Source organism: Acomys minous (genome assembly GCF_964271855.1).
Source record: "Acomys minous genome assembly, chromosome: 1".
Lineage (NCBI taxonomy): Eukaryota > Metazoa > Chordata > Mammalia > Rodentia > Muridae > Acomys > Acomys minous.
Genome location: NC_140483.1, coordinates 187,458,222 through 187,600,129, shown reverse-complemented (window position 1 = coordinate 187,600,129; position 141,908 = coordinate 187,458,222). Strand labels below are relative to the sequence as shown.

Here is a 141,908-nt window from a genome sequence, read left to right as displayed (position 1 = left end):
GCAGTCATTCCTAGAGAGAGAACATGACCAGACATCATAAAAAAGCAGACAAAGATTTTGATCTGCCACTGTAATTTCCAGAGCTATCCTGACAAAATTTTGAGGGAAAGCAGGTGTCTTCAAAGACCCTCACCACACAAGGAAATGATGTTTCTCTAGATAAAAACACTAATCAATCAGATTTTATCTAAAATAATATTAACACTTCAAAGGAAAATTAGGTTTTATGTAAATCTGCTCTCCTACAAACACAGACTCACCTGATACAACTCCAAATGCAGTGTTTAATTTTTTCTTAGGAGATCTTCTACTGTTCAAGGTTCTGGGGAGGACTTTAGTGAGTTTCATCTTAGCTGAATGGCTAGCCTTTTTAATGAGGTGGGAATATATCCAATTGGTTATACTCCACCCCCTGGGAAAATCATGGATTGACGGAGAAATGCATTGTCACAGGAGAAACACATGATTGCAGTTATATATGGAGCCTCATTCACCTAGGATATTAGTGGTGTATAGTCTGGCTCTGTCCCTCACACCAAACAGTAACCTCCTCATGCTCTGGATTTTCCTATGGTGTGTCTCTGAAAGTCCTACTTGGCCTCGCAAAACACCAGACAATGCCCAGTGTACTTTGCCCACTGCCTTCCTGTAGTCCAAAAAGGAAAACAATAAAAAAGAAATGTTGACACATGTAAACTCTATGAGAGGCTGAAATTTGAACTCATATAAAAATCTTAAAGATTTTTAACTTAAAAAAATTTATGAATATGGGGGCATGTAAAAGAATGCAGTGCCCACAGAGGGTGAAAGAGGGTGTCAGATCCCCTGGAGCCAGAGTTATGAGCAGTCATAAGCCAACCATAATCAGTGTGGAAAACAAGTGCCAACCCTCTCGAAGAGCAGGTCTCACTCTTTACTAAACCACCTCTCAAACCCTCATATACATTTTGGTGAGTGCCAATTAGCTTAAGTTGAAATAAAACACAAATAAACTATATATATATAAAATTTTTTGAGACAGGGTTTCTCTGTGTAGCCTTGGCTGTCCTGGATTCACTTTGTAGACCAGACTGGCCTCAAACTCACAGTGATCCGCCTGCCTCTGCCTCCCGAGTGCTGGGGTTAAAGGCATGTACCACCACAGCCCATCCTTATTTATTTACTTATTTACTATATTCCTTTAAGGTTTAAAAGTCTACACCATAATCTAAAATATATCTCAGAGTGAAAAATGTGTCCATAGTAACACCAATTCTCACACCCTCTAGTAAAACATACACAAAACTACAAAAAGTATAAATAGTACAGTTATAATTGCAAGAATAAAATTATAATTCATTTTTGTAACATAAATACAAACTTATATAATTCCATCAGAATATGACATATGAATTTAATTTTTAAAAGATGAATAGAAAATGTAAGTTAGTTCTTCTCTTTCTGCTCTGCCAAATCCATTCCCCAGTCTCATTCGAAGCTCTGCAGCAAAACACCCCATAGAAGTCTGCCCTTCCCCCACTTTATCCCCTGTGGATCCCATAGATATTCCCCATTTTAATCTTTCTCTCAGACCTCAAACCCGGAAGGCAGTCCCTGCTAACCCAAGGGCTGTTCCTTCCAGTGAAACAAGTATACTGAAAGTGGACTAATGTTCCTCCTCCTCCTGAGATCCAAGCTCCTCAGTCTCATGCCAAGCTGTATAGCAGGAAACCTGCTGTGGTCTCGCTTTTCTCTCTGAGTCCATTCCCAGTGTATCACAAAGGCCTTCTTCTCAAACCCTCCTTTCACTAACTCATCCCATCCGGGAACATCAGCAGGCATTCCCTGTGAACACACTAGCTGAGTAGGACAGGAAAACAGGCAACACGCAGCCACCACACTCTCCAAAAATTTAGAGATGAGAAAGAAAATGCTCACACAACAAAGGCAAATCTTGAAACCAGCACCTAGACCTATAGTCATCCCAAACCCAGATGCCTAGATGCCAGCATAAAAACACAATAAGTAAGAACAGGGAAAATATGTCTCCACTAGATCCCAGTTGTCCTACCACATATTCTAACATGTATATTGAATATTCCAACATAGCTGAAACACACACACACACACACACACACACACACACACACACACACACCTTAAAACCAACCATATGACAAAGATATGGGTCCTTAAAGAGGAAATGAATAAATCCCTTAAAGAAATATAGGAAAATACAAACAAACAGTAGAAACTAAAACTTAAAACCATCAAAAGGGAATAGAGTCATTAAAGAAAAAACCAAAACTGAGAGAATTCTGGATATGAAAGACCTAAGAATTTGGACAGGAGCTACAGCAACAGAATACAACAATGGGAAAAAGAATCTCAGATGCTGAAGAAACCATAGACGAAACAGATACATAAGTTACAAATAGTTAAACAAATAAATAAATGAAACCCCTTGGACACGAAACATCCAGGAGACCTGGGTCACTAGAAAAAACAAACAAACAAACAAAAACAAAGAATAATAGGAACAGAGGAAGAATAATTCCAGACCAAAGGCCTAGAAGATATTGTCAACAAAATCATAGAAGAAAAAATTTCTAACTTAAAAAAGGAGGTACCTATAAAGTCGCAAAAACCATATGGAACACCAAACAGATTGGACCAGAAAGAAAGTCCCCTAGGGGGCTGGAGAGATGGCTCAGAGGTTAAGAGCACTGCCTGCTTTTCCAAAGCTCTTGAGTTCAATTCCCAGCAACCACATGGTGGCTCACAACCATCTGTAAAATCTGGTGCCCTTTTCTGGTATGCATGTGTCATGCAGGCAGAACACTGTATACATAATAATAAATAAATCTTTTTCTTTCTTTCTTTTTTCTTTCTTTCTTTCTTTCTTTTTTTGGTTTTGGTTTTTTGAGACAGGGTTTATCTGTGTAGCCTTGGCTGTCCTGGACTGGCTTTGTAGACCAGGCTGGCCTCAAACTAACAGCGTTCCAACTGCCTCTACCTCCTGAGTGCTGGGATTAAAGGCGTGTGCCGCCATCACCCGACATAAATAAATCTTAAAAAAAAAAAGAAAGTCCCCCACCACATAGTAATCAATACACTAAACATATAGAACAAATGAAGAATAGTAAAAGCTGGAAGAAAAAAGACCAAGTTAACATATAACACAGACCTATTAGAATTACACCTGACTTTTTCTCTCTCTTTTTAAAGGATTTACTATGTACACAGTATTCTGCCTGCATGTACACTTGCACACCTGAAGAGGACACCAGATTATACCTGACTTCTCAATGGAGACTCTAAAAGCCAGAAGGGCCTAGAAAGATGTTATGCCAACTCTAAGAGAACACAGATGGCACCCCAGACTATTATGTCCAGCAAACTTTCAATCGCTTTAGATGGGGGAGAAAAATATTGCAATATAATGTCAAATTTAAACTATATTTATCTACAAATCCAGTCCTACAGAAGGTGCTAGAAGAAAAACTCCAACCTAAAGAGGTTAACTACACCTATGAATACAAAGTAAATAAATAATCTCACACCAGCAAAATCAGAGAAACACACACATGCTCACACACCACCACTACCACCACCAACAAAACAACAGGAATTAACAATCATTGATCATTGATAGCTTCCAATATCAATGGACTCGATTCCTCAATAAGAAGAAGCAGACTAACAGAATGGATGTGAAAACAGAAAGCATCCCTCTGCATGCATTAAAAACAAACAAGCAAATAAAACCCAACAAGAACAACAAAAAACATCTCAGTATCAAGGATAAACATTACTTCAAAAAGCCGGGCATGGTGGCACACACCTTTAATCCCAGCACTCGGGAGGCAGAGGTGGGCGGATGGCTGTGAGTTCAAGGCCAGCCTGGTCTACAAAGTGAGTCCAGGACAGCCAAGGCTACACAGAGAGACCCTGTCCCCTGTCTCGAAAAAAAAAAAAAAACACCATTACTTCAGAGTAAAAAGATATTCCAAGCAAATAGACCTAAGAAGCTAGTGTAACCATTTGTAATATACAACAGAGTAGACCTCAAATCAAAACTAATTTTAAAAACAACAAAGTACTTACTTACTATCAAAGAAAAAAAAACCCTACCATGATGACATTTCAATTCTTAATGTTTATGCCCTAAACCCAAGGGTACCAAAGTTTGTAAAAGAAACCCTACTATAGTTTAAATCTCATATTGACCCTCACACATGGAGAGTGTGAGAGAACTTCAACACCTCACTCTCACCAATGGACAGGTTATCCAGATAAAACGAACCAGAGAAATACAGAAGGTTACAGGGTTATAAGCCAAATGGACGTAACAGACACTTATAGAACATTGCACACAACCACGAAAGAATATATCTTCTTCTCTGTACCTCATAAAACTTTTTCCAAAATTGACCACAAACTCAGGCAAGTCTCAACAGATACAACTGAAATTGAAATAACTCACTGCATCAGAGTAATGCATCACAAATTAAGCACAACAGGAAGCTTACTTGTTTGTTTGGTTTTTTGGTTTGTTTCACTAAACCTCTTTCTCATAGCTGAAAAGATACTTAGAGATGAACTCACCTAGAGTACTTGTTTGTTTGTTTAAGACAGGGTTTCTTTGTTTGGCCCTGGGTGTCCTGGACTCACTTTGTAGACCAGGTTGGCCTCGAACTCACAGAGATCCACCTGCCTCTGCCTCCCAAGTGCTGGGATTAAAGGCATGCACCACTACCATCTGGCTCAGGCTGTCTTCATGATTATTTTCTAGAGAGAAAAGATCACTAGGGGACAACCTATCCAATTGGTCTTGTGTTTTTGTTTTTGTTTTTTGAGACAGGGTTTCTCTATGGAGCTCTGGCTGTCCTCGACTCACTTTGTAGACCAGGCTGGCCTCTAACTCAATTTGGTCTTAATTGTATCAGGTTTTTCAGAAAGCAAAATCTTAGGATATAGACCTGACATCTATGATATATTAAATGAAGTATTAATTTATATGCATAGAAAAATCCAGTGAATTTAAATACATATCAAAAGTCAGTATCTAAACCAGGAATCTAAGCCTGTAATCCCAGCACTCTGAGAGGCACAAGCAGGCCTTTGTGATTTTTTAAAAAAAGATTAATTTATTTATTAGATATACAACGTTTTGCCTGCATGTACATCTGCACACCAGAAGAGGGCACCAGATCTCTTTATAGATGGTTGTGAGCCACCATGTGGTTGCTAGGAATTGAACTCTGGACCTTTGAAAGTGTTCTTACCCTCTGAGCCACCTCTCCAGCTTGATATTTGTGATTTTGAGGCCAGATTGAGGTACAAAGTGAGTCCAGGACAGCCAAGGCTCCACAGGAGCTCAAGAAAGAAAGGAAGAAAGAAAGAAAGAGAGAAAGACAAGGAGAGAAACTAAGAGTTTGCACATGGAAAATTTGTGATATGATGCCACCAAGAACTATCAAATACAAAAATTTTTAATAAGAGTCTAAAGGAATCTTGTGATCCTTTTGTTTCAGACTTGTAACTAAATATTATTACAGTAGAAATATCTACACTCTAGTATTTTTGTTTATATTGGGAGACAGATGTCTTTTGTTGAAAGTATTCTTAGACTCTAGACTGGGAAAATTATTACAAAATAAAGTTGGAAGTAGAAGTCTTCTTCCATCATATGTCTTTTTAAAAATGAAAATAGACTTTTAAGGGGGCTGGAGTGATGGCTCGGTGGTTAAGAGCACTGGCTGCTCTTCCAGAGGATCTGGGTTCAATTCCCAGCACCCATATGGCAGATCACAGCTGTCTGTAACTCCAGGTCCAAGAGATCTAATACCCTCATGTAGACATACATGTGAAATACAAATAAATATTTTTAAAAAGGAAAATAGACTTTAAAAAATACAGTATGTTCTGATCAATTTCTTCTTCCTTATCCCCTTGCAGACTTTGCCATCCTCCGTGCCCATTCAACTCCATGCCTTCCTTATCTCTTTAGAAAAAATGGCAAATAATAAATAACAATAATTAAGAATAATGAGAGAGAGAGAGAGAGAGAGAGAGAGAGAGAGAGAGAGAGAGAGAGAGAGAGAACACAAGAAGCACATATGCATGCAGAGACACAGGTAAACAGAGAAAATTCATAAAAAAAACCCCATATTCAGAACCATTAATATAAACTAAAAGGCCAGTAAGGTAAAAGATGCCCAGACGAAGCAGTATGAGGTTTTATGGTCCCTCACATCTCTCTTAAATTACAGCCTCAGGACTGACCACGATGTATTGATGGAATTTCTAATATATTTTCTGTTTATAAATTCAGTACTTAAGAACTGCAACTCTCTCAACAATGAAGACGCAGCACTTCAGTTCATCAGTTCAGTTCATTTGGAACTGGTGCTCCTGCTGCCTTGTCCTCTATCCATCCTCTTGGTACTGCCTTGTCCTCTTTTTATCATCTTGGTGCTGCCTTATCCTCTATCCATCCTCTTGGCGCTGCTTTGTCCTCTATCCATCCTCTTGGCGCTGCCTTGTCCTCTATCCATCCTCTTGGCGCTGCTTTGTCCTCTATCCATCCTCTTGGTACTGCCTTGTCCTCTGTGCACCCTCTTGGCACTGCCTTGTCCTCTTTTTATCATCTTGGTGCTGCCTTGACCTCTATTCATCCTCTTGGTGCTGCTATACCCTCTATACATTCACTTGGCGCTGCCTTGTCCTCTAACCGTCCTCTTGGCAATACCTTGTCCTCTATCCGTAATCTTGGTGCTGCCTTGTCCTCTATCCACCCTCTTGGCGCTGCCTTGTCCTCTATCCACCCTCGTAGGCTGCCTTGTCTTCTATCCATCTTCTTGGCGCTGCTTTGTCCTCCATCCATCCTCTCCATGCTGCCTTGTCCTCTATCCACCCTCTTGGCACTGCCATGTCCTCTATGCATCCACGTGGCATTGCCTTGTCCTTTATCCATCCTCTTGGCACAGCCTTGTCCTCAATCCATCCTCTTGGTGCTGCCTTGTCCTCTATCCACCCTCTTGGCACTGCCTTGTCCTCTAACAACCCACTTAGCGCTGCCTTATCCTCTATTCATCGTCGTGGTGCTGCCTTGTCCTCTATCCACCCTCTTGGCACTGCCTTGTCCTTTATCTGTCCTCTTGGCACTGCCTTGTCCTCTAACAACCCACTTAGCGCTGCCTTATCCTCTATTCATCGTCGTGGTGCTGCCTTGTCCTCTATCCACCCTCTTGGCACTGCCTTGTCCTTTATCTGTCCTCTTGGCACTGCCTTGTCCTCTAACAACCCACTTAGCGCTGCCTTATCCTCTATTCATCGTCGTGGTGCTGCCTTGTCCTCTATGCATCCTCTTGGTTTTCCATCTATGGTGATAGAGAGATTTGCTGGGTATAGGAGTCTGGGCTGACAGTGGTGATCTCTTAGGGTTTGCAACACTTCTGTCCAGGCCCGTATGGCTTTTAGTGAGAAGTCATGTGTACTGTTGAGAGGTATGCCTTTATATGTTACTTGGCCTTTTCCCATTGCAGCTTTCGATATTCTTTCTTTGTTCTGTAGGTTTAATGTTTTGACTACTGTGTAACAGGAATATTTTCTTTTATGGTACAGCCTAATTGATGTTCTGTATCTTTCTAGTATGTTTATAGGCATCACTTTCTTTATGTTGAAAAAAGTTTCTAATATGATTTTGTTGAAAATATTTTCTGGTCTTGGGAGCTGAGACTCTTGACCTTCTTCTATTCCAATCACTTATCGGTTTGGGCTTTTCATAGCATCCAAGATTTCCTGGATGCTTTGTGTCAGGAAATGTTCAGCTTTAACATTTTTAAAGCTGAGGTGTCTATTTCTTTTATCATTCTTCTGTTCCTGAGATTCTTTCTTCCACTTCTTGGATTCTGTTGGAGATGTTTGCCTATGTTGTTCCTATTCTTTTCCCTAGGTTTTCCATGTCTAAAATGTCCTCAGATTGTGCTTCATTTATTGCTTTACTTCCATTTTCAGGTCTTGGACAGATTTATTCATTTCTATAACCCATTTAATTGTGTTCTTCTGTATTTCTTTAAAGGATTCATTAATTTCTTCTTTAAAATCCTCTATCATTTTCATTAGACTGAATTTAAGGTTGTTTTCTTGTTCCTTAGCTGTATCAAGATATTCTGGGCTTGCTGTAGAAGGACACTTGGGTTCTGGTGTTGACATATTGCCAGGCTTTTGTTTTTTGCACTCTTGTATGGGCCTTTAGCCATCTGGTTGTTTCTGATATTGGCTGGTGGTCACTGGGGACCTCCTATTCCAGGACTGCATGTATGTGTGAATTCTAGTAGATGGACAGTGCAGGGGACCAGGCATAGCTCACCTCTGCTGTGTTTGCTCAGCAACCTGGTGTCCCTTGGGAGATGTGGCCACTGAGGGCCTTCAGCAATTGGGATGCTAAACCAAAAATATGCCCCCAAGGATGTGGGAAGTCTTACCCCTGATATGTTTCCCACAGGGAAGAAAGTGCATGCTGGGAATTGTGGTCCGTGGAACTCACCTAGTGGTCCCTGGTGGCAGCCAGCATGTCTTGTCCTGGTGGCCATCAAGGGCCTCTAGGGATTGAGGTGCTGGTGGTCCTTTGGGTCTGCTGGCCTCGAGGAATGAAGGTAGGACTGAGGTCCAGTAGATGGAAGGTACAAGGAGCTGGGTGTAGTGCACTGTTTCTGTTTACACAGTGGCCTGATGCAAACAGGGCTCTGGTTCATAGATATCTTACCTGTGTTCCCCAGGTGGCCACCTAGGTCCTCCAGGGCAGTGATTGAGTGTATGCATAAGGTTAATGTGTAGTTTAAATTTAGATTTTCTGTCTAAATGTTGTATAAAATCTGCTCCCCAGTTGTCCGTCTATTATGTCAATAAAGCAGCTGACAGACAATCCATGAGCAGGGGAGAGAATAGGGCTGGACTTCTGGCAGCCAAGGGAGGAGGAGTTAGAGGAGGAGCCATGGGGAGAGGGCAAAGGAAGATGAGGAAGGAGCTGGAGTCCAGAAAAGCTACAAAAGTGCAAGTACCTCTGGGTTGTTTGCTGGGAGTAAGACAAAATTGCTTAGAGGGCTAAGAACAGTCTTAAGGCCAGGTGATGGTGGCACATGCCTTTAATCCCAGGACTTGGGAGGCAGAGGCAGGTGGATTGCTATGAGTTTGAGACCAGCCTGGTCTGCAAAGCAAGTCCAAGACAGTCAAGGATATCCAGAGAGACTCTGTCTTGAAAAGCAAGCAAACAAAAAAAGACTTAAACTGCCCAGATTGTGCTGTGAAGCTTTGTGCTACATATATTAAAAAGGTCTCTCCTGGAAGCAGGAGCAAGACACAGACTGACACAGACAAAAAGCTTCAAGCTTCTGTGCTTGAAGGTCTAGAAGGGAAACTGGGTTTAAGAAAGTGAGGTCCTTAAAAAGGGAGTTTGAGATTAAAGATTATTTTCTGGGTTAATAAGATGGAAGACACAGTGACGCAGTGCTTCTGGGTTCCAGTTGAGTTTGTTTATCTTAGCATACAAATAATTTTTTCAACAACAATTGCAGGTTTGTTTATTCTCTTTGGGAGAAATCAGGATAAGACAGAGTTGAAGAAGAGAGAAATCAAGAAGACCAATCAGAACTCTTCCTGATAGAGATGGAAAGTTGATAGCAGATGGAGCTCAAGGTTCGTAGCTACAAGATGCTTGTCAGCTATGTCAGACAAGGGTCTGGATATATGTTTTTTTTTTTTAAGATTTATTTATTATTATGTATACAGTGCTCTGCCTGCATGTACACCTGCAGGCCAGAAGAGGGCATCAGATCACATTATAGATGGTTATGAGCCAACCTGTGGTTGCTGGGAATTGAACTCAGGACCTCTAGAAGAGTAGTCAGTGCTCTTAACCTCTGAGCCATCTCTCCAGCCCCTGGCTATATGTTTTAACAATTAAATTTTTAAAAAAATCATGAACAGGGCTTCACTTCTGAAGCTTAAATTGGCACAACTGACCCAAAACTTTGTCTTGATTTTTTTTCCCCTGACACTTTTGAATTACACTGATATGGACTTGAGAGGCAAATCTCTGTGAGTTCTAGGCCAGCCTGGTCTACACAATAAGGCAGGGCATGAACACTGTTGAGAAGATAAACATCTTACAAAGACTGCCTAGGATTCAAAAATGACATTTTTTTTTCTTAAAATTACTCTGTAATTCATTTTTCTTAATATGTCCTTACTGATCTAAAGATGGATACACATCAATCTTAGGTTTGCAAAAGGAGAACTGATGTCACACTGCTCTAAAAAGGCCAGCCAATCACCTTGAAAGTAGTGTTTTCATGGGAGAACTGGTGCCAAAGGGTAATTAGTCTAAAAGATGTCTTCTGTTGGTCAATATAAGGACCAAGTTTGGGCAAAGAGACACATATGCAAGCCGCAAGAAGAAAAGCTTTTGTATGCTGACTAAGTTGAAGTGTCACTGCTCTGGAAGCTGGCTTATCTCTCTAAGTGTGGCCACTTTCACAGGGGACAGGTGGCAGTCATGCCTGATGCAAAAAGACCCCAGGGACTATACAAGTAGCAAAGTACACACCAGCCTAGTTCGGTCCCAAAAACTCAAAGACTACAATTCATATGTTTAAAAGGCAGAACCATCCATCCCATATGAAGAAAAAGGGTGAGACAAAAAATAGCCACGGCAAATGTAAAAACCCAGGTACAAGGTGCATATGGTATGCTTCAACTCAAAAATTGAAAATGAGTTTATATAAAGTTTCTTTAAAACAAAGGGCCTTTTCTTTTGCTCAGGGCATCTGGCCTGTCTCTAAACAGGGATGTGTTTTCTCAGGAAATAGGTAGCAGCTTAGCCTACAAATCAGATGCCATAGAACTTGGCCAAATCTCTGTTAGTCACCTGATCTCCAATAGCCTTTACGTTATCTGAAGTGTCACAATGTTTCTTGGGATCTCCTGAAATCTGTATTAATTCAGAACTGATGTCCAATGGACCCAGGAATCTCTGGTTGTTTTCCCTGTGTAAAAGGCACCAGGTCCATCTTGGGAAGTATTGTAGAAGTTAAAAACTAAAAGTTTTAAGGAGTTTTATCAAGGTCTATCCTTAAGGAAACCTGGAAGTCTTCATTTAAGAGGTCCTGGGTGTGAAATCACCTCAAGTCTGGAAATTAATTCAGGTACTGAGATTCCTTTTTATCACAATTTAGTGTAGCAGCTCTGGGAACAGTGAAGAGGCGAGAAGAGAGGTGGATCCAAGGTAGAGAGAACTGATCAGGTGGTGAACAGCTGGCTAAGGGAAATCAACCGCTCGTTGAACAGCTATAGTAACTACTTGTTGAGGAGAGGTTGAAGAATGGAGGAAAAAGAAATACTTGGATACTTAGGCATATATGGTACAAGCTGAAAGTCTTAAAGCCCCGGAGAGCTTTTCTTCTGGCTCTCTGTCTGTCTCAGACTCTGATTTGCTTCCTGTCTTTCTGACTCCTTGCTGTTCTCTTGCTTTCCTGTCTCTCTTCTTGCTTGTCACCCCTCTTTCTATCTCTATTGCTGTTCTGTCTCACTCTAACTTACTCTCTCATTTCTGTTATTTGTTTTGCCGTTCTCCTCCTTAGGTGAACCCCAGTATTTTATTAAAATGAAGTTCAATTTTTTTCATTACAGGTTACATCATGACTTTCTCATCTTTTAAAATCAATAGGGTATTCAAGAGTCAACAAAGCAAGAGAGCAGTCTTATAAGGAAATACAAACAGTTCTGTATAACTTACAATAAAGCATTCAGACAAAAATTAGTTTCCAAACAATAGTCAGTATAACCTGATTATTACTCCTTTTTTTGTGTTTGTTTGTTTGGTTGGTTTTGTGTGTTTTTTGTTTGTATGTTTGTTTGTCTGAGACAGAGTTTCTCTGTGCTAGCCTTGGCTGTCCAGGACTTGCTTTGTAGACCAGGCTGGCCTTGAACTCACAGCAATACTCCTGCCTCTGCCTGCCGAGTGCTGGGATTAAAGGCGTGCACCACCATGCCCAGCCTGATTATCAGTTCTTAAACAACACTTAGGAAAGTTAAATCATAAATTTCCCTGGGCTAAAGCCATTATGTTTACAAGATTGTCATAGCAACATAGCTTAAGCTAAATATTCTCTAATAAAAAAAATCTTGACTTACTCCCAGTTACAAACCAACAGGTGTGCTATCCAAGGCTAGGCTATCTACCGAGGGGTCCTTTATTGTAACTTATCTGTAAAGCATGACGTTCCAAGCCCACCTTCTATTGCTCTCAAAGATTTCAAAGAAACTTTTCTACAGGTAAGCATATCTATCTAGGCAGGTACTGTTATGTCAACGTCTTAAGTTTCTTTCATGCATTTTATGCTTGGGTGCTCACAGAGCAAAAAGCTCCATCATAGTCTCAAGCCCTTGGCCAGATATCCTCAACAGGTCAGGGTAGTGGTCATCGAGTTGGTGACTAACCACTCAGCTTGGGACCCAGAGTCCCCAGCGTGGTCTCCAATGAGCCTGGCTCAGCCTGCTTCAGATATCTAGGAGCTTTCTGGTCGACCTGCTCAAGCCTCCACCGTCCCTGTCACCAATTGGTTCCATCTGGTGCAAGCAGCACCCAGCCCTCACACCGCCTATACTTACACCGTCCTCAAACACGATGCTTGTCACACCAGGCACTTTGCCGTCCTCCTTGCAGAACCAGGAGCGAAGCAGAACGCTGTCACCGCTGAGTGTCGCCTGACAACATTGTCACCGCTGGGTGTCGCCCGACAATCGTCCGGATCGTCCAGGGAACCCAACACAGATCGCTCTCTCACGCGTGTCTCACGAAAGCACGGGCTCCTGGCGTGACCACGGAGGGTCCTCCCTTGCTCTGAGGGACACGCACGCACCGCTGAGCCGGGTACCCACCACCTCTCCGGAGTGGAACGAACGAATGGTGGACGTTGTCCCACACGAACAAAGTGAACGCAGCCGCAAAAACGAAAGTAGGACAGGGAGTTGCGAATGCTTCTCTAAGAGGGAGGCCCAAGTGAGAGAGAAAAGGTTAGTGGGGCCAGGGACTGGCACCATTAGGGGAAGGTGGCATCCAAACTCGGTGTGGGGAAGGGAGGCAGCAAGGTCAGATCCTTGGTCTCCTTTTCAAAACACTTCATTGCTTGGAGTCGGCTGCTGCCCGCCCATCTCCAGCTAATCTCTGTTCTCAGACTAAATACAGCGTTAGAACAAATTCAAGCACCAGTAGAATGGTTGAAACTCTTTTTCATTTTATTTGCAGGAATGTGCTTTCATGGCGATTGGGTTTAGACCTTTGCATTTGGTCAGAAAGCCTCTCTCTCTCTCTCTCTCTCTCTCTCTCTCTCTCTCTCTCTCTCTCTCTCTCTCTCTCACACACACACACACACAATCATTTGTTGGGGGTGGGAGTGGGTGGCTCTTTTTGCCCAGGATGACTCCTACTTGCTCCTGAGTGCGCAGGCATGGGTCAGCATAACAAAGTCTGTTCATCACAGAGAGGAGTGGAGCCCAAGGCTTTTGAAGCACCCTAGGTTAGGGCTTTCCCTTCCCCTCATGCTTCTGGAGCCCTGAGGGTAAGGGATGTGGAACAATCCATGGCGCTTGCCGGCTACCAGGTAAAATTAAAGCAAATTTAAAAGTGAAATAAAACCAAATGTGTGCCTTTAATCCCAACACTTGGGAGGCAGAGGCAGGCAGATCACTGTGAGTTGGAGGCCAGCCTGGTCTACAGATCGAGTGTGGGATGGCCAAGGCTACACAGAGAGACCATGTCTTGTTAAGCCTAAACAAAAACAAACAAATAAAAAAACCCCACCAAAACCAAAAATCAAATATACTAAAAGACACATGAGCAACCCACACACAATCTGCTTATTTCCAACTCCTGAGTGCTGGGGTTACAGACATGGGCCAGCATATGGAAAGTTAATGCAGTACAGAGTATGGAGCACAGAGCTTTGGACTCTCTAACCCATAGATAGATAGATAGATAGATAGATAGATAGATAGATAGATACAGACAGACAGACAGACAGACAGACAGACAGACAGACAGACAAATGGTAGTTAGGATAAGAGTCACTGGAAATCACTCATTACCTCTCTCCAGATCAGACCTCCCTTCAATGCACAGAATTCTAACTGCTTCTGTCCACTGAGTGATGGGATTAAAGGTGTGCTTTTCTTTAACTTCCATTGATCTAAGTCTGGTGTTCTAGTGGTCAGTGCGTGACTAATCTTGAACCCATAACACTGTCACTTTATTATATGTTTAGTTTAAAGTCAAATTCTCTGACTGTGTTCACCAAAATGAAGCCGCCTTCTGGAGGGCAGATATCATGGTGGCTTACCTCACCAATATGGAAACAGTCATGGGACATACTTTTCAAGGTCGTTTACTCTGGAGGACAAGAACTTAAACCCAATTTGCATGTGTGGAATTCTGAGGAAGTCCTCCTAATCTACACAGTACCCTCCCTGCCTGAAAAGAAAATCAAACAAACTGTTTAACTCCCTGTCTTTAAAATTTTTTTTAATTTAATAAAAATATTACAAGAAGAAGAAGAAGAAGAAGAAGAAGAAGAAGAAGAAGAAGAAGAAGAAGAAGAAGAAGAAGAAGAAAAGGAAGGGAAAAGCCAGGCATAGTGGCAGCAATGAATTGATTAAATGTTTCATTTTATTAATTGTAAGAAAAAAAACTAAAATAAGACAAATATAATTAATTGTCCTGGTGTGCACCACCAGGCCCTGCTTTCTTTAATTTCATTTATATATTTATTTATTTATTTGGTTTTTGAGACAGGGTTTCTCTGTGTAGCCTTGGCTGTCCTGGAACTCTGCTTTTAGACCAGGCTTGCCTCAAACTCACAAAGATCCATCAACCTCTGCCTCCCAAGTGCTGGGATGAATAGCGTGTGTCAGCATGTTGGTCCTTTCATCTCTTTAGCTCCAAGAAAGTTTCTAGGAAGTCCTGTGAGTTCCAACCTAAGTCGATCTACACATCGGTTTCAAAGACAGCCAGGAAAAGAGAGAAAGAGTCTATCTTCAAAAATCTTAAGTAAGTAAGTAAGTAAGTAAGTAGCTACATAAGTAGATAGATAGATGATAGACTGACAGACAGAAAGACAAATGGAGGCCAAGCATCATAGTTTCCTCATTTAATCACAGCAGAGGTAGGAGGACTTCTGTGTTTGGTTTTCCCAAGTCAGAGTTTCTCTGTGTAGCCTTCATTTATTTAGCTTATAAGCTAAATATTTAATTCTTTACTCAGCTATTTATAAAGGATAAACTAGTCCTTTATTTAGTGTAGTCTCCATACCCCATGTAACCATGGAAATCACTAACTAGACGAGGCCTGCCTCCAGCTCACAGTTTCACCTGCCTCTGCCTTCAGAACAATGGGATTCAAGGCCTACAGGACCACACAGACCTGGCTTCTTTAAGTTCTGGTTTCAGAACTTAAATCCAACTGGCATGTGCAGAATTTTAGGGAAGCCTCTGCTGATCTACACAGTTCCCTCTCTCCATGAAAAGACAAACCACATAAAAGCTTAACTCGATGTCTTAAAACAAAAAACAAAAATTAAGGGCTGGAGAGGTAGCTCAGAGGTTAAGAGCACTGACTGCTCCTCTAGAGGTCCTAAGTTCAATTACCAGCAAGCACACGGCGGCTCACAACCAACTATAATGTGATCTAATGTCTTCCTCTGGCATGCAGGTGTACATGCAGGCAGACATAGCACTGTATACACAACAATAAATAAATATTTTTAATTCAAAATAAACTTTTAAAATAATAATAATGACAGAAAAAAAAACCTAGTTCAGAATCTTTCAGTAGCCAGGCAGTGATGGCACACTGCCTTTCTTTAATCCCAGAACTCGGGAGGCAGAGACAAATGGATCTTTGTGAGTTTGAGGGCAGCCTGGTCTACACAGTGAGTCCAGGACAGCCAAGGTTACATAGAAAAACCCTGTCTCCAAAAACTGAAAACAAAACAAAACAATTAGACTAAAGAGCAACACTAGACCTCTGAGATTGTTCCTTTCATTTTATTTGCCTTTATTTCATTTTATTATTTTTATTTTTTTCTGTGCATCAGTCAGTATGAATGTGTCAGATCCCTTGGTAGTGGAGTTACAGACAGGTGTGAGCTGCCTTGTGGGTGTTGGGAATCCAACCCAAGTCCTTTGGAAGAGCCGACAGTGCTCCTCACCACCGATCCATCTCTCCAGTCCCATTTGTTTTGTCTTAGTGCTCCCTTTCACTTGAATTCTGAGGCACAGCCATGTAGAAAAGAAATTCTTGCAAAGTGATCTTGCCCATGTCTTCTCTGTTGTCTGTGTTTACTATCCCTCTAGATGGCAGGGACCTAAATCCAATTTACACTGAGGGAGGGGCATGGGGGGAGAGTTATGAGGAGGCTCTCTCCCCTAATCTAGAAAGTACCCTTTAAATAAAAAGAAAAAAATCACTATAAGCACTCACTTGTTTTGGAATATAATTTACCGGGGAAAGAAATGTGTGGGTTCACATACAGGCCCAGACATAAACACGAGACCACAGAGACCAAAAGGCAGAGCGGCCAATGCCTGTTCTTATCGTTCAGGGTTCTAGTTATGTGAAATGGGTTGGGGTCCTTCCTAGTCCCCTCCAGCATGACCTAGAAGTGACTGACTTAAGGTGACATCAGGAAGCAGTCCATTTCTGGAAGAGGAAAGAAAGGGGTGCTGGGAGTGAGATAGGTAGGAAGGAAAGAAGGAAGAAGGGGGTCAAAATCCAGCCTCGGCAGGTCAGGGTAGATTGAGGCAGTGGTCATAGATAGAGCCAGTGACTGATCACTCAGCTGAGGTATAATTTTTTATTTTATGTTCTTTTATTTTTCTGAGGGTAGGTAAAAGCTTGATTCTCTGGGCCAGAACTGATTGTAGCCAGCAAAGAAAAGAACAGAAAAGAAGGAATGGATCTCTCTCTCTCTCTCTCTCTCTCTCTCTCACACACACACACACACACACACACACACACACACACATACACTTATTGAATTGAGCAAGAAAAGCTCCAATGAGTGCAGTTACAAAGACAGAATCGATTGTTTTGTTATTTACCTTTAAAGATGTGTGTGTGCACGCACGCGGGGTTGTATAAGTCTTAAAAGAATCACACATCTAAACTCTAACCAACCATTTCTAGTTTAGATCCTCGAGGTGCCCATCTACCTATGTAACATGCCAGATTTCCACTGAGTCCTGTTATTATCAGCTTCATCTCGCTCTCGTAAAAATGAGACCACAGGAGCAACACCAGACCTCCCTCTCAGCTGGGTTGTTTCATTTTGTTTTTCTCTCTTTCTGTTTTAGATTGATTTCCGTATTAAGTGTGCAGTGTTCTGCCTGCGTCTCCACCTACAGGCATGGAGAGGGCATTAGATCTCTTCACAGATGGTTGTGAGCCACTATGTGGCTGCTGGGAATTGAACTCAGGACCTTTGTAAGAGCAGCCAGTTCTCTTAACCCCGAGGCGTTTTTACTTTACTTTTATTTTATTTTATTTATTATTTTTGTGGTTTTTCTGAGACAGGGTTTCTCTGTGTACAGCTCTGCCGGTCCTGGAACTCACAGAGATCTGTCTGCCTCTGCCTCCCAAGTTCTGGGATTGCAGGCCTGTGGCCTCACCGCCCGGCCCCATTTCATTTTTCGTAATTCCCTCTTTGGTTTAAACTCTGAGGCGCTGTCACACAGAAAAGAGTATAATTTAGGAGAACAATACACCATCATCCAGACGCTGATGTTGGCCTTGCCCCTCCAGTACTGCCCCCCCCCCACCCCCCACCCCCAGGTGGAGGTGGGAAGGGCTCTCGCTCTCCACTGGGCTCTAGGAACCCACTCAACTGCAGCATCAGGTATCCACCTAGGTCTCTGTGGGACCAGAAACAGTACACCTTTAATCCCAGCACTCACTCCCGAGGCAGGGGCAGGCAGATCAGTATGAGTTTGAGGCCAGACTGGTCTGCAAAGTGATTCCAGGACAGCCAAGGATATTATGCAGAGAAACCCTGTCTGGAGATGGAGAGAGGGCTGGGGGTGGGGGGTGGAGTTTGACCTAAAAAACAAATGAGCGTTTTCCTGTGAAACCTGAAAATGGCTGACTTTCACATAGGCCATGGAGGCCTCTCCACCTCCAAGGACAAACTAAGGTTCCACTGGAAGGTAATTAAGAGATAAGAAGTTCAGTCAGGTCATGAGTCACGCACCCTTTCTGACACAAGGTCAAAGGATGAGGAAGGGATGATGACCTTGAACTAACTTCAGATTCTTTTTCACTCAACCAAACCTGACAACAAGATAAAACATTGAATTAGAGCCCATCTGTGGTGGCCCATGGCTGTCATCCCAGCACTTGGAAGCCAGAGGCTGGTGGATCACTCTGAATTTGAGGCAAGTCTGGCATACTGAGAGGGTTCTGGGAAAGCCAAGGCATATTATGTATGTCCCTGCACAAAATCTGACTCTCAACGTGAAGCCCTTCACTCCACAGAAGGGACAAACTAAAGCAAAATGGCAGAGCAAGCTGCAGGACAGCCAAACACCAAAGCAAACACCTAAACACAAAATTCCAGCCCTTGGGAGGCAGAGGCAAGTGAACCTCTGACTCTGTGTCCAGCTTGGTCTACAAAGTGACTTCCAGGACAGCCATGACTACACAGAGAAACCCTTGACTTCACAGAAAACAGAAAACAAAACAGAAACCTAACACTTAGCCAGGCTTGGTGGCACCTGCCATTCATCCCAGCACTCAGGAGGCAGAAGCAGGTGGATCACTGTGAATTTGAGGCTAGCCTGGTCTACAAAGTAAGTCCAGGACATCCAAGGCTACACAGAGAAACCTGTCTTAAAACAAAAACAAAAACAAAAACAAAAAAACAAAAAGAAGTTGAACCACCGTGTCGGGAAGCTTGGTTGTTACCAACCAGCTGAAAAACATCCTTGAACAAATTCTTAGAGGAGATGTAAATGTGAGCCAAAATCAGGAGGGGAAGGGGGGCGGGTGTCTTTGCAGACTTGGGACGGTTGTTGCTCCAGGTGCAGCAGAGAAGTCGTTCCTGAGAACTGATACCCAGAAGGTTTCAGTTTTGTGTTCTTTAATCTCTTTTTCCTCTCTTTTGGGTTAGTTGGGTTGTAAGGGTTAAGAAGTTCACAGTAAAAATATAATTGTTAAGAAAATTGAGCCGAGCCAGGCATGGTGGCGCACACCTTTAATCCTAGCACTCAGCAGGCAGAGGCAGGCAGATCACTTTGAGTTCGAGGCCAGCCTGGTCTACAAAGCGAGTCCAGGACAGCCAAGGCTACACAGAGAGGCCTTTTTTCAAAAAACCAAAAAAGAAATATAAATGAAAATTAAGCCTACAATATTCACCCCCCCCTCACACGCGCGCACATACACACACACAGACTTATTGGACCTAACCCTGACCCTTGACCCCAGACCTTAACCCTAAAACTCTAACCCTGTAACCCCAACCCCTAACCCTTGACACTGACCCTAACCCCTAATGCTGACCCTTGACCCTAACACTAACCCTAAACCCTGACCATAACCCTGACCCCCTAACTCTAATCCTGACCCCTCTAATCCTAACCCTGACCCTAAACCTAACAACCCTGACCCTGACCCACACCTTACCCCTGACCCTTAACATCCTAACCCTAACCCTGAACCCAACTCTGACCCTGACCCTAGCCCTAACCCTTAACTCTAACCCTAACCCCCCTAACCCCAACCCTGAACTTGACCCTAATCCTTGACCTCTGACCCTGACTCTTTCCCTGACATTGACCCAACCTTAACCCCTGACACCTGACCCTAACACTTGACTAACCCTAACCCTAGCCCTTAACCCTGACCTCTGACCCTGACCCTAACACCCTAACCCAACACCTTAACCCTGACCCTGACTTTTAACTTTCTAACCCTAACCCCAAACCCGACTCTGACCCTGACCGTAGCCCTAACCTGGATCCTGATCCTGACTCTGACCCTAACCCTGACCCTATCCATAACCTTAAGCCTGACTCTGACTCTGACCCTGATCATGACCCTTACCCTAGCCCTAACAACTGTAACCTTAACCCTAACCCTAACCATTAACCCTTATCCTAACCCCTAACCATAACTCTAACACCAACACTAACCCTGTGGCTGCTGGGAGCAGTAACTGTTGGAGAGCAGAGGGCTGAAGCACATAACACCCAGCATATTCTTGGCTTCTTAGTCTTATTCTGCTTTGGCATTCTAGGAAAATTAGTATTGAACTTAACATGTCCAGATTTATCTAGGGCAAAGGGAAAATTTAGACTTGAGACTGCTTCAATTCAATAAACCATCCTGAATGGGAAATGTCAAACTTGCTTTCATGCTTCAGGCTTACCGATGCCGTCTCCCGCCCTCTGTTTTGGCTTCACAGGTACCTGTGTACTCTCTGGTAAAGGAGAGTACTGCTGCAACTCTGTAAGCCATCACTGCACTGAAACACAGCTTTGTAAAATAGCTAATGCCCCACTTCCTGAGCAACAGCACTGTCTCCATGCATCAGAAAGAAATAGAATTCATCTGATAACAATTTTTTAATGAGAGAATTAAAATAATCCTAACATTAAAACCAAAATGAAAAAGTTGTATGTGCTCATGTTTTTAATTAAAAGTATACATTTTATAATCCTGGCTTGTTAGGGACAGTAGGCCATATGACCAGTGTTCAGCCATCTTGTCAGAGCCTACACCTTTGGGCTCCTATTTTTCCAGCAGTCTGTCATTTACCAGAAACCACTGACCCTGTCGTGGTTTGGCAGTTAGACACCTGTTGTGGTTTATTGTGGAGGAGCTCATAGTAAGAGCTACTCCTTTCTGGCTATAAACTAGCTTTTCCAGTAAGACTACTGGTAAAATCAGATTAAAGGCCAGCTGCCTGCGAGCAGCAGTTCTAGGAACTTTTTCCTGACTAACCAGATCTTTTACAACTTCCCTTTCTCTCTGGAATTTCTCCCTCTTCTGTGATTATAGCAGCTGTAAAGGTAGACACCTGCTGGAGCATTCCAGAGTTAGGTATCCATAGCAACCCTCACTTATGCAAATACCCATGCCCCTGGGCCTATAAAAACTCTGTGAAATTTTTCAATAAAGGGGGTTTGATCAGAATCCAGACTTGCCCCCACTTCCTCGTGTCTTGTGTTCTCTTCTTCATACAGGTTGATTCTCTTCCTGAGCTTTAGTTGAACCCCGGTGGGCTGGACCACTGGCTTGGTGATAACTTTTATATTTTTATATAACAAGTTTGCCTTTAAGTAAACTCCCAACATCCTTAAGGCAGATTTAACTTGTAAATATTTCAGCTCCTAAACACCATGACACCACTTTACATGAACAGTAAAATCAGAAAGCATCCATATTTTTCTTGGTATTCATCTTTAGACCTAAAAAGTGGGTAATAAATTGGATTTCCATAAAATTTTACTACTACAATTCTGTGATTTCCTTTACCTAATTAAAATAAATAACCATACTACTGACAACTTAACTTTTAAATACGTGGAGGAAATCGACACTTCAGGATACTCAGAGGCAGAACATCTACCTGCCTATCATGCACAAGGCCCTAGGTTCAAGCCCCAATACTGAAAGAAAGAAGGAAAGAAACGAAAAGAAGGAAGGAAAGAAATGAAGGAAGGGAGCAAAAGAAAACAAGTGTTTTATATTTATTCCTCATAGAGTATCCTGCAGCAAGCATAAAGAGTGGCTGCTGTAAAATCATATTGGTAAGTATTGCCTTAAAATCCTGTTTACATAATTTTACATGTCCATTTCACTGTCCAGATACATAAACCCAAGGCAGCCTCTGGTTATGTTAACAGCAGGAGGCTGGGTAGTTCTGAAGATTCAGGCTCTGGTCTCCTGCCAACGACACAACATGAGGCTTTTAAAAGTAATTTGGTGCTAAGAATCTTTGAGGGAAGATATATCACAAAGTCTTCAGGGGACTGATGGACTCAGGTAGAAAATGCTGGGGACCAAAAGGCTCGCAGTTAAGGTAGTGTTTCGTTAGTTCATCTTTGGGAAACAGGAATGCAATCAGAATCACTTGTTATTTATCACTGGAAAGCAAGAGCCACCAAATCATTTCTTTCAGAAAAATACCTCTAAAGTTTGGGTGTTTTCAAATGTGCACTGTTAAGAGGACATGCGCAGTTGGCATCTGAGCATGAGCAATCTCAAGCTCGCTGGGTGTTCTCCCTGGCTCTGCTGTGCTCAGGCTCTTCTCATAAGCACACACGTTTTCATCGTTAAAGCAGGACAAACTCCTCTGTGCTAAATCTTTGGAAGTTTCTCTTTTCATCTTCTGAGAAAAGGTTTTCTTCACTGGCTGCAGAAGGTGTGAAGTCAAAGTCTCTGGAATGGCCATTTACGAAAGTGAATAATGGATATTTCTCCTTAGAGGAAATTTTCAACATCTGTAAGAGACAGCACAACGAATCACTCACTGGATGCAGCTGCACATGGTAGGGCCACAGGACAAAGCTAACCGTGTTAGCCCTGGCCTTGTCTTGTTCACTTCTCCCACTTACAGACCTCTAGTGTTACGGTTTTAACTGTCCTGCCTACAGGACTAAATTTGACCAGCACCGCACAGTTTACCCATAAAAATACAAGCTAGGTGACCAGTCCTCTCCACCCCACCGTCTCATTGCGCGTGATGGCAACACACACAAAAGCATCCGACACCACGTCACAAGGTCCAGTCTTATCTCAATTCTGCAACAACCTCAGAGTGACCTAGGGCAAAGCATTCTCCTTTCTCATCTATAAGAGACTAAGTCAGCCAACTTCTCTACACCAGAGAATTGTTTTTTAAAGACTAAAAGCAATAGTTTAAAGCTCTTTAAAAACATTTTAAAAACATTCAGCTTGAGGGCCAGTGAAGTGGCTCAGTGGGTAAAGATGCTTGCCACCAAGCCTGACAACCTGAGTTCAATCCCTGCCACCCACGTAGTGGAGAGAATGAATTCCCACAAGCTGTCCTCTGAGTTCCACATGTATGCAATGGCATGTGCATACTCACAATTATAAACATGTAATAAAAATAAATAGGTTTTGTCTTTCTAAAGATTACTAAAAATTTTGGTTTTGTTTTTAAGATTTATTTATTTAATATGTATACAGTGTTTTGCCTGCATATCAGAAGACAGCACCAGATCTCATTAGTGGTGGTTGTGAGGCACCATGTGGTTGCTGGGAATTGAACTCAGGACCTTTGAAAGAGCAGCCAGTGCTCTTAACCTCTGAGCCATCTCTCCAGCCGCCTATACTAAAAGTTTTGACTGAAATATTTCTGCTTTAATCCAGTCAACACGAAAGAGTGATCTCTTGTATAACAATGACACGCTGCCTCCTTACAAAAAAAGTAGCCCCTAAAATTGTGTGGAAGACCTACGACTATCACATAATATACATGTTTGTAAATTGCAGATTCAAGTGTACTTTGAACTATTTAAAAATCTTTCTGTTAAATAAATTCTATTAAAATGTAAATGATGTTCATAAAAATAAACAGAAAACTTTCTCTGAAGAATGTTTAGCAAAAATATTCTTTCCTCTCTTTTGTTTTTGAGACATGATGTCACTATGTTCCTGGACCGGCCACAGCTTCACAATGGCCCTGCCTCTGCTCCCCAAATGCTAGGGTTACGGGCATATACCAGCAGGCTCAGCAGAGACCAATAAGGACCATTAAAACTCTGCAAAGTTCAAGGTATACACAAAGGCTGCGAGAATATCAACTGAACATATATACATCACTAGTCATTGGTTAAACATTGTTTCTTATCACCTGTAATTTACCAAACACACATATATGTGCATGCATGCACGTATTACATTTGTAGGTTCTCTTGAAACATGGCTTGAATAGGTAGCTATGACTAAAGAAACAATGTTAAAAAATCTCAATGAGACATTTAACATAAAACATTGTTTGTTGTTGTTGCATGGAAACAAACCATTGTTAAAACAACCAAGTAATAAAAACATTAGAGTTGATGAAACCAAATCTTATAATTCATATCAGGCTTCTAATTTATACATTGCTCTAATTTATTTTATGTGCTTTCTACAGAAAAAGAGGATAAGGGCAAAAACTATGGAAAACAGAGAACAAGAGTCAAAAAGGTTTAGCACCTGAGGAATCATCTGCCACCAGCCACCGGTCACCAGCCACTAGCTGGGATATCTGCCAGACCTGCCTGTCATTTTACACCCATCTAATGTCACTTGCAGAGTCCAGTATCAGATGGACAAGTGTGCACATCACACTGCTTTCAGATCAACACAGTGCAGCTAACATTAGAATCTTCCAACTTTCCCTTCAAGACCAGAAAGGAGTCATGTGGGTCTGTTAGCTATGACCAAGATACTCATCAATTACCAGAATTAAATCTGCACCCGGGGAGAATGCCAGACAGAGAACTTTTACAGAGTGCACCTCCCTTCCTGCAATCCAAGGCCTCCTGTATAAAACCCATTGATTGCAGCTTTGAGAACTATCAGTGGCAAATCTTTCTGAGTTTATTTTAAATAATACTAAAGACTCTCAAATGAGAAATATATTAAAGGTTAGTCCAGGGGGCTGCGCAGTTAAGAGCACTGGCTACTTTTACAGAGGACCAGGATTCAGGTGCCAGCACCACATGGCAGCTCAGAGCTACTGATAACTCCAGTTCCAGGGCATCTGATGCCCTCTCTCTGCCTTCGGTTGGACACACGTGGGAAAACTCCCATTCACATAAAATTTAAAATAAAGGTTTATCCAAATTAGTTAAAATTCAATGTGAACATAAAACCTGTAGCACAGGAGTGGAGAGGCAGTGACTCAGCAGTTAAGAGCACTGGCTGCTCTTGTAGAGAACCCTAGTTCAGCTCCCAGCACCTATATGGCATTTTTGACTACCTGGAACTCAAGTTTCACAGAGCCCAATACCCTTTCACCTCCATAGGCACCAGGAACACATGTGGTACACATACATCCATGCAGAGAAGTACTCACATACATAAAATAAGAAAAAAATACACTTAAAAAAACCTTGCATATACATGTTTGTAACAGATTTTTTTTTTCTATGTCAAAGCTTGGAGGCAATCAAAAGGCTGTTGTTTTTTTAAAAATGAAAACAAATAAACTGTAGTAATCTAGAAAACAGAACATTAGTCTGTGCTAAAAAGAAATGAGCTATCAGAATACATGTAAAAACTTCAAATGCATGTCACCATGTGGGAAAAATCAATCTAAAGAGACTCCATACTTGATGGCCTCCGCTATTCAACATTTTAGAAAAAGGCAAAACATGGCCACAGTAAAAAGATCAGTGTCTAAGAGGACAGAGGATAAACAGGCACAGCAAAGAGGATTTTCTGACAGTTAAACTATTGCTTATGATATTAAAATGACATGTGTCTCAAGATATCAGTCAAAAGCTACAGAATACACAGCATACAGAGTAAATCTTAAAACTCAGGATTTGGGACAATAGCAACATGTCAATCTGCGTGTCTTGGTTGTAACACACACACGACCCCAACAGGGCAGAGTGAGAGTGCACACAAGGCAAGTGCAAGTTTCCTGCTCAGTTTTTGTGAAGCTAAAGCTAAACATTAAAGATTATCCAACTCTTATAAACACCATAGGGGCTGGAGAGATGGCTCAGAGGTTAAGAGCACTGGCTGCTCTTCCAAAGGTCCTGAGTTCAATTCCCAGCAACGACATGGTGGCTCACAACCATCTGTAATGTGATCTGATGCCCTCTTCTGTAATGCAAGTGTACAGGCAGGCAGAACACTGTATACATAATAAACAAATAAATAAATAAATCTTAAAAAAAAAAAGGAGAGTCTAGAAAATTCCAGCTGGCATTGTGGCGCATGCCTTTAATCCCAGCACTCAGGAGGCAGAGGCTGGTGGATCAATGTGAGTTTCAGGCCAGCCTGGTCTACAAAGTGAGTCCAGTCAGCCAAGGCTATTACACAGAGAAATTCTGTCTTGAAAATAAAAACAAAAACAAATGCAAATTAGAGACAAAATACCACTAAATTAACACTATCCAAAGTTAAATACAGTGTCAATTATTTAATGATCTAGGGGAAATTATCTTGTATTTTTTTAGATCTATTTTTATGTGTTTATGCAGTATGCTCTGTGTGTGTGTGTGTGTGTGTGTGTGTGTGTGTGTGTGTGTGCTGTATGTGTATGTGCCATGTGTGTGCACATGCACATGTGTATGTTATGTGTGTACAAGTGCTGGTGAGGGGCAGAAGAGGTCATTGGATCCCCAGAAGCTGAAGTTACTAGTGGTTGTGAGCTTCCTGACATGTTTTTTTTTTGTGTGTGTGATTTTTCTTGCCTCAAACAGTGGCACTATCAGGTAATATGCTTGTCAATAAAAAGAGTACCTTATCAGATCCTCTTCATCAGGTTGGGAACAATTTTAAAAAGGAATTTAGAAAAGGAATGTGAGGGAAATACAAATACTCCTATCACATTGCCAATAGGACACTGGAGCAGAGGGCTAAGTCCACTGGCTAAGCAGGAGTGCTGGCAGAACCTATGGAAAGCCAGCAGGTTTGCCCCCCAGAGCTGAGAGAAAAGCAGGGTAAAGACACAAAGAGACAACACGAAAAAGGAGAACAAACAAGATAAAAATGGCTGGCCATGGTGGCACACGCCTTTAATCCCAGCACTTGAGGAGGGGGAGGCAGAGGCAGGCAGATCTCTATGAGTTCCGGACCAGCCTGGTCTACAAGAGTCTAGGGCAGCCAAGGCTACACAGAAAAAGCCCTGTCTCTGGGTGGGGTGGGGTGGTGGTGGTAGATAAAATGAAGGCATTGTCTCAATTTCAAGAAAAATTCCTCAGCAGAAAAGAACTGGACACTCAATGAATAGGATCCCAGATGAGGACAGATGAAGCCAACAGTCACCGACTTACAGCAAAAGAGTAACCAGGCTGAGTACACTTCATAAACTTCATCTACTTAGTCTCAAGTCCAGAATGGTGTTACAGACAGCACTAACAGGAAAGCCACACAGCATATTACAGAGGGGCTGCGCATGCTCACGGATGTACAGCATATCAGAGCTGTGTGGTTGTAGCAGTTAGAATTCAAACTTGAGATCTTCCAAAGAAAGATGTTCTCTTTTGGGGGACAATAATGTACAATGACATCAAAGTTGTCAACAGCAACTCCCTACAGGAAACAGAGGTGTCAGCCTCCAGAACAAAAAAAAAAAGGGGGGGGGGGAGCAACAGATAATTTGGAGCTGGGCTCATCAACCCCAGGAAAAAAATTGGAAACACTGAAGAGGAGGGAAGGTGCTCCAGGAAACAGGTATGGAAAGACAGGAGTTAGGCAAGCTTAGCTTAACCCCATATGAGTCATCACTTTGCTCCTAAACAGAGAAGTCTGGGCACAATCAACAGATTTTAATATTTATATACATATTACTTTGACACATAGTAAAGTTAGCCTTTTGAAAAGCATATTTTGATTTATACATACTAATAGTACTAAATAAATAGACTTATAAATGTTACGATAAAGCCACAGCAGTTGCAGAAAATACACTGGACTAGGTAAACATATACTAAAAGACCTTCCATATAGCTCAAGCACTGAGCCCTGTGATGATGTCTAAGAAAAAAAATATTAACAATGTCTTTCATTCAACCAGTATTTATGACTCCTAGAATATGACAAGCAACTCCAAGCCCTGATAATTTAAATAAACTCAACCAGTTTCCTTAACTTTGCCATGGCAGTATTGCAATGGGAAAGACATGTGCATGCCAGAGGCATCAGAAGGCACAGACATGCTACATACATGTAAAATGAATGATAGCATATGTGCTGAGGAGACAAAACAGGTGGCAATTATATGCAGACACTTAGACGTCTAAGGGAGTATGATGAAGGTGGGAACATGAGCGTGTCCATCAGAGGAGAATTCTACGTACAGGGCAAATGCTGTGAACAGGAAGCGGGTCAGTCAACTGCAGTTGGACAAGAGGTGGGGAGAAGAGGGCAAGGTGAGGTCAGGGGCTGATGGCGGCAGAAGCAGCGATCCCTCTTGGGTCCCATAAAGCCTTATGGGTTAGTATGGGCTGGATGAGAAGTCACTAGCACATTCTTAATCATACTCTCATTTAAAAAAAGATTTATTAATTATTTTTTTACAATGTTCTGCCTGCATGTATGCCTACATGCCAGAAGAAGGCACTAGATCTCATTATAGATGGTTGCTGGGGATTGAACTCAGACCTTTGGAAGAAAAGCCTGTGCTCTAACCTCTGAGCCATCTCTCCAGCCCTTATTTTATTTTACTATTTTATGGGTATGGGTATATCGTCTGTCTGTCTGTGCAGTACATGTATACCATGGCCACGGAAGCCAGAAGGCAGTATCAGATCCCATGGAACTGCAGTTACTGGTGGTTGTGAGCCACCACGTGGGTGCTAGGACACAAACGCAAGTCCTCTAGAAGAGCATGGAGTGCCCTGAACCACTGAGCCATCTCTCCTGCCTCTTAACCACACTCTAAATAAAATCACTGTGGTAGCTGTATTGACAACAGATTGTAGGTGTAGCAAGGGGACTGGTGAGAAACTAGAGCAGATATTTCAGGGAAGACGTCATGATGGGCCTGAGTGACGAGAAGGGCCAGAAGTTACCACTCAAAGTACACGCTGAAAGAGAGACGAGAGAAGTCTCCAGTGCTTTGGACATAGGGTGTGAGGTGAAGAAAGATCCAGTTTGAGGGCAGGGCCCATTAAAACAGCATCACAATTTATAGAGTAACCAAATTCTTTCACATTTGCTGTGCTTCACTTTAGAATGTCTATAATTTATTTTAGTGACCATATTCCTCTGGATGAATATTACATAAATTGTAATAGGGCTCTTTCTATACATAGTACCTCTGGAAACATTCTAGTGAAATAAAAAATAAAAATAATTTTATGATTTTTAAAATGGATCTTTTTATTTTATAGTTAAGACTTACAGCTAAAAAAATAACTAAAGGCCACTTCATTGTGAGAGCCTGACAGAACAGTGTGTGTCAAAATAACTCCATTACAAAGTGCAACCCTAATGGATATGATAGATAAAATGGAGAGATAGATAAAAAGCACCATTGAAAATCTTCTGAAAGCAAACAAGATGAGCATATCTTACAAGTAAGAACCTGGTGAGGTGCAGTAAATCGGGAGATGCCACAGGCCAGAAGACAATGGGAGAAAGGGTTACGAACAGGGCCCTATGTCCCATGAGAACACCCTCAAGACAATTCATTGCCAAGGCTACTAGGTGGGGCTGGGCAAAGCAGGCTGCCGTGCCAGGGCGGGACAGGGCTCTCTGGCCTCCTAAGTGCAGGGATGCGGTTGGTGGGCCTCACCTTAGCGATGGAACTTAGGTACCAGCAAAGGGGGAAATTGAAATCACGTGCCAGCCACTAAAATTCAATAAGAATACAGTATTCTGTGTCACCTGATGTATACTTTTGACAAAGGTGGGAAATTTGAAAATCATGAGGAAACAGCAGATAACACCACCCTGAGGAACAAGCTATAAATCACCAAAAATGTCCTGTTTTGTTTTTTTGTTTTTTGAGCAAGTCTAGTCACTTTAAAAAGTACATGATCAAGTGATAGTCAAGATGGTGAATTTCTCTAGATTGAAGCAGATTCAAAATATGTAAAGGCCATGCACTGTTGTAACTGGTCCCCTGGCTACACAGTAGCAGGGCAGCCAGTAATGGCGGCACCTTCTAAAGCTCAGACGATCACGTGATAAACAACGTCACTTCTGTGATTTTGACAGCTGAAGTGAGCTTAGGATGAGCATGTCCTTGTTTGTAAGAGCTGCACACTCAATTATTCAAGCATAATAGTGCATTGTGCTAGCAATTACTCTCAAATAGTTCCAGGGCAGTTAACTGTATTATAATTTCAACTCTTCCTTAGAATTTCAAGTTGTTTCTTTTAAATAAAGGCAGAATGAAGACACACACAAAACTGTATTTTTCCATCAACAAGCAGCACAAACAAATGAGATAACGAAGAAAGCCATTAAGGAAGACCCAGAATGGCCCCAGACAGAAGTGGAGTGAGAGGGGACACACAGGGAGCACGGAGCACTACAAAATTTTGGACAACAAAGCACAGAAACAGAACACGAGGCAGGAAATAGTACCAGAGATAGAGGAAGCAACGATGATTATATAATTGTAAATGATTCAGTTGGGCCAGGTGAGGCGGTGCCGGCCTGTAATCCGACACTTGTGATGTAGAAGCAGAGGAACGGGAATTTGGGCCAGCATGGAGGCTCAGTGGACACGGGAGTCTCTGCCAGGGCTGACAGCCTGAGTTAGGTTGTGGGAATCCATATGGCAGAAGGAGGGAACTTGTCTTCTGACCTACATGTGTAGAAACACACACACACACACACACACACACACACACACACACACACACACACACCATACAAATAAGCAGTAAATAATATTTAGAGAGAAAGAATAGCAGGCTAGGCTCAGCTATTTAGTATTAGAGGCCAGCAGAGGCTACACCAGGCTATACCTTAAAAAAAAAAAATCAATTGTGGGCCTGAAGAGATGGCTAGGTGGTTTAGAGCACTTGTTGCTCTTCCAGAGGCCCCAGGTTTGACTCCCAGCACCCACATGGTAACTCAAACCACCTGTAACTCCAGTTCCAGGGGATCTGATCACCTCTTCTGACCCCCTCAGGCACTGAGCATGTCCAGGGAGGCACAGACATCATGTAGGTAGAGCATGCACACATAAAATAAAATAAATAAATCTAATAATAATTTTTGCTCAACAAAAAGAATTATTATTTTATTTATTAATTTATTTATTTGGTTATTCGAGACAGGGTTTCTCTGTTTAACACTCAGTAGATTCAACTGAAGAGTAAGACCCAATAATTGGACATTATTAATGATAGTGCCACAAAATATATAAAACACAGAGCAAGACAATATAAAGAAGAAACAGAATTCTATACCTCTAGGTGGAGACTTAGGCCCATCTAACTCAGGCTGAGGGACCTGGCAGCAGACGCTCTTACCCACTGACCACCTCTACCTGACCATCCGCTGTGACAAACGGCTGGCAGAGGCACTATAAGACTGACTTCGGCTCATGGTTTCAGTGTTCAGCCCATCGTGGTGAGGAGGCATTGAAGCAGGAACAGTTCTGCTCCTGGTGAAAGGGGGGCATGAGCAGGCTAGACCAGGAAAAGGAATGGGGCCAGAAATAGGACTGGAAGCCTGGATAATTCATCTATGTGGGGAAAATATATGGAAACAACTACGTGGAGGGCAGAAGTGTGACCGTTCTGGAAGAAATGAATGTTTACAATCTTTGGTTAAGAAATGTTTTGTTGATGTTAAGTTTGAAAAACCATAAAAACGGTTATTAATTTGCTGTCTTAAAATTAAAGACATCATTAACAAGTGAAATAGTAGCCTAGAATATATCTGCTACATACAAAGACAGCAAGGTAGGAGTGCCCAGATTTACAAAGATTCCGCAGGACTGGAGAGATGACTCTGTCATTATGGCACTTGCAGAGGACATGGGTTCAATCCCCCACACCCACATGGCAGCTCACGCCACCTGTAACTCGGTTCAAGGGAGCTGATGCCCTTCTCTGGCCTTCACAGGCACTGCATTGCATGTGGTATACCTACATACTGGCAGTTAGAACACCCATACACACAAAAATAAATGACTCTAGCCAGGAGATGGAGCGTGCCTTTAATCCCAGAACTAAGGAGGCAGAGGTCTGTGGATCTTTGTGAGTTCAAGGCCAGCCTGGTCTACAGAGCTAGTTCCAGGACAGCCAGGGCTATACAAAGAAACTCTGTCTCAAAAAACAAACAAACAAGCAGGAAGGCAGGCAGGCAGACAGACAGACAACTCTTTAAAAAAGAAAATACAAGTAGGATATTATTTGTAACTAAAACCTGAAATAGGTTCTGAGAAATAATCTAAATGACTATCAACAAGATTGAGAAATTTAATAACATACAAAGTAGTATATGATGTTTGTGGTTGTATAAAGTATGGGTACGATGCACTGATCCAACTTGAAAGTTACCAATAACAAGTAAGAAAAGAATACAACTGGGGAAGGAGCCACTTACACTGGATTTGTAACCAATTATAGTATATGTGTAATTTTTCATAAGCTCAGTGGTAGAAAACAGGCATTTTTCTTCCTATGTCTATATGCCTGACATTTAAATTATATCATTAAATCCATGATTAATGTGCTGCTCCCACCTGACATCCATGCTTCTCTACAATACTATGTCAGTGTCACTCATCCTGCAATGTTTCCCAGAGCAGGACTTCCTTAGCCGCAGGTGTTCTTGTGGCCTTCACCGCTTCCTCGGCTGTGACGGATGAATGCTTTTCTTTTCATATCACTTAAACAATCTTTTTTTTTTTTTTTTCAGAGAGAGACAGGGTTTCTCTGTGTGCCCTTGAATGACCTGGACTCACTTTGTAGACCAGGCTGGCTTCGAACTCACAGCGATCTACCTGCCTCTGCCTCCTGAGTACTGGGATTAAAGGCATCTGCCACCACGGCCTGGCAACAATTTTGTAAAATACATGAAAAGGGGAAATCACATGTTTACTATATCCATATTTTCTAATACGAAGAGAAATAAATATATGTATTAAATGTTCGTCTTTAGCGATGCCTGGAAATATAAAGTATCACGCCCTGGGTTAACTTACAAGTAGTTCCCCAAGTCTGGTGTAAAAGGTTGCTTTGTCAGAACTGAAGTCTCCAGCCCACACCCTTTGGGGTTCTGGCTAGGTAGTGAGGGGACAGAAACCCCGCCCTGTATGTACACTGGGCATCCATCAAAGTGGATCCCTCTCTGGGAATGCAGCACAACGCAGCTTCTCTTGGCCTCTGGCTGATCATTTCCTTAGCTTTAAGTAAGTTCCCTTCTTGCTGAGCAGTGGAAACTATGCGTACACTTTCCGGCTCAGCTTAAATATTACCATCACAATAAAATACTTTGACTTGGATATGCCTGCCATCTCTCTGGGTTGACCTCACTTCCTCCTTCATCAATCTATTTCTAGTTTCATATGGATGCTTATCATATTCAACACAATATATGTCTGCTTGTCATAAACCCCCGTAAGCATAAATGTTACTGGAGTCTGGAAGCTTTATGTCTCACTCTAAGCAGGAATTCCATCTCGGTCATGTTATGCTTTGTATGTAGTAGTTACGTACATACCTGGCCGACCGAACTCCATCCAATAAATTAGCATTTAATCACACAGCACAAGGAGACTATGCACCCACAGAACATTACAAAGTAAACATGGCACTCTAGGTTGCCTAGATTCATTTTCAAAACGAGAAAACAAAAAATAAAGCCCATTAGGAAAAAATGTCAAAAACAATTGGGTTGACTGAAAAATGCCAAATGCTGGTTTTAGGGTGTGTGTATGCTTACAACTTAGAACTGCCCAAGGAAAAGCAACTGAGAAAGTGAAGCTTTGACACTACTCGAAATCCATTAGCTTCAGGAAGTGGTTATGTGGCCTTTAGAAGTCCCGGTACTTCCGGAAGACACGTCAGGATGGCTTCCCTTCCCTTTGCTCTGATACATAAACATTAATCCTAATTGCTTTTCTGGTGAAGAAAGCCATAGCGGCTACTGTTGATCAGAAGGACCAGCATGCAGCTCCTCTGTAGATACTTTAGTTTGCCTGGGCCAAAGCAGCAAACTGCACACCTGTTTCAAACACACTTACTCTGATCCAAACAGAAAGTAAGCTAAGGAAAACACAAATTCACCTCTCTGTGGGAAATATCAATATCAACATCTATCGCCAGATTGCATAGATTTACATATTTTAGCACACATGGTATTTTACAAAGGATTACCAGCCAGAGCACCCACTGCCAACCCTGACCTCAGGAAGGAAGCAGTGAGGACCCCATGCTCTGCGCTGTTCACTGGCCTGCCTGCTGCCAGGGAGAGTGAGGAGGTGAGGGCTGTGGATGGGCAGAGGAAGGTCTCACGGATTTCACTTGCTCATTTTTTCTGTCACATTCCTGTTAAACTTCCCTTTTTTTCTTTCTCAAGACAGGGTTTCTCCGTGTAGCCTTGGCTGTCTTGGACTCACTTTGTAAACCAGGCTGGCCTCGAACTCATAGTAATCCGCCTGCCACTGCCTCCCTGAATGCTGGAATTACAGGTGTGCACCACTGTGCCTAGCTTAAATTTCCTTTCTTTCTTGGCAGGTAGAGTAAACTAAAATTCTCATTTGAAGCTCTAAACAATATTTTCATGCTAATTTTACATTGTTGAAGTAAGATGCTATCACACTATGCCTACTTTCCTGGATGAATAAAATCAACTGGACATTAGATGTTATAAAATCCCTATGACATGAGCAGGTCTAAGAAACCCAAAAATACCATTTTTCTTAAAAAATAAATAAAAGAAGCACCTGGACTAAAAAGAAATAAAATTTGACTCTATCAAATACTTCATTAATTTTTTTTACTCCTAAAGGAGTAAGTGCCCTTTAAAATCCTCTTCATATAGGATATAATCTCTAATTGCTTGCCCAAGGCCACAGTTAGCAGGATTTTTATTTCAACACTGCCACCTAGTGGACAACGCTTTTAACTACTCACTGGCTCCATTTGTCTAACCAAAGTAAGTAACATTCAAGGAGGAAATTTACAAACACATAACAGGTTACACATTTATTGTTATGGAATAGAAATCATGTAACTTACAAGCATTATTATATAGTGCTTTTAGTAAGGTACCTTAGTGATTTCTTCAGACGCTCGTTCAAAGTCCTGGACATTTCGGCAATAAAATCCTATCGTACAACTAGGATCCATTTTTCGAAATGACATCTTTTTAGGAGACGGGCAGTGAAATGTCTGTAATTTTTGGAATAGTTTGGGGTTAATTTACCATTCTTGATGGGCTGATGTAAATACTTTTTATCAAAACTATAATAAACACATATTCTAAGAAGCATTTTAGCTTTTCCCATTCTCTTAAAAAATGTGAAAAGCAAGAACCAGCATTCTGTATATTTAATCAAAACTTCACCCTACACGGCACCATGCTGTTCAGCAAAATGAAGCCAGTTCATCAAGCAAGAGATGCATTTCTAACACTCGAAGAAAGGAAGAAACACCGATGACCAGAGTCGGCATATGTAGTCTAGAACCCTGTTAGCCAGCCATCTCTATGAGACTGAGTTAAATCTGTCTCATTAGAGAGTCTTCATTGTTCACAAATTCATAGCAGCTTTATCCCTATAGCCAAAAGCGAGAGATGAACCAAATATCTATAAACATGTAACTGAATTAAAACTTTTATGTTCTGGGGGGGGGGGTTAGTTGGAGAGATAGCTTGGGAGTTAAGAGCAGAGGACCCAGTACCTACAAGGTGGCTCCCAAATGTCTGTAACTCCAAGGCCAAGGGATCCAATGTCCCCTCTGGCCTCCATGGGCACTACACACATGCAGTGCACATACATACCTAGTATAACATAAAAAAGTCTTCTAAAAATTATATGACATACCATAATTATTTGGAATAAAAATGGAACAAATATGTGCATGTGAATGATGGTTCTTTTTAACCTTGTATGTGCCCATGAATACATGAAGGTTCTTGCTAATGTTTAAACCCCATTCATAAAATTATTCTTATAATCTAACACACAGACCACAGACTTGTAAATGATCTATACTTATACTGTCAGCTTCAGAGTTTTGTTTGTTTGATTTTGTTATTCTTGCTGTTGTTGCTGGTGGTTTTTTTCATTTATTTTTTGACATAGGCTCCAACTGTGTAACCCTGGCTATCCTGGAATTGGCTATGTAGACCAAGGTAGTCTCCATCTCACAGGGACCCACCAGCTTCTACCTCCTGAGTGTGAAATTATTGGCATATAATTAAATATCTTCCAATTTTCTTTTCTACTGTTTTATATTCTTGTTCATTCCTATAAAGAACATGTGATGAGGCAGGTGAAATTCACCTACGGTGGGGGGTGGGGAGCTCTGCAAAAGACACACATTCTGAGCAGGCCACCTCTGTGTTAGATTCAAATCCAACAGGACAGTAAGCCTACACCAAACCTTGATCACACAAAGTGCTTAGATAACAGTCTCTATAACTAGTAGGGTCTGACAGAGCTAGCTAGATCTCTTAGGTGCTAGCCAGTACCAGCACTGTCTCACCAGGCTTTGCCCAATATAGTTTCAACTATTTTATTTTAAAGAGATTAAAAACAGATCTGAGGCGGGGGGTACTGGTGGTGCATGCCTTTAATTCTGGCAGAGGCAGGCAGATCTCTGTGAGTTTGAGACCAGCCTGGTCTACAAAGTGAATCCAGAATAGTCAGAAACAAACAAACAAACAAACAAACAAACAAAACAGAAATAGAAACAGATCTGAAAGACAGAAAAGCTAAGTAAACTGTTAGTTGCAGTATGAAGGAATATGTTGGGTATAAGACACAGTTCTAGGTCCTATTTATAACAAAGTCTTTTACATACAAAATGTCTAAAAAAAAAGAGCCATTTGCCCAATTTGTTGAAAACCAATAAGAAGAAATGATTCTTCAGCTTTTGCTACCTGATAAGGGAGCCAGTGAAAAGCCTACAGAGGGGCCAGTGCTGCATGCTGGACTCATCTGTGACATGTCCTTCTCTGTAGAGAGTACCAACTACAGCTTTCCCAGCATCAGTAGCTACAACAGTGTGTGCGTGCTCCACTGCAGTCACCACAGATAAGAACCACAAACGCTAAGCTGTGACTGGTGGGCTTCTTGACATCGACAGAGAACTTTTTAATTACCCGCAGAGCAGGTATAGATCTCTGGTTTCTTTCAAAAGTGAAGCTGCTAGTGGCTGTCGCTGCATGAGTAGGTCTCAGAAAGGCGCTTTATCCATCTCTATGCTTATGTCATGTTGTTTTGTTCACGCAAGATTCTAAAGACAAAACAACAGTAATTTAAATTCTGAATCATCTCAATTTATTGTGAAATAAGTTCACCTTTTAATATATTCCAAAGTGGTGTTGCTAGGTTATGTTCATTTTATGATGATTCTTTAAGCTAAGCATGTATGGTTTAATTTTAAAATTCTGATGTCTGGTAATAGCAGCCTCCTACCTCACATACAGTTTAGGGAGTAATAACCTTGTATAGTTCTTTCTGTAACAATGAAATATGTTGCTGGAAAAAGTCAACTCCGGTTTATTCCATTTTCAATGGATCATTTATCCATTGCCTGGATGAATAATTATTAGGCATCTATTAAATTCCAGCCATGATTAGACATTTAATTAAGGACTTTGTTTTCTGAAGGAGACGCTGTGGGTTTATACTCTTTACATATACGTTAAGGATGTGATTATTGCTATGGCAGATGTTATTACCTAGACATATAAGCAACACCACCACAACAACTGTTCTTAGCCTACGTGGGTCTGCAGCTTGGATGAAGCTTCCTGAGAAGTTAGAGAACATGCCCACAGGTCACACGTGCCATTCACGAAGAGCATGTCTTTCCCCAACAAATTCACTTCTCACTTGCCCATCTGTCCCATAACCTCAATGCCTCTATTTTTCTTAATTTATTGGTGGTGACTGATACAGAAATGCCTGGCATTTGGAGTTGGGGACCTATGACTTGGAACACACTCACACCCACTAACAGGGCTTTTCTTACCTTTGAGAACTTAGTATTTGCCTCTAATCCCAGCACTTGAAAGAGAGTGGATCTCTGTGAGCTCAAGGCCAGCTTGGTCTACAAAGTGAGTTCTAGGCCAGCCAAGGTAACACAGTGAGACCTCCCAATCTCAAAAAATAAAAACATCACTTGTATGAAATACAGTCTATAATTCTGGGAGTATATTAAATAAGAAATCATAGTGCCTGATTTAGGAAACCTTAATTCATTAATAATAATTATTACTATTATTAGGCTAACTCCTGCCTAGGGCTGGTACCACCCACAGTGGGCCCGGTCTTCCTACATCAATGAGCAATCAAGAAAATGCCCCACAGACATGCTGGCAAGCCAGTCTCAGAGAGGCAACCCCACCGCACCCCAGAGACTTCTGGTAACGCTGAGCTGAAGCTGACTAGGAGGAACACTGTATATACATTTCATGTGAGTACACAGACACATGTGTATATAAAATTATATTTGTAAGATATACATATGCACATATGTATAAATACACACTTACACATAAATACACACATACGTATCATACTCCTCCCATCTCAACAACTAAAATTCTGTCTTATTCTAGTCATCAACATTGAAAACCAGCAACTTTATCTGCACTCACTGCTAAGGTCCTGAGTTCCTCTCATTCTCTTCCAGTTTCTCACTGTCGTTTTTGTGATGTTTTCTTGCTAAACTGCTCCTCTGAACCCCACTGTCTTTTTGAAAATCATACCATGTGCTTTAAACTCTAAAAGCTGCCCTCAGCTGGGCGTGGTGATGCACACCTTTAATCCCAGCACTGAGCGGGCAGAGGCAGGTGGATTTCCATGCATGTTCTAGGCCAGCCAGGACTACACAGTGAAGCCTTGTCTCAAAACGCAAACAACAAACAAACAAAAACTTCAATGAAGACAACTAAAGACAAGGAAGATTCTCTTTCCTCTAGTGTAGAATTCTACTCCATTTTACATGCCTAATCAATAACATATTCTAACACATGCATGAGATAATATCGCAAAGAAGAAAATGAACATAAAGATACAACAGAAGCATTTGGAGATACATGGAGGAGGTCAAGAGAGGTCCACAGACTTTCATCTAGAAAATCTTCACTTGATATGACAGAAGCAAAGTGAAACTTTAGGGTTGGAGATTTAGGTTGGTGGCTGTGTTCTTGCTTAGCAGGTGTGAGGCCGTAGCCAGCTTAAGCACAGCTGCCCAGCAGACCTCCTAAGGGTTATTAAGGTTCACATGCAGTGTTCTATGGAGGACACATCTGAAGAGCATACAGCTTACAAAAGAGGCTAGGTTGTTTTATAATGCATCTTTCTTTCTTTTTTTTTTTCCGAGACAGGGTTTCTCTGAGTAGCCTTGGCCGTCCTGGACTCACTTTGTAGACCAGGCTGGCCTCGAACTCACTGCGATCCACCTGCCTCTGCCTCCCGAGTGCTGGGATTAGAGGCGTGAGCCACCACGCCCGGCTATAATACATCTTTCTAAGCAGACTTCAACACGGCAGTTTGTTTTCATTCATACCCCATTGAATACTACTAAGTATTAATCTTGAGTCAAAAGGCATTTCTGAAACACAACATTTAGCATAGTTCTCATGAGCCCATCTCAATCATTGCCTTTGCCATTTGTGATCAAAATCATTCTAGTCTGTAAAAGCATGGACTAGTAAAAACTAACAAAAATGATATAATAGTTCTCTATCTCACTTAGGAACTCAAACTTTTCTGACTTAAAATACTGGATGACAAAATGACCACCTGTAGGGAAAGAAGAGTCCATGAGAATGTGCTTCAATGAACGCTAGAAATCACGTAAGAACCTGAACGTAAGCAGAGGCCAAGGCTCCGCTGGCGCCGAGTCTACACCAAGTCCGTTAGCTTTTATTTGGCAGGACAGACCCAACCCTGTACATTCTTCTGTTTGTGCACTGCTTAGCTACCTGGCTGCAAAAGCACTCAGTACATTTACTTCAGTACAATCATGATACCTAACAAGTTGGAGATGGACATAATCACAGATTAAAATTCACCAGCCAAGCTCCCAGCCTTTGACCAGTGGTTAGTATGCTTTTATAAATTGGCAAAATACTAACTTGTAATTGCAATACTAGAAAAGCACGGCTACTAGCACACCTCTAAACGACAGTTGGCTTCAACCAGTAAGAAAACAACACTGGCTCTCTATGTACAGTACCTCAAGAGGGAAATCCTTTATGTTGACATCTACAAAAGACTGGCAGTAATGAGGGTCCATGTAAATCAAACTGTCATCTACAAGGACAAAACAGAAGACAAGTAATTCAAAAAACACCTTATTATGACACTGCTTACAATCCAATTTCTACGTAAGGCAACTGAAAAAAAATCTAGGTGTAAGAGCCTGCCAGCCTGATACTCGCTGACAGAAGCGTGGGTCTGCACAGCATAGATTAACTTTACATAATGCTTGTATAAGCAGAATTTTATAAAGTGATGAGTTTGTCATTTAATTTTTGGTGATAAAATTACTTTCACAAACACACAATTATATTCTACAGTTTGCATATGAAAAATGCATTGCTTCTTTGTTCTGACAGCAAGAACATATTGCTTGTCATTTCATCATTGACTAACACCACTAAAACACGGTAAAAAGTAAATATATAAATAGCAACCACAAGAATGTGGCAGTGGTGTCTTCTGGAATTCAGGGAAACCAATAAATTATGCTTTGTTTACGCATCGACAGAAGTTAACCACACATTCTAAGGAATCCAATTATGTTGTGGACCACATGACGAGTGAGTGGCCATGGGAGGACGGACAACAGCAGGAGGTGCTCATTGGGATTCTGTTAACCATCTTGTTTCCAAACAATCTCATGTTGACTTTCCACTTTTAAAATAAAATTAAAAAAGTAATAGTCACTAACCTTGAAATCCAGCAAAGTAATATGACTGTTTAGGTTTGCCGCCAATAATACCTACACAATATTCGAGGCTTAAAACACCCTGTCAAAGGAAATTAACAGATTTAGAGCAGGGGCCGAGTCGTAATGATCTGAAACAGCTGAGTCTGTACTGCCAACTTCTCCCCAACAGTTACTACTGTTTTACATTTGCTCCATGTCTCAGAATCCTTGTCTTCTAAACTGCTTCCTCTTTTCTTTAACCTACTTGGTATTAATTCACATTAAATTTTTTATCATGATGTTGCTCACCTGCTACAGGAAACATGACATCACAAAGCCAGAGAAGTCCTGCCATAGCAAAGCTCTCGTTCTTCTCTTAATGAGAGCATTCTCTATGAGCCAGACCAGCGGTTCTCAACCTGTGAGTCGAAACCCCTTTGGGCATCAAATGACTCTTTCATGAGGTCATCCAAGACCATCCTGCATATCAGTTACATTATGATTCATAATAGTAGCAAAATTATAGTTATGAAGTAGCAATAAAAATAATTTTATGGTTGTGGATCACCATAACATGAAGAACTGCAGTAAAGGGCCGCAGCATTAGGAAGGTTGAGAACCACTGATCTAGAGGATTAAAAAACAAAACAAAAAAAACCTCAGATGACCCCCACCTTAGCACTGTCCAGCTCAAACCATACTTGGAGGTGAATGCAGTGGCACATATATGCCTCAAAAGACTGAGGCAGAAGGATTGCCAGTTCAAGGTTAGCCTGGGCTACAAAGCAAAACCTCTGTCTCAAAAACAAAACAAAAACAAAGCAACAAAACAAAACAAAACCAAAACCACCTTTACATCTTAGAGATTGATAGTTTCCTGAGTTCTTGTCTTTTGAGGCTAGGCAGAGGCAGCGAGTGACCTGCAGCTTGCCATCAGCAGGGGACACAACAGATCATCTACAGCCCGTAAGGGACTAGCCTCTGTGCGTGACTCAGCCTTGCCATTTGTAAATCTGATTAGCCCTCACGAGCATCCTAGTGACATCCCCACCAGAGGGAAGATCATCAGACTCTTACTTGAGATCCCAGCTGCTTGTTCCTTCCTGTCCCCCTCCAGGCCTGTCTCCCAGCTGTTAGAATGCACATGAGGCGAAAAGCTAACCAGAGGCGCACTCTGTCAGCACAGCTTTTATAAGCCGGCATCCATGCGATAAGGATTTGTGAGGAGAAAGCCACCCAAGCCACCCATGCTCCTGTGAGGAACCCAAGTAATCTCAGTGGTGCACCAAACTGCACTTAGCTGGAGTCATTTCTTTGGAGTGCTGGTGTCCTATCTCGGGTGGGCAGGCATTACTGCACATCTCCCCAGGGAAAGTGTGTAACTGTTGCTAAAGCTATAATGCTTGACAGGCTAGTGTGCTTAGGCTTGGGACCACTGCCGTGCCATCCAGAGTGAAGAAGGCTTGGCTACTCAGGGGCCACTGAGCCACACTGCCTCATCAGGAAGCACAGGAATGTTGGAGGCATGTATCCTCAAGGATCAGCTTCCACAGATACCATCCAGGTGACTTAGGGAGTAGAGCTTCTGCCCAGCTGTCAACCTGGATAAACTGTGGATACTGCTCAGTAAGCAGACTCCAGTCAGTGCTGCAAAACCAAGCCTGGAGCTGCTCCCATCCCTGAGGTGCTGTGATCAGACTACTGAAAAGTTCTGGGGGAGGAAAGCTCCCTACACAGCCTGACATCGTGAAGCCAAATTCTTCAGCAGAAGAACTGAGGAAAAGACTAAGGGTGTAGGAGGTGTCCTGGTACATCTCTGTGTGTTCCAAGTGTAGGTTCTTTGCTGACATTTCTATACATTCTTGACTGTCAGTTGGGAACCTGCCTAAGGAGTCCTAGGAAGGTATGAGGAAGGCACTCTGTGGATAACAGTCACAGTGTGTGGTAGGTAGACATACCCCACTCTCAATCTCAAACACTTCAGAATATGTGTAGACACAATGCAGATTGGATTCCACAAATCAGGTGTGGGTTCATGAGTCCTTATATGTATACTGCAAGTCTCGATATTCAAAGAACTGATGATATCATCATTACTTTCTGTTGCAGTTATTTATTACCTAATAAATATTATTAGGCCTATAATTATTATTATAGCAGTATTGTCGAACCTGCTAACAGTCAATCAAGACACCGACACCTGTTATATTTTAAAATAGCCTTAGTTAACCTGGGGCAGTGCAGATATTAATCCCCTACACTACTTCCCATGGTGCAGCCTCCTTCTTCCTCTCCTCTCCTCCAGTCTCTTTCCTCCCAAGATGCTCCCTCTCTCCCCAAGCCCTGGAACCTTAGCCACGCCTATCCCATTTGTCCTGCCCAGGTGTGATAGCCTTTTATTGGTCAAACAGGTTAGGCTCTTAGGCAAAGTAAGGTAGGGCAGAAATAGCAAGCAGTAATTAGCATCAAAATACATTAGACCAACCTCCAACAATTTCCCCTTTCTGTCTAAACATATATATTAAGAACAATTATGGAAAAGTATAAAAACCAATAGGTAAGACTTACACACATAATGTCTAATCAAAAGGTGTTTGGGAACCTTGAAGCAAATATTATCTATTCTATCTTGGTGAGCCAAAAGATTTGAACCTAAATCAATATCTATCAAAGCTCATATCTATCTAGATCTAAAAGTATCTTAACTCCTAAACAAGTAAGCTTAATTTTAAAACTATCTGGTCTTCAATCCCATCAGAGACTTGAGAAGAAATAAATTTAACTACCTGAGTAAACAGGAAGTACAGGTTAGCAGCTTCCAAAATGAAAAAAAAAAAATGACAGAGACAGTTTGCTGCCTGAACAGTCACCTAAAACTCTCTCTAACCTTGGAACATCATCTTCAACCTTCTGGCCCACTATATCTTTAAAAAGAGAGCCTTAAATAATTACAATCTTAATATTATAGGTGTTCTATTCACAGAAGCATCAATTAATAAACAATAAATAAAACAAACATTAAAATATTCACTAGCCTTAGATGCCCTAAACCAACTAACAATTAAAAATAATCCTATCAAAGGAAATGGTCTTGTTTTATTTTTAACAGTAAGGTGTCTATTTCTTTCTAAGTAAAACTGCCTTAGTTTCACCAGGCAACTGAATCAGCTGAGTGAACTGTTCACATCCTGGGGAAAAATGAAGAAGTGAAAGTTCTAAACCTCTCATAGCCAAGAAAAGAACTAGGCCTATCTATACCAAGAGCCATTACCTACTCCTCTCAGAAAAATGTGGCCACATAAGGGAGAGACTTCTGTCCTGGCCTCTGTATTACCTCTCCTTCAGACTAGCGCAGACCCACGCAATACACACACTTGGTGACTAGACGCTGGACTGCTGCCATATGTCAGAGGCTGAATCTTTAGAAACTTTAGACACCTTCCAGTTCCTCAGAGTGCTTCTCCACCACTAGCTAGTGTGTGATTTACTGCTGTGATTGTAGCCACAGCACAATCAATAAAACTGAAGCTAACCCATCAAACAGCATAATCCTCCAACATATGAGCAAACTCCTTCCCACTCCCACCACCAGGGGCCTTCCTTGCCCAGCCTGCTGGCTTCTCTGAGCCACACTTTTGGCACACAAATACTAACAAAGGCTGTTGAGTAAAGAAGGCTTTATGTCACTTTCACTCTCAGCAGGGCCTCACGCTATAACCCTGATTATGTAGCATTCCATTCAGTCTCTAAAAATCACTGGGCAGCTGCTAAGTGTGCAGACATGGATCAAGAAAGAGAACATGCCTACATATAAAATTTGTGGATTTTAAAAATATTTTTATTATATAAAGAAAAGGTGGCAACATAAAACTGGCAGGGTCTTCGGCACTGTACTGAAACCAGCGTGTCAGTAGCTTGTTGGTCTCTGTGGGGCCCCCAGGGGCACCTCGCATGCTCTGGCTGCTCACAAATGTGGGTGCTGCAGACAGTGGTGGCATGAAAAAGGTGTCAGGTGAATGTTGGTCTCTGTGGGGCCCCCAGGGGCACCTCGCATGCTCTGGCTGCTCACAAATGTGGGTGCTGCAGACAGTGGTGGCATGAAAAAGGTGTCAGGTGAATGTTGGTCTCTGGAAGCCTGAGGCCCCTGGGAGTCTAGTCAAGAGACATCAACCTCTTCATGCTGAATGCTGGGTGCAGCGCTAGTCATTCCATTTGGAAGTGGGCAGGTAATGCATTACAGCAACTGAAACTGGAATCACAAATAACATTTTCCCAAAATTCTTCAAGTCTGTTTTCAAGTTCTTATGCCATGTGATTCTTGGTCTCCTCGGGATTATGTTGAAATGTATAAAATTGTTTAAAGAGCCTGAGTTTGAACTACCACAATTTTAGTTTCACTTAAAATGAGATGGTTTGAAACACTGTGTTGATAAATTGGTTTTAACCTTGAAGGAGTCTAACCATGTAAAAGGCTTGATGCTACATCTGTAAGCTAGTTCTCACTGTCAAGTTCTAATACCAATTTTGTTTTTGATATCAGAGAGGGCTTGATAATGCTGCAAATTGTAAACTCTTCTTAATGTTTGGCCTTGCAATAGCCTCTTTAAAGCAGTTGCTGATATAGCTACAGTCAGTGACAACATTTTAAGGAACTTCTGGAGCTGGTGAGTATTAAATCCCTTGGTCCAAATGAACTTCAGTCCTAGTTAAGATTCTCACGCCGTCATTCGATCTTAATGTTGCACACACATGTTTTCTTCACATATATGCAATGCTTCACGCAACACAAGTCCTGGGCAGTGGTGACACCGTCTTCTTTGTACAAGCCCCTCTCCTCTACCTACTTTTATCAGGAAATTAACACAGACATGGTGACAAAGACTTTGTTTTTTTACTTCTTTATAGAAATCTCTTGACTTGGTTGTGCACTAAGGAACTCTTCAGATTCATCATCAATACCTTTAATAAAAGTGACTATCTGAACTGTATCTATCTTTGGCCGAGCTGTTACCTAGCACCCACATAGGAAACTTAAAATTACGAGCTCTACTCTCCAACTTTCTTTCAATAGATTTTCCAGTTTCTTTAATTTATGTGGCTATAGTCAGGTGAGACAAACTGATCTTAGAAATGTCTCTTTTCTTAAAGCATGTAATGTTATACCTGCTACACTCTACATACATCACGTAAACTCACCACTAGTAAATTATTTTGATTTTTTTTTGCTGTTAAATATGCTGTCACATAACTAGCTTTTACAATAGAATCTGTCCAAATCATAACTTCCAAAAAAATTTTTGAGAGCAGTCTTTGCTTGGCTCCACTATTTTGTCCTTATGACACACAATCCTGATACACATTGAATTTGACAGCATGTATTACTTGTAATGCACTTTCAAATTACAGTCTTTGAAAATGTACACAGATTTCCTACAAACTAGGCAGACTACCTTACTGTTTACCTCAACAGAAAACTAGTCATCTGACCATTTTGCACTGAACAGCCTTCCTCTTCCTCTATCCATAATGTTTCTCCCTGGTCCATCCAGGGGTGTATGAGTGTGGGTCAATGTGTGGGTGCATGCGCATGGAAACCAAAGGATGGTAATAAGTATTTTCCTCAGTCGCTCTCCACTTTATTTCTTGAAAAAGAGTCTCTCACTAGTCCTTGCACTCACTGATTGGCTAGACAAACTGGCCAGCAAGTCCAAGTCACATCACTAGCACTGGGAATTTGGCAACATGCTACCACACCCACCTTTCTGTGAGTATGTGGAGTTCAAAATCAGGTCCTCCTGGGATGTGATCAGCTAAGCCATCTCCCAAGCCCCAGCTCTGTTTCCCATAAGACACTGTATAAGCAATGCTAGAATTAAACTATAGTAATGTAGAGGACTATATTTACTTTGGTAGGAAAATAGAAAGCAAGGCCGGGGTCCTTCTATTTCCAGCTGCTGATGTGTAAAGAGAAACCAGCTGTGCAGCCGTTGGAGAGTGGAGGCAACCTTGATTACCAAATAGAACACAACTATGTCTTCTAAATAACATTAAGCGCCTATTATCTGCAGGGGTTGCTTAAAGCATTATTGATGATTGCTGCACTTTGCTCTTCAAGTCACCATGAGCACATGTGATGTCTGGTGTTGTGATTGGACTGTCTGAACTTGGAAGATAACACATTGGAGGACACACATACATGCAAACAGAAGATGAGATATACATGTGTTCTGCATGACACTGCAACACAACATTGTCATCATCACCAGTGTTCACACTAAGGTACCATGCAACCTAGTTACCAAAGCAAAAAGAAAAGACAAAATACAATTTCATAATGTCTAGAGTAAGATTACAGCTTTGTGTCGGTTAACATTCATAGCTATCCTAGGCTACATGTCCCCTGCAGGCTAAGGACTTAGGATCTCTGCACTGTGAGTCAAACAAATTTTAGCACCTAACGTTTACTGTGCCAAGCATTTCATCACAGCAAGGAGAAAAGTCATTTTACTAAAACTGAAAGTAGTATTTTTTTTGCTTTTGTTTTAAATTTTAGTTTATTATAATTTATTCAGATTACATCCTGATAGATATCCCCTCACTTTTATCTTCCTATTCCCACCTTCTCTCCCTCTTTCACCCTATTCCCCTCCCCTACACCTCTGACAGAAGGGCACCTCCTCCCCCACCATCTGACCACAGCCTATCATATCTCATCTAGACACCCAGCTTCCTCTGTGTGCCCGCCAGGCCTCCTCACCAAGGGAAAGCGATCAAATTGGGGACACCAGAGTTCATGTCAGAGACAGTCCCTGCTCTCCCCACAACCATTCAGAATGAGCTGTCCATTGGCTTGGAAGTAATACTAAAACTACAAATAACCAACTACTCAATACTTCGAAGGTACTGCTTCAAAACTGAATGTCTTAGTGTCTAACACAAGACAATGCACGTGGCCAGACAGCTTCTTTTGGTTCAAGAAACACAACTATGTGTTTTCTGAGATCGAAGAGACTTTAAACTGGTTAATAAGAAAGGGAAGGGAGCCCTGCCCTCCTCCATATTCTCTTACTTCTGTCTGTAGAATCAGTTTCTCACTGGCATCACGGTTATCACACAGCAAAGAAAGTATTAATTTTAAAGGTTTGTTTTAATGATTGGTTTGACATGGCTTAATGTTAGTTTTAACAATCACTAAGGTAAATATTGTTTTAATCAGAAAAGGATACTGGAGTAGCAGCAAACCTCGGTCCAGTATGCCAGGCAATTAGCCCAAAGACTAAAAGGCTTTTCACTCTGTCAAAGGGGGACACTCTTCAGACGCACACATAATCTCTCAGTGCCGAAATTGAAAACGCCTGATGCCAAACTTCACAATGTATACCATGGGTCATGATTTACTTATGGAAAAGAGACTGCAACTCTCCTATGTTTTTCATATTAGGTATCACTGCCTTGAACACAAAAACAAAAGAAAGCCAAGCACTCCTTACCTTCACAAACTCCAGATAGTCGGTATTGGTTCTTTCTCCACCAAGTCTAACAGGAACTAAAATAATAACAGCCTTGTCACGTGCATCTCCAGAGGTCACAGAATCAGTCTGCTTATCAATGACATCAGAATTGTAAACTGGAAGAAACATAATGGATATGTAAGTATTAAATGCTATAGAGGTGGCCACTTGAGCACTCTTACTGTAATCGCTCCTCCACGGGGGTCATCTGGTCTCTGGGATCACTATCAACATATCAACAAAATTCTACCCACACAGCCCCTGGAAACTCAGCAGTAGTAAAACACAAGTCTTGACCTCCTGGGCATATGTTCTAGCTGGAAAATTGATAACAAAAAGTAAAAGCATAAGACAAGTCAGAAAGTGTTTAACTTGATTAGATGTCAGTCGCAGGCCAGTGTGGAGCGGGTGGGTCTAAGCAGAAAGGCTCTTGCCCCGAAGCCTGACAACCTGAGTTCCTCCCACAGAACCCATAGGATGGAAGGAGAACCAGTTCCTGCAAGTTGTCTTCTGACTTGTACACGCTCACTGCTCCCACACACAGCAAGCAAACACTTTAAGGAGTATAAAATGCCAAATACAAACACCCCAAGCCCTCGTTGGCTGTCAGGTTTGTAGATATCTTCATATTAAACATGACAGACACTGTTCTTACTTTTCTAAAGCAATCATTTTATCCTTTTTAAAAGCTTTTCTGTGAAAAATTAACTTAAAGTGTGGGGTGGCTTGTTTTTATTTCAGGAAGTCAACACCTCTATTTCTATTCCCAATAGTCTCAGAATGACTATAGATACTGGATATCAACATAAGACCCCAGACAACCACAAGAGACGATTTATCAGCACACTAGTGGGAAATATACTTCTATGGGAAACACAGGACTTCCTTTTCTCAAACGTATGACCTTCCTGCCCTGGCCTCCCTGGGCCAGAATCATAAGCATGAGTCACTATAACTGCCTTAGACTGACTAAAAAGAATGTCAGCCCAGGTGTGCTGACACACCCTCGGCAGTGGCTGTAGGGGTGACGAGGTAGAAATGTCAGCCCAGGTGTGTTGACACGCCCTCGGCAGTGGCTACAAGGGTAATGGTAGCTGAAGTAGAATTACAAACTCAAGAGCTGGCCAGACCACACAGTGAAAGCCTATATTAAAGAGGAAAAAAGTAGCAAGATAACCATGGTAAATGTTCAGATTTCCTTGGCAAATACACTTTATTAATATTTAATGGCATTTACTCAGAAAAAAAAAAAACAAATTCCTGTTACTTGAAGGCTATGTAGGAACAAGATTGAACAGGCCACGCCTGTCATCTTTGGGACCATTCGTAATATAACCAGGAAGAGATGAGCTTCGCATACATGAAGGGTCTGAGCCAACAGAATACACAGCTAGAATTCTACACACTCCATACCTGTGCAGTCCTGTGCAACATAAATAGTTATTCCTCGCAAGTCAGGGTGTCGTGCTTCTTCAACTGCTTTTCTAGAAAAGTAATAAACATCCTTAAAATTCAAACTAAAACTTCCTGTTGACACCTAAACATTTAGCTTAAAGAGGAAAATAATTCATGGCTTCCCTGCCTTTGCTACGTAACCTGTGCATCTGCTGTTGAACCTAGCACTGAACGGTGTCAGAAACCAGCTCACTTTCCAAGGCCAAGCACTGCACCAAATTACCCAAAGGCTCTAAATACAGCTACAAAGCATACCTTCAGACTGGGTGTGAAACTTATCTCCCACCTCCAAGGGATTCCCTTCTTCATCAGCTCCCTGGATATCCTAAGCAGTGAGTCACACGGATTCAAGGTTTGCTTCACAGTAAGACATCCAGTACAATGAATGTATTACTGTGCTTGCCCCCAACTACACTTGTCAAGGCTCTTTCTCCTCCTCTTCTTCCCCTTCCTCCTCCTCTTGCTCCGCTTCTTCTTCTTCTTGTTCTTGTTCTTCTTCTTCTCGTTCTTCTTTTCTTTAAACAACAGTTTGACTTATTCATACCATTCAGAAATCAGCATGAGGGGCTAGAGCATAGCTCAGTGGTAGAGTATTCTGGGGCCTAGAATCCTGGGGCCTAGCATCCTGGGGCCTAACATCCTGGGGCCTAGCATCCTGGGGCCTAGCATCCTGGGGCCTAGCATCCTGAAGCCTAGCATCCTGGGGCCTAACATCCTGGAGCCTAGCATCCTGGGGCCTAGCATCCTGGAGCCTAGCATCCTGAGGTCCTGGGTTTCATACCTAGCACCATGGAGCAGGGGAGAAACAAGACACAACTATTTGATCTTGGCAAATGAGTTTCCTAATTTAAAGTGTCAGAATTCTGTAAGCAAAACTGTAAACTTGGAGGCACTTCTGAGCAAGAGTGTTCTCAATGGCATGTGTTGTTGGGGGGGAGGGACATCCGAAAAAGGAATTATGCAGATATGGGAAGTAAAATATGTTTATTTCTGTTTAACTTTAAATGTTTCATTCTGTAAACTCCTGCATATGAGTGCAGAGGAAATACCAGATAAGTATGTTTTTATACTGTAAGCTAAGAATGATTTTGGCAGTTTCAAATACTGAATGAGAAAAGGAAGAATGAATAACAGAAACATGTAAGTCTGTAAAGCCCCAAATATTTACCATTTGCTCAACAGGGAAAGCGTATTGAGCCTGGGGATGTCTTGAAGGTTAGAAACTATGCTATTGAGATTATGCTTTTATAAGAGTGACCTTCACTATTTTACCATTCATATGAATTTGAAATAAGCATGGAAATGCTGAAACTATAATTTTAGTTTCTGACATCTCATTAGACATCAATTAATTGGTTATATTAAACTAATATGGCCAGCCTCCACACTGAAAGAGATGGTAGCTCTCAGAACACACAGCAATATAATCTAATGAAAGCCAGTTAGAAAGAGACCCTAGATATCCAAACCTACAAGCAAGAGCAGAACACTTTGTCCATAGGTAAATGTGACTGAGTCCCCCTGTCTTAACTGCCCATTAGCAACGACAAACAGAAAGCTTTCATGCCGAGGGTCTTCACGAGCTTCAGCTGTGCCCACTCATTGTCAGAGATGGTATGTCTAAGCACAGGACAGAGGGTTGAAAACTACCTTAAAATGTGAGCAACCACTGCTGGTCCATACCAATCACCAGCCTTTTTCCCAGACTTCTTTCCGAACTCTACGAGTCGATGTAAGCCGAAGACAGCCACGGGGGAATCTCCAAACCATGAGATGATTCTCCGGTGATAGAGCTCGTTCTGCGCTGCGTGGTCGTCAAGATGTTTCCCCGCCACATCCTTCAGGGAAACTGTTGCAGTTCTGAGTTCTCTCTCCCCTAAAAGTGATGCTTCAAACGATGCAGTGAACTTCCTGACAGTGTTGGAGGTCCATGAGTCAGAGTCGGAGTCCTCAATGTGCAGCGCATCGGGCCAGGTCCAAGCTATAGCAATTCCAAAGCAAGATTCAGACTTTGCAAATAGACAGACCTTGATGACTGCACTAAATAAATACATAGCACTTAAAGCCAAACCGATTACTGAACCAAAACAGAAATGCAGGACTGTACAGAGGAAGAAATTAGAGTGATGGTTGCCAATGGTGACAAGCAGGGTGAGATGGCTGCCAAAGGATATAAAGTTTCTCTGTGCAATAATAAAAATATTCTAAAATTAGACATTGTGATGGCTACAGATCTCTGCAAGGATACCAAGAACCACTGTATTGTTCACTTTAAATAAGTAAAAGTACGCAAGTTATATCCCAATAAAGCTGCATTAATAATTTTTTATTTTTTGAAATAAAAACAATTATGTAATTTCCTCCTTTTTTTTCTCCCTCCAACCAGTCTCTTGTACCCAATTCTGGCTCTCTCTCAAGTTCATGGCTTCTTTTCTTTAATTATTGTTATGATTGTGTACATTTGTATATGTGTGTACAATATATATACTTATATACTACTGAATATATAAACTGCCCATTATATATAATGTTACTTATACGTATATAGTTTCAGGGCTGACCACTTGGCAAAAGCTGCTTTGAAAGAGAGGTGAAAAAAATGTATGCCAGGCATGGAGGTACACTAAATCTTAGCACTTGGGAGGCTGAGGAGAAAGATCTTTGTGAATTCGAGGCCAGCCTGATAAATGCAGTGAGACCCTGTTTCAAAAAAACAAAGACAGAAAAAAACAAAACAAAACAAAACAAAACACCATCAACAAAAAAAACCCAACAAGCCAAGCATGTGACTCAAGCCTGCAATCCACTATGCTGAGGCAGGCCAGCTGGGCATAGAGGCCAGCCTCACCTACAAGGGAGAAGCCGGGCACTGAGGCCAGCCCGGCCTACACGGGGAGAAGCCGGGCACTGAGGCCAGCCTGGCCTACACAGGTAGAAGCTGCCTCAAGAACAAACCAAAAACAGTAGGATGAGGTTATAGCTTAGTGTTTGTTTAACATGCTCAAAGTCCTGGAATTCATCTCCAGTACTAAAGAAAAAATATAGACAGAAGGGAAAAATGGAGGAAGGAGGAAAAAAAGAGGATGAATGGAGGTGGGGCAGCAGGGACAGCCTTGGAAGGCCCAGGCAGGGAGCAGGACAGGGTAACCTTCTGGACCCGGCTGAGCCAAACAGCAAGATGTGCTTATGAAACAAAACAACAAACACATGAGCAAGAGGATAGGTGACATCAATGACATATTGTCTTTCAGAGTACCATGATGGTTGTTAGAAAGTAATCCAAGTAGTTCTCTAGTAAATTAAAAGCTAGAGAATAAAGCCAGGGCATACATGTGACATCTAAGCACAGCAAATATAAGTGTCACCTCACTGTTTTTAATAACATGGAAATCTTCAAACTTTCTCTGTAAGTTAATGAAGCAAATCATTTTAAGTTTAGATTAAACCACAGGTTCAGAGATCCATTCAGGAATAAACATCCCCATCTCTGTTTGTGAGTATGCAAGACCAAAATAAACCACCCCAGAAAACTGGCCTGAATGGAGTCTTTCTTTCTGGGGTTTAGTACACTTTCCTGGCATATAGCCAAGGCCCTGAGCTTAGTCTCCAATGTGTAAAACTTCTTAAAAATAAAACCCTTTTTTAAAATATTAGTAACACTACCAGCAAACTTTCTTGCTAAATTAACATCAATCATCTCTTATAGAAAAGTTACTTGTACAGGGGTATTATCTAACACTTTAAAGAAATCTGACAATATTTAGTAGTATCTACAGATGACAGCCTAAAACACTAAAACAAAACCTTCTTACAAAAGTATATATTATAAAAAACTGACTGATCAGAAAATGACATTAGAAAGTAAATACAAGTTGAATATCAATGAAAATTTTGAGGGTTTGAAAGTCTAAGCACAAGCTGAGCAGTGGTGGAGCACACCTTTAATCCCAGCACTCAGGAGACAGAGGCAGGAGGAGCTCTAAGTTGAAGGCCAGCCTGGTCTACAGAGTAAGTTCCAGGATAGCCAGGGCTACACAGAGAAACTCTGTCTCAAAAAACTACAATAAAAGAAAGGAACGAAGGAAGGAACAAAGGAAGGAAGTCTGAGCACTGGGCTGGAGAAATGGATCAGCAAAGAGTACTTTCTGTTCTTGTGAAGGAAGTAGGTTCAGTCAGCTCCTAACTGCCTCTGACTCCAGCTGTGGAGATCTGACATCTTCCTCTCTCCACACAGACACACATACACACATTTACTTATTTAAAAAAATCTTTTTAAACCTCTAAACATAATGTTCTTATTAAGAATATGCCTAAAACTTTAATATAAAAAAAATAGCCAGGTGTGGTAGCACATGCCCAGCACTAGAGAGACAAAGGCAGGTTGATCTCTGTGAATTCAAGGCCAGCCTAGTCTACACAATGAGTTCAAGGCCAGTCAGGGCAGTGTAGTGAGACCCTATTTATACTACTACTACTGCCACTGCTGCCACTGCTGCTGCTACTACTACTACTTCTTCTTCTTCTTCTTCTTCTTCTTCTTCTTCTTCTTCTTCTTCTTCTTATTATTATTATTATTATTATTATTATTATTATTATTATTATTATTATTAAATTTATATTATTATTATTATAGAATATTATTTTGAAGATAAAAATTACTGACATGTACAAAGAAAATAAACCAGAGTAAAAATTCTTCTGCTTGGGACATGATAAACTGAAGAACATAACTAAAACAATAAAATATGAACTAACTTCACTGTGGTGACCAGATAGCCACGTGGAATCTGCAGCCCCAAAAGGAGAGTCGGGGACATGTACGTGTGTAACAGATTAGCTCTTAGGATTAGCTCAGCGAGCTGGATGTGCTATGCAAGCTGACAAAATAAAAACAACAGTGGCCAGAAACAGAGACTTCATTACCTCTACCAAGAAAATGCAGGACGAGCCCTTGAGCCAGCAGCATCTGGCCAGTCCTCAGTGTGCAGCCCCAGCCACAGTCTGTCGTCAGGGCGGAAGCTGCTATTTGAGGGAACTCTTCCCTGTAGGTCAGCCATATTCTAGAAATGAAATCCTTACGGAACTCTTCGACGTTCCCTGCAATTACGTGGTCTTCAATGGCGCATCCTGATCTTGCAGGCAGCATACTGTTCTCATCTACAAAGTTTTTAAAATGTAAGTTATATACTGTAAAGACAGGTGAGGAAGTGTGCATCAGGGCAATGTCATCGCTGTTTGGTCTCATTCAAAAGGAAAAGCAGCCTTACACTGTCTCTTCAAATGAGAATGAACTCTGGGGTGCTTTGTACACTGAGGAAACAACACAAGGGTTAACGGCAATGTGCTGTTAACAGTGAACATCTTGCACATGTGTAAAATCACTTCCTGGATGAGAGGGTAATGTAAAACACCTTTCTACCTCAGTTGGCTCAGGACACAGTGCTCTTTGAAATGTGACTTGCAAATAAGATGTCTTGACCTGTCAATATGTAAAAATGTATATAATCACATGTGTTCATACTTTAAAGAGGTGCACATTATATTGTCATGAATATTTATACTCAAATTATAAAGTCAAAATTAATAAGTTACAGAGTAATATAAAATTCTTAAAACATAAATGTCCTTTTATGTTCAAATATCATTTTCAGATTTTGTTGCTATCTATACATATCATTTTAAAGGCCTTTACAAACCTATTTATCTCTAACACAGTTGCTATGAAAAAGTCATTTCTTTGCCCAATAACTTATAAAATACTTTTCTCAAAGTGAACGACCATTCCTTGGTTACTCCTGTAGAAACCTCCTCACCTCTCGCCTGCAGCTAAAGACACTGAGTAGCGCTAATAGATTCTAATAAGCATTAGCGCTGGCTGGCTTGGTGTGCAGGTGTGTGACAGAGTAAATACATGCGGCTACATCAAGCCCAAGCACTTCAGCACCCGGAGGCCGTCTGCAGGACGGTAAAGGCTGAGAGTCGCACAGTGCACTCATCTCTGTTCCTCCTTCACCCACCCCTTCACTCTAACTTCATATGTATTCATCTATGATAATAAACAAATGAATGCCAAGCCTCCATTGACATGACTTTTTGTCAATATTATACAGAACTTAAAGTTAGTGGCAAATAAAAGTGCCTGGAAATTAAATATGGCACCACAATATGTCTAAATATGCTACTTTTGACATTCAAATTTGTTTAAAACGTGATGCAATAGTTCCTGACTCTCAGAGACGTCCTCTCCAATCTCCTCTCAAGAAGTAAGTCATTTCTCATCCTCCTCAGGCCTGGTCAGCACCAAACACTACAGAGAAGCTGTCAGTCCAAGTGAACTTTGTCCCAAGATCTTTAAGAAGAAGAAGGAAGAATCTTTCAAGGAACCACACAATAAAAAGCGGGGAAGGAAGCAAACAAACAAAAGAAAATAAAATGGCTGATAAGACTGGAGGTTTAGTCAAGGCGGATTACACAATACTAAGAAATATCAAGAACTACAAAATCTATACAAACAGACGGAGACTGAGCAGCACACTCTTCAGTGACCAGTGGGTCATCCCACTGGATGGAAGGAGCTTTAAGAATGTCTACATTTAAGTGAAAATGAAACAAACCGACCAGAACCTCTGGGATATACTGGTCCAATTTAAGAAGAAATAAGAAGGGAACTATGTGGGGAAGAAGTCTAAGTGGAGAGGAGATGGGAACAAGAGAAGGTCATGGGGAATAGGTGCCATGACAGCAGCAGGGAGGAGGACGCCACAGCTAGAGGGCAAAATGAAGGAAAGCTCTGCAAAGAGTCTGCACTGACAAAGCCTGAGTGAGTTTTAATACTGTGGAGAAAGAGGTTGGACTGTGACTACTGGGCAGATCCTTGGTGACGTCACCAGGGTGATCACTCCCGTAGGATCACACACTGGCATTACCAGACAACGCCACAAAGAACACAAGCACATCAACTCCAGCAATATTCAGTTAGTGCTCAATAGAATCAAAGTCGAAACATGATGACATGATCCTTATCCCCAGGATGTACACGGAACAATCCGTATAGTAATGCATTATGTCAAACAAAGCGTAGGTGGTTAACATGTCAAACTAGTTTAATCTGGAAATAAAATAATAAAAAGCTTAGCAATGAAACTCTTCAAAGATTTTTTTAACGCTCTACATATTTATCACTTACCTTCATATTTAAAATGGTAACATTTTCCAAGCAATAAAACAGGTGAATTTCTACTAAAATACGTCTTTGTTTTCAACACCCAACCTGCATGGAGAAAAAGAGGGTCCTAGCATAAGATTTCAAAGTAAAAGTCCTGCACTGTTTCTTTCTTTGCAGTTGACCTCAAGATATGAGTGTCACTAAGAATATGCATTTTTAGATGTTACAAAATATTTAGACAATGAAGCCGGGCGTGGTGGTGCACGCCTTTAATTCCAGCACTCCAGGAGGCAGAGGCAGGCGGATTGCTGTGAGTTTGAGGCCAGCCTGGTCTACAAAGTGAGTCCAGGACAGTCAAGGCTACTCAGAGAAACCCTGTCTCAAAAAACAAAAAACAAAAAAAATTTAGACAATGAAACAAAATTAGAGGCTTTTTTTCCCTTGCTATTTTAAATAAGTTTCAGTCTTTTAAACATAATCTACCACTTTAAAAAAAATGAAAAGAGAAGAAAGTGATTCTGATTTATTTTGACAGGCCACAATGCTCTTCTGGCATAAACTGAAAAGATAGGAACTCTACTCCTTTCTCCTTGTGCTAACTTCTGAGCATTAAGAAAACAAAGATTATCAACATTTTGAATTGTCTTCCATCTCAGATATTTTAAAGGTGCAAAGGACTTGAAAACCCCTGGAGAAGAGGAAAACCCATAGCAGGCCTGCCCACCTGGAAACACCGGTCTCTGATGTGACTGGATGTATACAGGTGCTTGGACATCCTCATCTGGGCTTTCAGCGTATGGTCCTCAGCCCCAACTGAAGTCACAAACCCTAATTCTCAGGTTTCTCCCTTCCCATCTGTCAGCAATGGGAGAGAGGTGGTGTTCTCTTTGGCATCCATGATGGCAGGTGCCATTCTGAATGTCTGGCGGAAGCCGAGGCCCTCTACAGTGCTGAGCAAGTGTACAAGTGAACAAGAGCCTCTGACCCCTGAGGGTGAGCGTCAGCATGGCACAGTGGTGCTCCTGGTCTCACACTATCATCTGACTAAAACGCCTCCCAGAGTCTCCATATATCTAAATTCTATTCCTTTCAGGGTGGTCTTTGGGGATGTTTTCCCCCTTTCCCACCTAAACCTAAATTTCCCCCTTTCTCCTAAACTCCAATAGGGCATGGGTATTTATATGTTGTGTGCACACCAGGAGATAGACTAGGGCTTTCTATATATTATCTTTTTAAAAATATTAGTTCAAAGCTCCAAAACATCAGCTATCTCCTTTCCCGAAAAGCAAGTTTTGCAAAAACTCATAAAAACAAGCTCAAGTTAAAAAAAAAAAAAAGCCCTTTCTCGCTCCCCGGCCATCTTGGTTGGGGATTGTCCCGCACCTAAGGCAGGAAGATGGTGGCTGCAAAGAAGACGAAAAAGTCTCTGGAGTCGATCAACTCTAGGCTCCAGCTTGTTATGAAAAGTGGAAAGTATGTCCTGGGATACAAACAGACTCTGAAGATGATCAGACAAGGCAAAGCAAAATTGGTTATCCTCGCCAACAACTGCCCAGTTTTGAGGAAATCTGAAATAGAATACTATGCCATGTTGGCTAAAACTAGTGTCCATCACTACAGTGGCAATAATATTGAATTGGGCACAGCGTGTGGAAAATACTACAGAGTATGCACACTGGCTATCATTGACACAGGTGATTCTGATATTATTAGAAGCATGCCAGAACAGACTGGTGACAAGTAAACCAGGAAAGTTTTCCTTTAATAAAACTTTGCCAGAGCTCCTTTTTGGAAAAAAAAAAAATCTTTAAGAAGAAACTTTTCACTTTCCCTATATCATTACTCTTTACCTACATCTTCTGGCCAACAGTCTGCAATCTTCCCTCAGAAAAGGAATCAATGAAGAATCATATAAAAAGAAACTACTGGCTGATCACAGTGCCACTTACATGGAACTCCAGTGCTCAGAGGGCTGAAGAAGATCATGAGTTCAAAACTAGCCTGAGCCAGATAGTTAGGGACAACCAAAGTTAAGTGAGACCTTATCTCAACAAAGAGAAGAATTGGGTATCTCAGGGGTACATACCATATGTTTTCTATATATAAAACTCACTATGTAGACCAGGCTAGCCTTGAAATCATAGAGTTTCCTGCTTCTACCTCCAGAATGCTGGGGTTAGGTGCATATGCCACTATGCCCACATTTCAATATAGTGTATCTGAGACTCTAAGCAATAATGTTCAGGATTATTTTCCACTATCTTCAAGAGACTCTCATCAGCACTGTCCACATTCCAGCCATAGTCCATTGTATAAAGTAAGTTTATACAATGCTTAAATCACAGCACTTACTATATTTCATGTTGTTCCAAGCAGATATGAACTTAGTTTTTAGCTTGTCGACTTCATCTGTTCCTGAAGCCTCCATATTCAAATTCTAAAGAAAAAGCCATCACTTGATTCCATTCTTTTGTAAAGTTCAATTTACTAAAAGAAAAAAAAATAAGGCAAATAAATAAACAGTACATATTATGTGGTGCCATAATGCTAAAGTTATTTAACTTTTCTTTCTTTCTTTCTTTCTTTCTTTCTTTTTTTTTTTTTTTTTTTTTGAGACAGGGTTTCTCTGTGTAGCCTTAGCTGTCCTGGACTCACTTTGTAGACCAGGCTGGCCTCGAACTCACAGCGATCCACCTGCCTCTGCCTCTCGAGTGCTGGATTAAAGGCGTGTGCCACGATGCCCGGCCATTTAACTTATTAAGTATAATTTAAACTGAAAATGAGCAAAACAAGCTGAGGCTGTAGCTCCGCTGGTAGAGTGCTTGCCTAGCATGCACAAAATCTGTGTGTAATTCCAAGCTTATTTTCAATCACCACATAAACCAGGACTAGTGGTGCACATCTGAAATCCCAGCATTCTGGAGGGAGAGACAAGAGGATCAGAAGTTCAAGGTCATCCTCAGCTGAGTAGTGAGCTCAAATCTGAGGCTAGCCTGAACTATAATGGCCTTGCTAAAGGAAGGGAGGAAGGAAGGAAGGAAGGAAGGAAGGAAGGAAGGAAGGAAGGATGGATTTTGATCATTTCGCAGACTTCTTCTAGAATATGATAGTCTATAAATATTTACTGTAAAGTATATAAAATAAAATGACCATATAACCAAGCAATAAGGACCCCAGAGCTCACAAATGAATACAATAAAGCACCTGAAACGCAGCTTTAATGCTTGCAGGAACACCCAAGGCTTCTCCATTTGTAGTTAGAGAAACTGACTGGAATCTGGCTGAAATGTTGGCTGCCATCAAAATGGCAACTTCCACTTCCATTAAGTAGTCCTTACTTTCATGTAACTATATCTAATCTTTTCCTTTGAAAGTGTGACAAGTTCTATATTATCTTCCTGTTTCAATACTGAAGCATTTAAAAAACAAGAAGGATGGCTTAAATTTATAACCCGAAGGAAAATTGAGATATATGATATAATCTGAAAGATGAACAAATTACAACTGTAGCCCTGGAGTGGAGTGAAGTTAAAGGGTTAAGGGAGTGGGGTGCACAGGACCTGCAGGCAACGATAAGCAGTGACAAGAGAATTAGATTCTGTGGGGTTTTGTTTCTTTCATTCTAACAACAGCCTGGAGGAGAAATTGGAAAAGTTACAAGTTCTCAAAAAGGAAAAGAAAAATATCAGTATTAATCATGTATTCAAATGGTGGGAGTCAATAACATAGAAAATTCCAAAAACACTTTACGTGGAAATGTCTACAAACTAAAATCTCTACCTGTGTAATTTATTTTTATTATTTAAATTGTTGACACCCAGATGACTTTTTTAAAACTCATAATCCTTTTGTTTCAGATTTGTCTGAGATTACAGGCACAAGCCAAAATGCTTAGCTAAGTCTCTTTTAAAATAACAAAATTAGGGCCAATGAGATGGCTCAGTGGGTAAAAGGTGCTTGCTACCACACCAGACAACCTGACTTTGATTCCAAAAACCCACATGGTTGAACAAAAATGACTTCTGAAAGTTTTCCTGTGACCTCTATGGATGTACTGTACAAACATACACTAAATGAATGAATGAATTAATAACCAAATTACTCAAAAACAAACTGCTGAGATGATAAAGTTAACACTGGGCTGGAGAGATGGCTCAGGTTAGGAGCACTTGCTGTTCTTCCAAAGGTCCTGAGTTCAATTCCCAGCAACCACATGGTGGCTCACAACCATCTATTATGTGATCTGATGCTGCCTTCTGGCGTGCAGGCACATGTGCAGGCAGAATACTGTATAAATGATAAATTAATCTTCTAAAAAAGAATTACAAAACATGTAACATTTGGTTTGGTACTAAACTCTAACAATATGACTAAAGTTGACTCAACTAAAGTAGCTCATACTGAAACCACGAAATAAGTAGATGGCTAGCCTTGCTCTCCACATTCTCTACACTTGTTTCTGACCCGCTATGCCCAAATTAATACAGTCCAATAAGCACACCAAGCCCACCAAAAGTAGAGATGATAAAGAAAATGCCGGAAAATGCTATGAGAGCTCTAGCCTGAGACCAAGTCATATCCATGAGATAAAACTTCACAACTGGGGCTGGAGAGTCCTGGCTGCTCTTGCACAGGACCAGGTGCAGGTCCCAGAACCCACAAGTGGCCCAAACTCCACACGTAGGAGACCAGATGCCCATTTCAGGCTCTGCTAGCAGTGTACATGGGGCACTGGCAAAACCCTCACACATATACATTTATTTCAAAAATTAAAAATTCCCAGGTGCTTTTCCATCATTAAACTCCTTATTTATCAGGCACTGGGAGTCTGTTCAGAAGACTGAAGTGCTGGACCGGCTGGCAGAGGAGAAAAGGCTTAGGGTTCAAAAAGCACTCGCCCAACTCCCTCTTTTGAAGAAAACTTACCTTGAGAGCTACTCTTTTGTTTTTCTGAACATTTTATTATGATTATTGTTCTTTAAAACATCCCAGTCAGGAGCTGGGCAGATGACTCCGCAGTTAAGAGCACTGTCTGTTCTTGTGGACCAGTTCCCAGCACCCACACAGTGGCTCACAACTGTAACTGCAGATCTGGGATTCAACACCAACTCCTAGTCTCCACACCGCACCTTCCTCAACCTCAGGCAAGACGTACACACTCATTAAATAAAAATAAATAAATCCTAAACACAAAAGTTCAATCACCCCGTCTCTGGGAAGGCTTTCCTTCTCTCACTTAGGCAGCTTCCCCAAAGCAGGAAGCTCACATCTTGGGTTCAACTGAGGGTTCCCTGCAGGTGATTTTGTCATCTGGCACCAACGCAGAGAACATGAAACTGATGGAGATGATGGAATTCAGCTTTTAATTGTCATCACTCATCTAGATGCAGAAAAACTTTACAATGAAGACATTACAAAGTCTCCAGTCAGATTCAGCTAGTCATGTACAAACCTCACCTTAATTAAACTCTCAGGGCAGCTTTGAGTAGAGGAAAACTACAGATCTCTTTTGTTAAATCACTAACGTAGTTTCACCTTAAAGTAGGGTGGGGCGAGGATACTGAGGTGGCTGAGTGAGTACAAGCGCTTGCTGGGCAAACCTGCAGGCCTGAGTTTGATCTCCAGGCCCCAAGGCCAACCCCCCAAAGTTGTCTTCTGACCTCTATAAACAAGCCACACACACACACACACACACACACACACACACACACACACACACACACACACACACAGTGATATTTTTTTCTTCAGGAAAACACTGATTATTTGTCTTATTATAAAGTTCTGATCTCCCCTTACCATCGCCATTTCCCTCTCCAGAAACTTCCCTAGCTGTTGTTTGCTTCAGGAAATCCCACTATGGAAGCCAGGCCAGCCAGGAACTTGCTACCCACCTTCGACCTCTTGAGTACTGGGAGGACAGCTATGTGCCACCCTGCCTGGCCAAGTTTTTAAAAATTAATTAATTGAAGCCAATTTGTGCAAGCTTCAAGGCAAGTTGCATGTACCTATGATGGCTGGCCTCTTTGGAAGCTGAGGCAGAAAAGCCACCGGGGCTAGCAGTTCAAGGCCAGCAGGGACTACTTAAGAAACCTTGATTTAAAGAAAGGTAAAATTATTTCATTAGTCTAGAAAGCACAGGTAACACCACATTTTCAGTGTGTTTCAAACCCTCTAGTATTGATGCCTGGCCTGACTGGCCTGTGTCAGGCTGATTCTATATAGCTGATGTTACAAACATCACACCGCTGGGTTTCTTCTTAGATGGTGCCAATGGTTTTTTTCTTTTAACAGTTTAAAATGTTATAGAGTCAGTAAATGCTTTCTCAAATAGATATTTGTAATGCCTACTACAACTGACTGGCTATCAGCTCCATGTCTGCATTTCTGACAAATCTTCTGTTTGGTTGTTGTTTTGGTTGGTTGGTTTTTGTTTCTGTTTTTGAGACAGAGTCTCTCTATGTAGCTCAGGCTGTCCTCAACGTCACAGAGTTCTACCTATCTCTTCCCTCTGCTGCTGGGATGAAAAGCATGTGCCACCACGATCAGTGACAACGACGTTTTTAGGATGGATGATCTCACGGGAAAGGAGATTACTCCAATTGCACTGCATGAATACATATTAAAGGATCATCCGGAGGAAGTTTACTCTTCAACTTTACTGTTAATGATGTGCACAGCAGAGAGATGACTAAGTCAAGTTCTTCAGCACAGCGCTCATTTTCAGTCATCTTTCTGTCCTTAACTATGAGCCAGGGCAGCTGATAGATTATAAACTGGAAAGTAAGAGGGCATTCAAGCCAAGGCCCTTGAGGACTCTTGAGGTGAAGGTAATCAGCCTCTCCCAACAGGCAATAGTTGGAATGTTTTAGCCACTGAGGATTTAAAGCCAGAAAGCTGTAGATAGAACCACAGGGAATGGCTGTACAAAGCACTTCTTCATCACGGTGTGCACACGCATAGGCCTGGGCTCCTTCCTCAACAGAGATTCTGTAGCAAAAGGAAATGTAAAAGTTGCTTCAGAATTCTTAAACTGTATTGATTAATACTGTATGGAAGGAGAGGGAGACAAGGAAAGGAAGAGCGAGGGTGGAGAGAGAAGTCAGGGACATGCTCGTGCTACAGAGCATGTGTGGAGGGGTCACAGGATGGTTTTTGAGGTCTGTTCTGTGGGTTCTGGGTCTCAAACCCAGATCAAGCATGCACAGCAAGCAGCTTTACCCACTGGCCCACATCACGAGCCCTCAGTTTGCTACACCATTAAATAATATGAATAGTAAAGTCTACTCTAAGTTTTCCACTCATCACCTCTTTTATGCTTGTATTTTAAGATGTTTTTATTCTTTTTAACTATCATACATGGGGTAGGGTAGTATGCACACACAGGGGCCTGTGGAGGCCAGAGGCATCAGATCCCCCTGGAGCTGGAGTTCCAGGCAGCTGTGAGCTATGCAGTGTGAGTGCTGGGGACGGAACATGCCTACATTTTTATTAATAAATGCCAATCCCTTATCAGCTATCATCTTTGCTTTCTAATCTCTCTCTCTCTCTTTCTCTCTCTCTCTCTCTCTCTTTTTTTTTTTTACTTTTTCAAGACGGGGTTTCTCTGTGTAGCCTTGGCTGTCTTGGACTCGCCTTGTAAACCAGGCTGGCCTTGAACTCACAGAGATCCCCGTGCCTCTGCCTCCAGAGTGCTAGGATTAAAGGCGTGTGCCCCCATGCCTGACTTCCATCTCAGTTCTTTATTTATAGAAATACTAACACTGTATCCACTTCCACTTCCCTCCTACATCTGCCAATCATCTATTTTTATGCTCTCAGTTTAAACTCTAAACAATGTAAATCCCCCTTAAAATGACATGCTTAATGTAAAAGAGGCAGGGGTGCTAATAGCTACACCAGCTGTCTCCTCTTAGAGCTAGGGGACAAGCTGATGGCACTAAAACAAAGAGAAAAAAAAAATCTAAATGCAAGCAGCAACACAAGACAAAGGGGACACGTATCCTCAGAACAAAGTCAGAACACAATGAAGGCCAAATGGCAAAACCAATAGTATATATAATAGCTTAGCCCCAAGAATGCATCTAGTAAACACTTTGAGGGTTCCTCACGTCCTCCACCTGAAAACATTATGTTGATACAGGTATTTCACAATGACCTAAGTGAAATGTAATATTTAAACATCATCTTAAATCCAAATGGTAGAGAGAACAGTACCAAGCAGATACACATTCCCACACACCTGTCCTGTGGCACCTGTGTGTGCCACCTGTACACACCTGTATTGTCTTGATCTTGTCTCTAATATATACAGTATTTACTACATTTTGATAAACAAATGTTATGTCATGACCTCAGTAACTTATGATCAATTCAAGTCAACTACAAACACTTGAAGATTTCACAATTTAAAAATGCAGCTTGCCAAGCTGTTAAATATTCAGTCTATCCATAAAAATCAACATTGTAAGAACTGAAGTGTACACAAATTTCCAGACTGAGAAGGAACTTCCAGAACATCTATTAACTAGAAGGTGTTAAAAATCATGAATAGCTCTTGATCACTGGTCCTGTCTAATACCCTCCAATCTGTCAGTGATTTCTCTTAACTGGTGGAGATTGGTCTGATGTATTCTGATGCTAACTGCTGGCTCGTAACATCTTGTTAGTGACCTGAACCTTCTTCCCTGATTGACTGAATAAATACACCTGGGAAATGCAGAAGGAAGGGGCTGAGTGATGGTTCCATGGGCTTTGAGGCAGAGAGAATACTGGGGGAAAAGGAGGAAGGAAGGAGGAGGAGGAGAATCGCCATGGGAGAGGAACAGAGCCACGCGGCCCAGAGAAGGGACTCTGAGGTTCCTCATGGAAAGAGGTGGAGAACATTAGCAGGTATTTTGGGACTGTGAGTGGGAGGTAGCACAAATAGAAATTATTAGGAGCAGGTGCAATGGGATGGAGAGTGGGAGTTACTGGAGGATGGCTTAGGAGGTAACATCTGCCTAGGTAAAGGCTTAGTCTAAAATACATCAGGTGTCTGTGTTTTCATTGATTGTTAACAGGTTAGAAAATACCGCCGTAATAGTAATTATCCTAATAATAAATATTTCTAAATTAACCACAACACTCAACTTCCAACTCCCAATTCCTTTAACAGATCAGAAGGCTGTAGACTGAAGACCTAATCACAGTGCTGCTGAGGGGGTAGAAATGGGGCAATGGCATAAGGCTGAAACAGTGGGAATGACAACATGGCAAGAATGGGTCATGCAGGTATGCACACACAAGACAGAGTCCTGAATAACTCAGAGACTTGCAATCTGTCTAGGAAGACAACGGTCATGCCAACAGAAATGAGAAACCAAATGGAGAAGGCTAAGTTTAAAACAAGGTATACTGGGGCTGGAGACATGGCTCAATGGTTAAGAGCACTGGCTGCTCTTGCAGAGAACCCATGTAGTTCCCAGGAGCAACATGGCATCTCACAGCCATCTATAACTCTAACCCCAGGGATCCAACACCATATTCTGGTCTCCAGAGGTACCAAGCATGCATGTAGTGCCACACATACAGGCAAACACATACTCATTAGGTAGGTAGGTAGATGATAGATAGATAGATAGATAGATGAAGATGATGAACAATAAATAAATATAGATAGAGAGATAGAGAAATAGAGAGATTTAAAATGAAATAAGACAGTGAGTTTGGAGTTTATAAATAATATGGATAAACTCTTTCACTGATCACTTTTGCCAAGAAAGACTCCACTGGTAGTAACTACATACCATTAAACACAAAATATCATGCTCATTCACCAAATATTTGAGAAGCAAGGCACTAAGGAAGACAAATCAAGCCATGAAACTCAGGTCCTGCCTTCACCTATTTTTATATGCCAATGGCATAGCACTAAATGGTCATGTATCACAACAGAGATACAAAGTGTGATGGGAGAAATGTCCCCTTACCAGTGACAGCATCACACATAAATAGTGTCTCAGGACAAACACAGCTACAACTGCACTGGTCAGACACAAAAACACACAAATGCATCTTTCTATTCTGAACATAATGCAGGAAAACACTACATATAGCACTCAGAAATGTGTTAGTACCTTCAACAATTGTCTATTGTTAAAGAGTAATGCTTGAATTGTGTCATCACTCCACAGAAGAGCATTGTTTAAAGCATTAACCAACACAGTCGCTTTGGCTTACAAATAGAATTTGTTGTTGAGGGTTTTTTTGTTTGTTTGTTTGTTTAAATCAGACCCAAAGGTTTAAATCTTTACAAAGGTAAAAATAAATAAATAATAATAATAAAATCTTACATGTTCTTCAGTGGATATAACTGCTCCTGAGTTCTCAGTAACTACATACTATGATCAAATTTACATTATGTCTATTTTAGTAGTTTTATAGATAATTGATTTTATAATCTATTAAAAAGTAGTTTACTAGACCTATTTTAAATTGATAATATAACTTTGAACACAATATCTTTAATGGAATATAGTCTAGAGCCATAAATCACACACTTGAGAGATGCTCAAGGAAAAAGCGTATCTGTATACCTCTATGTACATTTGTACTTATATATGAATCAAACAAGCAAAGTTAGAATGTATAGAGATGCCCTATTTACTGCCAAATCTCAAGTCAAAAAACAGCAATAAAGTCTATTTAATAAAGTACCATTCGTTGTCTTAGCTAGGGTTTCACTGCTGTGAAGAGACACCATGACCATAGCATAAAGGTGGCTTACAGATTCGGAGGTTCAGTCCACTCTCGTCATGGTGGAAGCATGGCAGCGCGCGTGCAGACACGGTGCTGGAGAAGGAGCTTAGAGCTCTACATCTGGATCTGAAGGCAGCAGGGAGAGATAGAGAAAGAGATAGAGATAGAGATAGAGATAGAGATAGATAGATAGAGAGAGAGAGAGAGAGAGAGCGAGAGAGAGAGAGAGAGAGAGAGAGAGAGAGAGAGAGAGAGAGAGAGAGAGAGAGCGCAACACTAGGCCTGGCTTGAGCATTTGAAACCTCAAAGCCTGCTCGCTGCGACATATTTCCTCCAACAAGGCCATACCTACTATTGTAAATGGTTTTAGTATGTCACATGTAGATTCAAAACAGATGCCAACATATTTCCAGATGCCTTCACCTACAGCTCCACACTTCTGCATTCAAAGACTACCAAAAGAATATTTGTGATATTCAAATATACTAAACTCAGGAGGCAGAGGCAGGCAGATCTCTGTGGGGTTGAGGCCATTCTGGTCTGCACAATAAGTTCCAGGCCTGGCTACATAGTGAAACACTGCCTTACATACAAACACACATGCACGCGAGCGCGCGTTAAAGCAATGACACAGAAGGAAAAAATTAACCAAAAAAAATCTTTAATATAGCTGCCACAATAAAACTACCAATAACAAAGGTTTATCCCTATCTCAAACAATGCACCACAATCTATCAAGATCTCTTATAAGTACCGAGGGGTACTTATGACATCTTCTTCCTCACCTCCTATATCCATTGGCTTCTGACTTGACTATCATCTTCTCCAGAACTTCCTCCCACGTGTAGGCTAGTCTAACACTCTCCTTACTGGGCTCTCACATCTTCCATCTCCCCCTCTAAATTATATTCTTTCTAAGAATAAAGAGCATCAAGTCCGTTTGTAATATCATTTGACATAGCTGCAACTTCAAATTTGACTATCTGGTGTATGCCTGCCTTCTCTATTACACAGAAAACTCGAATGTGATAGATTATTTTACTTACTGTGCTGGCTAGTTTCATGTCAACTTGGCACAAATGAAAGTTATCTGAGGAGGCTGGAGAGATGACTCAGAGGTTAAGAGCACTGACTGCTCTTCCAGAAGTCCTGAGTTCAACTCCCAGCAACTACATGGCGGTTCACAACCATCTATAAGGTGATCTGATGCCCTCTTTTGGTTTGCAGTTGTATGTGCAGGCAGAGCACTGTATACATAATAATAAATAAAATAAATCTTTTTTTTAAAAAATTATCTGAAAGGAGTGAACCTCAATTGAGAAAATGCCTCTATAAGATCCGGTTATAAGGCATTTTCTTAATTAGTGATTGATGGGGGAGGCCCCAGCCCATGGTGGGTGGTGGCATCCCTAGGCTGGTAGTCCTGGGTTCTATAAAAAAGCAGGCTGAGCAAGTCCTAATGAGCAATGAGGAAAGCAGCATCCCTCCATGGCCACCGCATCAGTTCCTGCCTCCAGGTGCCTGCTCTGTTTGAGTTCCATTAATGATGGACTACACTGTAGAAGTGTAAGACAAATAAACCCTGTCCTCCTCAACTTGCTTTTGGTCATGATGTTTTATCACAGCAATAGGGTGTTCATTAGGCATCCTGGAAGAATGCCTAATTAACAAATAAAAGTTAGATGTGTGGTAAAGACTACAAACAGATTCATAACTAGTCCTAAAAATAAAGTGGTTACAAAGCTCACCTTCCAACATAAGGAGTAAGAAGACATAAAAATTCTGGTAACAGAATTTTGCAACTTAACGCTGAGACCAAAACCCATCATATAGTTGACAGTCTTGGCCTGCTTAATCATAAAATAGTAGTACATTTTGAAAAAAAAATCCTATGATTTGATAAAAACAGGCGAATCTGCAAGACACCCACCTGGTCTTCTTCCTTCAAACCTGACAACTAGCCATCCTCACAACTCAACATTTGCAAATACTTGCCACGGGTTCTTTCCCTAACCACTCTCAAATTCCTTCCATTCTCAATGTGATCAATCGTTCAGTATCTATGCAACTCATCCCCTTGTGTCTGAGCCCTTGCCATAGGTTCACTTGAAAAAGTGTTTTTCTTCAAATGCAGGCCTTATATACCTGCTCAATGTGTGACAACTGACGCATGGAAGCAGGCTGTTACTGTCTTTCTAATCCTGAGCCTCCACCATTCCGCTTTAGGGGTTTGTTCACTTCATGCTTCCACCTGGAATTGCTTTCCTCACAATTTTTACTTATCAAAATTCCTATCCACTATTTAAGAAACAGATAAAATTTTGTTTGGGGATGACAGATGATAAATACATGTAAAATGGATAGATGGAAGGACAGATGATAAATATAGATTAATAGATATAAAATAAATAGATGTAGATAAACAGACAGATAGATATGGATATATATAAAATGTGCTGCTTATCACATATTTGCCAAACTAATGTTCTTTATGCATTCCAATATAAAGAAGAAAAAATTTGCAGCTTTGGTGCTTTGGGAAGCATCAAAAAGCACTGGACTTAAACTCTTTGAGCTTTAGTATCTTTGTTTATAAAATATAAATAATAATAGCTCACTGAATTCATATAATGTGGAGATAATACTTTGAAATTATATAGTACAGGGATAAGTCATAGAGGCAGGACATTGCGATCAATAAATGTCATGACTTCATAAATAGTAAGAATCCAGTAAATGACTAAAATTTCAGGAAAAAGTCAACTTGAAACTCAAGACTCTCAGAGAAATATACATATAAAAATGATGTCCTTGTGTAGCTTTTTACTTTTTTCCAATAAAGAATTCCATAAGTGTATTCATTCTGAAAATAAAAAATGTTAGGTTTTGTTTATTTGAGGTGGTCCTTTTTTTGTTGGGTGGTTTAGGGTTTATTGTTTGTTATGTTATGTTTTGGAGACAGAGTTTCACTCTATTGCCCAAACTGAGCTAGAATAAACTGTATCCCAGCCTGGCCTCAAACTCATGGAACTACTACTCCTACATCAGCCTCCTGACAGCTGGAATTACAGGAACGCACCAATTCTAAAATATTACACAGCTTATCATCTTAAACATAAGTGAAACTATTTCAGATTAGGAATAATTCCAACTCAGAAGGGTATGTTTACATTTTATTGGCAGTTACAGATTGTATCTCTTAAGAAGAATGAGACTCAGAGCAAGCGTGTAAGCCCAGCACTGGGACACTGAGATAGGCAGGCAGCTGGAGTCAGCCCAGGCTTCATAGTGAGACAAAAGCAAAACAATAAAACTATCTAAGAGAAACACTGTCACTCAGTAATTAGACAGGGAGTGGCAAAAATCACTTGAATTGCAAGGTTCCCAGAAGATAAGACACAACATATCTATCTGTATAACATTAGCAAATAATGTTAACCAAAGCTATCAGACTACTACTTAGAACAAAGCTTCCAAATGGCATCACAAAAGCAAATAGTAACACAAAAATGGTAAGCAAAGCTATCAGACTACTTAGAACAAACAAAGCTTCAAAATGAAGTATCACAAAATATTTTCCAATATAATTGCATCTGGGTAGAGAGTTGGCTCAGTGCCTAAGAGCACTGGCTAGTCTTCCTAGAGTAACCTTGGTTAGAGTCTCAGCACCACATGGTGGCTCACAACCATCTGTAACTCCAGTTCCTGGAGATCAGATGTCCTTTTCTGACTTCGGTGAGTACCAGGTACACACATGATGAACAGACATGTGTGTAGAAAACACACACAATAAAATGACACACATAAATATCATATACATATATATAACATGTATGTGCATCCAATTTTATTCTTTAAAAAGCACCAATCAAGTGGCCTCTAAACTCTTTTTACTAACTTACACAATTCCTCACATCGGCCAACTTTTAACTTTTTATGGCAGGTGAAGCAGTCAGTTACAATTCTGACACTGGACTAACTAAAGCTCCTCCTTGTGTGTGGGTGGGGAAGCTTTATAATATGAAACTCAGAAAATACATAAACAACATTTCTTTCTTCTTCTTTTTTTTTTTTTTTAACATATAGACGACATTTCAAAGCCTTTCCAATCCCTCTGGGCATGTCCGAAGACTCATAATCTAATTACAAACCACAAGCAGCCGGCAGGAAAGATCACTCCTGTGTCTACCTGCTATCAGCTGACCCGAAATCAATTCCAAAACCCCACGGGAATGTAAGGTCAGAAAAGATAAGCAAACAGAAGAAAAATTCCCGCATAAATAATTCAAATATTAAAAAGCCACAAGACTGTATATTCTTAACTCCGAAGTAGCAATGAACCCTACGTGGGAGAGTAATCAACAAACAACAAAAAATGTAAGACAAAGAAACCCTGAGATATAAACTCAAACAGGGTCATGCTGAGCTGACCCCAAGAGGAAGCTCCCAACTTCAAAAACCCTCAGAAGCGGGTAGGCTTGAGAAAGTCAGCACTATTAGTACAGCCAGGGTATATATAGAGTGTGACAGACTGGGTTTACAAACACTCCAAAGGGGCAATGGGGCTACAGATGGACAAATTGAGAGCTAACGTTACACCACCACCATCACCCAACACACACACACACACACACACACACACACACACACACACACACACACACTTTTTTTTTTTTTTTTTGGTGGTGGTGGTTTTAGATGAAGAGAAACTGGGCAGTGAGACCAGGGGCACAGAGAAGAGTCAATGGGATAAGGCAGTTAGGGACAAAACACCTCCTGGTGAAGACGGATAGAGCAGCGGGCCACTGGAAGGCGAAGGGATCTCAGAAGATAACCCCCATGAGGAAGCAGAACTGAGAGAAGCTACAAAACCCTCCAGGAACCCAGACGGTTGGCCACCGGTCTGCACCCAGGGTAGGGCCCCCATAACCGGCGATTCGGAGACTACAAACACCAAGCTCCAACCTTCTCCGCTCCGCCAGCCTCAAGCCGACCCCTCGGCGACACAGGACTGAATAACTGTACAGGTGCGCAGGAGTTCCCACACCAGGACGCGCTCGGGCTCCAGCTGTAGTGCGGAGCCGCGCGTACTCACCGCGGGACGTGCGGGACGCGGCCCTGCGCGGCCACCGTACCGCGGGACGCCAACGCCTCCGTAGGCCTGACTCTTGCCGGCAGCCCTGTCGGAGGCCCTAAGCTCCGGGGTTGCAAGCGAATTTCCTGGAGCCATGCATTTGTGAGTGGCACCCCAGTGTTAGGATTTACTGCTGTCCCCGGTAGCTGTAACTACTGGGCTTAGCTACCAGCTGTCACGCGCCGTGAGCGTCTGAGGCCTGGGGACTACAAGGTCCAGCATGCACAGGGCTCTGGGTCCTTAGAACCAAATCTACTTGGTTAAAAACACTAACAAGTCTGTCTACTCCAAGGCACTGGAGCAAGGTACTGATTACATCCTGATGGAGCAGTTTTCACATTCAGATTCTTGTCAAGGATTGAATTACAGGACCTGCCTTTTAAGAAATATGGGGAGAAATGCTAAATCATGACAAAATGTAATTCTGCTAATAAATCGTTTTCAGTAACGCAGGCTGTTGGAGCAATGCATAAGAAACTAGAGTAGAAACTAGAGGGAAAAACAACAATCTCTGCTACCTGACAGTGGAACCGCGAGATAATGAAAGCCTTCTGGAATACAAAACATGCTCTTCGGATTTTAACTGTGTTTCAAGATTAGAGTTAAATGTGTTTTGTTGTTGTTGTTGTTTTTTAAAGATAGGGTCTTGCCGTATGGCCAGACTGGCCTGGAACTCGTTATCTTTTCTCAACGCCCTAGTGTTGGAATAAGAGATCTGTGCTCTGACACTGGAAAAATTATTTTTACTGTTATTTTCATGAAAACAATTGCTTAGAATAACTAGGGCAAATTTTTTCACCATTCACATGTATCTCACAAGCTGTCCCGGGCCTTTTTGTAACTTCTATACGGGCTGAATGAGAGTCCTCTAAAGGAACAGAACCAATAGGATAAATCTGTATTAGAAGGGGTTTGTTAGCCTGGCTTACAGAGTGTAGTCCAGGTAGTTCAACAACAATGGCTGTCACACACAGTGAAGGGCAAGACTCGGGCTGCTTAGTCCAGGAGGCTGGAGGTCTCAGAAATCCCAGTCTGGCGCTGGAGTCCTGGAAGATTCCTGGAGGGCTTTCTTCAAGTGAATCCCAAAGAAATTGGGGTTAGTACTAGCAGCAACCGGATAAATGAACTTGACAGCGAAAGTGAGGGCAAGGGGCATAGAACAGTTTTCTTCCTCCATGGCCTGCTACCAAAAGTCGTGGTCCAAATTTAGGGTGGGTCTTATTACTTCAAATAATCTGATTAAGAAAATTCCTCTCTAGAGAGACCAGCTGCTTTACTCTGAGTTAATTCCAAATGTAGTGAAGTTGACCAAGATTTGCCATCACACTTGTATCACCAGGATGACTGTATTTTAATTTTGACATACTATATTAACAAGCCATAAGAATCCATGCTTGGATTTATATGATAAGTATACAAAATTATGACATATTACATATATACCACAATCATAGGCTTTCTGTAGATTTATAGTGAAACAAACTTTAATGGGTTAGAAAAGGAAATGAGAATGCCTTTCATTTTTGCAGTTTCATACAGGAGTCACTGAGGGACTTTATACTCTGTAACACTGGCATGGAATGAACTACCATCTAAACTGCTTTCCAACTCCAGTGTGCTAAATTATGCAGTACAAGCAAGTAAATATTTAAAATCTATGATCATGGAAAACAGTCTGCTGCTTTTCATACTCGTGCACCAAGCTGGGGCTGCAGTGGGAGAGAACATTTCCAGCAGTGATTTGCTGGGGATGCTGATGAACTGCAGGTAAGCGTTTGTCGTAAATAAACACTAAATTACATCCACTTCACAGTGATAGTAAGGAAGCTTATTAAATATGCTGCATTTCTGACAGACATATTTCTGACGAAGTTTCAATGATTAGCTGTGTAAATGAACACAGAGGAGAGGTTAAAAAGCACATAATTTATGTAACAGACTGCTTTTTAGAGATTCTTAGAGCTGCAGCGCCCAGCAGTAGTCTCCTCTGTAATATTTAACCTGTCCATGGAATTCCTGAAATAACAGGTTAGCATAGGAGCCACTTAATTTTTGTATTTAAAAAATCTCACACAATGTGCATATAAGTTGCTATTACTTTTTCTTTTCTTTTCTCTCCCCCCCCCCCAACCCACCCCCGCCCTAGACAGGGCTTCTCTGTGTAACAGCCCTGGCTGTCCTGAAATTTGATTTGTAGACCAGGCTGGCCTTGAACTCACAGAGATCTGCCTGCCTCTGTCTCCCTAGTGCTGGGATTAAAGACATGCACTATTACCACCCAGCATAAATAAATCTTTACAAAAAAAAAAAAAAGAGTTAATTTTTAAACTTGGGATCAAAGGGGGGGAAAGTGGGGGATCATTTTAAAATTCAATGACAAAATATACTTTTAGTTAGTGGAAATTAAAATGACTGAAATAAAATAGAACTTTAATATTTACATTTTTAATTAACCTTTATAGCATTTTAGGAAGACAAATTTCAATGTTTATTTTATTTTTACTTTGTTTTTGTGATGGAGTGTAGAGTGTCACACACGAAGCAAGCATTCTACTTCCTGGTTAAACTGACAGGCTCTTTTTGTAGCTAGTGTTCAACACTTGCATTATTGTCCATGTAAAGAATTGGTGTCTTACTTCATGACTCAGTAGCCCAAATCTATATACATATGTACTATTTAGTATCATAAAGCTCTCATCCACTGTTAGTTATGTATTCTATATAGTAAACTTCCTCAACTCTCTGTGGCTTGGAGAAACATTTATTATTTAATAACTGTTTATTGAAATCTGGGCATGGCCTTTGCTTCATGGTCTTTGTCAAATTGCAGACCAAGGTCTCTGCTCTTACCTGAAGCATGGGCATAGGAAGGCTGTGCCTCCATGCTACACAGATGTTCACAGGATTCAGTTCCTTAGGGTGGCTGGACTGAGAGAGAGTTTTAGTTCCTCCTTGGCTATTGGCCACAGCCACCCTCAGTTCATTGCTGCAGGGTTTCTCCAACAATAGCAACTTGCTTCTTGGAAGCATGTGAGCCAAGAAGCTCACAAAGACGGCCAACAAGATAAAAGTCATGGTTTTATGCAACATGCTCACAGGCATGGCAACCAACACACTCCATCACAAAAACAAAGTAAAAATAAAATAAACATTGAAATTTGTCTTCCTAAAATGCTTTAAAGGTTAATTAAAAATGTAAATATTAAAGTTCTATTTTATTTCAGTCATTTTAATTTCCACTAACTAAAAGTATATTTTGCCATTGAATTTTAAAATGATCCCCCACTTCCCCCCCTTTGATCCCAAGTTTAAAAATTAACTCTTTTTTTTTTTTTTGTAAAGATTTATTTATGCTGGGTGGTAATAGTGCATGTCTTTAATCCCAGCACTAGGGAGACAGAGGCAGGCAGATCTCTGTGAGTTCAAGGCCAGCCTGGTCTACAAATCAAATTTCAGGACAGCCAGGGCTGTTACACAGAGAAGCCCTGTCTAGGGCGGGGGTGGGTTGGGGGGGGGAGAGAAAAGAAAAGAAAGAGTAATAGCAACTTATATGCACATTGTGTGAGATTTTTAAAATACAAAAATTAAGTGGCTCCTATGCTAACCTGTTATTTCAGGAATTCCATGGACAGGTTAAATATTGCACGTGTGTGTGTGTGTGTGTGTGTGTGTGTGTGTGTGGTTTTTTGGACACAGGGCCTCAAGAAGTACAGGCTATCCTCACACTCAGTCCTTGAGAATGGCCTCGAACTCCTGACCCTCCTACCTCTACTTCCTGAGTCCTGGGATGACAGGCAGATACCACCACAGCCAGTTCATGTGGTTCTGGTATCAATCCTAGGAATGTGTTCCTCCCATGCAAGCACTCTTGGAGCTACATCCACAACCCACCAAAAACTTTAAGCTTCATTTTGGTTTTGTTTTTTGTTTTTTTTAAGATTTATTTATTCATTATTATGTATACAGTGCTCTGCCTGCATGTACACCTGCAGGCCAGAAGAGGGCATCAGATCACATTATAGATGGTTGTGAGCCACCATGTGGTGGCTGGGAATTGAACTCAGGGCCTCCAGAAGAGCACTTAACCTCTGAGCCATCTCTCTAGCCCCTAAGCTTCATTTTGTTAAAGGCTCATTTTGGTTTCTGAAACAAGAGGCAGTAGTAGGGTCAGTGTAGGTCAGTAGTGTGTGATACGTGGTGTGTATTCCTTCCCAGAAAAATTGCCAGTGGGTTATCCACACTTGTTCTGTGTTTCAGAAAAGCCCCAATACCAAAGGGCTCAGGATGGCTCTATATGCAAGGTGTCCATGTTCTTTCTGGACAAGCTTCTAGGGTTCCTTCCAGCCCAGAAACAGGGTACATTCTTCTGATAGTATTCTCAATAGTACTGCTGCCCGCCATGGAGTGGGGTCTCCCTGTGGCACTTTTAAGACCCTAACTACATAGAATCACCCAGAGTGGACCAGAAGGACTTCTCATTAGACTCTGGGAAGCCAGAAGCAGAAAAGAAACTCTGTAGCAGGACTGGTGTTGCAGACACTTCATTTGCAGCCTCCTTCTAGCTAATCATTAACAACATTGTTGCAGGCATCGTTCTGGATAAGCACTCCCACACCACTGAGAAGGAAGAGGGGAGAGTCAAGGTGGACAGAAGCCAGGACAGCTTCTAAAAGGCTTTGATCCCAGGCCCAGCTCACATTCTCATTTTATACTCTAAAACTACAAGGTGGGTGTGCAAACAAGCAAGATTTTACAGAAATGTACGTGACAGTCATCAGGTATTGGGGGGCAATGACCTACTGTTTCTGTTATTTTTCCAGGTCACTCTGTTACAGGAAGCAACTGAAGTCTTGCTTGGCAAATGCACACTTCAAGCAGTGTTTAGGTAAATCACTAAACAAATCAATAAATCAGGATCTAATACTTAGTCTGTTCTAACTTACTCTACTTCAGCATGAACCAATGAACACAAAATGGGACATAAAAACAGTTGCAGAAATTAAGTACCAAGGAAATAAAACTGCCATTCAACAAATAGACTAATGCACCAAATACAGTTTCCATAAGAAGAAACACAAAAACCAAATAATTAATTGTTTTAGTTCCAAGTCCCTTGTCAGTGGGGAAATGTGAATTAAAACTGCTTTGTGATGCCATCTCACCCCAGTTAGAATGACCGTCATCAAGAACTCTGACAACGAATGTCAGAAAGGATGTGAGGGAAGAGGAAACACATTCACCACTGGTGGGGTGCAAATACAGCCACCATGGAAATCAGCGTGGAGGATCCTCAGAAAATTAAAACTATAGTTACCACACAACCCATATATAGCACTCCTAGGCATATGCCCAGAGAACTCCACATCCTGCCCTAGGGGATGTTCACACATCAGCGTTTATTATTGTTCTGCTCACTATAGCAAGGAAGTGGGGTGCATAAGTGCCCACGAACAGATGATGATAATGAAAATCTGCTTCATTTATAAAATAGAACATTATTCGGCTCTAAAGAGAATAAATGATCCAGGTATGGTAGCACAGCCTTTAATCTCAACAGATAAGGAAACAGGCAGGCAGAGCAGTGAGCATGGCCAATTTGTCCTCACAGTGAAGTCCCAGGCGAGCCCAGGCAAACCTACATAGTGAGACACTATTAGAAAGAAAGAAAGAAGGAAAGAAAGAAAGAAAGAAATTAAAGAGAAAGAAGAACGTGCAGGTTGAGAGAGGTGGCTTAGCAGTTAAAAGCAGCACACCTTGCTCTCCTGGAGGACCTGGCTTTGATTTCTAGTGCCCACATGGGTCACAAACACAAAACTGGTAATTCCAGTTCCAGGGGATCAAATACCCTCCTCTGACCTCCATGGGCTCCAGTTATGCAAGTAGTATGTATACATACATACATACATGCAAGAAAAAACACACACAAACTAAAAATTGAATAAGAAAAGATTGCAGGAAAATAGATGGAATTAGACTGTATAATATCCAGCCAGGTAAATCACCTGTTCTTCATATGCAGATCCTAGCCGTGTGTGTGTGTGTGTGTGTGTGTGTGTGTGTGTGTGTGTGTGTGTGTGTGTGTGTGTGTGTGTACTGCCATACATGGGAGTGCAGTAAAAACATTTAGGAAGGAGACCAAATGGGTAGTGTCAGATGACAAGGACAGAATGCAGCTGGTGGTGAAAGGATAGAAGCTGTTTTTCTAGTTTTAACTCTGCCACAGATTTTTCTTTCAAAGAGTAATTACCAAGCATGAGTGTGCTTGTTATAAACTGTGACTGATATATCAGTGACACCTTCCTTAATTACGAGGCATAGTACTCAGTCTCATTTTCTGGAGGATGGCAAGCATAAAAATGAACATATTTCCTCCAGTGGCCAGTAGGTGGCGATCATGACCTGGTATTGATTTTCAGTTCCTTCATGTGCTTTTGTTAAACCAACATTTTTTTTTAATGTGGTAGACCCAGAAGCAGAAAGAGTCAAATGGTATATACTCACTTATATCTGCACACTAGCCCAAGGGGCATGTCCCATGAAAGTCCTCACTAACCAGGAAACTGGGACAGAGGGGATGACATCCTATTGGGACTCTAGATGAGAGAAGCATGGGAGAATGGCAAAATTGAAGGACCCAGAGGATCCTAGAAACCTACAAGAAGAACCTTATGATAGGCAGATTTGGGCCCAGGGGTCCTGCTCAAACTATGGCACCAGCCAAGGACAATACAGGCTGTAAACTTCAAACCCCTAGCCAGATCTAGCCAATGCACAGGACATTCTCCACAGTTCAGTGGAGAGTGGGGTCTGACTTTCACACATACTCTGGTGCCTCATATTTGACCATGTCCCCTGAGTGGGGAGGCCTGGTGGCACTCAGAGGAAGGATAGCAGGCTACCAAGAAGAGACTTGATACCCTATGAGCATATACAGGGGGAGGAGGTCCTCTCAAGTCACAGTCATAGGGGAGGGGAGTAAGGGGTAAATGGGAGGGAGGGAGGAATGGGAGGATACAAGGGAGGGGATAACCATTGAGATGTAACATGAATAAATTAATAAAATAAAAAACAACAAAAAAATAAATGTGGTAGACCTACTTATGCAGAAATTATGGAATGAGACTATATATTTTAGTAAGGCTTAACATCCACAATAAGACACTCACTTATAGAGGTATCTGTTCTGTCAAAAGGTTCATGCTTTAAAGTATTTTTTAAATAGCTAATAAAATAGATCTGAGACCATTTTTTTTTTGCTGGAAACTAGAATTTCAATTATTTAGTCTGTCATAAATAGATGTACTGTGTGTGTGTGTGTGTGTGTGTGTGTGTGTGTGTGTGTGTGTGTGTACAGACCCCAGGCCTCTCATACATGCCAAGCAAACACACCATCACCAACTACATATCCAGCCCTTGCTGTTTTGAGACAGGTTCTCACTATGTAGCTCAGGCTGCCTTGGACTTGCTGCACAGCCCAGGCTGGCCTCAGATTCTTATTCTTTAATCCTGGCTCAACTCACAAGTTCTAGAATTATAACTGTGCTCCCAAACCCAATTTTCTTTATCTTTAATGGACAATCATTTCTAGTTTTTCTTGTAATGAGATTTCTTTATAATAACTTCAGGTCTGGCTAATTCTTCTTCCATTTTTATCTGTATTATAAAGCTCTGTGATAATTTACAAAAAAAGTGTAATAAAACACAAAACACTATGACCAAAAGCAACTTAGGAAAGAAAGAGTTTATTTGGCTTATATAACCTGAGTCACAGTCCACTGAGGGAAGCCACGACAGAAACTCAAAACTGGGCAGGCAGGAACTGGTCCAGAGGCCATGGGGGATGCGGCCACTGACATGCTCCTCATAGCTTGTTCAGTCTGCTTTCTTAAAGAATCTAGGACTGCAATGCCAAGGGGCTACCAACTACAGTGGACTGGACCCTCCCCCATCGGTCACTAAGAAAATGTCCGACAGGCTTTCCTACAGCCTGTATTGATCTTAGGAAGCCATTTTCTCAACGAAGGTTCACTCCTCTCAGATGACTGCAGCCTGTGTCAAGTTGACATAAAACTAGCTAGCACATACCACTTAAAATAAAAGAAGGAAACATGACATCAATTAGTCTGGAGAAGCTTTCTGTCCCTAACCACTTTGCCTTTAGCTCAGTACACAGCCCTTTGCAGGCCGTCAGCCTTATTGTTAACTCAGCAGATATGGGAGTTATACGCTACTTCCCAAGAAATCGTTGGCTATAAGAGATTCAGTCAAATCTGCCAATTACACCAAGACATGTTTCTGAAAACTTCTAGGACTCATTTTCTCATATAGAAGTCCACAAACTTCTAGGTACCATTGTCTTTGCAGACAGATCCCCACTCTAGGCCAGTCCAAAGAGAAAGCCAGATTTCTCACTGGCTTTGCACATTGTGCATACTCAGAAATAGGTCTCAGGGTAGAGTGCAAATCACTCAACCTTTCACTACTTGGGAGCTTTCTTTTGTTTTTGTTTTTTTGTTTGTTTGTTTGTTTTTTACTGTCATGTCTTATCTAAAATATGGTGGGGGCACTGGGAGGGAGGCTGTGGAGGGGGCAGTGAATTCAATCATATTTTTTCCATAAAAATTCTACCAAGAGTCAATCCCTCTAGATCCTTCGACCCTTCAACTTATTCCACAGGCGACTCTAAATCTTAGATACCCTTCCAAACACCAAGACAGGAGTTCAGGCTCTTATATCCCTTTCATGAATCTTTGGGTTCAGGCTGCCCTCAAGGATGTGAAGGAGTTCTGAGTGAGGTGGCAAGACAATTCACACAGAGAGGCAGGACTTGAGCTCATAATATCATGAACTGAGGAAACCATGCCTGCTACTGAAGGTGCTGACTGGCTGGCATATCCCTAAATCCATTTTCAGATTGGCTTTTGAAGAAGAAAATGAGATCCAAGTTGAAGAAATTAAGCTGAAAAGAAATACCAAAACTAACATCATTGAACCCCATCAGTCAGTTCTACCATGGAATTCTTAATCCTATGAGCCAGTAGATTCCATTTTCTGTTTGGACTATCTGAAATTCAGTTTCTGTCCCTTGCAGCTGAGCCTTCTGGTTAGCAGCTCCTACAGTCTGAAGAAAGCATCAGTCGCTGTTTTCTGCTTCCAATGGTTATCACAATGTTAGTATTATAATCCTATTTGTTTATACACCTCTCTTTATAGCTAGACTGTAAATCCCTTCAAAAATCATACTTTATTCATGCAATCTCACACATCTATAACAATGAAAACATAAAGAAGGGAATGAGTAAGTATTTATTGAATTAATAAGAAAATGCAGCAGGGCGTGGTGGCTCATGCCTTTAATCCCAGCACTGGGAGGCAGAGGCAGGTGGATTGCTGTGAGTTTGCTCTACAAAGCAAGACCAGAACAGCCAAGGCTACACAGAGAAACCCTGTCTCAAAAAACCAAAAAGGAAAAAAAGAAAAAAGAAAAAAAGAAAATGAAAAATGATAAACATTGCGTGGACACAGGTGTGGAGTTCACAAAATGCACAAAGTAAGAAAACTACAGTCCAAAATTGACTACACAGGACAATATTTGGGTTCTCAGATTTCACATTTTTTCTCTTAGTCCTATCAAAATTATAATTCAACCTAACATACACAGATTCCCCCTGCTCCCTGTCTGATATAATGGAGTTCAGAGGCAGAACGTGATGTCTTTGTTTCTTTTCTTTGGTTTTTCTGTTGTCGCTAAAGTTGGTTCTCCTGATGACCACCATAGTTTCCATTTTCCTTGTCCATATTATACAGGAGGAGAAAGATACCTTTTGGAGCAAGAAGCTGTATTCCCAAAAGCTCCTAACATATACTTTTTTGTATCTAATTAGTCTAAAGTTATTAATAAGGTCAAAAGAATAGAGCCGGGCATGGTGTGGTACACGCCTTTAAGCCCAGCACTCGGGAGGCAGAGTCCAGGGTGGCTAAGGCTCTGCATAACAGAGAAACCCTGTCTCTAAAAGCAAGACAAAACACACACACACACACACACACACAGAGAGAGAGAGAGAGAGAGAGAGAGAGAGAGAGAGAGAGAGAGAGAGAGAGAGAATAGGTAAATTCATTAAATGAGATGGCAATTTGATTAATTCAATGAACCCAATGAAGACAGTCTTGTAGGACCCACTTCTGGAACTGAGTGTGATCCAAGACTGAAATCTGAGAAGGCTGTTTCACAGGTGGACATTCGTGGGGTTGACACAAGAGGGATCAAAAATAGGTTCAGGACAGCAAACATAGCATCCCTTAGAGAGATCAGCAGTGGAATCAAAGCTGGAAGATTTTGACATAAGCTCAGAGAGAGATGGCCATGCCCTGGGCAAGAAGCCAGGGGGGTTCAGAGAAGTGGACAGACTCAAATGCTGCCTGAAAGGCAGATGGATGGGGATCCATCACAGATGACTCTGAGATGGGAGTTTCCTCCTGTTTTCTAACCGTTCAGGCCCTGTGTGTTTGCAGCGTTGGCCAAGCTAATCTGAAGAGTTCACCTGGGTTCCTGTGGGGGCTCTTAGGCTTCCTGCTTCTTTGGGCCCAGTCCTTCATACCTACATTAGCTTCCTCATGCACTGTACTAGACAAACACTGACTCAGCACTAAGCATTGGCGAACACTGCCAAGTGTAAAATTATTTCAAAGTAGTTCTTGAAGTATTTAAGTGTCTACTTAAAATTGTACATGCAACTGAGGTGGCTGCCCCATGGACAATTCCCCTGTGGCCATTTTGGGCTGGAGATTACAGATGCCAGTTTAAACTCCTCACTCTTCTAGTCACAGTGCTAATTTATATGGCGTTTGAGAGGGGAGGGGCATAGGGGTTCTTTCAAAAGAGCATTCAGTTTGGAGCTAAGGGAAGAAAATCACAGGCTAGGGGTATAAAAACATTCTAGACAGAGCACTTGTCCTGCATGTTTGAGGTCTTGAGTTCAATTCTCAGCATCAATACAAACTCGAATAAAGCAAAGATCAAGCCAGCTAAAATCCCAGCATGGCTGGAAAGGGCCGACCCCAGTCTAAGGAGCTTTTGTAGTTAATGTCTGCTGGGGGCGGATCATTTTCCTTCAGGGTTGCACACACACACACACACACACACACACACACACACACACACACACACACGGAGGGAGAGAGAGAGAGAGAGAGAGAGAGAGAGAGAGAGAGAGAGAGAGAGAGAGAGAGAGAGAGAGAGAGAGAAGAGGGAGAGAGAAGCCATGCTCCAGTAAGTTGCCCTAAACCCATGCACATGAATTTGGAAGGAATAGTGGGAGGGGCCTAGAGGAGAAATTGGAGGCAACAGGGGAAAGTGTATTTAATAAAAAGCAACCACATGAATGTGTGAAATTCTAAAACAAATAGGCAAACAGAAGTCCCTGAAGAAAGATGCCAGGGTACAGTGCCCAGAAAGGAGCAGGGTCACTCGAGCGTTGATGATGGGTCCCCCTGGCACCAGCTCTGCTACTGACCTTTCTGTAAAGCGACCCTGTGTTCACAGAAGCTGAGCTCTCTGGTGGCCTGGCACATGACCTCCTGGCTTCAGCTTATTGCTGAGCTAGAGCCTTCACTGGAAGGTACTATGGTGGGGACCAGCTTTACCTGTCCACACAAAATAGTTTTAAAACCAGACAGAAGGTGAGAAACAATGGGTCTCAGACCCTGCTTGGCACCCAGTGAGAGGACAGTAATCTCTGATGCAGAGAAAACCACCCGGTGAGCCTCTGAGATCACCCCATTTCATTGCCTATTATGACTCAGGAACTGGGGATCCAGGTAGAACCTCGAGTTGTCGCTGAGCTTGGGTCTGGGGAGGTGGAGGCAGCGTGAATCAATGCAGCACATTACACAGAAAATTCCTGCCTACGGGGATTAGCCTGAGATAGACTGTCTCCTCCTTAATTGCTGGGGCAGTCGGGGTCACGTGTGTGTGTGTGTGTGTGTGTGTGCACAAATGCCCAGGAGCATCTGTCTGTGTGTGTACTGGTTTCCCGATTAAAAGAAGAAGAAGAAGAAGAAGAAGAAGAAGAAGAAGAAGAAGAAGAAGAAGAAGAAGAAGAAGAAAAGAAACTGCTACATCTACGGTCAGCTGAATAATTCATTTATTCCTCTGATAAAACTCATATTTCCGCAGTCCCTAATCTCCAATCAGTATCTTTTTGTACACTAAGACAATTGTACACATTGACCAGTGATAACCACTAAGGGAATGCTTTCCCACTAACATCCTCAGGAAGAAATGTTGCATAGTTAATGTGATATGCTTCATAAAAAGGAGCAAAGAGGCTTTATACATTCACTGAAACACATCAGAGCTGCTTTCCCAGTGTCTGGCTGATCCAATGCCTTGGCAAAAGCTGACAGTGACCTATGTCCGGAGGAAAAGAACATTTGTCACATCTAACAATTTGATGCCCCAGATTTACCAGAATAGGCCTGATTTCTTTCTCTCTTTGTTTTTCCAGAGCTCAGGTCATTCCTTTCTTGGCATTTGATTTCATGCCCTGGAATCTTTTTTTCCCCCTTGTAAATATATCAGTGTGTTTGGGGAAAAAAAAAAGATCTGTGGCTAGATTACAAATTATACTTTCAAAACAATTTTTAGATCCATTTTATTTTATGTTTATGAGTGTTTTGGCTGCGTGCGCCAAAATGCACCATGTGCGTGCCTGGTGTACTTTGGTCTTCAGAGTTGAGACCTGACCCTGCTAGTCAGTGGAGAAGGCAGTCACCCCTGTTCCAGGTGTTGTCCAAAGCTCTCCAGGTTTGCACAGCTCTGCTCCTCCACCAGATCCATCCCTACAGCATCTGGCCTCTGCTTCCCTTTCTAGCCATGTACTTTCATGGTCTCCTGATTCGATAAAATTTGCCCTCCACTTTGGCGCTTGGCCCTGACTCTGACCTCTCCTAGCCCTGTGCAAGGCTGGAAAAGGGGCAGTGTCCTGCTGATCAGATTGACTTTGAGACATTTTTCATGCTCTTCACAGTATGTCAGAAAACATAACATGCTGACATTACTTTTTTTTCAGGGCTGGGGCTGGGAGAAGGGCATTTTTTATATAGTCCATGGTGACCTGGAATTCATTTCCCTAATGTTGAATTACATGTATGCCCACTTTTCCAGCCTTCCACTAGATGTTCTTTTTACTGGGATACTGTCAGAAACTTCCATTTTTCTTATTCTAATTTTCCTGCAATAAATGAAAGCAAAAATAACAAGTTTTGTAAGAACAGCTCATTTTTCTCTTTTATTTTTAACTTACATAGTATTCATTTATTTTTTATTAACATGAAGTAATTTTGTGTGTCAGTGGGGTCCATTGTAATATTCACACACATGTATGCAGCAAATTCTGTCACCCCCAGGGTAATTAGCATCTCCATCTCCTTATGTCTTCATCTTGGGAGCTTTCGAGATCTTTTCATCTAGTTCCTCGTAAGATATATAATAGGTCATTATGAACTGTAGTCACCTATTGTGTTTTGGATCATGAATATTCATGGTTCAAACCATATTCAGCATTGCAGTTTCTGGTGGTTGCTGAGCTCTAAGTGTACAGAATCTCACTGTGTAACCCTGGCTGGTCTGCAACTCACAATGTCAACCAGTCTGGGAGGAAATTCAAGAGGTCCTCGTGCCTCTGCCTCCAGAGTGCTGGAATTAGACACATGCCATCATGCCTGGGTCCAAATGGGTTTTTAAAAATATTCATTTGCCTTTGGTTTATGTGTATTCATGCATACTTACATGTATAAGGGTGTCCCTAGAGGCCAGAAAACTTTGCATTCCTTGGTTCTGCAGTTGCAGGAGGCTGTGGGTCACCTGACATGAGTGCTTGAAAGCTCCTCCTGCCCTTTGCAGAAGCAACATATGCTCTTAACCCACAAAGCCATCTTTCCAGACCCCCAGCGGCCTTTTTTTTTTTGAGACAGGGTTTTCTCTGTGTAGCTCTCTGTAGGACATCCTGGAACTCACACTGTAGACCAGGCTGGCCTTGAACTCACAGAGATCCTCCTGCCTCTAATTTCCAAGTGCTGGAGTTAAAGGTGTGCACCACCATCTCCTGGCTCCCAGATGAATTTTTAATATCTAAAACATTCATATCTCTTGTACGTCAGCTGTGCCTACCAGTATGAAATTACCCTACTTGGGCATTAGTTGTTCCAGCCCTAATGCCTTGGCGGTCATCTTTTTAAATAAAATTTATTATTTGGGGGCTGGAGAGATGGTTCAATGGTTAAGAACACTTCCTCCTCATGCAGAGGACCTGGGTTCAGTTTTCAGCACCCACATGGAAGCTCACACTGTAAATCCAGTTCCAGGGGCTCAGACACCTCTCCATCCTATGCTGTTTTCCCACATACTGTGAAGAGCATACTGTGTTTTTCCATACTGTGAAGACTTCCTCAAAGCAAATTTGGCTACAAAGAGAAGCAGAGGCCAGATGCTGTAGGGATGGGTCTGGTGGAGGAGCACAGCTGTGCAAACCTGGAGAGCTTTGGACAACAGCTGGAACAGAACTGACTGCCTTCTCCACTGGCTAGGAGCTGTTGGGAGCTAAGGCACAGTCTGGTTCTTTGTATTTGTTAGTTGCTGGCCCCCAAGATTCTTAATGTTGAAGAGCAGACTACCACATACCTCAAGTATTGTAAAGCCTGTCCTCCATGTTGGGCAGAGCAGAAGTGGGTGGAGAGCAAAGGCTCACAGGCTTTGGGGATGGAAGGATCTTGGGTAAGAGAAAGGCACCAGAGAAGAAACAAGGAGTAGAATGGCTGTGGCACAAGAAAGAGGAGCCTGAGTTCCCCCATGGGAAGAATTGGCCCAGATGAACAGCATAAGAAAGGATTTTGGGATTACAGATGGGAAATAGTCCAGATAGAAATGAATAAAGCAGATGACGTGGGAAGGGGGCGGGAAGATAATGGGAGGTGGTTTAGGGGGTTAATATCTGCCCAGCTCCAGGTAAAATGAGGCTTATTCTAAAATACAACAGGTGTCTGTGTCTTTTATTGGTTATGATTGCGGGTTAGGCATTACTCCTAGGTGAGGGAGACTCAATTCCCGGCCCACCGGCCAACCAGGATTAATCCCCCAAGACTGGAAAGGTGTGGCAGGAACAATCTTGGAACCTGGTCCTGGGTGGCCATGGCAATGCTGGTGGGAAGAGGCTGAAGGGAAGGCCTGTGAACAGGGAGATGGGGCCAGAGGGACTGCTAGCTCCCAGGATCAGAGCTAGGTGAAAGTGGCCATGCTGGTTTAGAGAGGCAGGTGGAATCTGCTGTGGGACGCCTTGGCAACTCTTGCCTAAGAGCTGGAAATGCTTGGGCTAGGGCTGAAGAATCAGGAAAGGGGTCTGAATCATTTGCTAAAGCTCCACACATGTTTTGCAAAGGCTGACTTTGCAACCAGTGACTGACTCTTTTGTCTTTCCCAAGGCTCCTTGTGAGGTGCGCAGGCTGGATCTGAGTGCGCCTTCCACGCCCTCCTTGGTGGAGAAACTAGATATGTCTTTGGATGACATCATCAAGCTGACCCAGAGGCAGCGAGGCCGAGTTGGCCGTGGTGGCCGCGGGCACAGGGGTGCTGGCAGGGCCTGCTCCCCGGGAGGCCCCAGGGGCGCACTGAAGGCCGCCCGGCGTGGGCATCGCGGTGCCTGGCCTAGGAGGAACGGGCAGGCACCCTACAGCAGACGCGGACAACTTCCAGGCAAGCGGCAGCACGACCAGTTCCACAGCGCCTTCCCGCGTGGAGCCAGCCTGGACTCCTCTGGGAGGCTGCTGCTGTCCAACCTGCACTTCCAAGTGTCAGACGCTGATATTCAGAACCTCTTTGCTGAATTTGGACCGCTCAAGAGAGCAGCTGTGCACTATGATCGCGCTGGACGAAGTTTAGGGACAGCAGATGTGTGCTTTGAACACAAGGCAGATGCCCTGAAGGCTAGGAGAGAGTACCACGGTGTCCCTCTGGACGGGCGTCCTTTGGACATCCAGCTTGTCCCATCCCAGGTGGAAACACAGCCGAGCCATGCAGGAAGCGCCAACAGAGGAGGCATGAGTAGAAACCCTGCCTCTGGGTGCTCTGCTGGGAGAGGCCCCTGGAGAGGGACCCAGAGAGGCAGCAGGGGAAGAGAGAGAGGCACCTGCAGCAACTCCAAGCAGCAGCTTTCTGCAGAGGAGCTGGACGCACAGCTGGATGCTTACGCTGAAAGCATGGACACCAGCTAAACAGCCCAGCCAGTCCACACAAACCACAGGACCCAGAGGGCTCCTCCTCTGATCCCTAGAGGGAGGGGTGGCCACTGGACTGTGCAGACAATGCTGGGTTGCTCAGTCTTCATCGTTGACTCATTTCTTCATTCCTGCCTTTCCATGGGCCTAACAACTCTTTTAAAGACTTTGTCTTTTCCCCTCTGAAAAAGGGAGCTGCAGAGCTGAAGAGCACTGGCTGTTCATCCAGAGGGCCTGCCTTCAATGTGATGACAGCTGGTGCCATCTCCCGACATGTAGGTTCACACCCTGGAACAATACTGTATCCAGAATCACTCAATAAACGAATAAATAAAGACACTTTTGAAAAATGGACAACAGTCGTGTTTTGTGCTGAGTTATTTCGGGGGATATAATTTACTGGTGGCTCTTGTGCAGATGTTATCATTTCCACCTTTGCCGTAATAAAATAGAAACGTGTGTGTTTGTGTGGGTGGGTGGGTGTGTGCATGTGTGTGTGTTTGTGTACTGTGTGTTTATGTGTGTGTGTGTGTGTGTGTGTGTGTGTGTGTGTTGTGTTGTGTAAATAGTGGGGAAAAAAGGAAGTGCTACGTCATGATCTCTAAGAGTGAGTCTACCTGTAAAGGCAGGGTCAGCTCCAGGAAAGGATGGATTAGAGATATGGCTGAGTGTGCTGCTCATGTTTATGATGCTAACCTTAGAAAAGAAAGAACTTCTAAGAGTCTTTGGAAAAATCAAACTGTCAGATGTTTCAACTGTGGTAAGCAAGGCCTTCTGAAAAGGGATTTCAGGCAAGGCATTCCTAGAAGCTAGGGTTTTCCAGGGAGAATGCCAAGAGAAGGCCTCAGCCTTGTGGACTCTGCTGGATGTGTGTCAAAGACCAGCCTTGGACCAATGAATCCAGATCAACAAGGAATAGTAGGCAAGGCAATCCTATGTCACAGTAGGCCCAGGGTCTCCCAGAGCACCCTGCCACCCCCATCCTTGCCCTCTCCCTACACCCACACCACCACCAAAGGATGAATCCCGTTGGTGTGTTCCCTGTCTGGGTAGGAGAATCCCATCCACAGAGCCATGAACCAGTTCATGCCTCTTGTGAAAACAGCATGGTTCTGGGTGAAATGAAGGAACTGGACAGCTTCAGTGGATAAAAGAAAAGGCTCAAGAAAGACCAGCAAATGCATGATTTGCCCATGGGCTACAAATGAGCAGACACCTAAGCTAAAAGTGAAAAGAGCCGGCAAAGGGGTTGGAAGTGCCATGGACACAGAGGCAGATGAAACAATGAATTCCACCCAAACCTTGGCCTCTTCAGGAGGTAAACATCCATCTTCTAGGGACTGGAGCTTTATCTCGTTGGATAAAACAAAGTGGGGGACGGCTCAAATGGGTAAGGCCAGAAGGAGAAATAGGAAAACTAAGGCCAGATGTGGCTCTCCTAGCCATGAATTAACGTCTAAAAACTAAAGTCTCCTTCTTAAAGAAATGGAGAGTTTTATTGTTTGGTATGAAAAACCCAGCTAAGAGCTTGAAAATGGTTTCAGTCAGGCCAAAGGGTTACTACAGTTCCCACTTGTTTTCTAAATCTCTAAGAGTTGGAGTCCTTTGGAGCTAGGATAAAAGACTGGGAGCAGGCTGGTGGGAGCGCATGCCTTCCTTCTTAGCAGAGGCAGGCAAATCTCTGTCAAGTAGTGGTTTCATAAATTCTAGAGTTCCAAAGATGAGAGAGGTGCTGGTTCTCACCTGGAAGCCCACCCCTACCTGGTAGGCACAGACCTTTGCAGCCAACACTGACGAGGCAGAGGCACAGGCAGATAAAGAAGAAGTACAAAGAATAGGGTGGAGAGAGGGGTGATTGTGTAGGGACTGGGAGGAATGAGAGAATCGACTGGGATTTATATACAGAGTAAAGAAATGAACGAGAAAAAGAAGAAGAAGAAGAGGAGGAGGAGGAGAAGAAGAAGAAGAAGAAGAAGAAGAAGAAGAAGAAGAAGAAGAAGGAGGAAAAGAAGGAGAAAAAGGTGACAAAGAAGAAGTGGAAGAAGAAGAGGAAGAAAAAGAAGGAGAAAAGGAGGAGAAGAGGAAGAAGTGGAATTAGATGATGATGAAGATGATGAAGAAGAAGAAGAGAAGGAAGAGGAGGAGGAGCAAGAACAAAATCAACAATAAGATATACAGGCAAAGCACACCAGCAACAACAAAACACACCAACAACCAAACCTATTACAATGATCACATTTAAAGGCTGCTAGTAAATATCAGGCTGAAACACAAGGTGGATTGTTGCAGGAGACTTGATCCCATTGTGAACCCTGAGATGTGAGCTATCAAACCGTTTCCTTGTATGAATTACTCTCTTTCCCTGTGGGTCAGCCATGTTGGTCCGGGTAGCCTTGGCTGTCCTGGACTGGCTTTGTAGACCAGGCAGGCCTGCAACACACATGGATCCACCTGCCACCCCAGTGCTGGGATGAAAGGCCTGTGCCATCAAGCCAGGCACAAACTCACACTTTGAATCCAAGGGCTTTCTGCCCTGAGGGCTTGATCAACCCACCCTAGGGCAAGGGGCGGATCTAGTAACCAGCTGACAGAGATTGAACTGAAAGGCGGGGCTTGGAGTTGAAGGGTATTTAAGAAGGCCAGGAGAAGAAGACAGACGCTTTGGCTTTTCCCTCTTGGCCTATCCAGTGAGCTAGCAGGCCTTTTCCTCCTGGGCTGTCAGGTGAGCTAGCCAGCTTTTGGCTTTTGGCCTTTTGGCTTTTGGTGCTTTCGGCTTTGAGATTTGGGGTGGTTTTTCTTTGTTTCTTTGTTTGTTTGTTTGTTTGTTTGTTTGTTTGTCTGTCTGTCTCTCTGTCTGTCTGTGTGTCTGTCTGTCTGTCTGTGGATTTTAATGATCTACCTATTTATTTGTTGATTGATTTTTATCTTTTTCCTTCAGGCCGTGAGCTGGGTAGGAAGACCCCTGTGTGCTTTCTCTGCCCTCTGAGCTAGCAAGGCTTCACCCCAGCATCTGGCTCCTGAGTCTTCCTCAGAAAACTTGAAGGATTGGGGCTTTCTTCTGTCTTGGAAAGAACACTTTGGCACTCCAGCAAGTGGCCAGGCCCCACAGACAGAGAGATGGCTCACTCCAGCTGCAGAGAAACCGAGAAGCCATCAGCTTCGGTAAGTCACCTGAGAGGTACCCAAGGGGAGAAGAGTGAAGGACCGGCAGGCCCATCACAGAAGGCTCTAGAACCCTGCCTAGTGCCACTCTAGATGCCTTGAGAAGAGAAGCAGAAAATGAAAAGGGAAATGGCCTGGCTCACTGCGGCCCCATAGCCGTCAGGATTCTCATCCTTTGGGTATCCTAGGCTTCCTTCTTAGTAGCCATAATGCCCCTGTGTAGTCCATGAGAGAAATGGTGGGTGGAGAAGATCCAAGCCTTAGAGGGAAAAGTAGAGATGCTTATTAAGGAGAAAAGGAAAGAGACTGAGACACAGGCAGAGGAATTCAGATATGAGAGTGAGACAAATTCTCAGACCCAGGCAGAGCCCCCCACACCAGCACCTGAGGAAAGGGAAAGGGAAAGGGAAAGGGAAAGGGAAAGGGAGAGGGAAAGGGAAAGGGGGTTGCCTAGGATGGTTGGAAAGCCAACCCTAGCTTCTCCAGCGAATGCAGGAGAGGTCCCCGGAGGTGATAGGCACCCCCGAAGGTTCTAGAGAAGGGCAGTGGAATCCCAGAGACATCTTCCATTGGAGAAGATGGAGGCAATCGGTCATCTCCTATGGTGTGCGTTCATCCTAGGTGAGGGAGACTCTCAGTTCCTGGCCCACCGGCCAACCAGGATTAATCCCCCAAGACTGGAAAGGTGTGGCAGGAACAATCTTGGAACCTGGTCCTGGGTGGCCATGGCAATGCTGGTGGGAAGAGGCTGAAGGGAAGGCCTGTGAACAGGGAGATGGGGCCAGAGGGACTGCTAGCTCCCAGGATCAGAGCTAGGTGAAAGTGGCCATGCTGGTTTAGAGAGGCAGGTGGAATCTGCTGTGGGACGCCTTGGCAACTCTTGCCTAAGAGCTGGAAATGCTTGGGCTAGGGCTGAAGAATCAGGAAAGGGGTCTGAATCATTTACTAAAGCTCCACACATGTTTTGCAAAGGCTGACTTTGCAACCAGTGACTGACTCTTTTGTCTTTCCCAAGGCTCCTTGTGAGGTGCGCAGGCTGGATCTGAGTGCGCCTTCCACGCCCTCCTTGGTGGAGAAACTAGATATGTCTTTGGATGACATCATCAAGCTGACCCAGAGGCAGCGAGGCCGAGTTGGCCGTGGTGGCCGCGGGCACAGGGGTGCTGGCAGGGCCTGCTCCCCGGGAGGCCCCAGGGGCGCACTGAAGGCCGCCCGGCGTGGGCATCGCGGTGCCTGGCCTAGGAGGAACGGGCAGGCACCCTACAGCAGACGCGGACAACTTCCAGGCAAGCGGCAGCACGACCAGTTCCACAGCGCCTTCCCGCGTGGAGCCAGCCTGGACTCCTCTGGGAGGCTGCTGCTGTCCAACCTGCACTTCCAAGTGTCAGACGCTGATATTCAGAACCTCTTTGCTGAATTTGGACCGCTCAAGAGAGCAGCTGTGCACTATGATCGCGCTGGACGAAGTTTAGGGACAGCAGATGTGTGCTTTGAACGCAAGGCAGATGCCCTGAAGGCTAGGAGAGAGTACCACGGTGTCCCTCTGGACGGGCGTCCTTTGGACATCCAGCTTGTCCCATCCCAGGTGGAAACACAGCCGAGCCATGCAGGAAGCGCCAACAGAGGAGGCATGAGTAGAAACCCTGCCTCTGGGTGCTCTGCTGGGAGAGGCCCCTGGAGAGGGACCCAGAGAGGCAGCAGGGGAAGAGAGAGAGGCACCTGCAGCAACTCCAAGCAGCAGCTTTCTGCAGAGGAGCTGGACGCACAGCTGGATGCTTACCCTGAAAGCATGGACACCAGCTAAACAGCCCAGCCAGTCCACACAAACCACAGGACCCAGAGGGCTCCTCCTCTGATCCCTAGAGGGAGGGGTGGCCACTGGACTGTGCAGACAATGCTGGGTTGCTCAGTCTTCATCGTTGACTCATTTCTTCATTCCTGCCTTTCCATGGGCCTAACAACTCTTTTAAAGACTTTGTCTTTTCCCCTCTGAAAAAGGGAGCTGCAGAGCTGAAGAGCACTGGCTGTTCATCCAGAGGGCCTGCCTTCAATGTGATGACAGCTGGTGCCATCTCCCGACATGTAGGTTCACACCCTGGAACAATACTGTATCCAGAATCACTCAATAAACGAATAAATAAAGACACTTTTGAAAAATGGACAACAGTCGTGTTTTGTGCTGAGTTATTTCGGGGGATATAATTTACTGGTGGCTCTTGTGCAGATGTTATCATTTCCACCTTTGCCGTAATAAAATAGAAACGTGTGTGTTTGTGTGGGTGGGTGGGTGTGTGCATGTGTGTGTGTTTGTGTACTGTGTGTTTATGTGTGTGTGTGTGTGTGTGTGTGTGTGTGTTGTGTTGTGTAAATAGTGGGGAAAAAAGGAAGTGCTATGTCATGATCTCTAAGAGTGAGTCTACATGTAAAGGCAGGGTCAGCTCCAGGAAAGGATGGATTAGAGATATGGCTGAGTGTGCTGCTCATGTTTATGATGCTAACCTTAGAAAAGAAAGAACTTCTAAGAGTCTTTGGAAAAATCAAACTGTCAGATGTTTCAACTGTGGTAAGCAAGGCCTTCTGAAAAGGGATTTCAGGCAAGGCATTCCTAGAAGCTAGGGTTTTCCAGGGAGAATGCCAAGAGAAGGCCTCAGCCTTGTGGACTCTGCTGGATGTGTGTCAAAGACCAGCCTTGGACCAATGAATCCAGATCAACAAGGAATAGTAGGCAAGGCAATCCTATGTCACAGTAGGCCCAGGGTCTCCCAGAGCACCCTGCCACCCCCATCCTTGCCCTCTCCCTACACCCACACCACCACCAAAGGATGAATCCCGTTGGTGTGTTCCCTGTCTGGGTAGGAGAATCCCATCCACAGAGCCATGAACCAGTTCATGCCTCTTGTGAAAACAGCATGGTTCTGGGTGAAATGAAGGAACTGGACAGCTTCAGTGGATAAAAGAAAAGGCTCAAGAAAGACCAGCAAATGCATGATTTGCCCATGGGCTACAAATGAGCAGACACCTAAGCTAAAAGTGAAAAGAGCCGGCAAAGGGGTTGGAAGTGCCATGGACACAGAGGCAGATGAAACAATGAATTCCACCCAAACCTTGGCCTCTTCAGGAGGTAAACATCCATCTTCTAGGGACTGGAGCTTTATCTCGTTGGATAAAACAAAGTGGGGGACGGCTCAAATGGGTAAGGCCAGAAGGAGAAATAGGAAAACTAAGGCCAGATGTGGCTCTCCTAGCCATGAATTAACGTCTAAAAACTAAAGTCTCCTTCTTAAAGAAATGGAGAGTTTTATTGTTTGGTATGAAAAACCCAGCTAAGAGCTTGAAAATGGTTTCAGTCAGGCCAAAGGGTTACTACAGTTCCCACTTGTTTTCTAAATCTCTAAGAGTTGGAGTCCTTTGGAGCTAGGATAAAAGACTGGGAGCAGGCTGGTGGGAGCGCATGCCTTCCTTCTTAGCAGAGGCAGGCAAATCTCTGTCAAGTAGTGGTTTCATAAATTCTAGAGTTCCAAAGATGAGAGAGGTGCTGGTTCTCACCTGGAAGCCCACCCCTACCTGGTAGGCACAGACCTTTGCAGCCAACACTGACGAGGCAGAGGCACAGGCAGATAAAGAAGAAGTACAAAGAATAGGGTGGAGAGAGGGGTGATTGTGTAGGGACTGGGAGGAATGAGAGAATCGACTGGGATTTATATACAGAGTAAAGAAATGAATGAGAAAAAGAAGAAGAAGAAGAGGAGGAGGAGGAGGAGGAGGAGGAGAAGAAGAAGAAGAAGAAGAAGAAGAAGAAGAAGGAAAAGAAGGAGAAAAAGGTGACAAAGAAGAAGTGGAAGAAGAAGAGGAAGAAAAAGAAGGAGAAAAGGAGGAGAAGAGGAAGAAGAGGAATTAGATGATGATGAAGATGATGAAGAAGAAGAAGAGAAGGAAGAGGAGGAGGAGCAAGAACAAAATCAACAATAAGATATACAGGCAAAGCACACCAGCAACAACAAAACACACCAACAACCAAACCTATTACAATGATCACATTTAAAGGCTGCTAGTAAATATCAGGCTGAAACACAAGGTGGATTGTTGCAGGAGACTTGATCCCATTGTGAACCCTGAGATGTGAGCTATCAAACCGTTTCCTTGTATGAATTACTCTCTTTTCCTGTGGGTCAGCCATGTTGGTCCGGGTAGCCTTGGCTGTCCTGGACTGGCTTTGTAGACCAGGCAGGCCTGCAACACACATGGATCCACCTGCCACCCCAGTGCTGGGATGAAAGGCCTGTGCCATCAAGCCAGGCACAAACTCACACTTTGAATCCAAGGGCTTTCTGCCCTGAGGGCTTGATCAACCCACCCTAGGGCAAGGGGCGGATCTAGTAACCAGCTGACAGAGATTGAACTGAAAGGCGGGGCTTGGAGTTGAAGGGTATTTAAGAAGGCCAGGAGAAGAAGACAGACGCTTTGGCTTTTCCCTCTTGGCCTATCCAGTGAGCTAGCAGGCCTTTTCCTCCTGGGCTGTCAGGTGAGCTAGCCAGCTTTTGGCTTTTGGCCTTTTGGCTTTTGGTGCTTTCGGCTTTGAGATTTGGGGTGGTTTTTCTTTGTTTCTTTGTTTGTTTGTTTGTTTGTTTGTTTGTCTGTCTGTCTCTCTGTCTGTCTGTGTGTCTGTCTGTCTGTCTGTGGATTTTAATGATCTACCTATTTATTTGTTGATTGATTTTTATCTTTTTCCTTCAGGCCGTGAGCTGGGTAGGAAGACCCCTGTGTGCTTTCTCTGCCCTCTGAGCTAGCAAGGCTTCACCCCAGCATCTGGCTGCTGAGTCTTCCTCAGAAAACTTGAAGGATTGGGGCTTTCTTCTGTCTTGGAAAGAACACTTTGGCACTCCAGCAAGTGGCCAGGCCCCACAGACAGAGAGATGGCTCACTCCAGCTGCAGAGAAACCGAGAAGCCATCAGCTTCGGTAAGTCACCTGAGAGGTACCCAAGGGGAGAAGAGTGAAGGACCGGCAGGCCCATCACAGAAGGCTCTAGAACCCTGCCTAGTGCCACTCTAGATGCCTTGAGAAGAGAAGCAGAAAATGAAAAGGGAAATGGCCTGGCTCACTGCCGCCCCATAGTCGTCAGGATTCTCATCCTTTGGGTATCCCAGGCTTCCTTCTTAGTAGCCATAATGCCCCTGTGTAGTCCATGAGAGAAATGGTGGGTGGAGAAGATCCAAGCCTTAGAGGGAAAAGTAGAGATGCTTATTAAGGAGAAAAGGAAAGAGACTGAGACACAGGCAGAGGAATTCAGATATGAGAGTGAGACAAATTCTCAGACCCAGGCAGAGCCCCCCACACCAGCACCTGAGGAAAGGGAAAGGGAGAGGGAAAGGGAGAGGGAAAGGGAAAGGGGGTTGCCTAGGATGGTTGGAAAGCCAACCCTAGCTTCTCCAGCGAATGCAGGAGAGGTCCCCGGAGGTGATAGGCACCCCCGAAGGTTCTAGAGAAGGGCAGTGGAATCCCAGAGACATCTTCCATTGGAGAAGATGGAGGCAATCGGTCATCTCCTATGGTGTGCGTTCATCCTAGGTGAGGGAGACTCTCAGTTCCTGGCCCACCGGCCAACCAGGATTAATCCCCCAAGACTGGAAAGGTGTGGCAGGAACAATCTTGGAACCTGGTCCTGGGTGGCCATGGCAATGCTGGTGGGAAGAGGCTGAAGGGAAGGCCTGTGAACAGGGAGATGGGGCCAGAGGGACTGCTAGCTCCCAGGATCAGAGCTAGGTGAAAGTGGCCATGCTGGTTTAGAGAGGCAGGTGGAATCTGCTGTGGGACGCCTTGGCAACTCTTGCCTAAGAGCTGGAAATGCTTGGGCTAGGGCTGAAGAATCAGGAAAGGGGTCTGAATCATTTACTAAAGCTCCACACATGTTTTGCAAAGGCTGACTTTACAACCAGTGACTGACTCTTTTGTCTTTCCCAAGGCTCCTTGTGAGGTGCGCAGGCTGGATCTGAGTGCGCCTTCCACGCCCTCCTTGGTGGAGAAACTAGATATGTCTTTGGATGACATCATCAAGCTGACCCAGAGGCAGCGAGGCCGAGTTGGCCGTGGTGGCCGCGGGCACAGGGGTGCTGGCAGGGCCTGCTCCCCGGGAGGCCCCAGGGGCGCACTGAAGGCCGCCCGGCGTGGGCATCGCGGTGCCTGGCCTAGGAGGAACGGGCAGGCACCCTACAGCAGACGCGGACAACTTCCAGGCAAGTGGCAGCACGACCAGTTCCACAGCGCCTTCCCGCGTGGAGCCAGCCTGGACTCCTCTGGGAGGCTGCTGCTGTCCAACCTGCACTTCCAAGTGTCAGACGCTGATATTCAGAACCTCTTTGCTGAATTTGGACCGCTCAAGAGAGCAGCTGTGCACTATGATCGCGCTGGACGAAGTTTAGGGACAGCAGATGTGTGCTTTGAACGCAAGGCAGATGCCCTGAAGGCTAGGAGAGAGTACCACGGTGTCCCTCTGGACGGGCGTCCTTTGGACATCCAGCTTGTCCCATCCCAGGTGGAAACACAGCCGAGCCATGCAGGAAGCGCCAACAGAGGAGGCATGAGTAGAAACCCTGCCTCTGGGTGCTCTGCTGGGAGAGGCCCCTGGAGAGGGACCCAGAGAGGCAGCAGGGGAAGAGAGAGAGGCACCTGCAGCAACTCCAAGCAGCAGCTTTCTGCAGAGGAGCTGGACGCACAGCTGGATGCTTACGCTGAAAGCATGGACACCAGCTAAACAGCCCAGCCAGTCCACACAAACCACAGGACCCAGAGGGCTCCTCCTCTGATCCCTAGAGGGAGGGGTGGCCACTGGACTGTGCAGACAATGCTGGGTTGCTCAGTCTTCATCGTTGACTCATTTCTTCATTCCTGCCTTTCCATGGGCCTAACAACTCTTTTAAAGACTTTGTCTTTTCCCCTCTGAAAAAGGGAGCTGCAGAGCTGAAGAGCACTGGCTGTTCATCCAGAGGGCCTGCCTTCAATGTGATGACAGCTGGTGCCATCTCCCGACATGTAGGTTCACACCCTGGAACAATACTGTATCCAGAATCACTCAATAAACGAATAAATAAAGACACTTTTGAAAAATGGACAACAGTCGTGTTTTGTGCTGAGTTATTTCGGGGGATATAATTTACTGGTGGCTCTTGTGCAGATGTTATCATTTCCACCTTTGCCGTAATAAAATAGAAACGTGTGTGTTTGTGTGGGTGGGTGGGTGTGTGCATGTGTGTGTGTTTCTGTACTGTGTGTTTATGTGTGTGTGTGTGTGTGTGTGTGTGTGTGTGTGTTGTGTTGTGTAAATAGTGGGGAAAAAAGGAAGTGCTATGTCATGATCTCTAAGAGTGAGTCTACCTGTAAAGGCAGGGTCAGCTCCAGGAAAGGATGGATTAGAGATATGGCTGAGTGTGCTGCTCATGTTTATGATGCTAACCTTAGAAAAGAAAGAACTTCTAAGAGTCTTTGGAAAAATCAAACTGTCAGATGTTTCAACTGTGGTAAGCAAGGCCTTCTGAAAAGGGATTTCAGGCAAGGCATTCCTAGAAGCTAGGGTTTTCCAGGGAGAATGCCAAGAGAAGGCCTCAGCCTTGTGGACTCTGCTGGATGTGTGTCAAAGACCAGCCTTGGACCAATGAATCCAGATCAACAAGGAATAGTAGGCAAGGCAATCCTATGTCACAGTAGGCCCAGGGTCTCCCAGAGCACCCTGCCACCCCCATCCTTGCCCTCTCCCTACACCCACACCACCACCAAAGGATGAATCCCGTTGGTGTGTTCCCTGTCTGGGTAGGAGAATCCCATCCACAGAGCCATGAACCAGTTCATGCCTCTTGTGAAAACAGCATGGTTCTGGGTGAAATGAAGGAACTGGACAGCTTCAGTGGATAAAAGAAAAGGCTCAAGAAAGACCAGCAAATGCATGATTTGCCCATGGGCTACAAATGAGCAGACACCTAAGCTAAAAGTGAAAAGAGCCGGCAAAGGGGTTGGAAGTGCCATGGACACAGAGGCAGATGAAACAATGAATTCCACCCAAACCTTGGCCTCTTCAGGAGGTAAACATCCATCTTCTAGGGACTGGAGCTTTATCTCGTTGGATAAAACAAAGTGGGGGACGGCTCAAATGGGTAAGGCCAGAAGGAGAAATAGGAAAACTAAGGCCAGATGTGGCTCTCCTAGCCATGAATTAACGTCTAAAAACTAAAGTCTCCTTCTTAAAGAAATGGAGAGTTTTATTGTTTGGTATGAAAAACCCAGCTAAGAGCTTGAAAATGGTTTCAGTCAGGCCAAAGGGTTACTACAGTTCCCACTTGTTTTCTAAATCTCTAAGAGTTGGAGTCCTTTGGAGCTAGGATAAAAGACTGGGAGCAGGCTGGTGGGAGCGCATGCCTTCCTTCTTAGCAGAGGCAGGCAAATCTCTGTCAAGTAGTGGTTTCATAAATTCTAGAGTTCCAAAGATGAGAGAGGTGCTGGTTCTCACCTGGAAGCCCACCCCTACCTGGTAGGCACAGACCTTTGCAGCCAACACTGACGAGGCAGAGGCACAGGCAGATAAAGAAGAAGTACAAAGAATAGGGTGGAGAGAGGGGTGATTGTGTAGGGACTGGGAGGAATGAGAGAATCGACTGGGATTTATATACAGAGTAAAGAAATGAATGAGAAAAAGAAGAAGAAGAAGAAGAGGAGAAGAAGAAGGAAAAGAAGGAGAAAAAGGTGACAAAGAAGAAGTGGAAGAAGAAGAGGAAGAAAAAGAAGGAGAAAAGGAGGAGAAGAGGAAGAAGAGGAATTAGATGATGATGAAGATGATGAAGAAGAAGAAGAGAAGGAAGAGGAGGAGGAGCAAGAACAAAATCAACAATAAGATATACAGGCAAAGCACACCAGCAACAACAAAACACACCAACAACCAAACCTATTACAATGATCACATTTAAAGGCTGCTAGTAAATATCAGGCTGAAACACAAGGTGGATTGTTGCAGGAGACTTGATCCCATTGTGAACCCTGAGATGTGAGCTATCAAACCGTTTCCTTGTATGAATTACTCTCTTTCCCTGTGGGTCAGCCATGTTGGTCCGGGTAGCCTTGGCTGTCCTGGACTGGCTTTGTAGACCAGGCAGGCCTGCAACACACATGGATCCACCTGCCACCCCAGTGCTGGGATGAAAGGCCTGTGCCATCAAGCCAGGCACAAACTCACACTTTGAATCCAAGGGCTTTCTGCCCTGAGGGCTTGATCAACCCACCCTAGGGCAAGGGGCGGATCTAGTAACCAGCTGACAGAGATTGAACTGAAAGGCGGGGCTTGGAGTTGAAGGGTATTTAAGAAGGCCAGGAGAAGAAGACAGACGCTTTGGCTTTTCCCTCTTGGCCTATCCAGTGAGCTAGCAGGCCTTTTCCTCCTGGGCTGTCAGGTGAGCTAGCCAGCTTTTGGCTTTTGGCCTTTTGGCTTTTGGTGCTTTCGGCTTTGAGATTTGGGGTGGTTTTTCTTTGTGTCTTTGTTTGTTTGTTTGTTTGTTTGTCTGTCTCTCTGTCTGTCTGTGTGTCTGTCTGTCTGTCTGTGGATTTTAATGATCTACCTATTTATTTGTTGATTGATTTTTATCTTTTTCCTTCAGGCCGTGAGCTGGGTAGGAAGACCCCTGTGTGCTTTCTCTGCCCTCTGAGCTAGCAAGGCTTCACCCCAGCATCTGGCTGCTGAGTCTTCCTCAGAAAACTTGAAGGATTGGGGCTTTCTTCTGTCTTGGAAAGAACACTTTGGCACTCCAGCAAGTGGCCAGGCCCCACAGACAGAGAGATGGCTCACTCCAGCTGCAGAGAAACCGAGAAGCCATCAGCTTCGGTAAGTCACCTGAGAGGTACCCAAGGGGAGAAGAGTGAAGGACCGGCAGGCCCATCACAGAAGGCTCTAGAACCCTGCCTAGTGCCACTCTAGATGCCTTGAGAAGAGAAGCAGAAAATGAAAAGGGAAATGGCCTGGCTCACTGCCGCCCCATAGTCGTCAGGATTCTCATCCTTTGGGTATCCCAGGCTTCCTTCTTAGTAGCCATAATGCCCCTGTGTAGTCCATGAGAGAAATGGTGGGTGGAGAAGATCCAAGCCTTAGAGGGAAAAGTAGAGATGCTTATTAAGGAGAAAAGGAAAGAGACTGAGACACAGGCAGAGGAATTCAGATATGAGAGTGAGACAAATTCTCAGACCCAGGCAGAGCCCCCCACACCAGCACCTGAGGAAAGGGAAAGGGAAAGGGAAAGGGAAAGGGAGAGGGAAAGGGAGAGGGAAAGGGAAAGGGGGTTGCCTAGGATGGTTGGAAAGCCAACCCTAGCTTCTCCAGCGAATGCAGGAGAGGTCCCCGGAGGTGATAGGCACCCCCGAAGGTTCTAGAGAAGGGCAGTGGAATCCCAGAGACATCTTCCATTGGAGAAGATGGAGGCAATCGGTCATCTCCTATGGTGTGCGTTCATCCTAGGTGAGGGAGACTCTCAATTCCTGGCCGACCGCCCAACCAGGATTAATCCCCCAAGACTGGAAAGGTGTGGCAGGAACAATCTTGGAACCTGGTCCTGGGTGGCCATGGCAATGCTGGTGGGAAGAGGCTGAAAGGAAGGCCTGTGAACAGGGAGATGGGGCCAGAGGGACTGCTAGCTCCCAGGATCAGAGCTAGGTGAAAGTGGCCATGCTGGTTTAGAGAGGCAGGTGGAATCTGCTGTGGGACACCTTGGCAACTCTTTCCTAAGAGCTGGAAATGCTTGGGCTGGGGCTGAAGAATCAGGAAAGGGGTCTGAATCATTTGCTAAAGCTCCACACATGTTTTGCAAAGGCTGACTTTGCAACCAGTGACTGACTCTTTTGTCTTTCCCAAGGCTCCTTGTGAGGTGCGCAGGCTGGATCTGAGTGCGCCTTCCACGCCCTCCTTGGTGGAGAAACTAGATATGTCTTTGGATGACATCATCAAGCTGACCCAGAGGCAGCGAGGCCGAGTTGGCCGTGGTGGCCGCGGGCACAGGGGTGCTGGCAGGGCCTGCTCCCCGGGAGGCCCCAGGGGCGCACTGAAGGCCGCCCGGCGTGGGCATCGCGGTGCCTGGCCTAGGAGGAACGGGCAGGCACCCTACAGCAGATGCGGACAACTTCCAGGCAAGTGGCAGCACGACCAGTTCCACAGCGCCTTCCCGCGTGGAGCCAGCCTGGACTCCTCTGGGAGGCTGCTGCTGTCCAACCTGCACTTCCAAGTGTCAGACGCTGATATTCAGAACCTCTTTGCTGAATTTGGACCGCTCAAGAGAGCAGCTGTGCACTATGATCGCGCTGGACGAAGTTTAGGGACAGCAGATGTGTGCTTTGAACGCAAGGCAGATGCCCTGAAGGCTAGGAGAGAGTACCACGGTGTCCCTCTGGACGGGCATCCTTTGGACATCCAGCTTGTCCCATCCCAGGTGGAAACACAGCCGAGCCATGCAGGAAGCGCCAACAGAGGAGGCATGAGTAGAAACCCTGCCTCTGGGTGCTCTGCTGGGAGAGGCCCCTGGAGAGGGACCCAGAGAGGCAGCAGGGGAAGAGAGAGAGGCACCTGCAGCAACTCCAAGCAGCAGCTTTCTGCAGAGGAGCTGGACGCACAGCTGGATGCTTACGCTGAAAGCATGGACACCAGCTAAACAGCCCAGCCAGTCCACACAAACCACAGGACCCAGAGGGCTCCTTCTCTGATCCCTAGAGGGAGGGGTGGCCACTGGACTGTGCAGACAATGCTGGGTTGCTCAGTCTTCATCGTTGACTCATTTCTTCATTCCTGCCTTTCCATGGGCCTAAAAACTCTTTTAAAGACTTTGTCTTTTCCCCTCTGAAAAAGGGAGCTGCAGAGCTGAAGAGCACTGGCTGTTCATCCAGAGGGCCTGCCTTCAATGTGATGACAGCTGGTGCCATCTCCCGACATGTAGGTTCACACCCTGGAACAATACTGTATCCAGAATCACTCAATAAACGAATAAATAAAGACACTTTTGAAAAATGGACAACAGTCGTGTTTTGTGCTGAGTTATTTCGGGGGATATAATTTACTGGTGGCTCTTGTGCAGATGTTATCATTTCCACCTTTGCCGTAATAAAATAGAAACGTGTGTGTTTGTGTGGGTGGGTGGGTGTGTGCATGTGTGTGTGTTTCTGTACTGTGTGTGTGTGTGTGTGTGTGTGTGTGTGTGTGGTGTGTTGTGTAAATAGTGGGGAAAAAAGGAAGTGCTACGTCATGATCTCTAAGAGTGAGTCTACCTGTAAAGGCAGGGTCAGCTCCAGGAAAGGATGGATTAGAGATATGGCTGAGTGTGCTGCTCATGTTTATGATGCTAACCTTAGAAAAGAAAGAACTTCTAAGAGTCTTTGGAAAAATCAAACTGTCAGATGTTTCAACTGTAGTAAGCAAGGCCTTCTGAAAAGGGATTTCAGGCAAGGCATTCCTAGAAGCTAGGGTTTTCCAGGGAGAATGCCAAGAGAAGGCCTCAGCCTTGTGGACTCTGCTGGATGTGTGTCAAAGACCAGCCTTGGACCAATGAATCCAGATCAACAAGAAATAGTAGGCAAGGCAATCCTATGTCACAGTAGGCCCAGGGTCTCCCAGAGCACCCTGCCACCCCCATCCTTGCCCTCTCCCTACACCCACACCACCACCAAAGGATGAATCCCGTTGGTGTGTTCCCTGTCTGGGTAGGAGAATCCCATCCACAGAGCCATGAACCAGTTCATGCCTCTTGTGAAAACAGCATGGTTCTGGGTGAAATGAAGGAACTGGACAGCTTCAGTGGATAAAAGAAAAGGCTCAAGAAAGACCAGCAAATGCATGATTTGCCCATGGGCTACAAATGAGCAGACACCTAAGCTAAAAGTGAAAAGAGCCGGCAAAGGGGTTGGAAGTGCCATGGACACAGAGGCAGATGAAACAATGAATTCCACCCAAACCTTGGCCTCTTCAGGAGGTAAACATCCATCTTCTAGGGACTGGAGCTTTATCTCGTTGGATAAAACAAAGTGGGGGACGGCTCAAATGGGTAAGGCCAGAAGGAGAAATAGGAAAACTAAGGCCAGATGTGGCTCTCCTAGCCATGAATTAACGTCTAAAAACTAAAGTCTCCTTCTTAAAGAAATGGAGAGTTTTATTGTTTGGTATGAAAAACCCAGCTAAGAGCTTGAAAATGGTTTCAGTCAGGCCAAAGGGTTACTACAGTTCCCACTTGTTTTCTAAATCTCTAAGAGTTGGAGTCCTTTGGAGCTAGGATAAAAGACTGGGAGCAGGCTGGTGGGAGCGCATGCCTTCCTTCTTAGCAGAGGCAGGCAAATCTCTGTCAAGTAGTGGTTTCATAAATTCTAGAGTTCCAAAGATGAGAGAGGTGCTGGTTCTCACCTGGAAGCCCACCCCTACCTGGTAGGCACAGACCTTTGCAGCCAACACTGACGAGGCAGAGGCACAGGCAGATAAAGAAGAAGTACAAAGAATAGGGTGGAGAGAGGGGTGATTGTGTAGGGACTGGGAGGAATGAGAGAATCGACTGGGATTTATATACAGAGTAAAGAAATGAATGAGAAAAAGAAGAAGAAGAAGAAGAGGAGAAGAAGAAGGAAAAGAAGGAGAAAAAGGTGACAAAGAAGAAGTGGAAGAAGAAGAGGAAGAAAAAGAAGGAGAAAAGGAGGAGAAGAGGAAGAAGAGGAATTAGATGATGATGAAGATGATGAAGAAGAAGAAGAGAAGGAAGAGGAGGAGGAGCAAGAACAAAATCAACAATAAGATATACAGGCAAAGCACACCAGCAACAACAAAACACACCAACAACCAAACCTATTACAATGATCACATTTAAAGGCTGCTAGTAAATATCAGGCTGAAACACAAGGTGGATTGTTGCAGGAGACTTGATCCCATTGTGAACCCTGAGATGTGAGCTATCAAACCGTTTCCTTGTATGAATTACTCTCTTTCCCTGTGGGTCAGCCATGTTGGTCCGGGTAGCCTTGGCTGTCCTGGACTGGCTTTGTAGACCAGGCAGGCCTGCAACACACATGGATCCACCTGCCACCCCAGTGCTGGGATGAAAGGCCTGTGCCATCAAGCCAGGCACAAACTCACACTTTGAATCCAAGGGCTTTCTGCCCTGAGGGCTTGATCAACCCACCCTAGGGCAAGGGGCGGATCTAGTAACCAGCTGACAGAGATTGAACTGAAAGGCGGGGCTTGGAGTTGAAGGGTATTTAAGAAGGCCAGGAGAAGAAGACAGACGCTTTGGCTTTTCCCTCTTGGCCTATCCAGTGAGCTAGCAGGCCTTTTCCTCCTGGGCTGTCAGGTGAGCTAGCCAGCTTTTGGCTTTTGGCCTTTTGGCTTTTGGTGCTTTCGGCTTTGAGATTTGGGGTGGTTTTTCTTTGTGTCTTTGTTTGTTTGTTTGTTTGTTTGTCTGTCTCTCTGTCTGTCTGTGTGTCTGTCTGTCTGTCTGTGGATTTTAATGATCTACCTATTTATTTGTTGATTGATTTTTATCTTTTTCCTTCAGGCCGTGAGCTGGGTAGGAAGACCCCTGTGTGCTTTCTCTGCCCTCTGAGCTAGCAAGGCTTCACCCCAGCATCTGGCTGCTGAGTCTTCCTCAGAAAACTTGAAGGATTGGGGCTTTCTTCTGTCTTGGAAAGAACACTTTGGCACTCCAGCAAGTGGCCAGGCCCCACAGACAGAGAGATGGCTCACTCCAGCTGCAGAGAAACCGAGAAGCCATCAGCTTCGGTAAGTCACCTGAGAGGTACCCAAGGGGAGAAGAGTGAAGGACCGGCAGGCCCATCACAGAAGGCTCTAGAACCCTGCCTAGTGCCACTCTAGATGCCTTGAGAAGAGAAGCAGAAAATGAAAAGGGAAATGGCCTGGCTCACTGCCGCCCCATAGTCGTCAGGATTCTCATCCTTTGGGTATCCCAGGCTTCCTTCTTAGTAGCCATAATGCCCCTGTGTAGTCCATGAGAGAAATGGTGGGTGGAGAAGATCCAAGCCTTAGAGGGAAAAGTAGAGATGCTTATTAAGGAGAAAAGGAAAGAGACTGAGACACAGGCAGAGGAATTCAGATATGAGAGTGAGACAAATTCTCAGACCCAGGCAGAGCCCCCCACACCAGCACCTGAGGAAAGGGAAAGGGAAAGGGAAAGGGAAAGGGAGAGGGAAAGGGAGAGGGAAAGGGAAAGGGGGTTGCCTAGGATGGTTGGAAAGCCAACCCTAGCTTCTCCAGCGAATGCAGGAGAGGTCCCCGGAGGTGATAGGCACCCCCGAAGGTTCTAGAGAAGGGCAGTGGAATCCCAGAGACATCTTCCATTGGAGAAGATGGAGGCAATCGGTCATCTCCTATGGTGTGCGTTCATCCTAGGTGAGGGAGACTCTCAATTCCTGGCCGACCGCCCAACCAGGATTAATCCCCCAAGACTGGAAAGGTGTGGCAGGAACAATCTTGGAACCTGGTCCTGGGTGGCCATGGCAATGCTGGTGGGAAGAGGCTGAAAGGAAGGCCTGTGAACAGGGAGATGGGGCCAGAGGGACTGCTAGCTCCCAGGATCAGAGCTAGGTGAAAGTGGCCATGCTGGTTTAGAGAGGCAGGTGGAATCTGCTGTGGGACACCTTGGCAACTCTTTCCTAAGAGCTGGAAATGCTTGGGCTGGGGCTGAAGAATCAGGAAAGGGGTCTGAATCATTTGCTAAAGCTCCACACATGTTTTGCAAAGGCTGACTTTGCAACCAGTGACTGACTCTTTTGTCTTTCCCAAGGCTCCTTGTGAGGTGCGCAGGCTGGATCTGAGTGCGCCTTCCACGCCCTCCTTGGTGGAGAAACTAGATATGTCTTTGGATGACATCATCAAGCTGACCCAGAGGCAGCGAGGCCGAGTTGGCCGTGGTGGCCGCGGGCACAGGGGTGCTGGCAGGGCCTGCTCCCCGGGAGGCCCCAGGGGCGCACTGAAGGCCGCCCGGCGTGGGCATCGCGGTGCCTGGCCTAGGAGGAACGGGCAGGCACCCTACAGCAGACGCGGACAACTTCCAGGCAAGTGGCAGCACGACCAGTTCCACAGCGCCTTCCCGCGTGGAGCCAGCCTGGACTCCTCTGGGAGGCTGCTGCTGTCCAACCTGCACTTCCAAGTGTCAGACGCTGATATTCAGAACCTCTTTGCTGAATTTGGACCGCTCAAGAGAGCAGCTGTGCACTATGATCGCGCTGGACGAAGTTTAGGGACAGCAGATGTGTGCTTTGAACGCAAGGCAGATGCCCTGAAGGCTAGGAGAGAGTACCACGGTGTCCCTCTGGACGGGCATCCTTTGGACATCCAGCTTGTCCCATCCCAGGTGGAAACACAGCCGAGCCATGCAGGAAGCGCCAACAGAGGAGGCATGAGTAGAAACCCTGCCTCTGGGTGCTCTGCTGGGAGAGGCCCCTGGAGAGGGACCCAGAGAGGCAGCAGGGGAAGAGAGAGAGGCACCTGCAGCAACTCCAAGCAGCAGCTTTCTGCAGAGGAGCTGGACGCACAGCTGGATGCTTACGCTGAAAGCATGGACACCAGCTAAACAGCCCAGCCAGTCCACACAAACCACAGGACCCAGAGGGCTCCTCCTCTGATCCCTAGAGGGAGGGGTGGCCACTGGACTGTGCAGACAATGCTGGGTTGCTCAGTCTTCATCGTTGACTCATTTCTTCATTCCTGCCTTTCCATGGGCCTAAAAACTCTTTTAAAGACTTTGTCTTTTCCCCTCTGAAAAAGGGAGCTGCAGAGCTGAAGAGCACTGGCTGTTCATCCAGAGGGCCTGCCTTCAATGTGATGACAGCTGGTGCCATCTCCCGACATGTAGGTTCACACCCTGGAACAATACTGTATCCAGAATCACTCAATAAACGAATAAATAAAGACACTTTTGAAAAATGGACAACAGTCGTGTTTTGTGCTGAGTTATTTCGGGGGATATAATTTACTGGTGGCTCTTGTGCAGATGTTATCATTTCCACCTTTGCCGTAATAAAATAGAAACGTGTGTGTTTGTGTGGGTGGGTGGGTGTGTGCATGTGTGTGTGTTTCTGTACTGTGTGTGTGTGTGTGTGTGTGTGTGTGTGTGTGTGTGGTGTGTTGTGTAAATAGTGGGGAAAAAAGGAAGTGCTACGTCATGATCTCTAAGAGTGAGTCTACCTGTAAAGGCAGGGTCAGCTCCAGGAAAGGATGGATTAGAGATATGGCTGAGTGTGCTGCTCATGTTTATGATGCTAACCTTAGAAAAGAAAGAACTTCTAAGAGTCTTTGGAAAAATCAAACTGTCAGATGTTTCAACTGTAGTAAGCAAGGCCTTCTGAAAAGGGATTTCAGGCAAGGCATTCCTAGAAGCTAGGGTTTTCCAGGGAGAATGCCAAGAGAAGGCCTCAGCCTTGTGGACTCTGCTGGATGTGTGTCAAAGACCAGCCTTGGACCAATGAATCCAGATCAACAAGAAATAGTAGGCAAGGCAATCCTATGTCACAGTAGGCCCAGGGTCTCCCAGAGCACCCTGCCACCCCCATCCTTGCCCTCTCCCTACACCCACACCACCACCAAAGGATGAATCCCGTTGGTGTGTTCCCTGTCTGGGTAGGAGAATCCCATCCACAGAGCCATGAACCAGTTCATGCCTCTTGTGAAAACAGCATGGTTCTGGGTGAAATGAAGGAACTGGACAGCTTCAGTGGATAAAAGAAAAGGCTCAAGAAAGACCAGCAAATGCATGATTTGCCCATGGGCTACAAATGAGCAGACACCTAAGCTAAAAGTGAAAAGAGCCGGCAAAGGGGTTGGAAGTGCCATGGACACAGAGGCAGATGAAACAATGAATTCCACCCAAACCTTGGCCTCTTCAGGAGGTAAACATCCATCTTCTAGGGACTGGAGCTTTATCTCGTTGGATAAAACAAAGTGGGGGACGGCTCAAATGGGTAAGGCCAGAAGGAGAAATAGGAAAACTAAGGCCAGATGTGGCTCTCCTAGCCATGAATTAACGTCTAAAAACTAAAGTCTCCTTCTTAAAGAAATGGAGAGTTTTATTGTTTGGTATGAAAAACCCAGCTAAGAGCTTGAAAATGGTTTCAGTCAGGCCAAAGGGTTACTACAGTTCCCACTTGTTTTCTAAATCTCTAAGAGTTGGAGTCCTTTGGAGCTAGGATAAAAGACTGGGAGCAGGCTGGTGGGAGCGCATGCCTTCCTTCTTAGCAGAGGCAGGCAAATCTCTGTCAAGTAGTGGTTTCATAAATTCTAGAGTTCCAAAGATGAGAGAGGTGCTGGTTCTCACCTGGAAGCCCACCCCTACCTGGTAGGCACAGACCTTTGCAGCCAACACTGACGAGGCAGAGGCACAGGCAGATAAAGAAGAAGTACAAAGAATAGGGTGGAGAGAGGGGTGATTGTGTAGGGACTGGGAGGAATGAGAGAATCGACTGGGATTTATATACAGAGTAAAGAAATGAATGAGAAAAAGAAGAAGAAGAAGAAGAGGAGAAGAAGAAGGAAAAGAAGGAGAAAAAGGTGACAAAGAAGAAGTGGAAGAAGAAGAGGAAGAAAAAGAAGGAGAAAAGGAGGAGAAGAGGAAGAAGAGGAATTAGATGATGATGAAGATGATGAAGAAGAAGAAGAGAAGGAAGAGGAGGAGGAGCAAGAACAAAATCAACAATAAGATATACAGGCAAAGCACACCAGCAACAACAAAACACACCAACAACCAAACCTATTACAATGATCACATTTAAAGGCTGCTAGTAAATATCAGGCTGAAACACAAGGTGGATTGTTGCAGGAGACTTGATCCCATTGTGAACCCTGAGATGTGAGCTATCAAACCGTTTCCTTGTATGAATTACTCTCTTTCCCTGTGGGTCAGCCATGTTGGTCCGGATAGCCTTGGCTGTCCTGGACTGGCTTTGTAGACCAGGCAGGCCTGCAACACACATGGATCCACCTGCCACCCCAGTGCTGGGATGAAAGGCCTGTGCCATCAAGCCAGGCACAAACTCACACTTTGAATCCAAGGGCTTTCTGCCCTGAGGGCTTGATCAACCCACCCTAGGGCAAGGGGCGGATCTAGTAACCAGCTGACAGAGATTGAACTGAAAGGCGGGGCTTGGAGTTGAAGGGTATTTAAGAAGGCCAGGAGAAGAAGACAGACGCTTTGGCTTTTCCCTCTTGGCCTATCCAGTGAGCTAGCAGGCCTTTTCCTCCTGGGCTGTCAGGTGAGCTAGCCAGCTTTTGGCTTTTGGCCTTTTGGCTTTTGGTGCTTTCGGCTTTGAGATTTGGGGTGGTTTTTCTTTGTGTCTTTGTTTGTTTGTTTGTTTGTTTGTCTGTCTCTCTGTCTGTCTGTGTGTCTGTGGATTTTAATGATCTACCTATTTATTTGTTGATTGATTTTTATCTTTTTCCTTCAGGCCGTGAGCTGGGTAGGAAGACCCCTGTGTGCTTTCTCTGCCCTCTGAGCTAGCAAGGCTTCACCCCAGCATCTGGCTGCTGAGTCTTCCTCAGAAAACTTGAAGGATTGGGGCTTTCTTCTGTCTTGGAAAGAACACTTTGGCACTCCAGCAAGTGGCCAGGCCCCACAGACAGAGAGATGGCTCACTCCAGCTGCAGAGAAACCGAGAAGCCATCAGCTTCGGTAAGTCACCTGAGAGGTACCCAAGGGGAGAAGAGTGAAGGACCGGCAGGCCCATCACAGAAGGCTCTAGAACCCTGCCTAGTGCCACTCTAGATGCCTTGAGAAGAGAAGCAGAAAATGAAAAGGGAAATGGCCTGGCTCACTGCCGCCCCATAGTCGTCAGGATTCTCATCCTTTGGGTATCCCAGGCTTCCTTCTTAGTAGCCATAATGCCCCTGTGTAGTCCATGAGAGAAATGGTGGGTGGAGAAGATCCAAGCCTTAGAGGGAAAAGTAGAGATGCTTATTAAGGAGAAAAGGAAAGAGACTGAGACATAGGCAGAGGAATTCAGATATGAGAGTGAGACAAATTCTCAGACCCAGGCAGAGCCCCCCACACCAGCACCTGAGGAAAGGGAAAGGGAAAGGGAAAGGGAAAGGGAGAGGGAAAGGGAGAGGGAAAGGGAAAGGGGGTTGCCTAGGATGGTTGGAAAGCCAACCCTAGCTTCTCCAGCGAATGCAGGAGAGGTCCCCGGAGGTGATAGGCACCCCCGAAGGTTCTAGAGAAGGGCAGTGGAATCCCAGAGACATCTTCCATTGGAGAAGATGGAGGCAATCGGTCATCTCCTATGGTGTGCGTTCATCCTAGGTGAGGGAGACTCTCAATTCCTGGCCGACCGCCCAACCAGGATTAATCCCCCAAGACTGGAAAGGTGTGGCAGGAACAATCTTGGAACCTGGTCCTGGGTGGCCATGGCAATGCTGGTGGGAAGAGGCTGAAAGGAAGGCCTGTGAACAGGGAGATGGGGCCAGAGGGACTGCTAGCTCCCAGGATCAGAGCTAGGTGAAAGTGGCCATGCTGGTTTAGAGAGGCAGGTGGAATCTGCTGTGGGACACCTTGGCAACTCTTTCCTAAGAGCTGGAAATGCTTGGGCTGGGGCTGAAGAATCAGGAAAGGGGTCTGAATCATTTGCTAAAGCTCCACACATGTTTTGCAAAGGCTGACTTTGCAACCAGTGACTGACTCTTTTGTCTTTCCCAAGGCTCCTTGTGAGGTGCGCAGGCTGGATCTGAGTGCGCCTTCCACGCCCTCCTTGGTGGAGAAACTAGATATGTCTTTGGATGACATCATCAAGCTGACCCAGAGGCAGCGAGGCCGAGTTGGCCGTGGTGGCCGCGGGCACAGGGGTGCTGGCAGGGCCTGCTCCCCGGGAGGCCCCAGGGGCGCACTGAAGGCCGCCCGGCGTGGGCATCGCGGTGCCTGGCCTAGGAGGAACGGGCAGGCACCCTACAGCAGACGCGGACAACTTCCAGGCAAGTGGCAGCACGACCAGTTCCACAGCGCCTTCCCGCGTGGAGCCAGCCTGGACTCCTCTGGGAGGCTGCTGCTGTCCAACCTGCACTTCCAAGTGTCAGACGCTGATATTCAGAACCTCTTTGCTGAATTTGGACCGCTCAAGAGAGCAGCTGTGCACTATGATCGCGCTGGACGAAGTTTAGGGACAGCAGATGTGTGCTTTGAACGCAAGGCAGATGCCCTGAAGGCTAGGAGAGAGTACCACAGTGTCCCTCTGGACGGGCGTCCTTTGGACATCCAGCTTGTCCCATCCCAGGTGGAAACACAGCCGAGCCATGCAGGAAGCGCCAACAGAGGAGGCATGAGTAGAAACCCTGCCTCTGGGTGCTCTGCTGGGAGAGGCCCCTGGAGAGGGACCCAGAGAGGCAGCAGGGGAAGAGAGAGAGGCACCTGCAGCAACTCCAAGCAGCAGCTTTCTGCAGAGGAGCTGGACGCACAGCTGGATGCTTACGCTGAAAGCATGGACACCAGCTAAACAGCCCAGCCAGTCCACACAAACCACAGGACCCAGAGGGCTCCTCCTCTGATCCCTAGAGGGAGGGGTGGCCACTGGACTGTGCAGACAATGCTGGGTTGCTCAGTCTTCATCGCTGACTCATTTCTTCATTCCTGCCTTTCCATGGGCCTAAAAACTCTTTTAAAGACTTTGTCTTTTCCCCTCTGAAAAAGGGAGCTGCAGAGCTGAAGAGTACTGGCTGTTCATCCAGAGGGCCTGCCTTCAATGTGATGACAGCTGGTGCCATCTCCCGACATGTAGGTTCACACCCTGGAACAATACTGTATCCAGAATCACTCAATAAACGAATAAATAAAGACACTTTTGAAAAATGGACAACAGTCGTGTTTTGTGCTGAGTTATTTCGGGGGATATAATTTACTGGTGGCTCTTGTGCAGATGTTATCATTTCCACCTTTGCCGTAATAAAATAGAAACGTGTGTGTTTGTGTGGGTGGGTGGGTGTGTGCATGTGTGTGTGTTTGTGTACTGTGTGTTTATGTGTGTGTGTGTGTTTATGTGTGTGTGTGTGTGTGTGTGTGTGTGTGTGTGTGTGTGTTGTGTTGTGTAAATAGTGGGGAAAAAAGGAAGTGCTATGTCATGATCTCTAAGAGTGAGTCTACCTGTAAAGGCAGGGTCAGCTCCAGGAAAGGATGGATTAGAGATATGGCTGAGTGTGCTGCTCATGTTTATGATGCTAACCTTAGAAAAGAAAGAACTTCTAAGAGTCTTTGGAAAAATCAAACTGTCAGATGTTTCAACTGTGGTAAGCAAGGCCTTCTGAAAAGGAATTTCAGGCAAGGCATTCCTAGAAGCTAGGGTTTTCCAGGGAGAATGCCAAGAGAAGGCCTCAGCCTTGTGGACTCTGCTGGATGTGTGTCAAAGACCAGCCTTGGACCAATGAATCCAGATCAACAAGAAATAGTAGGCAAGGCAATCCTATGTCACAGTAGGCCCAGGGTCTCCCAGAGCACCCTGCCACCCCCATCCTTGCCCTCTCCCTACACCCACACCACCACCAAAGGATGAATCCCGTTGGTGTGTTCCCTGTCTGGGTAGGAGAATCCCATCCACAGAGCCATGAACCAGTTCATGCCTCTTGTGAAAACAGCATGGTTCTGGGTGAAATGAAGGAACTGGACAGCTTCAGTGGATAAAAGAAAAGGCTCAAGAAAGACCAGCAAATGCATGATTTGCCCATGGGCTACAAATGAGCAGACACCTAAGCTAAAAGTGAAAAGAGCCGGCAAAGGGGTTGGAAGTGCCATGGACACAGAGGCAGATGAAACAATGAATTCCACCCAAACCTTGGCCTCTTCAGGAGGTAAACATCCATCTTCTAGGGACTGGAGCTTTATCTCGTTGGATAAAACAAAGTGGGGGACGGCTCAAATGGGTAAGGCCAGAAGGAGAAATAGGAAAACTAAGGCCAGATGTGGCTCTCCTAGCCATGAATTAACGTCTAAAAACTAAAGTCTCCTTCTTAAAGAAATGGAGAGTTTTATTGTTTGGTATGAAAAACCCAGCTAAGAGCTTGAAAATGGTTTCAGTCAGGCCAAAGGGTTACTACAGTTCCCACTTGTTTTCTAAATCTCTAAGAGTTGGAGTCCTTTGGAGCTAGGATAAAAGACTGGGAGCAGGCTGGTGGGAGCGCATGCCTTCCTTCTTAGCAGAGGCAGGCAAATCTCTGTCAAGTAGTGGTTTCATAAATTCTAGAGTTCCAAAGATGAGAGAGGTGCTGGTTCTCACCTGGAAGCCCACCCCTACCTGGTAGGCACAGACCTTTGCAGCCAACACTGACGAGGCAGAGGCACAGGCAGATAAAGAAGAAGTACAAAGAATAGGGTGGAGAGAGGGGTGATTGTGTAGGGACTGGGAGGAATGAGAGAATCGACTGGGATTTATGTACAGAGTAAAGAAATGAATGAGAAAAAGAAGAAGAAGAAGAAGAGGAGGAGAAGAAGAAGAGGAGGAGAAGAAGAAGAAGAAGAAGAAGAAGAAGAAGAAGAAGAAGAAGAAGAAGAAGAAGAAGAAGAAGAAGGAAAAGGAGAAAAAGGTGACAAAGAAGAAGTGGAAGAAGAAGAGGAAGAAAAAGAAGGAGAAAAGGAGGAGAAGAGGAAGAAGAGGAATTAGATGATGATGAAGATGATGAAGAAGAAGAAGAGAAGGAAGAGGAGGAGGAGCAAGAACAAAATCAACAATAAGATATACAGGCAAAGCACACCAGCAACAACAAAACACACCAACAACCAAACCTATTACAATGATCACATTTAAAGGCTGCTAGTAAATATCAGGCTGAAACACAAGGTGGATTGTTGCAGGAGACTTGATCCCATTGTGAACCCTGAGATGTGAGCTATCAAACCGTTTCCTTGTATGAATTACTCTCTTTCCCTGTGGGTCAGCCATGTTGGTCCGGATAGCCTTGGCTGTCCTGGACTGGCTTTGTAGACCAGGCAGGCCTGCAACACACATGGATCCACCTGCCACCCCAGTGCTGGGATGAAAGGCCTGTGCCATCAAGCCAGGCACAAACTCACACTTTGAATCCAAGGGCTTTCTGCCCTGAGGGCTTGATCAACCCACCCTAGGGCAAGGGGCGGATCTAGTAACCAGCTGACAGAGATTGAACTGAAAGGCGGGGCTTGGAGTTGAAGGGTATTTAAGAAGGCCAGGAGAAGAAGACAGACGCTTTGGCTTTTCCCTCTTGGCCTATCCAGTGAGCTAGCAGGCCTTTTCCTCCTGGGCTGTCAGGTGAGCTAGCCAGCTTTTGGCTTTTGGCCTTTTGGCTTTTGGTGTTTTCGGCTTTGAGATTTGGGGTGGTTTTTCTTTGTTTCTTTGTTTGTTTGTTTGTTTGTTTGTTTGTTTGTCTGTCTGTCTCTCTGTCTGTCTGTGTGTCTGTCTGTCTGTCTGTGGATTTTAATGATCTACCTATTTATTTGTTGATTGATTTTTATCTTTTTCCTTCAGGCCGTGAGCTGGGTAGGAAGACCCCTGTGTGCTTTCTCTGCCCTCTGAGCTAGCAAGGCTTCACCCCAGCATCTGGCTGCTGAGTCTTCCTCAGAAAACTTGAAGGATTGGGGCTTTCTTCTGTCTTGGAAAGAACACTTTGGCACTCCAGCAAGTGGCCAGGCCCCACAGACAGAGAGATGGCTCACTCCAGCTGCAGAGAAACCGAGAAGCCATCAGCTTCGGTAAGTCACCTGAGAGGTACCCAAGGGGAGAAGAGTGAAGGACCGGCAGGCCCATCACAGAAGGCTCTAGAACCCTGCCTAGTGCCACTCTAGATGCCTTGAGAAGAGAAGCAGAAAATGAAAAGGGAAATGGCCTGGCTCACTGCCGCCCCATAGTCGTCAGGATTCTCATCCTTTGGGTATCCTAGGCTTCCTTCTTAGTAGCCATAATGCCCCTGTGTAGTCCATGAGAGAAATGGTGGGTGGAGAAGATCCAAGCCTTAGAGGGAAAAGTAGAGATGCTTATTAAGGAGAAAAGGAAAGAGACTGAGACACAGGCAGAGGAATTCAGATATGAGAGTGAGACAAATTCTCAGACCCAGGCAGAGCCCCCCACACCAGCACCTGAGGAAAGGGAAAGGGAAAGGGAAAGGGAAAGGGAGAGGGAAAGGGAGAGGGAAAGGGAAAGGGGGTTGCCTAGGATGGTTGGAAAGCCAACCCTAGCTTCTCCAGCGAATGCAGGAGAGGTCCCCGGAGGTGATAGGCACCCCCGAAGGTTCTAGAGAAGGGCAGTGGAATCCCAGAGACATCTTCCATTGGAGAAGATGGAGGCAATCGGTCATCTCCTATGGTGTGCGTTCATCCTAGGTGAGGGAGACTCTCAATTCCTGGCCCACCGGCCAACCAGGATTAATCCCCCAAGACTGGAAAGGTGTGGCAGGAACAATCTTGGAACCTGGTCCTGGGTGGCCATGGCAATGCTGGTGGGAAGAGGCTGAAAGGAAGGCCTGTGAACAGGGAGATGGGGCCAGAGGGACTGCTAGCTCCCAGGATCAGAGCTAGGTGAAAGTGGCCATGCTGGTTTAGAGAGGCAGGTGGAATCTGCTGTGGGACACGTTGGCAACTCTTTCCTAAGAGCTGGAAATGCTTGGGCTGGGGCTGAAGAATCAGGAAAGGGGTCTGAATCATTTGCTAAAGCTCCACACATGTTTTGCAAAGGCTGACTTTGCAACCAGTGACTGACTCTTTTGTCTTTCCCAAGGCTCCTTGTGAGGTGCGCAGGCTGGATCTGAGTGCGCCTTCCACGCCCTCCTTGGTGGAGAAACTAGATATGTCTTTGGATGACATCATCAAGCTGACCCAGAGGCAGCGAGGCCGAGTTGGCCGTGGTGGCCGCGGGCACAGGGGTGCTGGCAGGGCCTGCTCCCCGGGAGGCCCCAGGGGCGCACTGAAGGCCGCCCGGCGTGGGCATCGCGGTGCCTGGCCTAGGAGGAACGGGCAGGCACCCTACAGCAGACGCGGACAACTTCCAGGCAAGTGGCAGCACGACCAGTTCCACAGCGCCTTCCCGCGTGGAGCCAGCCTGGACTCCTCTGGGAGGCTGCTGCTGTCCAACCTGCACTTCCAAGTGTCAGACGCTGATATTCAGAACCTCTTTGCTGAATTTGGACCGCTCAAGAGAGCAGCTGTGCACTATGATCGCGCTGGACGAAGTTTAGGGACAGCAGATGTGTGCTTTGAACGCAAGGCAGATGCCCTGAAGGCTAGGAGAGAGTACCACGGTGTCCCTCTGGACGGGCGTCCTTTGGACATCCAGCTTGTCCCATCCCAGGTGGAAACACAGCCGAGCCATGCAGGAAGCGCCAACAGAGGAGGCATGAGTAGAAACCCTGCCTCTGGGTGCTCTGCTGGGAGAGGCCCCTGGAGAGGGACCCAGAGAGGCAGCAGGGGAAGAGAGAGAGGCACCTGCAGCAACTCCAAGCAGCAGCTTTCTGCAGAGGAGCTGGACGCACAGCTGGATGCTTACGCTGAAAGCATGGACACCAGCTAAACAGCCCAGCCAGTCCACACAAACCACAGGACCCAGAGGGCTCCTCCTCTGATCCCTAGAGGGAGGGGTGGCCACTGGACTGTGCAGACAATGCTGGGTTGCTCAGTCTTCATCATTGACTCATTTCTTCATTCCTGCCTTTCCATGGGCCTAAAAACTCTTTTAAAGACTTTGTCTTTTCCCCTCTGAAAAAGGGAGCTGCAGAGCTGAAGAGCACTGGCTGTTCATCCAGAGGGCCTGCCTTCAATGTGATGACAGCTGGTGCCATCTCCCGACATGTAGGTTCACACCCTGGAACAATACTGTATCCAGAATCACTCAATAAACGAATAAATAAAGACACTTTTGAAAAATGGACAACAGTCGTGTTTTGTGCTGAGTTATTTCGGGGGATATAATTTACTGGTGGCTCTTGTGCAGATGTTATCATTTCCACCTTTGCCGTAATAAAATAGAAACGTGTGTGTTTGTGTGGGTGGGTGGGTGTGTGCATGTGTGTGTGTTTCTGTACTGTGTGTGTGTGTGTGTGTGTGTGTGTGTGTGTGGTGTGTTGTGTAAATAGTGGGGAAAAAAGGAAGTGCTATGTCATGATCTCTAAGAGTGAGTCTACCTGTAAAGGCAGGGTCAGCTCCAGGAAAGGATGGATTAGAGATATGGCTGAGTGTGCTGCTCATGTTTATGATGCTAACCTTAGAAAAGAAAGAACTTCTAAGAGTCTTTGGAAAAATCAAACTGTCAGATGTTTCAACTGTAGTAAGCAAGGCCTTCTGAAAAGGGATTTCAGGCAAGGCATTCCTAGAAGCTAGGGTTTTCCAGGGAGAATGCCAAGAGAAGGCCTCAGCCTTGTGGACTCTGCTGGATGTGTGTCAAAGACCAGCCTTGGACCAATGAATCCAGATCAACAAGAAATAGTAGGCAAGGCAATCCTATGTCACAGTAGGCCCAGGGTCTCCCAGAGCACCCTGCCACCCCCATCCTTGCCCTCTCCCTACACCCACACCACCACCAAAGGATGAATCCCGTTGGTGTGTTCCCTGTCTGGGTAGGAGAATCCCATCCACAGAGCCATGAACCAGTTCATGCCTCTTGTGAAAACAGCATGGTTCTGGGTGAAATGAAGGAACTGGACAGCTTCAGTGGATAAAAGAAAAGGCTCAAGAAAGACCAGCAAATGCATGATTTGCCCATGGGCTACAAATGAGCAGACACCTAAGCTAAAAGTGAAAAGAGCCGGCAAAGGGGTTGGAAGTGCCATGGACACAGAGGCAGATGAAACAATGAATTCCACCCAAACCTTGGCCTCTTCAGGAGGTAAACATCCATCTTCTAGGGACTGGAGCTTTATCTCGTTGGATAAAACAAAGTGGGGGACGGCTCAAATGGGTAAGGCCAGAAGGAGAAATAGGAAAACTAAGGCCAGATGTGGCTCTCCTAGCCATGAATTAACGTCTAAAAACTAAAGTCTCCTTCTTAAAGAAATGGAGAGTTTTATTGTTTGGTATGAAAAACCCAGCTAAGAGCTTGAAAATGGTTTCAGTCAGGCCAAAGGGTTACTACAGTTCCCACTTGTTTTCTAAATCTCTAAGAGTTGGAGTCCTTTGGAGCTAGGATAAAAGACTGGGAGCAGGCTGGTGGGAGCGCATGCCTTCCTTCTTAGCAGAGGCAGGCAAATCTCTGTCAAGTAGTGGTTTCATAAATTCTAGAGTTCCAAAGATGAGAGAGGTGCTGGTTCTCACCTGGAAGCCCACCCCTACCTGGTAGGCACAGACCTTTGCAGCCAACACTGACGAGGCAGAGGCACAGGCAGATAAAGAAGAAGTACAAAGAATAGGGTGGAGAGAGGGGTGATTGTGTAGGGACTGGGAGGAATGAGAGAATCGACTGGGATTTATATACAGAGTAAAGAAATGAATGAGAAAAAGAAGAAGAAGAAGAAGAGGAGAAGAAGAAGGAAAAGAAGGAGAAAAAGGTGACAAAGAAGAAGTGGAAGAAGAAGAGGAAGAAAAAGAAGGAGAAAAGGAGGAGAAGAGGAAGAAGAGGAATTAGATGATGATGAAGATGATGAAGAAGAAGAAGAGAAGGAAGAGGAGGAGGAGCAAGAACAAAATCAACAATAAGATATACAGGCAAAGCACACCAGCAACAACAAAACACACCAACAACCAAACCTATTACAATGATCACATTTAAAGGCTGCTAGTAAATATCAGGCTGAAACACAAGGTGGATTGTTGCAGGAGACTTGATCCCATTGTGAACCCTGAGATGTGAGCTATCAAACCGTTTCCTTGTATGAATTACTCTCTTTCCCTGTGGGTCAGCCATGTTGGTCCGGGTAGCCTTGGCTGTCCTGGACTGGCTTTGTAGACCAGGCAGGCCTGCAACACACATGGATCCACCTGCCACCCCAGTGCTGGGATGAAAGGCCTGTGCCATCAAGCCAGGCACAAACTCACACTTTGAATCCAAGGGCTTTCTGCCCTGAGGGCTTGATCAACCCACCCTAGGGCAAGGGGCGGATCTAGTAACCAGCTGACAGAGATTGAACTGAAAGGCGGGGCTTGGAGTTGAAGGGTATTTAAGAAGGCCAGGAGAAGAAGACAGACGCTTTGGCTTTTCCCTCTTGGCCTATCCAGTGAGCTAGCAGGCCTTTTCCTCCTGGGCTGTCAGGTGAGCTAGCCAGCTTTTGGCTTTTGGCCTTTTGGCTTTTGGTGCTTTCGGCTTTGAGATTTGGGGTGGTTTTTCTTTGTGTCTTTGTTTGTTTGTTTGTTTGTTTGTCTGTCTCTCTGTCTGTCTGTGTGTCTGTGGATTTTAATGATCTACCTATTTATTTGTTGATTGATTTTTATCTTTTTCCTTCAGGCCGTGAGCTGGGTAGGAAGACCCCTGTGTGCTTTCTCTGCCCTCTGAGCTAGCAAGGCTTCACCCCAGCATCTGGCTCCTGAGTCTTCCTCAGAAAACTTGAAGGATTGGGGCTTTCTTATGTCTTGGAAAGAACACTTTGGCACTCCAGCAAGTGGCCAGGCCCCACAGACAGAGAGATGGCTCACTCCAGCTGCAGAGAAACCGAGAAGCCATCAGCTTCGGTAAGTCACCTGAGAGGTACCCAAGGGGAGAAGAGTGAAGGACCGGCAGGCCCATCACAGAAGGCTCTAGAACCCTGCCTAGTGCCACTCTAGATGCCTTGAGAAGAGAAGCAGAAAATGAAAAGGGAAATGGCCTGGCTCACTGCCGCCCCATAGTCGTCAGGATTCTCATCCTTTGGGTATCCCAGGCTTCCTTCTTAGTAGCCATAATGCCCCTGTGTAGTCCATGAGAGAAATGGTGGGTGGAGAAGATCCAAGCCTTAGAGGGAAAAGTAGAGATGCTTATTAAGGAGAAAAGGAAAGAGACTGAGACATAGGCAGAGGAATTCAGATATGAGAGTGAGACAAATTCTCAGACCCAGGCAGAGCCCCCCACACCAGCACCTGAGGAAAGGGAAAGGGAAAGGGAAAGGGAGAGGGAAAGGGAGAGGGAAAGGGAAAGGGGGTTGCCTAGGATGGTTGGAAAGCCAACCCTAGCTTCTCCAGCGAATGCAGGAGAGGTCCCCGGAGGTGATAGGCACCCCCGAAGGTTCTAGAGAAGGGCAGTGGAATCCCAGAGACATCTTCCATTGGAGAAGATGGAGGCAATCGGTCATCTCCTATGGTGTGCGTTCATCCTAGGTGAGGGAGACTCTCAATTCCTGGCCGACCGCCCAACCAGGATTAATCCCCCAAGACTGGAAAGGTGTGGCAGGAACAATCTTGGAACCTGGTCCTGGGTGGCCATGGCAATGCTGGTGGGAAGAGGCTGAAAGGAAGGCCTGTGAACAGGGAGATGGGGCCAGAGGGACTGCTAGCTCCCAGGATCAGAGCTAGGTGAAAGTGGCCATGCTGGTTTAGAGAGGCAGGTGGAATCTGCTGTGGGACACCTTGGCAACTCTTTCCTAAGAGCTGGAAATGCTTGGGCTGGGGCTGAAGAATCAGGAAAGGGGTCTGAATCATTTGCTAAAGCTCCACACATGTTTTGCAAAGGCTGACTTTGCAACCAGTGACTGACTCTTTTGTCTTTCCCAAGGCTCCTTGTGAGGTGCGCAGGCTGGATCTGAGTGCGCCTTCCACGCCCTCCTTGGTGGAGAAACTAGATATGTCTTTGGATGACATCATCAAGCTGACCCAGAGGCAGCGAGGCCGAGTTGGCCGTGGTGGCCGCGGGCACAGGGGTGCTGGCAGGGCCTGCTCCCCGGGAGGCCCCAGGGGCGCACTGAAGGCCGCCCGGCGTGGGCATCGCGGTGCCTGGCCTAGGAGGAACGGGCAGGCACCCTACAGCAGACGCGGACAACTTCCAGGCAAGTGGCAGCACGACCAGTTCCACAGCGCCTTCCCGCGTGGAGCCAGCCTGGACTCCTCTGGGAGGCTGCTGCTGTCCAACCTGCACTTCCAAGTGTCAGACGCTGATATTCAGAACCTCTTTGCTGAATTTGGACCGCTCAAGAGAGCAGCTGTGCACTATGATCGCGCTGGACGAAGTTTAGGGACAGCAGATGTGTGCTTTGAACGCAAGGCAGATGCCCTGAAGGCTAGGAGAGAGTACCACGGTGTCCCTCTGGACGGGCATCCTTTGGACATCCAGCTTGTCCCATCCCAGGTGGAAACACAGCCGAGCCATGCAGGAAGCGCCAACAGAGGAGGCATGAGTAGAAACCCTGCCTCTGGGTGCTCTGCTGGGAGAGGCCCCTGGAGAGGGACCCAGAGAGGCAGCAGGGGAAGAGAGAGAGGCACCTGCAGCAACTCCAAGCAGCAGCTTTCTGCAGAGGAGCTGGACGCACAGCTGGATGCTTACGCTGAAAGCATGGACACCAGCTAAACAGCCCAGCCAGTCCACACAAACCACAGGACCCAGAGGGCTCCTCCTCTGATCCCTAGAGGGAGGGGTGGCCACTGGACTGTGCAGACAATGCTGGGTTGCTCAGTCTTCATCGTTGACTCATTTCTTCATTCCTGCCTTTCCATGGGCCTAAAAACTCTTTTAAAGACTTTGTCTTTTCCCCTCTGAAAAAGGGAGCTGCAGAGCTGAAGAGCACTGGCTGTTCATCCAGAGGGCCTGCCTTCAATGTGATGACAGCTGGTGCCATCTCCCGACATGTAGGTTCACACCCTGGAACAATACTGTATCCAGAATCACTCAATAAACGAATAAATAAAGACACTTTTGAAAAATGGACAACAGTCGTGTTTTGTGCTGAGTTATTTCGGGGGATATAATTTACTGGTGGCTCTTGTGCAGATGTTATCATTTCCACCTTTGCCGTAATAAAATAGAAACGTGTGTGTTTGTGTGGGTGGGTGGGTGTGTGCATGTGTGTGTGTTTCTGTACTGTGTGTGTGTGTGTGTGTGTGTGTGTGTGTGTGTGTGTGTTGTGTTGTGTAAATAGTGGGGAAAAAAGGAAGTGCTATGTCATGATCTCTAAGAGTGAGTCTACCTGTAAAGGCAGGGTCAGCTCCAGGAAAGGATGGATTAGAGATATGGCTAAGTGTGCTGCTCATGTTTATGATGCTAACCTTAGAAAAGAAAGAACTTCTAAGAGTCTTTGGAAAAATCAAACTGTCAGATGTTTCAACTGTGGTAAGCAAGGCCTTCTGAAAAGGGATTTCAGGCAAGGCATTCCTAGAAGCTAGGGTTTTCCAGGGAGAATGCCAAGAGAAGGCCTCAGCCTTGTGGACTCTGCTGGATGTGTGTCAAAGACCAGCCTTGGACCAATGAATCCAGATCAACAAGAAATAGTAGGCAAGGCAATCCTATGTCACAGTAGGCCCAGGGTCTCCCAGAGCACCCTGCCACCCCCATCCTTGCCCTCTCCCTACACCCACACCACCACCAAAGGATGAATCCCGTTGGTGTGTTCCCTGTCTGGGTAGGAGAATCCCATCCACAGAGCCATGAACCAGTTCATGCCTCTTGTGAAAACAGCATGGTTCTGGGTGAAATGAAGGAACTGGACAGCTTCAGTGGATAAAAGAAAAGGCTCAAGAAAGACCAGCAAATGCATGATTTGCCCATGGGCTACAAATGAGCAGACACCTAAGCTAAAAGTGAAAAGAGCCGGCAAAGGGGTTGGAAGTGCCATGGACACAGAGGCAGATGAAACAATGAATTCCACCCAAACCTTGGCCTCTTCAGGAGGTAAACATCCATCTTCTAGGGACTGGAGCTTTATCTCGTTGGATAAAACAAAGTGGGGGACGGCTCAAATGGGTAAGGCCAGAAGGAGAAATAGGAAAACTAAGGCCAGATGTGGCTCTCCTAGCCATGAATTAACGTCTAAAAACTAAAGTCTCCTTCTTAAAGAAATGGAGAGTTTTATTGTTTGGTATGAAAAACCCAGCTAAGAGCTTGAAAATGGTTTCAGTCAGGCCAAAGGGTTACTACAGTTCCCACTTGTTTTCTAAATCTCTAAGAGTTGGAGTCCTTTGGAGCTAGGATAAAAGACTGGGAGCAGGCTGGTGGGAGCGCATGCCTTCCTTCTTAGCAGAGGCAGGCAAATCTCTGTCAAGTAGTGGTTTCATAAATTCTAGAGTTCCAAAGATGAGAGAGGTGCTGGTTCTCACCTGGAAGCCCACCCCTACCTGGTAGGCACAGACCTTTGCAGCCAACACTGACGAGGCAGAGGCACAGGCAGATAAAGAAGAAGTACAAAGAATAGGGTGGAGAGAGGGGTGATTGTGTAGGGACTGGGAGGAATGAGAGAATCGACTGGGATTTATATACAGAGTAAAGAAATGAATGAGAAAAAGAAGAAGAAGAAGAAGAGGAGGAGAAGAAGAAGAAGAAGAAGAAGAAGAAGGAAAAGAAGGAGAAAAAGGTGACAAAGAAGAAGTGGAAGAAGAAGAGGAAGAAAAAGAAGGAGAAAAGGAGGAGAAGAGGAAGAAGAGGAATTAGATGATGATGAAGATGATGAAGAAGAAGAAGAGAAGGAAGAGGAGGAGGAGCAAGAACAAAATCAACAATAAGATATACAGGCAAAGCACACCAGCAACAACAAAACACACCAACAACCAAACCTATTACAATGATCACATTTAAAGGCTGCTAGTAAATATCAGGCTGAAACACAAGGTGGATTGTTGCAGGAGACTTGATCCCATTGTGAACCCTGAGATGTGAGCTATCAAACCGTTTCCTTGTATGAATTACTCTCTTTCCCTGTGGGTCAGCCATGTTGGTCTGGGTAGCCTTGGCTGTCCTGGACTGGCTTTGTAGACCAGGCAGGCCTGCAACACACATGGATCCACCTGCCACCCCAGTGCTGGGATGAAAGGCCTGTGCCATCAAGCCAGGCACAAACTCACACTTTGAATCCAAGGGCTTTCTGCCCTGAGGGCTTGATCAACCCACCCTAGGGCAAGGGGCGGATCTAGTAACCAGCTGACAGAGATTGAACTGAAAGGCGGGGCTTGGAGTTGAAGGGTATTTAAGAAGGCCAGGAGAAGAAGACAGAGGCTTTGGCTTTTCCCTCTTGGCCTATCCAGTGAGCTAGCAGGCCTTTTCCTCCTGGGCTGTCAGGTGAGCTAGCCAGCTTTTGGCTTTTGGCCTTTTGGCTTTTGGTGCTTTCGGCTTTGAGATTTGGGGTGGTTTTTCTTTGTTTCTTTCTTTGTTTGTTTGTTTGTTTGTTTGTCTGTCTCTCTGTCTGTCTGTGTGTCTGTCTGTCTGTGGATTTTAATGATCTACCTATTTATTTGTTGATTGATTTTTATCTTTTTCCTTCAGGCCGTGAGCTGGGTAGGAAGACCCCTGTGTGCTTTCTCTGCCCTCTGAGCTAGCAAGGCTTCACCCCAGCATCTGGCTCCTGAGTCTTCCTCAGAAAACTTGAAGGATTGGGGCTTTCTTCTGTCTTGGAAAGAACACTTTGGCACTCCAGCAAGTGGCCAGGCCCCACAGACAGAGAGATGGCTCACTCCAGCTGCAGAGAAACCGAGAAGCCATCAGCTTCGGTAAGTCACCTGAGAGGTACCCAAGGGGAGAAGAGTGAAGGACCGGCAGGCCCATCACAGAAGGCTCTAGAACCCTGCCTAGTGCCACTCTAGATGCCTTGAGAAGAGAAGCAGAAAATGAAAAGGGAAATGGCCTGGCTCACTGCGGCCCCATAGCCGTCAGGATTCTCATCCTTTGGGTATCCCAGGCTTCCTTCTTAGTAGCCATAATGCCCCTGTGTAGTCCATGAGAGAAATGGTGGGTGGAGAAGATCCAAGCCTTAGAGGGAAAAGTAGAGATGCTTATTAAGGAGAAAAGGAAAGAGACTGAGACACAGGCAGAGGAATTCAGATATGAGAGTGAGACAAATTCTCAGACCCAGGCAGAGCCCCCCACACCAGCACCTGAAGAAAGGGAAAGGGAAAGGGAAAGGGAAAGGGAGAGGGAAAGGGAGAGGGAAAGGGAAAGGGGGTTGCCTAGGATGGTTGGAAAGCCAACCCTAGCTTCTCCAGCGAATGCAGGAGAGTTCCCCGGAGGTGATAGGCACCCCCGAAGGTTCTAGAGAAGGGCAGTGGAATCCCAGAGACATCTTCCATTGGAGAAGATGGAGGCAATCGGTCATCTCCTATGGTGTGCGTTCATCCTAGGTGAGGGAGACTCTCAATTCCTGGCCCACCGGCCAACCAGGATTAATCCCCCAAGACTGGAAAGGTGTGGCAGGAACAATCTTGGAACCTGGTCCTGGGTGGCCATGGCAATGCTGGTGGGAAGAGGCTGAAGGGAAGGCCTGTGAACAGGGAGATGGGGCCAGAGGGACTGCTAGCTCCCAGGATCAGAGCTAGGTGAAAGTGGCCATGCTGGTTTAGAGAGGCAGGTGGAATCTGCTGTGGGACGCCTTGGCAACTCTTGCCTAAGAGCTGGAAATGCTTGGGCTAGGGCTGAAGAATCAGGAAAGGGGTCTGAATCATTTACTAAAGCTCCACACATGTTTTGCAAAGGCTGACTTTGCAACCAGTGACTGACTCTTTTGTCTTTCCCAAGGCTCCTTGTGAGGTGCGCAGGCTGGATCTGAGTGCGCCTTCCACGCCCTCCTTGGTGGAGAAACTAGATATGTCTTTGGATGACATCATCAAGCTGACCCAGAGGCAGCGAGGCCGAGTTGGCCGTGGTGGCCGCGGGCACAGGGGTGCTGGCAGGGCCTGCTCCCCGGGAGGCCCCAGGGGCGCACTGAAGGCCGCCCGGCGTGGGCATCGCGGTGCCTGGCCTAGGAGGAACGGGCAGGCACCCTACAGCAGACGCGGACAACTTCCAGGCAAGCGGCAGCACGACCAGTTCCACAGCGCCTTCCCGCGTGGAGCCAGCCTGGACTCCTCTGGGAGGCTGCTGCTGTCCAACCTGCACTTCCAAGTGTCAGACGCTGATATTCAGAACCTCTTTGCTGAATTTGGACCGCTCAAGAGAGCAGCTGTGCACTATGATCGCGCTGGACGAAGTTTAGGGACAGCAGATGTGTGCTTTGAACGCAAGGCAGATGCCCTGAAGGCTAGGAGAGAGTACCACGGTGTCCCTCTGGACGGGCGTCCTTTGGACATCCAGCTTGTCCCATCCCAGGTGGAAACACAGCCGAGCCATGCAGGAAGCGCCACCAGAGGAGGCATGAGTAGAAACCCTGCCTCTGGGTGCTCTGCTGGGAGAGGCCCCTGGAGAGGGACCCAGAGAGGCAGCAGGGGAAGAGAGAGAGGCACCTGCAGCAACTCCAAGCAGCAGCTTTCTGCAGAGGAGCTGGACGCACAGCTGGATGCTTACGCTGAAAGCATGGACACCAGCTAAACAGCCCAGCCAGTCCACACAAACCACAGGACCCAGAGGGCTCCTCCTCTGATCCCTAGAGGGAGGGGTGGCCACTGGACTGTGCAGACAATGCTGGGTTGCTCAGTCTTCATCATTGACTCATTTCTTCATTCCTGCCTTTCCATGGGCCTAAAAACTCTTTTAAAGACTTTGTCTTTTCCCCTCTGAAAAAGGGAGCTGCAGAGCTGAAGAGCACTGGCTGTTCATCCAGAGGGCCTGCCTTCAATGTGATGACAGCTGGTGCCATCTCCCGACATGTAGGTTCACACCCTGGAACAATACTGTATCCAGAATCACTCAATAAACGAATAAATAAAGACACTTTTGAAAAATGGACAACAGTCGTGTTTTGTGCTGAGTTATTTCGGGGGATATAATTTACTGGTGGCTCTTGTGCAGATGTTATCATTTCCACCTTTGCCGTAATAAAATAGAAACGTGTGTGTTTGTGTGGGTGGGTGGGTGTGTGCATGTGTGTGTGTTTGTGTACTGTGTGTTTATGTGTGTGTGTGTGTGTGTGTGTGTGTGTGTTGCGTTGTGTAAATAGTGGGGAAAAAAGGAAGTGCCAAGTCATGATCTCTAAGAGTGAGTCTACCTGTAAAGGCAGGGTCAGCTCCAGGAAAGGATGGATTAGAGATATGGCTGAGTGTGCTGCTCATGTTTATGATGCTAATCTTAGAAAAGAAAGAACTTCTAAGAGTCTTTGGAAAAATCAAACTGTCAGATGTTTCAACTGTGGTAAGCAAGGCCTTCTGAAAAGGGATTTCAGGCAAGGCATTCCTAGAAGCTAGGGTTTTCCAGGGAGAATGCCAAGAGAAGGCCTCAGCCTTGTGGACTCTGCTGGATGTGTGTCAAAGACCAGCCTTGGACCAATGAATCCAGATCAACAAGAAATAGTAGGCAAGGCAATCCTATGTCACAGTAGGCCCAGGGTCTCCCAGAGCACCCTGCCACCCCCATCCTTGCCCTCTCCCTACACCCACGCCACCACCAAAGGATGAATCCCGTTGGTGTGTTCCCTGTCTGGGTAGGAGAATCCCATCCACAGAGCCATGAAGCAGTTCATGCCTCTTGTGAAAACAGCATGGTTCTGGGTAAAATGAAGGAACTGGACAGCTTCAGTGGATAAAAGAAAAGGCTCAAGAAAGACCAGCAAATGCATGATTTGCCCATGGGCTACAAATGAGCAGACACCTAAGCTAAAAGTGAAAAGAGCCGGCAAAGGGGTTGGAAGTGCCATGGACACAGAGGCAGATGAAACAATGAATTCCACCCAAACCTTGGCCTCTTCAGGAGGTAAACATCCATCTTCTAGGGACTGGAGCTTTATCTCGTTGGATAAAACAAAGTAGGGGACAGCTCAAATGGGTAAGGCCAGAAGGAGAAATAGGAAAACTAAGGCCAGATGTGGCTCTCCTAGCCATGAATTAACGTCTAAAAACTAAAGTCTCCTTCTTAAAGAAATGGAGAGTTTTATTGTTTGGTATGAAAAACCCAGCTAAGAGCTTGAAAATGGTTTCAGTCAGGCCAAAGGGTTACTACAGTTCCCACTTGTTTTCTAAATCTCTAAGAGTTGGAGTCCTTTGGAGCTAGGATAAAAGACTGGGAGCAGGCTGGTGGGAGCGCATGCCTTCCTTCTTAGCAGAGGCAGGCCAATCTCTGTCAAGTAGTGGTTTCATAAATTCTAGAGTTCCAAAGATGAGAGAGGTGCTGGTTCTCACCTGGAAGCCCACCCCTACCTGGTAGGCACAGACCTTTGCAGCCAACACTGACGAGGCAGAGGCACAGGCAGATAAAGAAGAAGTACAAAGAATAGGGTGGAGAGAGGGGTGATTGTGTAGGGACTGGGAGGAATGAGAGAATCGACTGGGATTTATATACAGAGTAAAGAAATGAACGAGAAAAAGAAGAAGAAGAAGAAGAAGAGGAGAAGAAGAAGAAGAAGAAGAAGAAGAAGGAAAAGAAGGAGAAAAAGGTGACAAAGAAGAAGTGGAAGAAGAAGAGGAAGAAAAAGAAGGAGAAAAGGAGGAGAAGAGGAAGAAGAGGAATTAGATGATGATGAAGATGATGAAGAAGAAGAAGAGAAGGAAGAGGAGGAGGAGCAAGAACAAAATCAACAATAAGATATACAGGCAAAGCACACCAGCAACAACAAAACACACCAACAACCAAACCTATTACAATGATCACATTTAAAGGCTGCTAGTAAATATCAGGCTGAAACACAAGGTGGATTGTTGCAGGAGACTTGATCCCATTGTGAACCCTGAGATGTGAGCTATCAAACCGTTTCCTTGTATGAATTACTCTCTTTCCCTGTGGGTCAGCCATGTTGGTCCGGATAGCCTTGGCTGTCCTGGACTGGCTTTGTAGACCAGGCAGGCCTGCAACACACATGGATCCACCTGCCACCCCAGTGCTGGGATGAAAGGCCTGTGCCATCAAGCCAGGCACAAACTCACACTTTGAATCCAAGGGCTTTCTGCCCTGAGGGCTTGATCAACCCACCCTAGGGCAAGGGGCGGATCTAGTATCCAGCTGACAGAGATTGAACTGAAAGGCGGGGCTTGGAGTTGAAGGGTATTTAAGAAGGCCAGGAGAAGAAGACAGACGCTTTGGCTTTTCCCTCTTGGCCTATCCAGTGAGCTAGCAGGCCTTTTCCTCCTGGGCTGTCAGGTGAGCTAGCCAGCTTTTGGCTTTTGGCCTTTTGGCTTTTGGTGCTTTCGGCTTTGAGATTTGGGGTGGTTTTTCTTTGTTTCTTTGTTTGTTTGTTTGTTTGTTTGTTTGTTTGTCTGTCTCTCTGTCTGTCTGTGTGTCTGTCTGTCTGTCTGTGGATTTTAATGATCTACCTATTTATTTATTGATTGATTTTTATCTTTTTCCTTCAGGCCGTGAGCTGGGTAGGAAGACCCCTGTGTGCTTTCTCTGCCCTCTGAGCTAGCAAGGCTTCACCCCAGCATCTGGCTCCTGAGTCTTCCTCAGAAAACTTGAAGGATTGGGGCTTTCTTCTGTCTTGGAAAGAACACTTTGGCACTCCAGCAAGTGGCCAGGCCCCACAGACAGAGAGATGGCTCACTCCAGCTGCAGAGAAACCGAGAAGCCATCAGCTTCGGTAAGTCACCTGAGAGGTACCCAAGGGGAGAAGAGTGAAGGACCGGCAGGCCCATCACAGAAGGCTCTAGAACCCTGCCTAGTGCCACTCTAGATGCCTTGAGAAGAGAAGCAGAAAATGAAAAGGGAAATGGCCTGGCTCACTGCGGCCCCATAGCCGTCAGGATTCTCATCCTTTGGGTATCCCAGGCTTCCTTCTTAGTAGCCATAATGCCCCTGTGTAGTCCATGAGAGAAATGGTGGGTGGAGAAGATCCAAGCCTTAGAGGGAAAAGTAGAGATGCTTATTAAGGAGAAAAGGAAAGAGACTGAGACACAGGCAGAGGAATTCAGATATGAGAGTGAGACAAATTCTCAGACCCAGGCAGAGCCCCCCACACCAGCACCTGAGGAAAGGGAGAGGGAAAGGGAAAGGGGGTTGCCTAGGATGGTTGGAAAGCCAACCCTAGCTTCTCCAGCGAATGCAGGAGAGGTCCCCGGAGGTGATAGGCACCCCCGAAGGTTCTAGAGAAGGGCAGTGGAATCCCAGAGACATCTTCCATTGGAGAAGATGGAGGCAATCGGTCATCTCCTATGGTGTGCGTTCATCCTAGGTGAGGGAGACTCTCAATTCCTGGCCCACCGGCCAACCAGGATTAATCCCCCAAGACTGGAAAGGTGTGGCAGGAACAATCTTGGAACCTGGTCCTGGGTGGCCATGGCAATGCTGGTGGGAAGAGGCTGAAGGGAAGGCCTGTGAACAGGGAGATGGGGCCAGAGGGACTGCTAGCTCCCAGGATCAGAGCTAGGTGAAAGTGGCCATGCTGGTTTAGAGAGGCAGGTGGAATCTGCTGTGGGACGCCTTGGCAACTCTTGCCTAAGAGCTGGAAATGCTTGGGCTAGGGCTGAAGAATCAGGAAAGGGGTCTGAATCATTTACTAAAGCTCCACACATGTTTTGCAAAGGCTGACTTTGCAACCAGTGACTGACTCTTTTGTCTTTCCCAAGGCTCCTTGTGAGGTGCGCAGGCTGGATCTGAGTGCGCCTTCCACGCCCTCCTTGGTGGAGAAACTAGATATGTCTTTGGATGACATCATCAAGCTGACCCAGAGGCAGCGAGGCCGAGTTGGCCGTGGTGGCCGCGGGCACAGGGGTGCTGGCAGGGCCTGTTCCCCGGGAGGCCCCAGGGGCGCACTGAAGGCCGCCAGGCGTGGGCATCGCGGTGCCTGGCCTAGGAGGAACGGGCAGGCACCCTACAGCAGATGCGGACAACTTCCAGGCAAGCGGCAGCACGACCAGTTCCACAGCGCCTCCCCCCGTGGAGCCAGCCTGGACTCCTCTGGGAGGCTGCTGCTGTCCAACCTGCACTTCCAAGTGTCAGACGCTGATATTCAGAACCTCTTTGCTGAATTTGGACCGCTCAAGAGAGCAGCCGTGCACTATGATCGCGCTGGACGAAGTTTAGGGACAGCAGATGTGTGCTTTGAACGCAAGGCAGATGCCCTGAAGGCTAGGAGAGAGTACCACGGTGTCCCTCTGGACGGGCGTCCTTTGGACATCCAGCTTGTCCCATCCCAGGTGGAAACACAGCCGAGCCATGCAGGAAGCGCCAACAGAGGAGGCATGAGTAGAAACCCTGCCTCTGGGTGCTCTGCTGGGAGAGGCCCCTGGAGAGGGACCCAGAGAGGCAGCAGGGGAAGAGAGAGAGGCACCTGCAGCAACTCCAAGCAGCAGCTTTCTGCAGAGGAGCTGGACGCACAGCTGGATGCTTACGCTGAAAGCATGGACACCAGCTAAACAGCCCAGCCAGTCCACACAAACCATAGGACCCAGAGGGCTCCTCCTCTGATCCCTAGAGGGAGGGGTGGCCACTGGACTGTGCAGACAATGCTGGGTTGCTCAGTCTTCATCGTTGACTCATTTCTTCATTCCTGCCTTTCCATGGGCCTAAAAACTCTTTTAAAGACTTTGTCTTTTCCCCTCTGAAAAAGGGAGCTGCAGAGCTGAAGAGTACTGGCTGTTCATCCAGAGGGCCTGCCTTCAATGTGATGACAGCTGGTGCCATCTCCCGACATGTAGGTTCACACCCTGGAACAATACTGTATCCAGAATCACTCAATAAACGAATAAATAAAGACACTTTTGAAAAATGGACAACAGTCGTGTTTTGTGCTGAGTTATTTCGGGGGATATAATTTACTGGTGGCTCTTGTGCAGATGTTATCATTTCCACCTTTGCTGTAATAAAATAGAAACGTGTGTGTTTGTGTGGGTGGGTGGGTGGGTGCATGTTTGTGTGTTTGTGTACTGTGTGTTTATGTGTGTGTGTGTGTTTATGTGTGTGTGTGTGTGTGTGTGTGTGTGTGTGTGTGTGTGTTGTGTTGTGTAAATAGTGGGGAAAAAAGGAAGTGCTACGTCATGATCTCTAAGAGTGAGTCTACCTGTAAAGGCAGGGTCAGCTCCAGGAAAGGATGGATTAGAGATATGGCTGAGTGTGCTGCTCATGTTTATGATGCTAACCTTAGAAAAGAAAGAACTTCTAAGAGTCTTTGGAAAAATCAAACTGTCAGATGTTTCAACTGTGGTAAGCAAGGCCTTCTGAAAAGGGATTTCAGGCAAGGCATTCCTAGAAGCTAGGGTTTTCCAGGGAGAATGCCAAGAGAAGGCCTCAGCCTTGTGGACTCTGCTGGATGTGTGTCAAAGACCAGCCTTGGACCAATGAATCCAGATCAACAAGGAATAGTAGGCAAGGCAATCCTATGTCACAGTAGGCCCAGGGTCTCCCAGAGCACCCTGCCACCCCCATCCTTGCCCTCTCCCTACACCCACACCACCACCAAAGGATGAATCCTGTTGGTGTGTTCCCTGTCTGGGTAGGAGAATCCCATCCACAGAGCCATGAACCAGTTCATGCCTCTTGTGAAAACAGCATGGTTCTGGGTGAAATGAAGGAACTGGACAGCTTCAGTGGATAAAAGAAAAGGCTCAAGAAAGACCAGCAAATGCATGATTTGCCCATGGGCTACAAATGAGCAGACACCTAAGCTAAAAGTGAAAAGAGCCGGCAAAGGGGTTGGAAGTGCCATGGACACAGAGGCAGATGAAACAATGAATTCCACCCAAACCTTGGCCTCTTCAGGAGGTAAACATCCATCTTCTAGGGACTGGAGCTTTATCTCGTTGGATAAAACAAAGTGGGGGACGGCTCAAATGGGTAAGGCCAGAAGGAGAAATAGGAAAACTAAGGCCAGATGTGGCTCTCCTAGCCATGAATTAACGTCTAAAAACTAAAGTCTCCTTCTTAATGGAGAGTTTTATTGTTTGGTATGAAAAACCCAGCTAAGAGCTTGAAAATGGTTTCAGTCAGGCCAAAGGGTTACTACAGTTCCCACTTGTTTTCTAAATCTCTAAGAGTTGGAGTCCTTTGGAGCTAGGATAAAAGACTGGGAGCAGGCTGGTGGGAGCGCATGCCTTCCTTCTTAGCAGAGGCAGGCAAATCTCTGTCAAGTAGTGGTTTCATAAATTCTAGAGTTCCAAAGATGAGAGAGGTGCTGGTTCTCACCTGGAAGCCCACCCCTACCTGGTAGGCACAGACCTTTGCAGCCAACACTGACGAGGCAGAGGCACAGGCAGATAAAGAAGAAGTACAAAGAATAGGGTGGAGAGAGGGGTGATTGTGTAGGGACTGGGAGGAATGAGAGAATCGACTGGGATTTATATACAGAGTAAAGAAATGAATGAGAAAAAGAAGAAGAAGAAGAGGAGGAGGAGGAGGAGAAGAAGAAGAAGAAGAAGAAGAAGAAGAAGAAGAAGAAGAAGAAGAAGGAGGAAAAGAAGGAGAAAAAGGTGACAAAGAAGAAGTGGAAGAAGAAGAGGAAGAAAAAGAAGGAGAAAAGGAGGAGAAGAGGAAGAAGAGGAATTAGATGATGATGAAGATGATGAAGAAGAAGAAGAGAAGGAAGAGGAGGAGGAGCAAGAACAAAATCAACAATAAGATATACAGGCAAAGCACACCAGCAACAACAAAACACACCAACAACCAAACCTATTACAATGATCACATTTAAAGGCTGCTAGTAAATATCAGGCTGAAACACAAGGTGGATTGTTGCAGGAGACTTGATCCCATTGTGAACCCTGAGATGTGAGCTATCAAACCGTTTCCTTGTATGAATTACTCTCTTTCCCTGTGGGTCAGCCATGTTGGTCCGGGTAGCCTTGGCTGTCCTGGACTGGCTTTGTAGACCAGGCAGGCCTGCAACACACATGGATCCACCTGCCACCCCAGTGCTGGGATGAAAGGCCTGTGCCATCAAGCCAGGCACAAACTCACACTTTGAATCCAAGGGCTTTCTGCCCTGAGGGCTTGATCAACCCACCCTAGGGCAAGGGGCGGATCTAGTAACCAGCTGACAGAGATTGAACTGAAAGGCGGGGCTTGGAGTTGAAGGGTATTTAAGAAGGCCAGGAGAAGAAGACAGACGCTTTGGCTTTTCCCTCTTGGCCTATCCAGTGAGCTAGCAGGCCTTTTCCTCCTGGGCTGTCAGGTGAGCTAGCCAGCTTTTGGCTTTTGGCCTTTTGGCTTTTGGTGCTTTCGGCTTTGAGATTTGGGGTGGTTTTTCTTTGTGTCTTTGTTTGTTTGTTTGTTTGTTTGTTTGTTTGTCTGTCTGTCTCTCTGTCTGTCTGTGTGTCTGTCTGTCTGTCTGTGGATTTTAATGATCTACCTATTTATTTGTTGATTGATTTTTATCTTTTTCCTTCAGGCCGTGAGCTGGGTAGGAAGACCCCTGTGTGCTTTCTCTGCCCTCTGAGCTAGCAAGGCTTCACCCCAGCATCTGGCTGCTGAGTCTTCCTCAGAAAACTTGAAGGATTGGGGCTTTCTTCTGTCTTGGAAAGAACACTTTGGCACTCCAGCAAGTGGCCAGGCCCCACAGACAGAGAGATGGCTCACTCCAGCTGCAGAGAAACCGAGAAGCCATCAGCTTCGGTAAGTCACCTGAGAGGTACCCAAGGGGAGAAGAGTGAAGGACCGGCAGGCCCATCACAGAAGGCTCTAGAACCCTGCCTAGTGCCACTCTAGATGCCTTGAGAAGAGAAGCAGAAAATGAAAAGGGAAATGGCCTGGCTCACTGCCGCCCCATAGTCGTCAGGATTCTCATCCTTTGGGTATCCCAGGCTTCCTTCTTAGTAGCCATAATGCCCCTGTGTAGTCCATGAGAGAAATGGTGGGTGGAGAAGATCCAAGCCTTAGAGGGAAAAGTAGAGATGCTTATTAAGGAGAAAAGGAAAGAGACTGAGACACAGGCAGAGGAATTCAGATATGAGAGTGAGACAAATTCTCAGACCCAGGCAGAGCCCCCCACACCAGCACCTGAGGAAAGGGAAAGGGAAAGGGAAAGGGAAAGGGAAAGGGAGAGGGAAAGGGAAAGGGGGTTGCCTAGGATGGTTGGAAAGCCAACCCTAGCTTCTCCAGCGAATGCAGGAGAGGTCCCCGGAGGTGATAGGCACCCCCGAAGGTTCTAGAGAAGGGCAGTGGAATCCCAGAGACATCTTCCATTGGAGAAGATGGAGGCAATCGGTCATCTCCTATGGTGTGCGTTCATCCTAGGTGAGGGAGACTCTCAGTTCCTGGCCCACCGGCCAACCAGGATTAATCCCCCAAGACTGGAAAGGTGTGGCAGGAACAATCTTGGAACCTGGTCCTGGGTGGCCATGGCAATGCTGGTGGGAAGAGGCTGAAGGGAAGGCCTGTGAACAGGGAGATGGGGCCAGAGGGACTGCTAGCTCCCAGGATCAGAGCTAGGTGAAAGTGGCCATGCTGGTTTAGAGAGGCAGGTGGAATCTGCTGTGGGACGCCTTGGCAACTCTTGCCTAAGAGCTGGAAATGCTTGGGCTAGGGCTGAAGAATCAGGAAAGGGGTCTGAATCATTTACTAAAGCTCCACACATGTTTTGCAAAGGCTGACTTTGCAACCAGTGACTGACTCTTTTGTCTTTCCCAAGGCTCCTTGTGAGGTGCGCAGGCTGGATCTGAGTGCGCCTTCCACGCCCTCCTTGGTGGAGAAACTAGATATGTCTTTGGATGACATCATCAAGCTGACCCAGAGGCAGCGAGGCCGAGTTGGCCGTGGTGGCCGCGGGCACAGGGGTGCTGGCAGGGCCTGCTCCCCGGGAGGCCCCAGGGGCGCACTGAAGGCCGCCCGGCGTGGGCATCGCGGTGCCTGGCCTAGGAGGAACGGGCAGGCACCCTACAGCAGACGCGGACAACTTCCAGGCAAGCGGCAGCACGACCAGTTCCACAGCGCCTTCCCGCGTGGAGCCAGCCTGGACTCCTCTGGGAGGCTGCTGCTGTCCAACCTGCACTTCCAAGTGTCAGACGCTGATATTCAGAACCTCTTTGCTGAATTTGGACCGCTCAAGAGAGCAGCTGTGCACTATGATCGCGCTGGACGAAGTTTAGGGACAGCAGATGTGTGCTTTGAACGCAAGGCAGATGCCCTGAAGGCTAGGAGAGAGTACCACGGTGTCCCTCTGGACGGGCGTCCTTTGGACATCCAGCTTGTCCCATCCCAGGTGGAAACACAGCCGAGCCATGCAGGAAGCGCCAACAGAGGAGGCATGAGTAGAAACCCTGCCTCTGGGTGCTCTGCTGGGAGAGGCCCCTGGAGAGGGACCCAGAGAGGCAGCAGGGGAAGAGAGAGAGGCACCTGCAGCAACTCCAAGCAGCAGCTTTCTGCAGAGGAGCTGGACGCACAGCTGGATGCTTACCCTGAAAGCATGGACACCAGCTAAACAGCCCAGCCAGTCCACACAAACCACAGGACCCAGAGGGCTCCTTCTCTGATCCCTAGAGGGAGGGGTGGCCACTGGACTGTGCAGACAATGCTGGGTTGCTCAGTCTTCATCGTTGACTCATTTCTTCATTCCTGCCTTTCCATGGGCCTAACAACTCTTTTAAAGACTTTGTCTTTTCCCCTCTGAAAAAGGGAGCTGCAGAGCTGAAGAGCACTGGCTGTTCATCCAGAGGGCCTGCCTTCAATGTGATGACAGCTGGTGCCATCTCCCGACATGTAGGTTCACACCCTGGAACAATACTGTATCCAGAATCACTCAATAAACGAATAAATAAAGACACTTTTGAAAAATGGACAACAGTCGTGTTTTGTGCTGAGTTATTTCGGGGGATATAATTTACTGGTGGCTCTTGTGCAGATGTTATCATTTCCACCTTTGCCGTAATAAAATAGAAACGTGTGTGTTTGTGTGGGTGGGTGGGTGTGTGCATGTGTGTGTGTTTGTGTACTGTGTGTTTATGTGTGTGTGTGTGTGTGTGTGTGTGTGTGTGTTGTGTTGTGTAAATAGTGGGGAAAAAAGGAAGTGCTATGTCATGATCTCTAAGAGTGAGTCTACATGTAAAGGCAGGGTCAGCTCCAGGAAAGGATGGATTAGAGATATGGCTGAGTGTGCTGCTCATGTTTATGATGCTAACCTTAGAAAAGAAAGAACTTCTAAGAGTCTTTGGAAAAATCAAACTGTCAGATGTTTCAACTGTGGTAAGCAAGGCCTTCTGAAAAGGGATTTCAGGCAAGGCATTCCTAGAAGCTAGGGTTTTCCAGGGAGAATGCCAAGAGAAGGCCTCAGCCTTGTGGACTCTGCTGGATGTGTGTCAAAGACCAGCCTTGGACCAATGAATCCAGATCAACAAGGAATAGTAGGCAAGGCAATCCTATGTCACAGTAGGCCCAGGGTCTCCCAGAGCACCCTGCCACCCCCATCCTTGCCCTCTCCCTACACCCACACCACCACCAAAGGATGAATCCCGTTGGTGTGTTCCCTGTCTGGGTAGGAGAATCCCATCCACAGAGCCATGAACCAGTTCATGCCTCTTGTGAAAACAGCATGGTTCTGGGTGAAATGAAGGAACTGGACAGCTTCAGTGGATAAAAGAAAAGGCTCAAGAAAGACCAGCAAATGCATGATTTGCCCATGGGCTACAAATGAGCAGACACCTAAGCTAAAAGTGAAAAGAGCCGGCAAAGGGGTTGGAAGTGCCATGGACACAGAGGCAGATGAAACAATGAATTCCACCCAAACCTTGGCCTCTTCAGGAGGTAAACATCCATCTTCTAGGGACTGGAGCTTTATCTCGTTGGATAAAACAAAGTGGGGGACGGCTCAAATGGGTAAGGCCAGAAGGAGAAATAGGAAAACTAAGGCCAGATGTGGCTCTCCTAGCCATGAATTAACGTCTAAAAACTAAAGTCTCCTTCTTAAAGAAATGGAGAGTTTTATTGTTTGGTATGAAAAACCCAGCTAAGAGCTTGAAAATGGTTTCAGTCAGGCCAAAGGGTTACTACAGTTCCCACTTGTTTTCTAAATCTCTAAGAGTTGGAGTCCTTTGGAGCTAGGATAAAAGACTGGGAGCAGGCTGGTGGGAGCGCATGCCTTCCTTCTTAGCAGAGGCAGGCAAATCTCTGTCAAGTAGTGGTTTCATAAATTCTAGAGTTCCAAAGATGAGAGAGGTGCTGGTTCTCACCTGGAAGCCCACCCCTACCTGGTAGGCACAGACCTTTGCAGCCAACACTGACGAGGCAGAGGCACAGGCAGATAAAGAAGAAGTACAAAGAATAGGGTGGAGAGAGGGGTGATTGTGTAGGGACTGGGAGGAATGAGAGAATCGACTGGGATTTATATACAGAGTAAAGAAATGAATGAGAAAAAGAAGAAGAAGAAGAGGAGGAGGAGGAGGAGGAGGAGGAGAAGAAGAAGAAGAAGAAGAAGAAGAAGAAGAAGGAAAAGAAGGAGAAAAAGGTGACAAAGAAGAAGTGGAAGAAGAAGAGGAAGAAAAAGAAGGAGAAAAGGAGGAGAAGAGGAAGAAGAGGAATTAGATGATGATGAAGATGATGAAGAAGAAGAAGAGAAGGAAGAGGAGGAGGAGCAAGAACAAAATCAACAATAAGATATACAGGCAAAGCACACCAGCAACAACAAAACACACCAACAACCAAACCTATTACAATGATCACATTTAAAGGCTGCTAGTAAATATCAGGCTGAAACACAAGGTGGATTGTTGCAGGAGACTTGATCCCATTGTGAACCCTGAGATGTGAGCTATCAAACCGTTTCCTTGTATGAATTACTCTCTTTTCCTGTGGGTCAGCCATGTTGGTCCGGGTAGCCTTGGCTGTCCTGGACTGGCTTTGTAGACCAGGCAGGCCTGCAACACACATGGATCCACCTGCCACCCCAGTGCTGGGATGAAAGGCCTGTGCCATCAAGCCAGGCACAAACTCACACTTTGAATCCAAGGGCTTTCTGCCCTGAGGGCTTGATCAACCCACCCTAGGGCAAGGGGCGGATCTAGTAACCAGCTGACAGAGATTGAACTGAAAGGCGGGGCTTGGAGTTGAAGGGTATTTAAGAAGGCCAGGAGAAGAAGACAGACGCTTTGGCTTTTCCCTCTTGGCCTATCCAGTGAGCTAGCAGGCCTTTTCCTCCTGGGCTGTCAGGTGAGCTAGCCAGCTTTTGGCTTTTGGCCTTTTGGCTTTTGGTGCTTTCGGCTTTGAGATTTGGGGTGGTTTTTCTTTGTTTCTTTGTTTGTTTGTTTGTTTGTTTGTTTGTTTGTCTGTCTGTCTCTCTGTCTGTCTGTGTGTCTGTCTGTCTGTCTGTGGATTTTAATGATCTACCTATTTATTTGTTGATTGATTTTTATCTTTTTCCTTCAGGCCGTGAGCTGGGTAGGAAGACCCCTGTGTGCTTTCTCTGCCCTCTGAGCTAGCAAGGCTTCACCCCAGCATCTGGCTCCTGAGTCTTCCTCAGAAAACTTGAAGGATTGGGGCTTTCTTCTGTCTTGGAAAGAACACTTTGGCACTCCAGCAAGTGGCCAGGCCCCACAGACAGAGAGATGGCTCACTCCAGCTGCAGAGAAACCGAGAAGCCATCAGCTTCAGTAAGTCACCTGAGAGGTACCCAAGGGGAGAAGAGTGAAGGACCGGCAGGCCCATCACAGAAGGCTCTAGAACCCTGCCTAGTGCCACTCTAGATGCCTTGAGAAGAGAAGCAGAAAATGAAAAGGGAAATGGCCTGGCTCACTGCAGCCCCATAGTCGTCAGGATTCTCATCCTTTGGGTATCCCAGGCTTCCTTCTTAGTAGCCATAATGCCCCTGTGTAGTCCATGAGAGAAATGGTGGGTGGAGAAGATCCAAGCCTTAGAGGGAAAAG

At 44.9% G+C, this 141,908-nt stretch overlaps 9 protein-coding genes and 1 long non-coding RNA gene across 14 annotated transcripts; 9 read left to right on the top strand and 1 right to left on the bottom strand.

The window, feature by feature from the left end:
* Positions 1-21,768: 21,768 nt before the first annotated feature.
* ATG4C (autophagy related 4C cysteine peptidase) lies at positions 21,769-72,911 on the bottom strand. Of its 5 annotated transcripts, XM_084777202.1 has the most exons (12): positions 72,646-72,769; positions 63,092-63,930; positions 59,293-59,427; positions 56,962-57,045; positions 54,699-54,932; positions 51,426-51,756; positions 49,734-49,804; positions 48,300-48,436; positions 40,831-40,909; positions 40,114-40,190; positions 34,969-35,088; positions 21,769-22,536 (listed from the first exon to the last, which is right to left on the bottom strand). In XM_084777202.1, exons 3-12 carry the CDS (start codon positions 59,366-59,368, stop codon positions 22,369-22,371), a joined length of 1,377 nt encoding a protein of 458 aa, XP_084633328.1. In that variant the 5' UTR covers positions 59,369-59,427; positions 63,092-63,930; positions 72,646-72,769; the 3' UTR covers positions 21,769-22,368. The 5 variants fall into 5 exon arrangements, with proteins under 5 accessions (XP_084633328.1, XP_084633327.1, XP_084633326.1 ...); XM_084777201.1 differs by lacking the exons at positions 63,092-63,930; positions 72,646-72,769 and adding an exon at positions 72,776-72,911; XM_084777200.1 differs by lacking the exon at positions 63,092-63,930 and having other exon boundaries at positions 72,646-72,783.
* On the top strand, positions 58,277-58,725 carry LOC311593340 (large ribosomal subunit protein eL30-like). The gene has a single exon (XM_084774545.1). It carries the CDS (start codon positions 58,337-58,339, stop codon positions 58,682-58,684), a length of 348 nt encoding a protein of 115 aa, XP_084630671.1. The 5' UTR covers positions 58,277-58,336; the 3' UTR covers positions 58,685-58,725.
* Positions 72,912-72,980: 69 nt separating the features above from the next.
* LOC311594988 lies at positions 72,981-77,737 on the top strand. The gene is made up of 4 exons (XR_014778275.1): positions 72,981-73,119; positions 74,344-74,581; positions 77,402-77,540; positions 77,635-77,737. It is a non-coding gene; the product is annotated as an uncharacterized lncRNA (long non-coding RNA).
* A 20,518-nt stretch (positions 77,738-98,255) lies between these two features.
* On the top strand, positions 98,256-99,013 carry LOC311593888 (THO complex subunit 4-like). Its single transcript, XM_084775261.1, has one exon. The coding sequence runs from the start codon at positions 98,276-98,278 to the stop codon at positions 98,993-98,995; it is 720 nt and encodes a 239-aa protein (XP_084631387.1). The 5' UTR covers positions 98,256-98,275; the 3' UTR covers positions 98,996-99,013.
* Positions 99,014-103,173: 4,160 nt separating this feature from the next.
* Positions 103,174-103,931, top strand: LOC311600046 (THO complex subunit 4-like). The gene has a single exon (XM_084786291.1). The coding sequence runs from the start codon at positions 103,194-103,196 to the stop codon at positions 103,911-103,913; it is 720 nt and encodes a 239-aa protein (XP_084642417.1). The 5' UTR covers positions 103,174-103,193; the 3' UTR covers positions 103,914-103,931.
* A 4,150-nt stretch (positions 103,932-108,081) lies between these two features.
* LOC311600031 (THO complex subunit 4-like) lies at positions 108,082-108,839 on the top strand. Its single transcript, XM_084786272.1, has one exon. It carries the CDS (start codon positions 108,102-108,104, stop codon positions 108,819-108,821), a length of 720 nt encoding a protein of 239 aa, XP_084642398.1. The 5' UTR covers positions 108,082-108,101; the 3' UTR covers positions 108,822-108,839.
* Positions 108,840-112,981: 4,142 nt separating this feature from the next.
* Positions 112,982-113,739, top strand: LOC311600041 (THO complex subunit 4-like). The gene has a single exon (XM_084786282.1). It carries the CDS (start codon positions 113,002-113,004, stop codon positions 113,719-113,721), a length of 720 nt encoding a protein of 239 aa, XP_084642408.1. The 5' UTR covers positions 112,982-113,001; the 3' UTR covers positions 113,722-113,739.
* A 4,270-nt stretch (positions 113,740-118,009) lies between these two features.
* LOC311600026 (THO complex subunit 4-like) lies at positions 118,010-118,767 on the top strand. The gene has a single exon (XM_084786258.1). The coding sequence runs from the start codon at positions 118,030-118,032 to the stop codon at positions 118,747-118,749; it is 720 nt and encodes a 239-aa protein (XP_084642384.1). The 5' UTR covers positions 118,010-118,029; the 3' UTR covers positions 118,750-118,767.
* A 4,132-nt stretch (positions 118,768-122,899) lies between these two features.
* Positions 122,900-123,657, top strand: LOC311595115 (THO complex subunit 4-like). Its single transcript, XM_084777494.1, has one exon. It carries the CDS (start codon positions 122,920-122,922, stop codon positions 123,637-123,639), a length of 720 nt encoding a protein of 239 aa, XP_084633620.1. The 5' UTR covers positions 122,900-122,919; the 3' UTR covers positions 123,640-123,657.
* Positions 123,658-126,719: 3,062 nt separating this feature from the next.
* Positions 126,720-128,592, top strand: LOC311607140 (aly/REF export factor 2-like; the record flags this gene model as incomplete). Its single annotated transcript, XM_084798758.1, has 3 exons — positions 126,720-126,764; positions 127,786-128,423; positions 128,469-128,592. The coding sequence occupies 3 exons, from the start codon at positions 126,720-126,722 to the stop codon at positions 128,572-128,574; spliced, it is 789 nt and encodes a 262-aa protein (XP_084654884.1). The 3' UTR covers positions 128,575-128,592.
* Positions 128,593-141,908: the final 13,316 nt, after the last annotated feature.

Coding starts and splice junctions, on each gene's coding strand:
- LOC311593340 (XM_084774545.1), top strand. CDS start 58,337: ATGGTGGCTGCAAAGAAGACGAAAAAGTCTCTGGAGTCGATCAACTCT.
- ATG4C (XM_084777201.1), bottom strand. CDS start 59,368: ATGGAGGCTTCAGGAACAGATGAAGTCGACAAGCTAAAAACTAAGTTC. Junction 48,437..49,733: donor TGTTGCACAGGACTGCACAG/GTATGGAGTGTG, acceptor TGTTTCTTCCAG/TTTACAATTCTGATGTCATT. Junction 40,910..48,299: donor ACTATCTGGAGTTTGTGAAG/GTAAGGAGTGCT, acceptor TTCCTTTGACAG/GGTGTTTTAAGCCTCGAATA.
- LOC311593888 (XM_084775261.1), top strand. CDS start 98,276: ATGTCTTTGGATGACATCATCAAGCTGACCCAGAGGCAGCGAGGCCGA.
- LOC311600046 (XM_084786291.1), top strand. CDS start 103,194: ATGTCTTTGGATGACATCATCAAGCTGACCCAGAGGCAGCGAGGCCGA.
- LOC311600031 (XM_084786272.1), top strand. CDS start 108,102: ATGTCTTTGGATGACATCATCAAGCTGACCCAGAGGCAGCGAGGCCGA.
- LOC311600041 (XM_084786282.1), top strand. CDS start 113,002: ATGTCTTTGGATGACATCATCAAGCTGACCCAGAGGCAGCGAGGCCGA.
- LOC311600026 (XM_084786258.1), top strand. CDS start 118,030: ATGTCTTTGGATGACATCATCAAGCTGACCCAGAGGCAGCGAGGCCGA.
- LOC311595115 (XM_084777494.1), top strand. CDS start 122,920: ATGTCTTTGGATGACATCATCAAGCTGACCCAGAGGCAGCGAGGCCGA.